Raw genomic sequence first — 144,179 nt, 5'->3', positions numbered from 1 at the left:
TAATTTGCTGTCTTCTTATAGATATGCGGACCTTTCAAATTGTTGTCGGCAAAATCCTCGTCGACGGAGAGATGGATTTCATTGACGGAGGGTTGGTCCTTGACAGTGGATTGATCGTCGACTGAGTCGTCGACAAGCTCGTCGTCATAATCATCATATTAAAGTTGAAGAAATGGAAACGAATCCAATCTGAAGAGAAATCTGAGCAGAGCTCAGTGGAGACTTCCTAGCACAATGTGCGGTAGAAAAATCTGAGGCTCTGAGGCTCTCTCAGGAGGGTTCTAAGGGGTGAGGCTATTCTGATTGGTTGTTGCGGAATTTTTGGTCTCTTTTACAAAAAGAGGTGGACAAGCTACAAAATGAGATGAGGCCTAGGCCTAGTTTTCTCTTTTGTACTTACTGCTATGGTATTTTTTATTTACCGAGGCTCCCATTCCGACGACTGGGGAATGATACAAAGTATGGGAATCTATGAAAGTTCCAATACTGGGGCAAACCTGTGGAAGCGATGTCTATCGCACAATCTATTATTTCTGAGGCGGAACGTTAGCCCTCCAGCAGTTTTTTTCTTAGCCTCATTTTTGACGTACGATGGAAGATTATTGATATCAGGGGCAATATCTGACCATATTTGCTTTTTGTAACGGCCTAACAACGCCAAGGAATTAGAAGCTCTGACCGTTAATGCAGACATAGTTGAGAAATGCTTGCCTATGTTATCAAGTCTTGTCTGCGTGTGCTGACGGGGTTCATCATCTACGTTGCACCGCTTGTGATATCATTAAATCTGGTCTTGGATGACCCGTAAGGCAGGCGCGTCGTCTGGGGCCTTATTTATTTATAAAGATTTATATAGCTTTTATTGAACTTGACCTAAAGAGGGTATCAGAGCGCTTTACATTTAGGATTGTTGCGTTACAAGTTACATCAGATACAAGAGCATAGTAAGGTACAGTACACATAATGTTTCAATAATTCGTAGGGGGGAGGAGAGGAGGAGTAATAGGGGGAGACGAGGAGGAACAATGCCCAATGTCTGGCTGGTTAGGTTACGGTCAAGGGAAAAAACAGGGCCATCGGCCATGTTGCGCAGGTCTCAGGTCTACTTCTTCTCAAGCTTTGGTAAGACTGGTGGTACTGTTGCCGGATTTCGCATTGTTTTCAAACCTTGGTTGCAGATATAGTCAATAATGGGTATGGATCTGACTGATTTCCTGAAAGGCTCTTTAAAATCATAAAGGAAATAGTCCTGGTGATGCACAGGCATCGGAAGTTCAAAATGCGGAGATGGAGACGGTGGAGGAATTATATAATCGTTCCCCTGTTGTTACTGCTGGATTTCCCCTTCCTCCTGCTCTTTCTCTTCCTCAAAGGACGATGATCGTTGTAGAGGTACTTGCGATTGAGGAGCAGTTTTAGAAGAGGATCTAGAGGAAACATCACTCTCATCATCAGAAACTGGATCATCTGTCTTTAAGCCTCTGCAGACATAATAAAAGCCTCCCCTCTCGATCTTTCAAAATTTAGGAAGGGAATGTGCAGCATACCTTACAGTCCTTGTGTTTGTGGTCTGGGTAGAGACAATAAAGGCAGTCCTTATGGGGATCATCGATGTGCAGGTTCTTCCTGCAGGTGCCACAGGGCCTAAAGAGGCATTTTAAAAAAAAGGTTTTTTTTAGGTCTGTCTGACATGGAAGTGGCTGTTTATTTCACCTAAAAACAGATACTGAGATCTGTATTATTTTATATGCATATGTATATATATCAATGCTCGAAGGTGTCCACCTTTGAGTAGCACGCGAACAGCAGCTTGGTTTATGTATAGGTGAGGACGGGGATCCACTCGTTGACGCCGCTCCGTACGGGATTTGCCCGACGCGTTTCGAAGCTCCATCTGCTTCTCTTCAGGGTCTTTAACGGAAGCGGTGTGCGCAACCGCCGACCCATTTCCCCATTTAATATATAACACACCCACCGATGGGAGGCTCAAATGAGACTGTGCATTCTGGGAAGTGTGGTCCGGGAAGCACACAATCAAGTCCTGTATGGACTCCACAAGTGGGCCCGTCCTCGATTCCAAGTACGACTGCTGCTTCACATTAGTGACCCCCAGGGTACCGGGGTGGTGCATACTCCGCGGCTGGACGGCCGCGTATAAATCAAAGCTCGAAGGTGTCCACCTTTGAGTAGCACGCAAACAGCAGCTTGGTTTATGTATAGGTGAGGACGGGGATCCACTCGTAGACGCCTCTCCCTACGGGATCTGCCCGACGCGTTTCGAAGCTCCATCTGCTTCTCTTCAGGGGCTTTAACGGAAGCGGTGTGCGCAACCGCCGACCCACTTCCCCATTTAATGTATAACACATATATATATGTGTGTGTGTATGTATATATATGTATATATATTTTAAAGTAGAAATCCCTGAAGAAAAGGTAAATCCAAAGAGTTGTGAGGAAAATAACTGAGCGGAGCTCAGTGGAGACTCCTTAGCATGACGTGTGGTAGAAAATCTGAGGGACTAGAGCTCCTTTTGGGAAGGGTCTACAGGGTGGTGTCATCTGATTGGTTGTTTTCTAAGTTTAGTCCTTTTATAAAAAAAAAGGACTCTGATATGTTACTAAATAGGCCTTTTAAGTCCTATGTTTGTGACATTACTTTTTTTTAATATACCGGACCTCCCATCTCTACAATGAAGGATTCAAGCATGTGAATCTATGAAAGTTCCAATACTGGAGTAACCACTGCACCTTGAGGGTTCACCAAATGTCTAGCAGTGGTTGCAGTGTATCTGGAAATACAAGCTGTCCACATTTCCTTACCTGGATGACTGGCTTATTAGAGCCAGCACTCTTCACCAGTGCTAACATGACACCCAGATGACAACAGATCTACACAATTTCAGGTTTACTCTCTACCTACCCAAATCTCATTTACAGCCATTACAGATTCAACCATACTCAGGAGCAATCCTGAACAATCAGGATTAGCTTATCCCAATTGTGTAAGAATGCAAAACCTTCAGACAATACTGCCCCATTTTCAGACCAACCAGCAACTCCGTGAGGGTGGTCATGCGTCTGTTAAGGATGATGGCTTCTTGCATTTCTTTACTTCCCCACACGGGATTACATGTGCGTCCATTACAATAATGTCTAGCTTGTCAGTGGTCACAGGGTCAGCCAGCATAACTACTGATAGACGCCACACTCACCATTCTCTGCCATTGTGGAACACCACCAATCTCGACCCTGCTTCCCATCTCACTCACAAGAGACTCCTCAAAGACTGGATTGGGTGCTCACTTCCAACACCTCACAGTATAGGGCTTATGGGATAGCAAGCACCAATCTCACCACGTCAACTACCTAGAGCTTCAAACTGTTCACCTAGCATTGAAAGGTTTCCTACCTCACCTAGTTCATAAGGTTGTACTAGTTCGGACGGACAATATGCTGGTGATGTTATTATCTTCAAAAACAAGGGATGGGGGGCACGATCTATACATCTCTCAAAACTGTCTCAGACCATCTGGAACTGGGCTCTACATCACCACATTTACCGGTTAGCAGAATACTTCCTGGGAACAGACAACTACTTTGCAGATTAGCTCAGCAGGATGCAGCAACAAGTCCACGAATGGCAACAAGTTGTCCTACCCGACTTCCAAAAGTGAGACTTCTTTCAAATGGATAAGTTACTTACCTGTAATCCTAGTTCTCTTCCAGGGGTATCTTCAAAGTCATTAGAACTGAATATTCCCGCCCATGTGCAGGGACCCCGGAAATAATAAAAAATGATATATGAAAACATATATATTCACAGCTCTCTCTCTCTCTCTCTCTCTCTCTATATATATATATATATATATATATATATATATATATATATATATATATATATATATATATATATATATATATATACATACAAATTTACACTTGCATCATCCAAATGCAGCCCCTATATAGGAGGCTAAACAAAGCCATAATGAACAAACAAATAATATCATTTGCAATCACATATATATCTATATATCCTACTGGCGGTCGCCAGTAAGTAGTTATAGTTAGGATTTTTTTCAATGCAAAATCTCAAAATTCTATTGTGAATAACTTTGGCGCCGGTTGACGAATCTGACTGAAAATTTCCTCAAATTTGCCTCGCGGAGCTCTGGTCCTTCCCTTAAAGTTTCGGGGGGATTCGTCAAGCGGGCAGAGATAAAAGGGGGGTCCCAAAACATGTTTTCCCCATGTTAATTTCCATAAGGCGGTCAACCTCACTTTTAGCCCGAACGGCTGAATGGATTTCCACCAAACTTGGCAAAATTGGAGGGACTGGTAGCCCGATGTGCCTTTGCTATGTCTCAAGATATGTGCTCCAGTGGTTTTTACGAAAATTAACTTTGAAAAAATATATATTGGGCTACATTGGCCTATATATATATATATATATATATATATATATATATATATATGTTAGAGCCCAAATGTAGCCCAAAGATGGCCACCAGAGACAAAAAAACACAAATGTAGCCCAAATATCAGCCAGATGTAGCCCAACTATAGCACAATGACAGAATGTCCCAGGGTGTTCTAAAGAACAACTAGAGCGCTAACAGTCTTACTTATGACAAAAGTATGGCACACCTGAAGTCATCTTGATTGGAATAAAGTGTTAACACTTAAAACATTTGATTTGCAAAGGAACAAAATGAGGGGGTTCATTTTGCCATAGAAATTATGATTAGTGCTGAAGAAAGAAAAAATAGGGCACATTTTGAGTGACTTCTCAAATCCTCTTATATTTCATTAAATAAATTCTGATATGCAGTCTCCCAAGATGGCCACCAGAGACAAAAGAGTCCAAATGTAGCCGAAATATCAGCCAGATGTAGCCCAATGACAGAATGTCCCAGAGTGTTCTAAAGAACAACTAGAATGTTAAGTCTTACTTATGACAAAAGTATGGCACCCCTGAAGTCACCTTGATTGGAATAAAGTGGTAACACTTAATACATTTAATTTGAAAAGGAACAAAATGAGTGGTTTCATTTTACAATAGAAATGTTATATATATATATATATATATATATATATATATATATTTTCACTGAAAAAAACATAGGTTTCACACCAGTTATAGTTAGGAATTAGCATTTAAAAAACCTATTAAATTCACTGAAAAAACCATAGGTTTCACACCAGTTATAGTTAGGTGGAAATTTTACTCGCATAAAACCATTGAAATTCCCACGTTATAGTTAGTTGGACTCACTATAACTTGAGCGTGCAATGCACTGCTGATGACGTCACATATTACATCACTCATGACATGGTCAGTGACATCACTCATGACATCCCTGATGACATCTCAAATGACATCACTGATGACATCATCCAGTGAATGTGTATCTTTCTGAAAAATAAATATTTTTTATATATGTATATCTAAAGGTTGATGGAAGAATAAATGGGTAAATAAATGTCTAAATTGATGTTTTTTTGTGTAAAATTGATTGGTTAACTGACTTATTAAATGTATCTTAGTGAATACATATATTAGCGAGTAATGTTTAAATATTTAAATATCTATCTGTGTCTCACTTTGTGCATAAGTGGCTGCATGGGTTGGTGAGTAGCTACATGAGTGTTTATATGGGTTATTAGTTTTTTTTTTGAGTATCAGTGTCTGTATGGTTCGGTGGGGGATATTACTTAGAGCACAGATGCATGAATGAGTGACTCACTATTTGTATGTATTTTGAAGACAGCATGTGTGCAAGACTGTATGGGTGGATGATTGTGTGTCTGGGTGGGTTAGTGAGTATGTGTTTTTATAATTGATTGTTTAAGAGAGTAAATAGGTTTCTGTAGAAGTATGTGTAGTGGTGTGTATATAGCAGTATAATCAAGTAAATGTTTTTTTGATAGTTTATTTGCATGTGTGAATTTGTGTGCGAGTAACTATATGGATGAGTATTAGTGTGTAACAGGATGTATAGGTGTATGAGTACATATGATGAGTAAGTACATGCATGAGTGACTATATAGAACTGTTGGTGAATGAGTGGATGTGTATGTAGATGTTGGAATTACTTAATAAGTTGTTGTAATTGGTATTGGTTTCTCCTTTTTTAAGAAAATGTTAGTTTCTATTTTTGGATGTGTGTCTCAAAGGTTATTTTATGCTGATAGGAGGTCTGCCACTTTGTCACAAGGATGTTGTCATCAGTGATGTCATGAGTGATGTCACTGACCATGTCATGAGTGATGTAATATGTGACGTCATCAGCAGTGCATTGCACGCGCAAGTTATAGTGAGTCCAACTAACTATAACGTGGGAATTTCAATGGTTTTATGCGAGTAAAATTTCCACCTAACTATAACTGCTGTGAAACCTATGGTTTTTTCAGTGAATATATATATATATATATATATATATATATATATCTATCTATATATATACATATATACACACACACATACCACAGGAAGGCAAGTTCACTTGAACTCCTTTTAAAGAGCAGTCATGAAAGAAAAAACGGCAAAAGAGCAAGCATTGTTAGCCTACAGGCTGCATTATAAACCAGTAGCATAGAAAATGAAAACAGTTGCTCATAAAAACTTGCACCGTGCCATTAAGCCAGCCATGACCCCTAGCTTCCCATCATGCCTCAGGGGAGACAGGCCAGTTGTTCTTTGCGGAGACTCGAAGGTCTGGCCACAAAGATATAGCTTAACAATACAACAGTCTAATTTGCCTGGGGAGGCGGGAGTGTTGCTTATGACTTTGATGAGGATACACCTGGAAGAGAACTAGAATTACAGGTAAGTAACTTACCCTTTTCTTCCAGGGAATCCTCATCAATAGTCATAAGCACTGAATAGAATAGCAAGCCCCTCCTCCGCCTGCAGGCGAATGAGACGGAATGACCCAACAAACAAACCAGCATTAATCAGTGTAGGAACAGATTCTTCAAGGAGCCCTGGCCCACTTGGGTGTCTGCCCTGGTTTCCAACATCAAGACAATGTCTTGTAAATGTATGAATAGATCTCCAAGTGGCTGCTTTACATATCTTGGAAATCAGTAAAGCAGCAGAAGCAGCTTTTCCTCTAGTAGAATGAGCCTTGGGTCTAGACCAGAGTGGCTTTTGTGCTAACTGATCAGCCAATTTGATGCATGAGACTATCCCCCTGGAGATGGAGAATTTGGAAGCTGGAAAACCTGTTCTAATTGAACTGTAATTAATGAATAATTTGACCTGTCCAAGTAGAACTTTAAAACCCTTTTAAGGTCTAAGGAGTGGAGTGCCCTTTCAGCTGGAGTAGAGGAATAGGAAAGAAAGGTCAGAAGTGAAATAGTTTGGTTTACATGGAAGTCTGACACCACCTTCGGAAGGAAGGATGGGTGGGTTCTCAGTGGGTTCTTATTGTGATGGAACACTGTGTAAGGTTCTTTTGAGCAGAGAGCTGGTATCTCGCTCACCCTGTGAGCCGGAGTAATTGTCACTAGCAAAGCTACCTTCCACGTAAGGTGGTGTAAGGTTGCTTTATGGATAGGCTCAAATGGGGGACCCATCAATTTAGACAGCACTAAGCTTTGCTCGCTGGGAGGGGAAGGAGGCTGAACAGGAGGATAGACCTTTATGCCTTGCAAGAAGTCCTTTACTACCTGTAGTTGCAAAAAGGAAGGCGAAGCAGGAGAACGTCCATATGCCGTAATGGCAGCAAGGTGTACCTTAATGAAAGACAATTTTAAGCCTGCCTTAGCTAAATGAAGCAGGTAGGGTAACACCACCTCCTCCTGTCCCTGGGTAGGATCACAATTGTTTTGCACACATCATGAACGAAAAACTTTTCCAATTGCAAGCATATGAGTGCCTTGTAGAGGGTCTTCTAGCTTCTTTTACGATGGTCATGCAGTACTGTGTTAGACCTAAGTGACCATACTGGAGCCATGCTGCCAAGTTCAGAGATGGAAGGTTGGGGTGATGAATGCTCAAAAATGTAGTTGGTCTGAATCGAAGGGAGGAACGCCTAAGGAGCTAGATAAACCATTCTCAGCTCCAGCATGATGATGTGGTACAACTGATCTTTTGATGACCATCGACCTTGAGTCTGGAGAGACCCCATGTGAGCTCCCCAATCCTGGAGGGAGGCATCCGTGATCGATGATTGAGAGGGTAGAGTCTGATGGAATGGAACTCCTACCAGCAGATTTTCCTGTCGCATCCACCATGGAATGGATGCTCTGGCTGCTTCTGACAGTTGTATACTGTTGCCCCACCGATCTGTTTGTTGTGATTTGTTTGCTCAGAGATCTGTGTCTTCTCCTCTTACCTCGAGACCTGTATCTCCTTCTTGAGGAGGGTGCGGGAGTACATGAGCTATCTCAATCCCTAGGTGGAGAAGTAGGAGAAAGATCCACAGTTTGCGCCAGTTGGGTTGTAGGACATCTGTACAGAGGACTGTAAGTCCTGATTATCTTGTGCTTGAACATTGTCCGAACTTTTTCCAGTGATGTAAAGGCAACATCCATCTAGGAGGAAGATGTATAGATGGAGATTTCTGTCTCTCTTCCCTTGCAGGAGCTTCAGGTGCACGGGCGTTCAGGTGAAGAAGTCGAGCTATTCGATGTCGAGATAACCACCTCAAGTGATCTTGAGAATGACGACATAGAACGTCTTGAAACAGTGCGATGGGTCAACGCCGACTGGTGAGTGTGTCTCGACGTTGATCATAGAGTCACTGAATGACCCAGAGCTGTAGATCCTGCCCTCTACGTCGGTGATGGGGACGCAGAAATGCTCACGGGAAATTGAGCCAGATCTAGACCTATGTCTTGACGTCGACATCTCTCTGCAGGGAGATCTGTGCCCCTACGTCAATTGTCGCAAGACGACGATGGTGAAGTTCATCTTGACGACGAGCGTCCCTGTGATGACACCGACAGAGCCCTTTGTCTTGACGTTGTTAGCCTCTGCAGTGGGGTCTTGAGCCTCAACGTCAACCTCCTCTGAGACGACACTGACGGAGCCTTTTTCATCTACGTCAGGGATTGTGACTTTTGTGACGTTGAAGTACACGAAGTCGCCAACAAAATCTTCTGCCGAGACAACGCTGACAGATACTTGTGCCTCAAAGCTGATCATCTGCGAGGAGGCGCCGACGGAATGTCGTGTCTCAACGACGAGCGCTCACCCACTGCTAACAGAGGCCTGCTCCTCAACATTGATTGTCGCCGGGTTGACGTCAACGGAGGGTCTGTTGCCTAGTGTCTCGACGTTGGAACAGTTGTCTTTGATCTTGAACTCGAATGATGCGCATGCACCGTCGAAGGTTTTGGCGACTTCTTCGCCGCTGGTAAGTTCGACGCCGATGCATAATAGATTGGCATCCTGCTTCTCAATGTCGATATTGTTCTCTTTTTCTTCTGTCTCACTGGAGAACTACCTCTTTCAGTGAGACCATATACTCTTTTGTCTGCTCTGTCTTTGAGGGTTCTCCTGGACAGCTTCTTGCAATGATGACCGGTCTCTGGTGAATGAGAGTCAGGGAGACAGAGGATACACACAGGATGTGTATCAGACTTGGCCTCCTTCTTGCCACAGGAGGGGCAAGTGTCAAAAAGAGATGGCATTATAACAGAATTTCAATCCCTTTCTGTCAAAAAAGTTGTTGTACCTCACTCTAGAGTCTAAAAGATATTTAGTGAAAGGTAGAAAATCACAATTAAAGAAGAATTTTCTGACAAAAAAGTAAAAAAAAGACAGAGCTGTGAATTCCAGGGTCTTGACTGAAGGAGCTGGAAAGAACAACTGACCTAACTGTCACCTCTGAGGCATGATGGGAAGCTAGGGGTCATGGCTGCCTTAAAGGCACGGTGCCAGTTTTTATGAGCAATTGCTTTCATTTTCTATGCTATTGATTTCCAATGTAGCCTGTGGGCTAACCATGCTTGCTCTTTTGCAGTTTTTTCTTTCATGACTGCTATTAAAAGGATTTCAAGTGACACTTGCCTTCCTGTGGTGTATGTGTGTGTGTGTGTGTGTGTATATATATATATATATATATATATATATATATATATATATATATATATATATTCACTGAAAAAACCATAGGTTAGAGACCATATATAGTTAGCTGGACATTTTATTGACATAAAACCAATGAAATTCCATATATAGTTAGTTGCACTAACTATATATCGGTCACCCGCAATCCACTGCTGATGATGTCACATATTACATCATTCATGACATGGTCAGTGACATCACTGATGACATCACTGATGACATCTCAAATGACATCACTGATGACATCACTGATGACATCTCAAATGACATCACTGATGACATCATCTAGTGTCTGTGTGTTTTTGTAAAGTTTAAATATGTTTTACATATTGAAGAATGAGTGGATGTATGGAAGACTGAGTGTGTGTGTGTGTGGCTGGCTGGGAGGTGTGTGACTCTGTGCATATCAATGTGTACTTGTATCAGTGATTGTATAAGAGAGTAAGTATGTGTTAGTATATGTGTGAAAAGTATGGTGTTCTGTGTTTAACTGTATAGATGAGGAAATCGAAGTGTGATTGAATCTTCACAGGACTGACTAGGTGTATGAGTGCATATGATAGTCTTGTAATAGTGAGTGACTGTATGTATGAGTGATTGTATGGGTGAATGAGTGAATGTGTGTGTAGACGTAGGAATCAGTGAGTGCGTATGTAGTAACTGGTATTGGTGTGTCATGATGTCATCAGTGATGTCATTTGAGATGTCATCAGTGATGTCATTTGAGATGTCATCAGTGATGTCATCAGTGATGTCACTGAAGTATGGTGTTCTGTGTTTAACTGTATAGATGAGGAAATGGAAGTGTGATTGATTCTTTACAGGACTGACTAGATGTGTGAGTAACTCCATGGATGAGTGGCAGTGTGTGAGTGTCTGCATAGGTGTATGAGTGCATATGATAGTGTTGTAATAATGAGTGACTGTATGTATGAGTGATTGTATGGGTGAATGAGTGAATGTGTGTGTAGACGTAGGAATCAGTGAGTGCGTATGTAGTAACTGGTATTGGTGTGTCATGATGTCATCAGTGATGTCATTTGAGATGTCATCAGTGATGTCATTTGAGATGTCATCAGTGATGTCATCAGTGATGTCACTGACCATGTCATGAATGATGTAATATGTGACATCATCAGCAGTGGATTGCGGGTGACCGATATATAGTTAGTGCAACTAACTATATATGGAATTTCATTGGTTTTATGTCAATAAAATGTCCAGCTAACTATATATGGTCTCTAACCTATGGTTTTTTCAGTGAATTTTCAAGGTTTTGTAAATGCAAATTCCTAACTATATATGGTCTATAACCTATGGTTTTTTCAGTGAATTTCATTGGTTTTTTAAAAGCTAATATCTATAGCTGTAAAATATATTCTTTATTACGTGACGTATCACGTAGCCACGTGAGACGCCTCATGACGCGTCGCATAACCGTGACGTATCGGCTCTGCAGCGCAAACAAAACCCGTAACGTAAGCGTGCCGGAGCACGCTTACAGATATATATATTTTTTTTAACCTTAATTAGACAAAATCCACACGTGCACATATCTTGAGGCCTTGCAAAGGCACATCAAACAAACAGTCCCTACAATTTTGTCAAGTTTGCTGGAAATCTATTCCCTTATTTTTTTTTTTACTGTTTCTCTTGGTTTTCCCCTTGTTACGCTTACCGGGACGCTACCCGGTACGCGAACCGGACGCTCCAAAAACACAAGATGGCGGACTCCCGTTACGCTGCCGGTTAGCTGCCCGGTTCGCGTACCGGGAAGCGCCTCTACCGCGAAAAATCGCGGGGGACTTTAATATCCCCCTCATCAATCCTAGGGGGTCAGGAGGGGTTTACCTTGCCCCCTTTCCTTCATTTCCCCCTTCTTTTTTCACCACATCTTGTCTCTCGAACCTACCGAGAGACAAGATGGCGGCCGCTCCGGACTGTTTACAATGTTGACAGCTACGCTGCCGGTTAGCTGCCCGGTTAGCTGCCCGGTGAGCTGCCCGGTTCGCGTACCGGGACGCGCCTCTACGGCGTAAAATCGCAAAAAAATTATTATTTTTTTTTTTGCCCCGCGGGGCACTTTAATATCCCCCTCATCAATCCTAGGGGGTCAGGAGTGGTCTACCTTGCCCCCTTTCCTTCATTTCCCCCTTCGTTTTTCACCACATCTTGTCTCTCGATCGTACCGAGAGACAAGATGGCGGCTGCTCCGGACTGTTTAGAATGTTGACAGACACCGGAGAGCCAATCAGCTTCGCTTCGCGAAGTTCCGTTACGCGTCAGGTACGCAAACCGGGGCGCTAACCGGAGCGCTGTCACAGATATATATATTTTTTTAAACGTTAATTTCTCAAAATCCACTGGAGCACATATATTGAGACATAGCAAAGGCACGTCGGGCAAACCATATCTACAATTTTGCCAAGTTTCAAGTAAATCTATTCAGCCGTTCGAGCTAAAAGTGAGTCCAACCGCCCTATGGAAAAATGAATGGGAAAAACGTGTTTTGGGACCCCCCTTGTTTCTCGCCCCCCCCCTTGACGAAACCCCCCCCAGATTTTCAGGGGCTGCTCAGAAACGAAATGTGCCATTTTCCTGAAAATTTCAGCCAATTCCGTCCACAAACGCCAAAGTTATTAGACATAGAATTTTCAGAAATCCCATAGAGAAAAAATCCTAACTATATATACCCACTGGCTATCGCCAGTAGGTAATATACATATATAAACATATATAATCTGCATATCTATATAAATATAAATGCATGCATACATATGCATGTTATTTACATGAAAGTTTTAAAAACACTAATAAAAGCAAAGCTAAAAAGCCACCTCATTACAAACAGAATGGCTTTAACTTAAACGAGGGCGAGATCTATTGCATTTTCAATGCTTGTTTACTTTGGTTCTATCAAGAAGGCATTTAGATGTTTCACACATTTGCCATAAATTCTGAATGTTCGCACTCTAGTTGCTCATTAGATCACTGTAGTAAAGCTAGTGCTCACCAGGGAAGTCTGCTGCTAATCATGGTTTGCAGCCATTTTCCCGCATTTTTTATCCCGCAGACTTTCAGTCCGCATACCATTATCCCGCAAGGTCATTGACCTCGCATACCATTATCCCGCATTTTTTCAAAACGCATGTGCATTTATCGCGCATGCCTTTACAAAGAATTACGTTTTAAAGGCATGTATGGTAAATGCATTTGCGTTGTGAAAACCACGATGACGAGAGAGGTAAGTGGGTTTCTGTTAATTTTTTCGTGGGTTAGTGATTGTGTAGTGTAGTGTAGTGTTGTGTAGTGTAGTGTTGTGTTAGTGTAGTGTAGAGTTGTGGTGGTTGTTTAGTGTAGGGTCATGCTGGGGGTAGTGTTTTAGGGTTTAGGGTTGTGTTGTAGTGTTTGCGTAGTGTAGGGTCATGCTGAGGGTAGTGTTTTAGGGTTTAGGGTAGTGCTGTAGTGTTTGCGTAGTGTAGGGTCATGCTGGGGCTAGTGTTTTAGGGTTTAGGGTAGTGTTGTAGTGTTTGCGTAGTGTAGGGTCATGCTGGGCGTAGTGTTTTAGGGTTTAGGATAGTGTTGTAGTGTTTGCGTAGTGTAGGGTCATGCTGGGGGTAGTGTTTTAGGGTTTTGGGTAGTGTTGTAGTGTTTGCGTAGTGTAGGGTCATGCTGGGGTGTAGTATTTTAGGGTTTAGGGTAGTGTTGTAGTGTTTGTGTAGTGTAGGGTCATGCTGGGGGTAGTGTTTTAGGGTTTTGGGTAGTGTTGTAGTGTTTGCGTAGTGTAGGGTCATGCTGGGGGTAGTGTTTTAGGGTTTTGGGTAGTGTTGTAGTGTTTGCGTAGTGTAGGGTCATGCTGGGGTGTAGTGTTTTAGGGTTTTGGGTAGTGTTGTAGTGTTTGCGTAGTGTAGGGTCATGCTGGGGTGGGTAGTGTTGTAGTGTTTGCGTAGTGTAGGGTCATGCTGGGGTGTAGTATTTTAGGGTTTTGGGTAGTGTTGTAGTGTTTGCGTAGTGAAGGGTCATGCTGGGGGTAGTGTTTTAGGGTTTTGGGTAGTGTTGTAGTGTTTGCGTAGTGTAGGGTCATGCTGGGGGTAGTGTTTTAGGGTTTTGGGTAGTGTTGTAGTGTTTGCGTAGTGTAGGGTCATGCTGGGGGGTAGTGTTTTAGGGTTTTGGGTAGTGTTGTAGTGTTTGCCTAGTGTAGGGTCATGCTGGGGGTAGTGTTTTAAGGTTTTGGGTAGTGTTGTAGTGTTTGCGTAGTGTAGGGTCATGCTGGGGGTAGTGTTTTAGGGTTTAGGGTAGTGTTGTAGTGTTTGCGTAGTGTAGGGTCATGCTGGGGGTAGTGTTTTAGGGTTTAGGGTAGTGTTGTAGTGTTTGCGTAGTGTAGGGTCATGCTGGGGGTAGTGTTTTAGGGTTTAGGGTAGTGTTGTAGTGTTTGCGTAGTGTAGGGTCATGCTGGGGGTAGTGTTTTAGGGTTTAGGGTAGTGTTGCAGTGTTTGCGTAGTGTAGGGTCATGCTGGGGTGTAGTGTTTTAGGGTTTTGGGTAGTGTTGTAGTGTTTGCGTAGTGTAGGGTCATGCTGGGGGTAGTGTTTTAGGGTTTAGGGTAGTGCTGTAGTGTTTGCGTAGTGTAGGGTCATGCTGGGGTGTAGTGTTTTAGGGTTTTGGGTAGTGTTGTAGTGTTTGCGTAGTGTAGGGTCATGCTGAGGGTAGTGTTTTAGGGTTTAGGGTAGTGTTGTAGTGTTTGCGTAGTGTAGGGTCATGCTGGGGGTAGTGTTTTAGGGTTTAGGGTTGTGTTGTAGTGTTTGCGTAGTGTAGGGTCATGCTGGGGGTAGTGTTTTAGGGTTTAGGGTTGTGTTGTAGTGTTTGTGTAGTGTAGGGTCATGCTGGGGGTAGTGTTTTAGGGTTTAGGGTAGTGTTGTAGTGTTTGCGTAGTGTAGGGTCATGCTGGGGTGTAGTGTTTTAGGGTTTTGGGTAGTGTTGTAGTGTTTGCGTAGTGTAGGGTCATGCTGGGGGTAGTGTTTTAGGGTTTAGGGTAGTGTTGTACTGTTTGTGTAGTGTAGGGTCATGCTGGGGGTAGTGTTTTAGGGTTTAGGGTAGTTTAGTTGTTTAGTGTATGCTAAAGGCATATTCGTTCTAAAAGTTTTCGTTATTTTAATTTGCGGCCTAATAGTACATGCAGGATTTTTTTTGCGGACTGATGGTATGCGGGATTTCGTAATATATTCGCTAATCATACTTTCTATGGCAAAATGAACCCCCTCATTTTGTTCCTTTTTAAATTAAATCTTTTAAGAGTTACCACTTTATTCCAATCAAGATGGCTTCAGGTGTGCCATACCTTTGTAATAAGTAGGACTGTTAGCACTCTAGTTGTTCTTTAGAACACTCTGGGACATTCTGTCATTGGGCTATAGTTGGGCTACATCTGGCTGATATTTGGGCTACATTTGTTTTTTTTGTCTCTGGTGGCCATCTTTGGGCTACATTGGGCTACATTGGGCTACATTTGGGCTCCAACATATATATAGCCCAATGTAGCCCAATATATATTTTTCAAAGTTAATTTTCGTAAAAACCACTGGAGCCTATATCTTGAGACATAGCAAAGGCACATCGGGCTACCAGTCCCTACAATTTTGCCAAGTTTGGTGTAAATCCATTCAGCCGTTTAGGCTAAAAGTGAGGCCAACCGCCCTATGGAAAATTGCATGGGAAAAACACGTTTTGGGACCCCCCTTTTTTCTCGGCCCCCCCTTGACGAAACCCCCCCAAATTTTCAGGGGCTGCTCAGGAACAAAATGTTCCATTTTCCTGAAAATGTCAGCCAATTCTGTCCTCAAACGCCAAAGTTATTCGACATAGAATTTTCAAAAATCCCATAGGAAAAAAATCCTAACTATATATACCTACTGGCTATCGCCAGTAGGTAATATATATATATATACATACATACATGTTTCTCCCCCAGCTACGCGGGGCTCCACGTAGGCTGGTGGGAGGAACATGTCCTTAGGGTCCATTTGCTACAATCTGCTCAAAACACATCCTAAACTATTGGAGGTACATTGACGATGTATTTATCATATGACAGGGATCGACACAGGAAGCAGTGAATTTTGTCAATAATATCAATGACAACCAGCTTAATCTTAAGTTCACAGCCAGCATGAGTAGGACAGAGGCAGATTTTCTTGGTGTGCATGTGGCAATTGAAAAGAATAAGATAACAACCAGTATTTTTAAAAAAGAGCACATCTGGGAACACGATCCTCCATGCTGGGAGCTTCCACCCCAAACACACCATTGCCAGCATACCTTACGGTGAGTTTTTGCGAATTCATCGAACTTGCAGCTCACCTATGCTCAGAGACCAACAGCAAAAGGAGGCCAAGATCAGACTCACAGCCAGGGGTTATTCACCACCCATGTTAGATACTGCCATGAGAAAAGCTAACACTCTGAACCGTCTAGACCTCCTTGATCCCAACAGGAAAAACTCAGGTATCGAACCAGATGATATGGTCACTAATCAAATCAGACTTATTACTGGTTTCAGCAGGCAGGCCAAACAAATAAGCCAAATAGTCAGACGCGAATGGCCCATCATTATGACTGATTTAGTCTTGAAGGAGATCATGCCTAAAGCCCCCACCATCACTTCCAGACGCGCATTTTCTATGCGCAATGAATTGGTCACAAGCAGCCCTGAAACTACTAAAGGAAAGAACTGGCTGTCCCCTATAAATGTTTTTTTCAAATGTAGTTCCTGCCGGGCCTGAACATTCGGGGTTAATACTGCCTACACCACCCCATTTGAGAAAACTCCGGTTCCCCTCAGGACCCATTTCACGTGTCATACAGAGAACGCAGTTTATGTGCTGCAGTGCACTTGCAATCTAATGTACGTGGACAGCGCGAAACACCCAGCCCACGTTCGCATTCTGCAGCACATAAGAGCTATTGTTAACACATCCTGTAGCCAGACTCTTTGCTACTACTCATAACAAAGATTTAACAAACTTGCAATACTTTGTTACTGATGCAGTAGAACAGTCGAAAAGGGGAGGTGACATAGACAAGATACTACGCCAGTTAGAGTCTAGATACATTATTAAACTTAATAGTAAGACTCCTGGGGGCCTCAACATGGGGAAGGATCTCAACAACTTTCTCTAATCAGTAATTTGGGCAATTGGACTCCAGGCTTGGAGTTCATACTAAGGAAGGTATCTGACTACACATTTTACATACATATACCATTAGTCACTAGTCCCCATCCTCTGAGGGCAGGTTGAAAAAATCTCATGAATTAAGATGTATTGTTACATATTTGATGTTTTTAATTACAATATTATCGTTTACATATCACACTATGCACTTTTCACTTCTTATCATGTTATCTGATAAGGAGTGTCCTCTTCTTTGCAAGCTTCTTAACAATTGCGTTCTCCACCTTGATCACATACACATATGGATACAACATGTCAACTATGCTAACACTCGCGTCATATGTTCAGGCTACACTGGTACTAAAACGCATTTGTGCACTAGGATAACTTTATGTTAAATGTAATTAGCCCTATACCAGATGATCATGTGAGAGTCAACATGTAAGCATGGTCTTCAATATTATTGCATTTTTTGCACCGTTCTGGAAAGTCCTATATTTACATATATTCTGTTTACATTTTGCACTATGCACTTTTCCTATATTGCATGGTCAAGTTTGCACAGGTCTTATGTTTACAATTAAATTGACATATTCAGCACATTAGCACTTTACTGTTGTAATGTTGCACTTGTTAAAACCAAATATCATTATTGTGGACATCGCAATCCACATGCATAGCGTGATGTCAACACATCGTATTTGCACAGTGTTAATGGTTTTATATATTTTTAATGGGACTAATTTTCAAAACATAGGCATTCCTATATATGCCATTGAACGGATTATGAAACCTTGCTTCCAATGTTTATTATGGTTTTATTCCCACCATCTGGTAGATTTTTTACATTTCTTTACATGACATCAACATCCTAACCAATGTTATGTATATAATGCAATTTTAAAAGTTTTTAAGATCTATTATCGTTTTACGTTTGCTTAGGTATATCTATGTTGATGTGTCATGTTCACCTTGGGCTAGTTTAAATGCACCGTTCCAATATGGCGGAACCATTCCATGTATTCAGTGAAGCATTCAATGGTACAAGTCTTTTGCCTATGTTTATTGCTAAACTACGAGGTTGGCGCGCGTTTTTTGCACTGTTGTATTTATACTGGTGGAGTAACCATGGCGAATTGTCAGTGAGCAAGGGCACAGCCGGTGCCCGAAACGCGTTTGATAAGGCTCTGCACCCTGTATGCACGAATAAAAATTTATCACAAGTGAAAGTTCTTCAAGTCTGGCTGTGGCGTCATTTGGTGTCCCGTTCTTGTCCGCACGGAAAGTGCATCGAGGCTGGAGCTTATATATATATATATATATATATATCCATATCTCCAAAACCGTCCTGACCTCGGGATCCTCAGATACCAGCAACAGGTGCAGACCACAAACTAGCTTCAAACGATCATTTAGTGCATAATCTTTATTTCAGAATGGCGTTCGTCAGCATGCACAGTATTTAAAGAGCCTGCCTCCATGGGCGTGGTCACATAAAACAGCCTCCTGGATCTTGTAGTGCATGAGCCAATAACCTTGAGTGAGTTCATCATTGAGGCAGAGAAATAAAACAAAATTGTTAAAACCCCAGGAGGCCGTTCAATGTGACCACGCCCACGGAGGCAGGCTCTTTAAATACAGTGCATGCTTAATCATCATTGTCGGTACAAAAGGGGGTTGGTGATGGACGGAGCATCTGAACCAATCAAATCCTCACACCCAGTCAACAGATCTGGGTTTAATCCATCACCGTTCTTTAGCCCACTCTGCCACCCCAGTTCAGACATGGCCATATGCAAATCAGTCTGACCCTGTGCCTCATGGGAACAGTCCAGCCCGAACTGCCAAGCCATGCCTTCCCTGGACCGGAAACAAGCTTCCGAGGACCGGTTACTGGCATTTCAGCCGTCTTCAGCCCGGCTTGCTTGAATCCAGTGGCTTTGTTCGCCATAAGTTGGCAGGGTATGCTCAGACGTGAGTCCCTTGCTCACTTTGCCACTGGATTCAAGCAAGCTGGGGTCGTTGGTCCTGTGCCACGAGGCTTTGGAAGTGGCTGAATTATCGGAGCATCACCATGAAAGTCAACACCTGGCTGTATCTTTCAATACCTGGGCGGATTAATCCATCCCGCGTTGCCTAAAGGATCTCAAATGGCAGCTGCACTTGGAGGTGGCTCCAGGCATCTTTCCTCAATGGGGAGAACTCTGACTCCATCTTTTCACCAGAGCAGAGAATTTGTAGTCTCCAAATGATTGCACATTGGAGTTCCTAAGACAGCTCTTGTGAGAAGATGCTTTCCAATTGAGTTGGAGCTTGGGCCTCCTGTATACCATCCCGCCTCTACCTTTCCTATCCAGAGTTATGCGATGGTCAGGAAAGACGGGGCAAAAGTCTTCCCAGTGACTGTGTACTGATAAGGAGAGTGTGGTACCTGGAATGTCGGGTCATGAGCATCAGTCCTTCGATCCAACAGCCCCTCTGGAAAAGCTGCTTGCAGCAGCAGGGCAGGGTCCTGCAACCACATGGAAGTTGATTGGAGACAGTTGATGGTGTCTGATCTTCCTCCTGTAGTAGTAGGTAGTAGTAGGTGTCCTGGCCATCAGGCATCCCTGCTCTAAAACGTGGATGCAAAACGCTGGGAGATGGGAGAAGTTTTTCTGGTGTTTCTCCTGAAATTTGAATTGTTTGCTAATTCGTACAAATAATCAATGCAGAGGCGTGTCGATGGTTCTCATCTATTACGCTAGTATGTTCCACAAATTTAGCACTGTGTATAAGTTGATGTGTTTCTTGTTGTGAAGCCAGTACTGACCACCTTCTTCAAGACCAAAGAATATCTCTCACATGACAATGTTTATCGTTAATACCGAGTGGGCACCTAACTTGGTCCCGGTTCAATTTTTTCAATTTTGGAACACTCTTTAATAATTAAACGGTCCTGGACATTTGACACAATGTGCGTATACTCTCGACCAATGTCTGTCTTGAATGAAGTATCCCTTTTCGATGAATTTCAGGGATCTCCTGGCCAGTTGATGCACAAGATCGGGCTGCTGGTTGCCTAATTAGGCTTCCCACTGCCTTAGTGGTGTGCCGAGTGTTTTCGTCTGCACGTCTTCCTTATTGGGTTTGGTAAAGACATTTGATGCAAAGTGGGGACGAGAGTGCCTGCATTGTGTCAAATGTTCCTGACTGTTTGATTAATAAATGCAGTAGTTCTGGACCAATATCGAATAAGTTGAATGAGAACAAAGTTAGGTGCCCATCGGTATTAACGTTAAACAATGACATGTGGAGATATTCTGTTGGCTTGAAGAAGGTGGTCAGTATTTGTTTGGAACCACCAAAACGTCTTGACACATACGCAGTGCTAAATTTGTGGAACATACTGGCATACTAGATGAGAACCTTGCCCTAATCATGTGCCTGCATTGATTATTTGTACGAATTAGCAAACAATTCAGACAGAGTGTATTGTCTTGTGTGTTCTCTCCTTTCTTTTATACACATGTTGATTGTATGTTATTTTTGACATAATGAATTTTTAAATAGTATAGATACATTTTTTTAATAAAAAATCTTTTTAAATTGAATGTTTTAATGAATGTTTTATTATGCACATCAAGGATTAGATTATACTACACTTATATTGTTATATTAAAAAACTCTTCCTTTTTTTATTAAACATTTGATTGAGTCAGTAAATGTTGTACCACTTTACTTAGGCTGGGGGTCATGTACATGAGTTTTGGATAAATTAGAAATTCATGTGTGATGAAATTATACTGAATTAGTACTTGGGTGATTTATGCCTCCAAAGGGAAAATGTTGAGACTTTACAGTCTGATACGAAGCCCTGTCCCTTTGGATATAGGTAATTGAAGAAACCAAAGTCATAGGCAGTGTTAATACATGAATTCAAGGGGCCATGCGCAATAGCAACATGCTCAAATGACAGAGTTTTACTGGGTCTTTATGCCCATAAACCACAAACGGTGGGATAAACATACACATCCAATCAGAATACAGTAACACAGTAATTTCTTCATTCTGAAGAACAAATACATTCCTGCTCAGACAGGACAGAATTACACCATCTTCAATGATACAGCCAATCAAAAAAGAAAGATGATACATGCCACTGGTGTGATACAATATGGCGGAGTGTGTGATGTCCACATGCCCAGTGATCGGGACAGTAGGGGCTTTTCAGAACTAGACAACAACATAGCTTGCTCAATACTTTGTCTAATCAGGGACAGACACTCAGTCGTATCTATATATGGAATGCTAAGGATGGCTGTTGCTTGGCTAGTGAGCTAATGAATTTTGCAAGTAGTGTCCTTGAGCAAGCCTTGTGTTACAAGCGGTTTAGTTACAGGGGTGTGGAATTTAATAAGATATATATTGGTAAATACGGCAGGTTGCTTCATAAATCTACTAGTCCTGTAACGGACTCCACTTGCCCCTTTGGCGTCATGAAGTGCAGCGACAATTATGGAAGCAATCTCATTATATAAGCTTTCTGATATAGATTCTCTGATTATGTCGGGGCTCATACCATAGTAGCGGTTGAACACTTTCAATCCCCTTATGTTGCCACGTTTCCACAGACCTACATACGGGGCTGAGGGTAGTGTTAAGCAATAGTACCTGGGTTAGAATGACCTTTTGAGTCTGTGCAAACGTACTAACTTGCATGTTTAAGGGTTTTCATAAACTCTTCTCTAGTCTTGTCCACACTGAGAAATGTTGGAAATGTACTCCTGACTGTGGCAAACGTAAACCTTCTTCCAGAGTTGGGAAAATTTGGTTGGAGGGTAAGTGAACTTGCAAACCCTCACATGAGCAAATCTACACATGCATATTTACTCATGCTAAAATGCATTTCACAGATATTTTCTAGGAGTACTATTTCTTGTCCTACTTCTGTAAATTCTTGGAAACTCACGAAAACCATATAGCTGCACTTAATGCAAGGACATATATCATGGGCGCACTTTTGAGACTTTCTTTATTAAATGGGCCCCTAATTTGGTCTGGCATTGACCATGACCCTTTTGTTTATTGAAATTGTGTCTCTCTCTCTTTATTGGCTGGCTTCACTGTGAGTGACCACATTCGGCTCTTTCACAAGGAGCATTATCTGCACACAAAGTAATTGTGTTCTGTGCCAGTGACTACTGTGGCAGTCTTCACTTTTTGAGACCAAAAACTGTTTTTGCTTTTGCCAATGTTTGATATAATGGTGAGGGCCCATCAGCTCCCACGCCAATAAGATTTTACAAAAACTGTGCCAAAACAATTCACACATTGACAAAACTAAAAAGCTGACCACCAATTTCAGACCTACTGGCTTTGCAAATGCTTGTTTATTTGTTTTACCATAATCTCATTGAAACTGGCTTCACTGATTTTCCATTATGAATATTTTTGGAAATACTAGAATGCATCAACATATGTTAGTAAATGATGCTGCAAAGAAATGGTATCCGAAATTTTACAGTACTTAAGTACAAAAATGTTTCCTGCTTTTATTTTTTTATGAACTTTTTATTTTGAAAGCAAAGAATCATCAATGTTGCTTTCAAGCTTCTGTGAATATTTGCATCAATTCAGAGAGCATTCTGGGAGCATTATACATAGCCTCATATTGGTAAACTTTGAAAACGTGGTACACATTTTCGTACTCTGAATTTGCAAAATGTACTTAGAGCGCTTACCCTGATAATAGTAGCTTTCAAATAATGAACCATAAATACAAGTTTGGACAGCATTAACATGTGGGCAAAAATATTACCTTAACTGCAGACAGTGCCCTTCCCTGATCCATAATGTGTACTGCAAACTGGCACCCAAAGGGTTTGTGCTTTAAGGGGTTGGACCTATTTTTCCCAAGGACAAAATACACATGAAAACCTGTTGCCCTTGACCCGAAACAATATGTCCTGGGTGTTGGGCTATAGGAATTCCACATAACTGTAGAAGCTGACACTCAACAAGACATGAGCCCAGATTAGCTTGCTGGAACATTACATACAGAAAGAAGCTTGGAATAAAAGATGGAAATATGGAATCTTGATTGTTTGATTAAGAGTGGTGTCCAAGCAGCAGCATTAATGTGTTTTAACCTGTTGTATTAAGTATGTAGCCTTCAAAGAATTAAAAAGCTTTTTGTAGTATGGTTATTTGTACAGTTTCCTCAAACTTTAATTTTAGAGAAGTCAGTACTCCGTGATGGGGAATACAGCCAATATCGTTTTTTTTTTTATCAATTTCCAAGAGCTGGCTTTCTTATTCTTTAAATTGTTACTGCAGTTTCAGCATTTGTAAATCATTGTCCTCTATCATACTTTTAATGTGAGTTCTTTTGACAAAACTTGACATCACATTACAAAGGCCCGCTTTTACTCCACAAGAACGTTTAAGCGATTGTGACAGCTGCCATTAAATGAGCCTTCGACATCTGTCAACAGGAGCTCAGGGAAGCAGTCAAAGGAAACAGGCTAAATTTGTCAGATTTTTTGTGGGTTTGTGATATGTTATCACAGTTATTAGTAGATAAACACTTTTTTGACTTTCTCCTTTTGGCTATGCTCCCCACTTTATGAATCTTCTCAAATTTGATTGTACCATGAGAGAGCTGAACATCCTATATTTCTAACAAATTGTGTCATACGGCACTGAAATTATAAGCAAATCGAAAACCGCTTATTCAACGATGACAATATCTCTAATTTTTTTATCTTTTCAGGCATACCTAACATTTTTTGCAAAGCTAGCTCGCTAAAACTATAGAATCTATTTACACCTAAACAATCAAAGACGCACTAGAGTTAACTTTTAGTTTCCTGACAAATATGGTGTAATTATGCTCTGTGTTTTGTCTGTAAAAAATGAGCAAGTAGTCCTATGAGAGTTAAAATAGGGTAAAGCCACATTTGTTAAACCTTGCCCCATTATTCCTTCCTTTTTCATGGATCTTCATTAACCATGGCATGCCAAATCTAATCTGGTCCATTTTGGAAACAAGTGTGCAAACAAATTATGTTAAAATCAGGATTACGCTCCTTACCTAATCGTGTGCAATTTTCTGTAATTTCACATAATTGCGCTACAGAACTTTACTTGAGTTACGCCAACACCTCAATAGCTGAACCAGTTAGAAGCGACAGCAGAAATTCAATATCTGTTAAACATCCCTTTTGGGAATGGTGCTAGGCAGTTTGGTCTAGATAGCAGTACTCTTAAGAAAGCTGGAAAAGTTAGCCTCCGTACTATGTTCTGCAATTTAACCTGCTAAAGGGAATATTCTAAATTCTGCGCATTTTTTTTCCTGCAGTGCCTCAAGGCAACAAATGAGAATGGAAAATTCACAGGTTTCTCTGATTTGGGTGTAAACCAGTGAGTTTGTTGGCATAGTAGGATGACCATTGCATTGCCATGCTAGTGTTTAGTAGCTACCGGGGAGACACCACAGAAAATAAACTGTTACAGTCCTAAACCATGTGTGATGCCATGTCATTCTAAAATACCATATGATGTAGTAATAGCTTTGAATTTTCATTTTGTGATGGAGCGAGCTGTTGTACAGCTTAACACCAGGTACACACTAATACACACTAAGCGTTAAGACCTTGTCAGAGGTTTGGAAAATGCTAAACCAAAACAACTTGAGAACCATTGAAATACATTTCCTTTGTTTGACAAATTTGACAGATTGCAAGTAAAACTGAGATCAAACTGTGCCAAGCTTCATACATATATTATAAACACATCACTGTGAAATATTTAAAAGTCTATACCCGTCAGTCTGTGTACACAAAAAGATGTTTCTTTCATACTTTTTGCTTTACCTTATTGAACTTTAGATATTTTGACTGCACTTGTGTCAAAAGATTTAGATTGGTACATGAAGTGTGTGTTTTTATAGTTTAAAAAAAAACTTTTAACAGTGCCTAATTCATCCAGCCCTTTCAGACTTGTTTTGTTTGTCAAGATCCACTAGAACCCCAAAAACGTATACCATGTGAAAGGAAAACATTCTAAAATGACAATTTGAGTGTAGTCACTTTTCACATTGAAGGATTGAAGACAGATTCAGAGGATACTGTTAGGGAAGAGCGTCCATAGGTCATGAAGACTGAGACAGAGGATTTTTCCTAACTAAAATTGTAATGCTTTTTAGGTTTAATTAAGTTGGCTATTCTTTCCAAAAACTCAAGCCAACATTTTTCCGCTACTTTACAAGTAACAATGTCACAGCCCAGCAACTCTGGGCAATAGCTTGCTTAATCTCCACTACGGCCCCACCGCGATGGGATGCCTGGCTTTCACCTTGGGGATGCCCAGTAGGGGTTTTCTCTCAGGGAAAAGCCAGGACGGGTTCCCAAAGCAAGCGCCTTGAGACCTTACGGTGAAAGGCACTATATAAGAACGTATGATTTACGATTTACTTCATCACAGCTTATATAAAACAGATTTGATATTTACAAGACTTGAAACTGAATAATTCCCTGCAATATGGTAGCCATTCTTTGTGCGCTGTAAGATTAGTAGAACCAACAGCGAGTTCAATGAGGTTGACCGTAGTGGTGAATTGTTTTAAGGTATTGTTGTAGCGCAAGGGAAGTGGCCAAGTGGTGTCCCTCTTGCTGCTCTTGGCCAGAAAGAATACCCATTTAATTTGCTTATAAATGAGAAATACGCAATAAACTTACAGTCTGCAAAATTCTATCCTAAAATGTATGATTCATGGATGCTCTTTCCAAACAGAATCCTCTAAAACTGCCCTTAATACTTTCATTCAGTAAAGTTTGGAAGGGACGTTATACTCAGAGGTGCAGTATGGAGTCTGCTTTTTGGAGTCCCTTCCATGTTCAGACTTACTTTTCATGTTACATTATGTAATCCATCAGTTTAATGCAGCCTTTTAGTGTAGCTGTGAGAATGTCCTACTGTTTGTGGCTATTGCAGTAACTAACTATTTTATCAATGTGTATTTTGGCATAGCATGGAATACAAGGCATAGACTGTGCAATGTATTTTTTGGCATAGCCACGAACACAAGCCCTGATTCATGAAGTTTACGTTCTCCTCTAATTTGGATTTACTCAAGATTTACGAGTACCTTATGCCTACATTTGTGGAAAAAGTCATAATTATAGAAAACAGCTTTGTGTATCAAACACAATCATAGGCACTTACTCAAGCGAGGATCCATGGAATGTCTGTTCTGCTTAAGCCAGGTATAAAGTTGGTGAAAACAGTAAATGAATGCTGGAGTAAATCATGTGCCAGACCCGAGAGAAGGCCCTAAATCTCACGAGGCCCTAACCCGTTTCAATCTAACAAAGCTCAGTTCAAAGGACATTGGAGTACATCATTCTACCGCTGCGCTTTTGTTTTCCAGTCTTTACTTATAGTCTTTTATACATTGTCATTGCATGTTATAAAGGCGGTTAATCCTGCTTTTATTGGGTGATAATGAATATCTACAAAGTGGCAGGATTCTTCTCCTTACCCATGAATATGAGAATATCTTAGCCCCATCTAATGTTTTGGAATAAAGGACACACACCTGAAATAGCCTGGGTGCAAAAAGCCATTACTCAGCTTTATGTACAGACTTGGGTCCTTGCCTGGTGTGGCAGTGGAAGAGGAAGGGAGTGATAGGCGCAGGGGCCCTACAAGGCCCAGCCATCATCACCTCTTTCTGTCTCCTCCCCCGCCAGCCTCCCTTAAGTCTCTCGCAGCCAGGGGCTCTTGGCCAGGGCCGCCACGTCGGGCCGGTCCTGCGGCGTGAACTGCAGCAGGTCGCCGATGAGGGCCCGGCACTTGGGCTCCACGGGCGGCGGGCCGCCCTCCTCCGGGGACGGGTAGATGACGCCGCGCTGCTGGATCTTGGGCAGCCGGCCGATGTTGGAGTCGTCGAAAGGCATGCAGCCGGTGACCATGACATAGAGGATGACCCCCAGGCTCCAGATGTCGTACTTCTTGGGGTCGTAGGGGATGCCCAGCAGCACCTCGGGCGGCGCGTACGCGGCTGAGCCGCAGTAGGTGGTGCACAGGTCGGGGTAACCCTGGGACTTGCGTCCGAAGCCAAAGTCGGTGAGCTTGACCTGGTGGTCCTCGGTGAGCAGCACGTTCTCGCACTTGAGGTCGCGGTGCACCACGTGGTGCTCGTGCAGGTAGCGCACGGCGCTGACGATCTGCGCGAAGATTGCGCGGGCGCGCGCGTCGGCCAGGAAGCCGCTGCGCTGCACCAGCTGCAGCAGGTCGGTGCTGGCCAGCTCCATGATGATGTAGTGCTTGCCGTTGTTCACCTCGATGAACTCGAAGACGTGCACCACGTGCGGGTGGCGGATCCCGCGCAGGATGGCCAGCTCGCGCGGCAGGAACTTGTTGACGAAGTCGGAGGGCGCGCGCCGGCGGTCCAGCACCTTGATGGCCACGCTGCCCTTGTACTTCTTGGACGTGGCCACCTTCACCTTGGAGTAGGTTCCCTCGCCGATCGTGCGGCCCACCTTGTAGCCCAGGTCGGATAGGAGCGTGTCGGTGGCGGACATGTTCGCTGTCTAACCCATGGCGCGGGCAGAGGCATAGTGTGCGGAACAAGGGGTACAGAAGCGATCCCTCCCCCCGGCGCGGACACCCCCTCTGAGCCGCGCGGCCCGAGGCCGCGCCGACCCGCCGCCCTGTAACAATTTGTGCCCTTGTGAAGTGGAGGGCACGTCACGGGGAGCAGTGACGGCGGGCGCGCAGTGGCCGCGGCGCCGGCTCGCTTCCAGCTGGGTCTGGGGGCCCTCGTTCCAGCGGGGCTGGGGGCGCTGAGCGCACAGTGGAGCTTGGAGGCCGCGCAAGGTGCGGGTTGCCGGATAGAGCCGGCGCTCCGAGCTCGGGGCACGTGCTGGGCACGCGGCAGCCTGAAGGCGCGGACCTGGGCATGGAACGAACGGAAGCCGAGCTCGGATCTGGCCTGGAGCATCGCGCAGGTACCCGATCAACCGCAAGTGCTAAGACTGGAAAGTGCAGTGTGCACGGATCGGCTACAACACCGGGACACAATGCTGTGCAGACCTGAGCACAGCAGGACACGCAACACGTGATGCGAAGCTCGAACGCGGACCCCCCCAAAACACAGAAAACACGCAAGCTGCGCTGCTAACCCGAAGTTCCTCGCATTAAATGTGGGTGGCCTACAAAGCTTGGATTACAACAGAGGCAAGAAGACTGCCTGCACAGCTCAGGTAAGAACACATGCAATCTGCACGTCTCAGATAAGAACACAAGCAGCCTGCACGGCTCAGATAAGAACACAAGCAGCCTGCACGGCTCAGATAAGAACACACAAGCCTGCACAGCTCAGGTAAGAACACACAAGCCTGCACAGCTCAGGTAAGAACACATGTAAGCTGCACGTCTCAGATAAGAACACAAGCAGCCTGCACGGCTCAGATAAGAACACAAGCAGCCTGCACGGCTCAGATAAGAACACAAGCAGCCTGCACGGCTCAGATAAGAACACACAAGCCTGCACAGCTCAGGTAAGAACACATGCAATCTGCACGTCTAAGATAAGAATACACAGGTCTGTACGGCTCAGATAAGAACATACAAGCCTGCACAGCTCAGATAAAGACACAAGCAGGCTGCAAGGCTTAGATAAGAACACACAAGCCTGCACAGCTCAGATAAGACCACATGCAAGCTGCACGTCTAAGATAAGAATACACAGGCCTGTACGGCTCAGATAAGAACATACAAGCCTGCACAGCTCAGATAAAGACACAAGCAGGCTGCAAGGCTTAGATAAGAACACACAAGCCTGCACAGCTCAGATAAGACCACATGCAAGCTGCACGTCTAAGATAAGAATACACAGGCCTGTACGGCTCAGATAAGAACATACAAGCCTGCACAGCTCAGATAAAGACACAAGCAGGCTGCAAGGCTTAGATAAGAACACACAAGCCTGCACAGCTCAGGTAAGAACCCATGCAATCTGCACGTCTAAGATAAGAATACACAGGCCTGTACGGCTCAGATAAGAACATACAAGCCTGCACAGCTCAGATAAAGACACAAGCAGGCTGCAAGGCTTAGATAAGAACACACAAGCCTGCATAGCTCAGATAAGACCACATGCAAGCTGCACGTCTAAGATAAGAATACACAGGCCTGTACGGCTCAGATAAGAACATACAAGCCTGCACAGCTCAGATAAAGACACAAGCAGGCTGCAAGGCTCAGATAAGAACACACAAGCCTGCATAGCTCAGATAAGACCACATGCAAGCTGCACGTCTAAGATGAGAACTCATGCAATCTGCACGTCTAAAATAAGAAAACATGCAATCTGCACGTCTAAGATGAGAACACATGCAATCTGCACGTCTAAGATGAGAACACATGCAATCTGCACGGCTCAGATAAGAACACAAGCAGCCTGCACAGCTCAGATAAGAACATATAAAAGCACAGGAACCTGCACGGCTCAGATAAAAGCACAGGAACATGCACGGCTCAGATAAAAGCACAGGAACCTGCACGGCTCAGATAAAAGCACAGGAACATGCACGGCTCAAGTAAGAACACAGGTAGCCTGCACAGCTCAGATAAAAACACTGGAGCCTGCATAGCTTTGTTAAGAACATACACATCCTGTCATCTCCAATGTGAGAAGTTAGCCTGGCATATGATGTCCACTAGTTCTAGTGGGCACCGTGCACCAGTCTAATCGACCCTTATTGATGGTGGTTGTAAAGTCAACCTTATAGACCAGCTATCCTAGTGGTAGCATGGACCAGCAGTCTTAGGCTAAGACTTCAGAGAGCATGTAAAGCAAGCTGTTTTACCAATTATAATCCTTTGAATACCAAATGAAAGGACACCCACAAGGTATATATCAAACATATATGTATTTATTCTAAACACAACCCCTCTGCACTCTTTATGAGGTCAGAGGTAAAAGTACATCACAAGTTACTCAATTAACATACGATAAGTTGCACAAATACAGTTAGGCCCTAGGGACCTCACAAACCATATACTAAAGAAGTGGTATAAGAACCACGTGAGAGTTAGTCAGCAGGCCTAGGGCCTGTAGAATCGCTGGGACTACACTAAACAACCAAAGGTTAGAAAGTAGGAGGCCCACGGGAGAAGCATGCAGTGTCTAAACACAGTCTCGAGTTACCATTGACTTATAATGGGAAACAAAGAAGTTACAAAGTTACTGTTTTAGGACCCTTCCGGATGGACTACGATAAAACCCCTTTAGACTAGGACACTTCGAGAGTCAAGACCCATGGGAGCACCAGAGTACTCGTGTTACCTCACCCAGGGAAGCTGGGTGCATGGGTGCCTTTTGGTGTCTGGTTTCGTCGTTTTCTTTGGGGATCTGCAAAGAAGTGCTGCAGGCGACCAGAGGAAAAGTGTCCGGGTGGATCCAAGGGTGGATTGACGATGTGAAGAACCTGAAAGCAGAGGGGACAGAGTCTGGGTCATTAGCCAGTGACCACGAAGGGACCAGGCATGTCGCGTGCTTGAAGGTGAAGAAGGTGAGCTTGTTTCTTTAGCCACGAGGTCCAGGAGGCATCGACGATGACCAGGTGCTGGATTCGAGCTGTCCCACGAAGGATCTAATTGACTGGGGTGTCGGTATCCGGATTGGACCCAACAAGCCTTCGCAACCGCAACCCACGCAGGATGTCGATGTCGAGATTGGCTCTGTTGCAGACCAGCAAGGTGTGTGGCGCTTCTCCTTTGAAGGGAAGCTGGAGCAAGGCTGAAGCAACCAGGAAAGCAGTTTAGTTCAAAAGGAAAGTCTTCAGGGGGCTTATCAGCCAACGGGCAAGGAACCGGGAAGACACGTCGAGCTGAAATGCAAGAGCGGGCCCCACGCGGCACTCGTGGAGTGTGGAGGGCTGAGCTTCGGTGCAAATGGCGCTCAGGTCTGGGGCTTCTCGTACCCCAATGCACAACTGCGAGGGTACCTCGGTAGTCGAGCTGTTAGCAAAATGCAGGATGTCCAGGGTGTCTGGTCCCACGTTTCTAGTGTCCGCCACGGGTATCAGCTTTGCTGTGGATGTGGGTCGGAGTTAGAGAAGTCTGAGAGTCCAGTTCCTGTGTCGCTGAGTCTTCGGGTTCCGGCGGGAGCGTCGACAAAGCAGACCGGCAAGTTACTGGTGGTGCCTGTTTGCACAGGGTGGTCACTCCTTGACCACAAGGGAGATGTCTTCTAGTCAGAATAGAATGTCGAAGGTCTCAGAGTTCTGTATCGAAGTTTCTTTCCAGGATAATCTGAAGTCCTGGGGACACAGCTTCTATACTTATGGGGGTGGTTACACCCCTTTCCCTTTGTCCAGTTTCGCGCCAGAGCTGGGGATGGAGTGCCCTAGCAACTAGTTTGAACCGGGCTATGCATGGAGCACCTTGTGTGCCCCAGGCAGTGTCTCATCTGCTGATGTAGCCCTCCCTGTCCCAATACACATCTGCCTGTCTGGGGAGGTGCTGGCACCTCCCTGGACAGGAAACCTATTGTCCAGGGCCCCCCTGCCGAAGTTTCGTCCAGTAGCAGGAGGCAGCATCTATTTTGTGATGCTGGGGCTCTGTTTAACTTTAACCGGGTAAAGCAGTAACATACAGGTCTTTTCCCTCTAGAAGGGTGGAATGCTACCCCTGCCACCAGAATTGGCGGGGGGGGGGTAGTATTCCAAAGTGTTTGACACCTTACACGACATGTTTTGATAAAGCCAAACGAAAGTTAGCATTAACAGCAAGGATTATAATGCACTTAAGAGTATATAGTATGCTATATCATAGAACAGCTATAAGGAGATGGTTCCGAATGCTGCAGAGGGGCTCAGCTCATGCTAGGGCACCCTCTCACATAAAACCAAGCACTCTGCCTCCGGGATTGTCGAGGCCTACTATAGAAGTGACTTATAGGTGTGTGTATATATATATATATATATATATATATATATATATATATATATATATATATATATATATATATGTGTAGATATAGGTATACTATATCTAAGTAAGGGGGGATTACACCACCTTACCCAAGCTGATTGATCAGCCTGTGATGTCAGTTTGGAGGGCCAGCCAGGGGTGGCATAATACATGCTGCAGCCCCTGGTAGGCCTGGGATGCACCTATCCCCTGGGTACCTATGGTATACTATACAGGGGCGCACAAGGGTGACCCGGTAACCAATCTGGTATGTACCTAAAGTACATGGAGTCCATTTTATAGAGAAAGCAGATAGATTGGGGTCGAAAGTCGAAAACCAGCACAACACCAGGAAAAAAGTTGGGGTAACCATGTAGTCAGATTCCACCTTCCTACATGCAAGAACTCAAGGAGCCTGAACGGCTCAGATAAGAACTCCTGCAGCCTGCACTGGTTTACTAAGAACACACAAGCAGCCTGTAGGGAAGAACCCTGTTTATTCTATCAGCTTTCACTCATGCACACACCAATATCTTCTCCCCTGTTAGAAGCCATGTGACTGGGCTAATAAAAAAGCACCATGGGCACTGATGCCCCCTCCAGTTCCACGTACAATGCATCTGTGTTATACGTGGCTATGCCCTGGTCTGGGGTCTAACAACATCTCGGTGGAGATGAGGGATTTCTGCCTGATGGTGCAGATTACCGGCTCCAAGGGTCATGCCACTGTGATGTCTCCAATATGGTGTGCAGGCTATCGGCGTACCGTGTGATTGTTCATCCATCTCCTTGTCCAATGTTTACCTGTTGAGTGGTGTCAAGAGAAGTTTCACATAAGGGAACACTAGGGGAGGGTGGAGAACTCCGCTTCATCTGCAAAGTTTGTAGTTTGACACAAACTCTGCAACGGACGGCGGAGCGAAGTTTAGCAAGTGCTGCTGCTCAATACTCAAAACTCGCCCCTATTTTTTAAATACAGTACAATGTCTGTTGAAATGCAGCCCCTTTGGAGTGGCTCTGTCAGGGATGCCCACCTATCTGAACAGCTCCCGCAGGTCCCCTCCCCCTGTCCAGCCAGTGAGAGTGAGATCCCGAGAATGAGAGAGGGAAGTGGCAGAGAGGCGCATTACAGGCTCTGGCCTGTTGCAGCCTTATTGCCAGCAGGGACCTCAGTTGCGGTTTGTCCAAGACGTGAATGGAGGCTGTGGGAAATCAAGCCATGAGTACGATGAGGAGCTGACGGGGAAAATCATAATGTTCCTGCTTCAGTGACACCAGTACTTCTATACCCAGCCTAGCCTCCCCTCACAATTCCCTTTCTCTCATACTCATGAAAAGGAACAAAAAGTTTATATCGATTCACCTTTTCCTGGCAATCTAAGCTTTCCATATATTTAAGTGCATGCATTATGTGCCTTTTAAAAAAACTCACAAATAGGTGCAAATGGAATTAGATTTGGTCCACATGTTCGGCTTTGCATCAAATAATGTCAGCGACTACGCCCTTTACCTACTGTGGTTATTTTTTCGGGGTGAGGGGCGTTGTTTGGGGGAGGAGGCTCCATCTGTCACACCTTGTCCATCGGCAATTATGACACGTATTAACAACGTTTACAAATAATTTTGAACCTGGCGTTAAGTGACCGACGTGGGAAGGATGTGGTTTAGATGCCCTTGTAAAGGAAAGAGTAAACTTGTCAAACTGGTAAAAGGGCAGAATGCCTGGCAACCCTGGCTGCTACTATTACCCAGGTAATGGTAGTCACTTTGGAAGCATTATATTCTAAGCTGACCTGCCAGGATTCCAATTGATGTCCTGTACTTCACGGCATATGCCAGCAGCGAGCAATTGACTCACTGCACCATATTTTCCACATGTATATTTTTATTTTACTTTGATTTTTGCACACTATGTTAGCCTCGGCCCTAGTCTTCCCAAGTCCCAACATTGACCTCACATTTGTTCACAATACGAAGAACTCACAAGACGGAGGGTGGCATAAGAAATCCACATAAACCAGTGACCTTTGGAGATTTCCAAATGAGACTCAAGAGTCCTTAGACCGTGGTGCGTCCACAAAACTGTAAACATCCATGCAATAGATTTATACAACATTTAAAAGGCGTTCATTTTCTATTTATTATGTTTCGCCACTGAGGAGAACTGGCTTCACAAGAATGTGTGTAAATCAATGGAAATTTTTTTTGTGGATCGCGGGCCGGATGAACAAGAACAACCGTGTAGCTGGATACCCCTTAATTCTATGTGAGCTGAGCACTCCCAGCAGTCTACCAATGTTGTCAAGGTCTGTTTCACTGTTGACTCTCAGAACACTGACCCCCTTCTTCTCCCCCACCCACGGTTACAAGACCGGGCCTGCATCAATGAGGACACAAGGTCAGATACAAAAAAAGTTGCTAGAAAGAAATTCGTATCCATTGTCGATGGCTCAATGTGCGAACTAGAGCACATCTGGAAACATGTCCGTTCTCAGCTTCACTAATAGGCACAGTGCAGTCTCAATGTGATTATATAAAGTGCGCCTTCTGGGAGTGAACAGTTACTTAGATCTTGCCTTCACCTGCTGCTCCCGATGCCAAGAGTTGGACCTGGAACAAAGTACTATAGCACAACAGGTTCTGCACAGGTTAAGGAGGAAATGGTCCCAACCAGGGTGGGGCAGGTAGAGGAGACGCCAGATGAGACGCTGTGTGTTTTACTTGGCAGGGCTGCTTCTCTTTTGAGTAATGTAAGAAGGACAAGTCCAAATGTTCTTTCTAGGACATGCAAGATCCTCATGCGCCCTAGGCCCTTGCTCTCTCATGTGTCACATTCATCCGCACCTGATGCACTTCCTCATCTTTGGGACTAGATACCTTAAGACACTGAAATCTGATGTTCAGTGATGGGGCAGGTGGAGCGCAGGCGGGGTGTGTGCTGCGGCGGGGGATTTAAACATTAAAATAAAAAAGACTTACCTGGTGCTGCTGGCCCCCTCGCGCTCCTCTGCATCCAGTTCCTGCTCCCAGCAGCCCCTAGGAATGTATCACAGACTCCCCATCCAATTCCCGCGCTGCTTTCAAGCATGAGAGCAGCGTGGGGATTGGCCTGAGCAGGCTGGAATAAAGCTCGATCATGCACAGGGACTCTGTTGTTTCTTCACAGACTGTGGAATACAGCTGGGATAGGGAAACCTAACTGCGCATGTCTGTTTGGCAGGCCTAAGACAGTCAGCCAAACGGACACTGACCATTCAATTTATATGGTACAGTATAATAAATGAAAAATATGAATAAAACCTATGTATTTATGAAATGTGAACAAAATACTGAGTCACACAACAGTGGGTAATTTGTACACATCTGAATTTGAGGTTACTGATACTATCATACACCATTTTTTCCCCACAAAAATTAAAAAAAAAATCCCTGGTGTCTTTTTAGGTCTCGGCCTTCGTAGGCTGAGCTAGCGAGAAATTATGTTTTTCAGTGTGGGGGCTTAAACCCGCCCCTCTTCTCCAATGTCTGGCTTCCTAAACAGAGACCAGCCATTGGAGGAGTGGGGCGTCACTCCGTTTAAGCCCCGTCTTGTTCAGATTGTGGGGCGTATTTTTGCGCTTCTTTTTCTCTCCTCTTCCCATTGGCTGGAATTTTACATTCCAGCCAATGGGAAGAGGAGAGAACGAAAACTACCTAACCTGAAAATGTCATGGCTTTTCAGAAGCCATTTCTGCTGGACCGCCGCCGGAAGAAGTAGAGAAGCTGCAGAGACCTCCGGTGAGTGCTCGCTTTTATTGCCTCTGTTCCCTGATTGTGCCTGTTTTCTTGCCTCTGTCCCCTCGTTGTGCGTCTGTCCCCTCATTGTGCGTCTGCCCCCTCGTGCGTGCTTTCCGGGCCCCTAATTGTGCGTGCTCTCCGGCCCCCTCGTTGTGCTTGCTTTCCGCCGTTGTGCTTGCTTTCCGCCGTTGTGCTTGCATTCCGGCCCCCTCGTTGCGAGCAGGACCCTGCCTGCCACCCAGGCCCAGTTTGCACAACATTGACCAGAGTGTTCCGGCCCGCACCTTTTGACCTCCCTGGGGTCCAGACATTGCCCCGGCGCTGTTGACCTCTGTTAGATGCGGGGGAGTCCCGGGATTGCTGACACCGGAACTTGACAGCACAGCAGCGATCGCAGCCGCGATCTGCCTGGCGAGACTCGGCGGGCGGAGCCTGACCCCCGAGCGCCGGTGGCGGGGAGTGTGTGGAGAAGACTGTGTCTGGCGACGACGAATGGGAGAGAGCGACCTACGTAGCAGCAGGAAGCAGCACAGTGTCTTACCCGACTGAGCGGCAACAGTATCATATATACAGTATCTACAACATACACACTTACAAAATTGCAACAGTGAATTAAGCAGATTTGATTGAACACTGAACCCAATTCAGGCCGGCGGGCGAAGTTAGCTCGTTGTTTAAATGAATTTTTCAGCCTTCAGTCAATCGGTAGGGTTCAAATCAATCGCTCTCTCCAAAAGACATGCAGTCTGCTAGGGTGCCGCTAGGATATAAATTACATCACAATTTTGGACCCTAGTGTTGCAACCCCATAGAAACATCACACCACAGGCTCTTGTAGACAGGCAGGCTTGGTTTTTCGATCTCAAACCCGCTTGTCTCTTGGTTTTTTAGTTCCTAGGACTGGTGCTTGTTCTTTGTTTATGTATTTTTTTCACTGTATATAATTGCAATTCAATTGGACCATTATATATTCTAATGTTTTTGTTGGTGTGTTCAATCAAATCTGCTTAATTCACTGTTGCAATTTTGTAAGTGTGTATGTTTGTAGATACTGTATATATGAACCTTTTGATCTGACAGTGGTTCTGTTTGTGCCTGTTTTTCGTAAATAGTGTGTGGAAATTATGTGAAAAAGAAAATAATTTTTTTTTTTTTGTAATACAAATCCAGTGGTCACACGGTACATATTGGCTGTGTGATTGGGGAATGGTTTTGTGAATAATCCTGTCCAGCCACCTTGTTCTGTTTTTTCCTCTTGTTGAGATCCGGGCTGGTCAGATGTAGGATCCGATACCTTCACTGTTTCACAGTGACAATGGGGGCAGGAGTGAGACCCTCGTGGAGTGAGGCCTGGTGGTCTGGGTTGCATCTATCGGTACAAAAGGGGGTGGTGATGGACGGAGCATCTGAATCAATCAAACACTCACACCCAGTCAAAAGATCTGGGTTTAATCCATCACCGTTCTTTAGCCCACTCTGCCATCCCAGTTCAGACATGGCTATATGCAAACCAGTCTGACCCTGTGCCTCATGGGAACAGTCCAGCCCGAACTGCCAAGCCATGTCTTCTCTGGACTGGAAACAAGCTTCTGAGGACCGGTTTCTGGCATCCCTCCTTGCATCTACTGCTGAAGCAACTATAGCGTGAGGATTGACTCTGACTCATTGAATTCAGAGCAGACTGCTTGACCGAGAAACACTGGCACGAAGGCGCTGCTATACCTTCTAATTTTAAAGGGAACCTTTCAAAACTAACAAGGACCCTTTTTTAAACCCGTGACCTTTAAAAGCGACAGGCTTCCCCACGGGAACTTCTATCCCCAGCGGTGCAAATCAACCTACCTGTCCGGGACACCTCTTGGCTTCCAAAAGGGTACTTCACCGAAAAACGCTAACCATTTAAGCAGCTGTGGCGCGAGGCAACCAAGTCTCTGGTCCGGGCGTTTATATGAATGAGGGTACTCAAGATATAAAATCCATGTCCTGAGGATGGTCTCCTACACGAAAGAATAGAGACCGAAACGTCAATTGTGGCTTTATCTACCATTGAATGCTTAATTAATTTTGTAATAGGTAGAAAAGCTTGAGCAATTGATTTAGTAAGGGCTGTGTAGATTAATGTATTTACCCTTCTGCGTTATTGCTGTCTATCATGTACCCACCAATATTTTAACTTGATTTGAAAAAAGATTAAATATATACTTTTTTTCTATATACACCCGTCTTCCAATCCCTTTTTGCTCTCTCCTTTCACTGATCACTAATAAGTGACAGCCTTTGAATGCGTATCATTTCTGTTGTTGCATAACTAGCATTAGTGGGTTCAAATCGGGAAGCCCATATGATTTCATTCTCTAAGTGACTTTAAAATTCTTTTGTTTACTAAAATCCCCTGAAGGTAACTTCACCTTATCATATATGCAAATCAGTCTGACCCTGTGCCTCATGGGAACAGTCCAGCCCGAACTGCCAAGCCATGTCTTCCCTGGACCGGAAACAAGCTTCCGAGGACCGGTTTCTGGCATTCCAGCCGTCTTCAGCCCGGCTTACTTGAATCCAGTGGCAAAGTGAGCAAGGGACTCACGTCTGAGCATACCCTGCCACACTTATGGCGGCCAAAAGCGGTACAAAAGGGGGTAGCATCTAGCCCAGATTAAGTGGGGCCAGGCTGGTAGGTCTCCCTCCCGCTCCTCAGGCCGGCCGCCATGTTACGCACCAGAGAGGGAGTGAAAGGAGGGGGGCAGTGAGCGCAGCACGCGTTCCTCTGGAGCTGGCGCGGAGTCTCTCCTGGTCGCGTCCCGCAGCTTGGATAACGCAGGTAAGGGGTATGTGCTTGCTCATTGTGCTTGCTTTTCTGCCCCCTCGCTGTGCTTGCTCCCCTGCCCCCTCGCTGTGCTTGCTCCCTGCCCCCTCGCTGTGCTTGCTCCACTTGACCCCTTGCTGTGCTTGCTCCCCTGCCCCTTCGCTGTGCTTGCTCCCCTGCCCCCTCGCTGTGCTTGCTCCCCTGCCCCCTCGCTGTGCTTGCTCCCCTGCCCCCTCGCTGTGCTTGCTCTCCTGCCCCCTCGCTGTGCTTGCTCCCCTGCCCCCTCGCTGTGCTTGCTCCCCTGCCCCCTAGCTGTGCTTGCTCCCCTGCCCCCTTGCTGTGCTTGCTCCCCTTGACCCCTCGCTGTGCTTGCTCCCCTTGACCCCTCGCTGTGCTTGCTCCCCTTGACCCCTCGCTGTGCTTGCTCCCCTGCCCCCTCGCTGTGCTTGCTCCCCTACCCCCTAGCTGTGCTTGTTCCCCTGCCCCCTAGCTGTGCTTGTTCCCCTGCCCCCTCGCTGTGCTTGTTCCCCTGCCCCCTCGCTGTGCTTGTTCCCCTGCCCCCTCGGTGTGCTTGCTCCCCTGCCCACTCGCTGAGCTTGCTCCCCTGCCCACTCGCTGAGCTTGCTCCCCTTGACCCCTCGCGGTGCTGGCTCCCCTTAACCCCTCGCTGTGCTTGCTCCCCTGCCCCCTCGCTGTGCTTGCTCCCCTGCCCCTTCATTGGTTGTGCTTGCTCCCCTGCTCCTTCGTTGGTTGTGCTTGCTCTCCTGCCCTCTCGTTGGTTGTGCTTGCTCTCCTGCCCCCTCGTTGGTTGTGCTTGCTCTCCTGCCCCTGCGCCCTCGTTGGTTGTTCTTGCGCTCCTGCCCCTACCCCCTCGTTGGTTGTGCTTGCTCTCCTGCCCCTGCCTCCTCGTTGGTTGTGCTTGCTCTTGCTTTCCTGCCCCCGTTGTGCTTGTTTTTCTGCCCTCCTCCCTCATTGTGCTGGATCTCCTGCCCCCTCGTTGTGCTGGCTCTCCTTCCCCCTCGTTGGTTGTGCTGGCTCGCCTGCCCCTTCGTTGGTTGTGCTTGCTCTCCTGCCCCCTCGTTGGTTGTGCTTGCTCCCCTGCCCCCTCGTTGGTTGTGCTTGCTCCCCTGAGCCCTCGTTGGTTGTGCTTGCTCCCCTGCCCCCTCGTCGGTTGTGCTTGCTCTCCTGCCCCCTCGTTGATTTGCTTGCTCTCCTGCCCCTGCCCCCTCGTTGGTTGTGCTTGCTCTCCTGCCCCCTCGTTGGTTGTGCTTGCTCCCCTGCCCCTGTCCCCTCGTTGATTGTGCTTTCTCTCCTGCCCCCTCGTTAGTTGTGCTTGCTCTCCTGCCCCCTCGTTGGTTGTGCTTGCTCTCCTGCCCTGCTATTGGCATTGTAAATGACAATGCCATTTATTTATGTTTTAAAAAAAATAATAATGTCATGAGCAATGCCAATAGCTCTAACTTTAAGAATGCTGAGACCATTGCATTGTAAATGCTTGTTTACCATTGAGGCCAGAATTGTGGTAAACTGTCCCAATCTACCCCCAGGGGTGACAGAATGACCTTTGAGCACGTTCTGGGGTGGCGGCACAGCTGATACCTGGATGGGATGTTAAAGACACATGGATTGGTACTCTGCGGCTCATGTACCGCTGCCAATGCTCCACAGAGGGAGAATTTGATTTTGCCTCATTCCATTGTTCCATCTCCATTTGTCTGGTAGTTCACTTTTACTTAAATTGTCTTTAAGAGTTGGGCAAACCTTTCACTGAAGAAGCAACCTCGACGTAGCCTATACACCGGAGATACCTTAGCAATTACGATCAGTTTACTGCCTGTCGGCTTCTATATCTTTACTACTACTATGGATTTCTATTTCAGGATAATTCTTTCAACTTTCCTGTTACTCTTTGATAATGTTTATAAATAGTGCTTGTTGGCTTTTTTTTTTGCAGTAAAGAATGATGATATGTTCTTCAGGAAAGGATGTTGTGACGGATTTGGGCATCAACCACAGTGGTGAAAGTAGAAATCTCTTTAGAGCTCTCTTTTTGGGGTTTCATTCTCTCCCAGCTGAGCTACTGCAAGGGAACTCAGCATTGTAGTGTCCTAGTTTATCTTTTCTTCTTGGGTGAAAGATACAATTACTCCCACGATTCCTGAGCGTCAACTGCTGGTCTATTAAATAGAGGCCTCGAATCCACTCTTGACAATGAAGTATTGTGCTCTACTACTTTTTGGTTATAATTTCTTTAATAGCAGGGCTCAACAAATCCGAAAAATAGTACTAGTCCTGCTGGTCTAGTACCATGGAAAATCCCCTCGACCTGACTGCAACCCACTTGACCTCCGTCTCTGAAAACGGAGCGGAAGTGACAAGATAACAAGATTTAAAGGCATCTTTATTGCTCATTCCCTTTATGAGCAATAAAAATGCATTTACATCATGCTATCTTGTCACTTTTGCTCTGTTTTCAAAGACAGAGGACAAAAGTTAGTTTGACTTCCTACTCCCCAGAAAGGGCGAGTAGGACCTAAAAATAGCTCGTCCTCATCCATTCTCCCTCACAAATGCGAGCGGGCGAGTGGATTTGTGGAGCCCTGAATAGGTTGCGTGCGCTCTACCGCGTTTGCTGTCGGAAACACAAAAGAAATGCTTTGTGGAACCTGGAGATTCCTGTTAGATGTAATTCATAAAGATAGCACATTATTTTTTTATACATATTTTTCATTTGAGATTGTAACATAACTAAAGGTCATACAATACGTTACTTAAACAAAACTGCTGATGCAGATTTCACAAGGCAGGTAATGTGGTGTTGTTTTTAAATTACACCAAGTAATCTGCTCACCTAATAAAACAAGCATTTGCAATGCAATAGGTCTCGCATTAGGAAAGTTTGAGCTATTGGTCTTGTAAATGACAACTTTTTTTTATTAATGTGTTGGTTTTGAAAATAGCTAAATTAATAGCTTTGTCATTTACAATGCCAATAGTTATAACATTCGCAAATATGACACCTATAGCATTTGTAATGCAACATGTTTGTAGTGAAGCATGAAGGAGAGCACGAGCCTTCAATTTTAAAAGTAAACATGGCGCAAGGATTAAAGCGCGAGGGACATTTCATACTGGCAACAGATTGAAATAGTGGCAGCTTTTACCAGAAAGGATAAATAGATGTACAGCGAGCTGTAAGGTGAAAACAAAGCTCGTAGCTGGCATTTAAATGCGCACTTTCATGCCGGTTGTCAGAGCTTTAGTACAACGCTAAAACAATAAGCTAAGAAAAGTTCGCATGAATAAATAAAACATTTTTTTAAAAATGGTACAGGACTTCTGGTTGTGTTCATTCGACATCACCTCTACCAGAATTATGTATTGCAGCCCTTTTGTGATTACCCCCGGGTTTGGTGGACGTGCCCCAGCATCCCGCTGCCCCTATGACTAAACTGGTGAGGTGAGTCCTCATAATTTGCGTGTCTCTCGGAAATACCCTCACCCTTCACACCTCTAGGCGCAGCTTCCCACATCTCTCAAGGTGCACCTCGTGATCATCACGCACGACACGAAAACACTTCCAAAAGAGACTCCGGTATAAGGAAGCTTGACATCAGCGCGAACAAGCGCTTTAGTGCCCCACATACAGGGAGGAAGCGCTATACAAATGCTACTGTACAACACAGCCCTCCTCCGTCTGCATTATTCGTGTTGGAAGTTTTGCTCACGTCTGTGGGTGGTGTCCTACATTTTAGTAATTCTTTGCGATTCCGAACAGCATCTGTTGTGTGTCTGACTGATAATGTGATATTCCTAGCAATATTCGCAATAACATGCAAATATTACTGGTAAAGAAAGGAATTAGGTTATTGCATACAACTAAAAGGAAGGGATTTGAGTTCATCAAAAAAGTTGTGCTGCGGAGATCGGTTGCATCAGGTCTGGAGCGCGTCTCCTGGCCCGGGGCTTGTCACCGAAATACATCCCACATAACCTGTGCTAATAAACACTCGCCCATTTATACACAACAAGCTGAGGAGGCGGAGCTGCACGCTCCAGCACCAAACAGAAAGCGCACAGAGATTATGTCAACGGGCAGGAAGGCGCTACACAAATTCTATAATACAGTAGGCAGACTAATGTCGGGTTTAAGTGGAAGATGCCAGGACCGGGACGATAAAGTTACACAAATTACTATTTATACGCACCTCAGAGCACCAGTAGCACATGGGAAAGAATGGACGCCAACGAGAGTCGTGTTCAGTCCAAATGTAAACAGAAAAGTTGGTTGAACTTTAAAATAACAGCGTCCGGGCTGTGAAAATGGTTTCATGTACCGCAATAATTCAAGCAGAAATAAGTTCCAATTAGTTCCCAAGGACATCGAACTCCCTCATAATGCATAAAGTGTTATGCAAAAACTCTCCCTCATAATGCATAAAGTGTTATGCAAAAACCTCGGGTGGGCAGTCTATAACAGCAATGGCTGTAAAATATAGCCTTAAAACTATAAAAGCGTGACGAGTTGATATTTCAGCTCTAAGCTTCCCCCTCAAAAAATGTCCTCTAGATTCCAACTTTTGGAAAGTTTCCTTCCAAAACAAACTGGAATTTTGCAGACACACTGCCAGGAAAACTATCCTCAAAAATCCAAGATAAAGCAAAATGATTAACACGAGGAAAGTGCGTGATGGAAATATCAATGTATTTGGTCGCGATAGTTCTGTCTCGCTCGTTCATGAGACACTACAGCGCGCTTTGCGGGGGCGGGGTGGGTGGGTACTAGAGTACACGCAGCTCCACAGCTCCTTTAACTTACCGTGGCATCATTACCCACGGCACCCGCGTAAACGTTTGCATATAAGCAGCCGACATAGGGAAATGGGTTGCGATGTTTTGGACGTCATTTCGCTGCTCAGCTCCGAAGCTGCTGTAGGTGAGAGGTGCCTTCGAGATACACAAACCAACACGATCTGCGACTAGCCCAACTGGACGGCTCCGCCCGCAGTCTACGAATTAACCACTTCGTCGCCGCATGTCTCTGCCGCAAATTAAAACAAGACCTGCGCGCGCACTGACAAAACCGAAACCTATCGTGGGGCGGGACTTCCGTTTTGTGAAGCCCGCGTCCACGGAGTGCCTGGCCAGAGGAAGAGCCCCGCGGAGGCTGCAGATGTCCGGAGTGCCGGCAAGTGGGCCTTAGTTGTAGGGGGGTGGGAGGGGGGGGGGTGGTGTCTTGGTGCGCTTGTGTGTGTGTGCGCGTGTGTGTGTGTGCGCGCGGGGGCGCGTGTGTGGGTGTAACTGTGTGCACGTGTGTAGCTGTGCGTGTGTATGTATATGTGTGGCTGTGTGTCTGTTAGCTGTGCGTGTGTATATGTGTGCCTGTGTGTCCCGATGCATTGTGCCTGCGTGGGTGTATGTGTGTGTGCGCGCGTGAGTGTGGCTGTGTGTGATTGAGAGAGGCTGTGAATGGGAGGCAGGGGATGTGCACGGCGCCGTGCGCGCCCTCGAGGGCGAATCTGAGACAGCAGAGGCGCGTAACCGAACGCTGTCTCAGATTCCCCCGAAAGTGAAAACAATAGGTCTTTCGCTGACGCTCGACCTAAAACCACCATTATTTATTTTTACCACATTAGACATGTAACCTGATCTGTAAGACCTCTAAACTATGATTACAGAACGTAACTCTTCATCTGCCAGTGCTCTTTTTTTAAACCCACACCCACTTAATGTTTCCAAAATTATCTCAGTGTATTGCCTTTGTGCCTTGCTGATCTATGTGCACCTGTCAGAGACTCTGGGACTAATTATCCATCCTCTGTACACCGAGAAAGTAACGCAAATTTTAAATGTGCCTGCAAAAGTCTTTTTTCTCAACTTCATGGTAAGCCAACATCGTCCGCTTTCAAAACCTCTACTATACCATCTCCTGCATGACACCCCCCTATTTAGACTCCACAGACTTAATCACGCTCTCCTCTATACATTCGAATCTCCCTGTGTAACCACACCATATATACTTCAAATCAACACACTCACACCATGCTCCAAACACAGGAACAAACCAAATTTTCAAACGTACCTGCAAGAACTTCATCCCACGCTCATCAGGAAAACAGACTTAGCTGCTTTCCAAACCACCACGTGAAAGTGTTCAACTGACATCTCCCAAGTGACAACCCCATTTCCAACCACGGATCTGACCACTCCCTCCTATGTTCATACTAATTATTGACGTGACTCTAACTACCCAACCAGAAACTGCCTGTGTTGCACAGACTACAAATCCCATAACCCACTGCTTTCCTCCAGTTGTGCTGCTGCATGTGATTAACTATTTACACATTCTTGTTTACAAAATGTCATTTCATGAAATCAGTAATTTACATCTCATTAATCACATGCTAGTAGAAGATATTTACAGTAAAAAACGAATGATCTTAACCCCTTAAGTGCTGCCTCAGTGCATTGGCCGACGGCAGCACTACCTCCCCAGTGCTGCGCACGACCATTGGACGTCCATTCAGCACTAGTTCCAATGGACAGCGCAGCACTGGGGAGGAATGTTTAATAGCATCTATGAGGTTTTAAAAATACTCTGGTTGTCATTGAACAACATCAACTCTCTCTTGTGAACGTGATGTTCCACCTTACATGTGACATTACATTTTATTGTCAATTTAATCCTTAATTTACCTGGGTGCAAACATTCGAAGGGGGTAATTATACATTTAATATCCAAAATAAATGATAGATTGCACTCCTTCTTTTTAACTTTCTTTTCACAGTTAGTCTCATCAAGAATGTCTTGCTCTTGCGTGCATACTCTGTGCATGCCTTGCCCCAATGGCACGCTTATGTAAATCCAGAAGATATGGAGCGCCCTTTACATTTTCATACCTTAAATGATCTTTAATCGAACCACAACACGTTCCCCTATCAACCACCGGCCTACTTTGTCCAAAGAGCAAGGACAGTATAATAAACCCCCTACATACACTATAAACATGAGACCAGATCACCAGCATCTAGTTTAGCATAACACAGCCAGTTTGAGTCATGGCCCTCACCCAACTCCATAATCCCAAACATCTCCAGCTAGACATAAGTCTGCTAGAAATCACTCTTATCCGTTTCAGTCTGGTGATGCCACTCTAGTAGCAGTTGCAGTTTACACAGGTGCAAGGTAACCTAACATGTTGCTGTGTTCTCCCTCAATAGTATTGTTCACTGCTAATCTATGTCCGGCCTCTGGGTTACATTGATGCACCAGGGCTGTTTTTTTCTCTTCAAGCCTTCAGCAAAAACCATAAGCAAATGAGTGATACTGCTGAGCCATAATCTTCCTGTTCCTTCCTTTTAAAGAACATCAACCTTACTATACTTTGTTTTATTATACATTTATGGTCCATAATTGTATAGCTTCTCTTAACAAGACCTATGTCTATTCCAAACTTTGTCTAACCACTATGCATCACGGTTACATCAATATCTCTGCTTCCTCCCGCAGGACCTCCACAAATGTGAAACTGTACATTGCTGCAGGATTTTGTGTGGTTACTAGGCCATGCCCGGCTAAAAGTTGAGACTTTGATGCCACATCTTTCCATTTCTGGCTGTAGCAGTATATGTCCGAGTCCATGTTTCAGAACATGATCCCTCGCTATAATTTCACCAGTTATCAGATGCCCCTATTGCTTCTATTTAAATTGTCATCTTCCGTTTGGTACCTGTAGCAGTTTGTTACTAATCCTATAGCTGTCAAAGATTCATCAGCTTTCCTGTGTGAGACTGAGTTTAGCTCTCATATGTGTGCAGTCATCGGGCCTGAAGCTTGCCTACAGCACTTTTAATTCTGATCGGTCCATTCGTATTGGCAAACCAACAATATTGTAGGTGTCTTCACATTCTTGCTGCTTCATTCTAGCACAAACAGTAATAATGGGTCCAGTTATTATAAGCTTGATCTTAACATTTACCAGCAGTGTTAGTTCCAGGATATGTTCATTTCTGCAGATTTTCACCTCCTCTCTTAGAATCACAGTATATAAAATACCACTACCTATTTAGTTTTGCATTTCCTGTCTTTAAAACATTACTTCCTATTTATGGTTTAATTTCTGTAAGGTTTAACAAAGTTTCTTGCCATCTATCTTAATTGTCATGTTTTTCTTGAGTTCTCTTACAATTTGAGCTGCCTTCAGTCATGGAAACCAGATCTGTAGGCAGAGGACATGAAGTACAGTCTGGAGAGCCAGTACAGCTGCGAGCTGCAGATGCAAAGCAAATATTTTGTTTTACGTTGCACCAACAAGAAAATATTATTTCGTACATATGCTGAATAAATGGATATACAGACAGTGCCTTTTGTGCTCTTTGGATCTCTTTTCTGTCTCATAGGTAGAAATTCACAAAATAGAGGCAGCCAAATTACAAATAAATGGTAAAAAGTGTAGAAAGATATATTTAAGACTTTAATAATGTCAACCAAAGTTAAAACATTACAAATCAATTTGTTGTTGAAAAATGGTCTTTATTAATACCCTCCTCAATTTATTAATCCTGCTGAGAACATGGTGAAGTGGCTCTTTCCTACACAACCTAAAGGAGGGAAGCAACGTCAGCACAATCACACTGCCTTAACATAGCTAACTTGATACCACAGCGTGTCTTCCATTGCACTCTCAGTAGCATTGTTTTTTGCACACCTAAGTCATGGGTTGAAATTCTAGCATGCTGCACAGGCCCTGTAATTCTTCATGTCGCGAGTTGTGACAAAAATAGAAAAATGTGTATGTTTTCAGTAAAGCACTGTATATGATAAGTTTATTCTGTTAACGCTGCACATTGATACTGCAAACTATCAAGTCTTGTCAGCTTGTGAACCAATGCATACAGTTAAGATGACCGGCTCTGTGTTATGTATGATTTGAATGTGATAGGCCTATAAAGCACTGCATACTGTTAGGATTGGTTCTGTAGAATTTATGACACCCTTGTAAGTTGGTGCATACTAATAGAAATGCAGGCTATGTGAGGCAGCGCATATTGTTTGTATCCCAAGTCCTATGTGGAATGTGACTGCTCGTTAAAGCATATGGCCAGGGCTGCAGAGTTGCTCTGGGAATGGGTGCGCTGAGCATGCCACAGCCCAGGGATCATGCATGTTTGGGGGCGTTGCATGCGGTCCCCTGGTATTGTTGCAGTCTCAGACCCATGCCTATTGTCTCACTTTACTGCAGGCCCTTGTATGTTACTGTGGTATACCAGGGGAAATGCTCGCATTGCATGCGCATCGGAGGGGCTGTCCCGCTATCTGGAACAGGGGCCCGGCTGCGAGAAGCGGTGTCTATGGAGACCAAAATCCCACCGGATCAGGTAAGGGTAATCCCAAACCCAAGTGCGAGTTTTCAGCCCAAGCTTTGAGGATGTTACACATTTAGGTGGGCATGTCTTACATAATATATTAAGTGCAACACACACGGGGCGGTCTAGAATACAATGAGGACAAACCACCGGGGGTTCCCCTGTGACACATAGCCGCAAGTCTGAACAACACAGACTTTAAGGCAGGGAGCCTGATTCTTTCAAAAATGGAAATAAGCACAGGTTGCTTGCCTTTCAGAATGTAATTTTGTGGAATGGCCACATCTTTGACCTCCTGTGATTAAACTCACGCTACCGACACATTCATGCCCTGATTGTAGGTGTGTGGCATTTGACAACGGCAACAGGCGGGTGACGTTGTTTCCTGACGGGGTCTCTGGTGCGGCCCTGTGGGGGGACTCCTGAGGCTGCTCCCCGGGCATCTCCAGCCTCCTCTGCCCGTCCCGCTCCTCGTAGATCCAAATCTGCGCGCCCGGGCTGCAGAATGTGCCGCATGTGGGCGGGCTCAGAACACAAGCGCCCCTGAGGCTGATTGGATAGAGTGTGTCAGAGCCACATCCAGAAGGAGGGGACAAAGGGCCTGGAAGTCTCGTGGTGTGGCTATCATGTAGTGGGCGGAGCCGAAGGGAAATACACGGAGAGCCCCTTAGGGACCGTTAGTGTGCGACCTAAAGGGGTGGAGGGTAAAAGGGCCATCCTCACTACCTTGTCATCCCATAACAACGTAATGCGCAGCTCCTTCCCTCAAGGCTATCGCCTTCAACTTCTGCTGCGGCTCACAGTGGTGTTTATGAGTTCATTATTATTTTCAGTGGTGCGGGCGGCGGCCGGCCGGCAAAAAGACCTGGACACGCTGGCCACGGTGGTGCGACCCTGGTAAGGGGGGGGGGGTGTTTGCCTGTATGTCTGTGTGCCTGCGTGTGTGTGTGAGTGTGCCTGCCTGCGCGCGCGTGTGTGTGCGTGCCTGTTCACTAACGCGAAAGCGTGCGCGTTCACGCACCCAAATCCAGCAAAATCGCCAACAGAAGCGCGTGGCACCCTCCTGTCCCTATTTCCCCCGAGACGTCTGACTAAAGTTGTCAAACTGGAGCATCCTATCGGATGCAACTCCAGCTCGACCTAAAAAGGCAATAACACCACAACCATGGAATCCAATAACGAACACCCTCAGTAGTGGGAGGAGAATAGCAACAAGGAATCTGTGTGAAACTACATCAATGAGAAAGATTCAAAAGCAATGGACCGCACTCCGCTAGCCTCTCCTCCGGGTCGCCCCTGGGATTCTGGTACTTGGAGTTGAAGAGTGGTTCACCCAAGTGGGTGCAAGTAAGTACTTGTTGGACTGATGATCTCTAGACCCGATCCATGTCCCGGGTTTTTGGATGTCGCCCGAGACATGGCTCGGGTTTCGGGATAACTTCCCTCATCAGTAGAGAAATGGTTTAGGGGTGGAAGAGAAGGCCGCCAAACAACCGTCAAAGGCCTGGATGCCCGAACCGGCACGCAGGTGCGTCGTCCAGGAGCTCGTCAGCTCGAAGCTCAAGGGAGCCAATTTGTAGATTCAAAAGCAATGGACCGTACTCCGCTAGCCTCTCCTCCGGGTCGCCCCTTGGGATTCTGGTACTTGGAGTTGAAGAGTGGTTCACCCAAGTGGGTGCAAGTAAGTACTTGTTGGATTGATGATCTCTAGACCCGATCCATGTCCCGGGTTTTTGGATGTCGCCCGAGACATGGCTCGGGTTTCGGCATAACTTCCCTCATCAGTAGAGAAATGGTTTAGGGGTGAAAGAGAAGGCCGCCAAACAACCGTCAAAGGCCTGGATGCCCGAACCGGCACGCAGGTGCGTCGTCCAGGAGCTTGTCAGCTTGAAGCTCAAGGGAGCCAATTTGTAGATTCAAAAGCAATGGACCGCACTCCGCTAGCCTTCCCTCCGGGTCGCCCCTTGGCATTCTGGTACTTGGAGTTGAAGAGTGGTTCACCCAAGTGGGTGCAAGTAAGTACTTGTTGGACTGATGATCTCTAGACCCGATCCATGTCCCGGGTTTTTGGATGTCGCCCGAGACATGGCTCGGGTTTCGGTATAACTTCCCTCATCAGTAGAGAAATGGTTTAGGACTGTGACGGTTACTTGGCGGCCTTCTCATCCACCCCAAACACTGCTCTGCTGACGAGGGAAACTGTCCCGAAACCCGGGCCATGTCTCTGGTCCAGAGAACTTGGGGATAATGAGTAACTACTCGCACCAACTGTGGTGAACTACATTTTACTCGTCCATCTACATGCACTTCATGTACCAGAGTGCCAAGGGGCGACCCGGAGGAGAGGCTAGTGGTGTGCGATCCATCTTGGTTGTACTTAAACGGCTCCCGTGAGCCCTGAGCTGACAAGCTCTTGGAGACGCACCTGCGCGCCGGAGAGGCATCAGGGCCTGTGACTGTTACTTGGCGGCATTCTCCTCCACCCCAAACACTGCTATGCTGACGAGGGAAACTGTCCCGAAACCCGGGCCATGTCTCGGGTCCAGAGAACTTGGGGATAATGAGTAACTACTCGCACCAACTGTGCTGAACTACTTTTTACTCGTCCATCTTCATGCACTTCATGTACCAGAGTGCCAAGGGGCGACCCGGAGGAGAGGCTAGTGGTGTGCGATCCATCTTGGTTGTACATCAATGAGAAAGAAGGAAAGCATAAGGCCTTCACTCGTTTTTTGTAAGTTTACAAATTTCATGTTACAAAATGTAATGGCTGCAAAATTTAGCATAATCTTTTACTGCAGGAGACTTGTTCGAATAGATAGTGTCCTGCAGGAGAAATATTCTCTTTATACCAGATCTTTCTCTGGCGTCTACTGTGACGTTTAAACTGAGGGTAAGTGATTGGTTTCCGTTTTTTACAGAGGTACTTTAAAATAAATGTCACAAAATGTCACAAACTTTCTCAATGCAGAATTCTGAGGCTTGGAAATTTTGCACAACTAATATGTAAATTATTCTCAATCCTGTCTCGCGGATTTTTTCACATAAGCTATTTCAGAGCAGCATCACAGAGTAGGTGGTATGTCCCCTTCTTGTGTGAGTGTGTCGGTTTCTACTCCTCTAAAATCCTATCACTGGAAGCAGAGGTGTGCCAGAGGAAGATGTTCCAATGGCCCGAGAGTAAGCCGGCCATGGCACACAGACATAAACCACTGACCAAACCCAATGAAGGGGCTCAGAAACAGAATGACTGCATGGATCATTAGAGACAGAGAGACACTAGAGGGCAAGCACTAGAGACAAACAGGTGGACAAAGGTTGAGCAGTAGGGGGCACTCTGGACAGATGTGCACTTTCCTCTCCATTTCTTTCCAAAGAAATGTCCATCATTCAGTATGAGCTAATACAAAATAAATTAAAAGAAGGAATATTCTTTGCAATATCCATAGAAAATATACATTTTTCAAAGAACATAAAAAAAATACATTGCTCATTGGCAGAATATGTGCCCAGTCTATTAAATTAGATCTTTCGGGTTTTGAGTATGCTTAATGAACAAAACACTTACCTTCACTGCAGTACTTTGTGATATAAAATAGGAAAGCCTGGTTTCTGATCTTTGCCCCGCAAAGTGGAATTTCTCTTGATTCATGCTGACTTAAAACAGCATCTAGCACCTTGCTGCACTAGTGTCTTTAGTACCCTAGATTCCAAATATAAGCCAAAGAGAACTACGACATTTCACTAATTTAAAGGTACAATTTAGAGATGCATGGGGGGTGGTTTACTTGACTGGTGGATGCTAGTCAACTAGACCTTTAAAAGGATTTATGTATATTGCAGTTCCAATATAACTTAACATATACTCTCTTGGGCTGCATCATAATATATCCATTACTGGTTTATAAGAACTAAAGTTCGTAATATGGTGCTTTTTTACAGTAAGTGTTTCATTAGGTTCTGAACCCAAACTAAGGTGGGGGTAGACCTGCAACCTAGTATAATATAGTTATAATTTTAAAATAGTAATTGCTTAACTTGTTCGCTCCAGTTTTGCTTGAGTCCCTACATTGTCAGTGTAGAGAGCCATGTTAGGAATACTATGGTCCAATCAAGGAAACGGTTTATACTTGTTTACTTCAAATAACAATATTGGTAGAACAAGATTTTGTGCACCTTAGACTGACATATACCAATAAAAAGGAGGGGGCAAATTGTAATAATTTTTTCAGTTTATCCTTCAACCTTACTGTCCCTCTTGCTCTCCACAGTATCGCACCTCTTGCTGGGTATCACAGCTCTAACTGGATATCAAATAGGGTTGCCTCCTTTCTTACAAAAAAATACTGACCATTTAGTGTTTTGCAATTCTGGAATAACTAAGATCTGGTAGATGAAAATAATGTATGTAAATTGTCAAGATGTATTTGCAATATGACAATTATCGCTCCGTTTTCTATAATGATTCTGAAACGATTTAGACATTTCTCTGATACTTTTTCACTAATTTATTCATCTATTTGCACTTTTAAGTTTATCTTTCAAAGGAGAAAAAAATAAAGATTTCACTGCTTTCCCAAACAATGTTACTGGACTTAAAAATACAGCCAGACCAGTGTTGAAGTATGAATGCCTCCATGTATTTTTATCTCTAGCAGATAAAAAGAACCATCCACTTACTAAAGTACCTTTAACAATAGGGCTAACTCCTGGAGTTTATTAGTCTATAATCTACTAATCAGAGGCACATTTAAACATAGTTTGAGACTATGTTTGAAGCAACTCTGTGAAACCATGATGCCATTCACCATAAGAATAGTCCCTATTTGTGCTAAATAGAAATGTAGTTTTGCATGATTTTAGTATTTTGTCCTGAATTTAACTGTACAAATTTGCCTCTCTAATCACTTTAGGAGGTCACCTGTGATCTGGGAACATTGCGCGTACCTCAAAATTCATAAAAACAATAGTCAACTATGAGAATCAATTATTTTCACTTCCTCATCTCCTATAGCTTGCAGTTTACAAACTAGTGCTCAGTTGCCTGCTTTGCAAGTATTTGTACTCTGTTGGAATTCCCATGAAGCATGTCTTCACTTTGCTAGAAACGTGTAAGACACACTTAAAACCAGAGCTTAACATTACTACACGCAATAATACTTTATCAATCAGGCTTGGCTTTTGAGTAGTAATTTTCATATAACACCGGGGTTAAGACACAACTATTCACAGAATCAGCTTCCTGAATCAGATTCATAATGCTTAGGCCAAAATCATCATTTTAGAACATTCTAGAAAGTTGCGGATTCTGTAACATAAAAATAAGAACTCAATGTGAGCACTGGTCAATAGGTGTGAGGATCGGTCAATAGGCAAGGTTCAAGTTTATATTTCATGGCTTTATAACGTGTTTAAGAAATATTTAGAGGAACGTACAGATACCTATACCAGTGCCCAAATTTCTATTTAATCCCAAATTATTTACCATCTATTGCTATTAGATAGTGCTCAGAGCTTCTGTTCCATGGTTTCCAACTAATTATCCGAATACCTGGAATAAGTAACAAGCATTTGCAATGCAATAGGTCTCGTATTAGGAAAGTTTGAGCAATTGGTATTGTAAATGACAATTTTTGCATTTATGTGTTGGTTTTGAAAATAGCGAAATCAGTAGCTTTGTCATTTACAATGCCAATAGCAAATGTGACACCTATAGCATTTGTAATGCAATATGTGTTGTATTTACGTGACTTAGATGTATTGATTACAAATAACAGAGGCTTTTAATTTTTTTAATAATGAATACTTAAATAAAAGTTATTGTAATTTATAACTGCAATAGCTTAAACTTTTGTAAATAACTTTTGTGAAGATTATGTTCATTGTATTTTATTGTGACGAAAATCCAAGAACATAAGTGAAATATTAACATCTTTTTGTGACATTTGTGATAAAGCTTGAAACAGTGAGAGAACATATTTGAACCAGTTGTTGTTGAATGGTTGCACAGATTGATGAGGTGGTGGCGTTGAGTGATGTTGTGGTGCCCCTGAGTGATGCTGTGGTGGTCCTGAGTGATGCTGTGGTGATGCGATAGATAGATAGAGTGAGTGCGATGGATAGAGTGAGTGCGATAGAGTGAGTGTGATAGATAGATAGAGGGACGGTGATAGATAGAGGGAGGGCGATAGATAGAGGGAGGGTGATAGGTAGATAGAGGGAGGGCGATAGAGGGAGATAGATAGAGTAAGGGCGACAGATAGAGTGTGGGCGATCGATAGATAGAGTGATGGCGATAGATAGAGTGAGTGCGATAGATAGACAGAGTGAGGGCGATAGAATGAGATGAAGGGATAAAGAAGAAAATGCAATGACACAGTGAACGAAGGAGAGAGGGGAGCATGTAAACGGGTTTGAAGGGACGTTAGTAAGAGAGACAGAGAACAACAGAAGTGAGTGGAAGGCAGAATGTTGTTAGGAGGAGAGAAAATAGAGAAATATGAGGTGTTAGTGGGAGAAGAAGGGAGGGGACAGCAAGGCAGAAAGAAGGAAAGAGGAATAAACATGGAGCACGAGGAGGCTGGCGAGAAATTGTAAAAGAGAATGAAAAGATATAAAAATAACAAGCTGCAAGTTTCCAAACATTAGAAAGAACACAAAGCAACCCGTCACATTTTGTTTAACAGTGGTAGTTGCGCCGGACAATTTTTTAACCGCGTGTACTTGAAGGTTTGCGCTTATAAATTGGCCTGACCTAAAAAGAGGAGGCAGATGTAAAAACGCGGAGAGAGAGGAAGAAGTGGAGGTAAATGAGGAATAGGTGGAGAAGGGTAAGCAAACAGACATGATGAAGTGATACGTAGAAAGATGGAGAAATACAAGTGATAGTGGAGAAAGAAGGGCAGCTAGATGAAGGGGAGAATGGAGATTAGTGCAGAGATTATTGTTAAACTGTGATATGGAGGCAAAAGCAGTTAATAACCAGCCTGCAGCGTGGCTTACAAATCCTCCGTTTTCCATACCCCTCAGCCCTGTTAGTCATACAAAGGGCACAATGGCTTGACAAGTGACTTACAGTGTCTGACCCCTTTATGTAAGCCTCCTGTAGACGATAACATTACCTCCCAGTTTAAAACTAATTTCAACAGTTTTGCGTAGTGATCAATGTTTGCGCAAAAGATATGCCTACATACAGGGGAGCAGAGCAAAAGGGTGCAGCAGCACTATGTAAACATTGAACTCCAGGACCTCAGAGTGCCACAGAGACTGACTTTTGTTTTGTCTCTGACAGACTTCTGTGCCAGGGATCCTGCAAAGGGGGGCCTCAGGTGACTCAAGCCTCGGAAATCCTATGGGGCGAAAATTGGTGGTCAGGTACCAAGAGGAGTTGGAGATAAATCCAACTCTAAACATGGGACCCTTCCCATGGACCCCGCCGTTCCAGGGCTCGTGGACTCTCTCCTCTCCAATTGGGAGGGGGCAGCTGGGGAGTTCCTCGCGCGCCTTTCATCTGCTGCTCAGAGGCCATCCATCACAACAGCGTGGTTCCCTTTAAAACATTGCATGCTTTGCGATCTTAATTGGCATCCGTCAGAGCATGTTTGTATGTAGCACCTGGCGCGCAGCGCCTCGGCGATGCAGATAGATTGAAGGGTTACGCTGACCTGTTCGCGCAGTCAGGAGCCTATTTTTAATTGTAAAAACGAACTAAATAAGCAAGATAAGATGACCCACACAAAGGCGCACACGCAATCCGTTAACAGATGAGATCCGCAATGTGCTTGGAATCAAATGCGCTTGAAATAAAAAAGCCAGGGAGAGCAGCTGTGCGACCACAGAGCAGTAATAAAAAACAAAGAAGCATTCGCTATATAAACAAGTATGGGCGCTGTCCCTGGATCTGCGGCTCGTGCCCACATCCGGGCAGGGGAGGAGACGGGGCGCGAGGGCTGCTCGTGCATGCGTTGTTACTGGATCTGCCGCCGTAGTTAAGGGAATGCTGCGAGACTTATGCGGCTTAGGGAGGGGGCTACTAACTCGTGCAGCCGTCACCACCGCGGGACGAGAGGAGTCCGACAGACCAGGTGAGGGGGAGGGGGGAGGGGGGGCGTGTGTGTCTGGTTGTGCATGCTGGACACGGAGGGAGAGAAGATTGCATGCGATGTGTAGATAGCTGCACATCTGGCTGAGTGTGTCTCAGACTGCGGGGAGATGAAGGATAGGGAATGAATTTAGGGGGGGTTTGGCACGTATCAGCAAAAGAAAGTCACTGTGTGGTGGGAGGCAACCTGTAGACGAACAGTGCTCTTTAAAGGGATTGGGATGGATCAGCGCGAGAGGCAGGCATACAATTTGGTCTGTGCTTGGAAACGGTACAATGAGCGTAAAAAATAAGCTTTATTATCTTAAGAAAAGTGTTATAATTTGTATAGTGAAAGCACGTTGTGTAACAGACGGAACAAACTATTTTTAAGAAACGAAAATGGCAGGCAGAAGCAATCGTTGCATGTAAAACTGTTAGCATATCTTGTGTACATACGGGCGCGCTCACAACAGAACGCCAGCGCCCAGCAGTACACGTGATGCGAAGGACAAAAGCAAAAGTGCGCACACACGCTGAAATCTCAGACAGCACAGCGCGTGCCCATCCCCTGTCTCACATTCCCAAGAAGTGAGTAACAAAAGATGCTTCGCTGGACGCAGTGCTTCCCACTGCTTACACCAGCTCAACCTAAAAACGATGTAAGTGCACAAATTCCTTTCATATTGTACTGGTTGTAAAGCATGGTTAGCTGGCATAAAATATACTGAATTATTAGCTCAAAATGTTGGCAACACAAACATATTGAAGCTCAGAATTCAAGTATTCTGAGCCACAATAATAATTATTGCAGGAAAAAAGGTATACGATTGTATTGAAATTACAGCTTTACCTACTTTCATTTAAATGTGGCAGTAAAAAAATGTGCTTCTAGGTGAAGAGTACATACACAATTACAACCTTAGCACGTGCCACATACTCGGAGGGTAGCCTGCGTCCGAACATACCTGAGTGTGAAGTCACCATATCGTGCTTGTTGCACACTCGGAGGGTAGTCCGCACCTAAACCTGTCTGGCTGTGATTTCATCAAATCAAGGAAAGCTACACACATGCATTGTGTGCACATCAAAAATAAAATCGTTGCTAACTATGCCTAGTGTAGGCTTCGTGCCTGCGTCAATATTCAGAGCAAATGCTTCCAATAAAGAAATATGGTTCCATGACAACACAGTTCTCATAAGAGCATGCAACACTATTATGTTCCAAATACTGAGAAACCGCCTGCGTGAAGTTGTAGAACAGTCCCTTCGTGAAGAGAAAATGAGTTTGTTGATCGTTGCGAATGTGAAGAGTGGATCCAACAGCTCAGTAGAGGTGGCCGAGACAAGCAATTAACAGGGAGAGCTGAGCCAAGGGCTGGTTCTAGCTCGAAGTCCCTGTGTACATGCCGAACCCTGAAAATATTTGCATGTAAATCATGTGATGTGACAAACATAAGGTGTCTTCAAAATTGCAAAAAGTGTATTTCTTGAACATGCAGAGGGTTTTCACCTTAGTTAGCCAGATTAATTCTGTATTGAGAAGCGTTTAATAAAAGACTTTTTAAATATGCTCTGAGAAGCAGACTTGCCCCCATCTGGTTGACAATACTATTAGCGAATTAATAGGCAAGGTAGTTGTCATGTGTACCCTATATGTGGCCTTGCTTCTCATTAAAGATGGAGCCATATTGTATACTATTAAATCAAACATAAGGCAGGTTCTTATATGGCGCGCATCCTGAACTTGTGTATTTGAAAATGCTCTAATATGTGAAAATGAAAAAAGGGTCAATGTGAAATAAAGAATTTGCCTAGGATTGTAGAATTTGGTCAAACAGGAAAGCCAGGAGTGGTGCCAGATTTTCTAATTTCACTGTGCAGTTTAGATATTAGATGGGTATCTTTTTCCAACATCACAGGTTAATGCTTTGTCCAAAATTCTTGGTGCATGAGATCAGAGCGTTAGGCATAACTGACATTACATTTTTGGCAGTTTTGACTTAGATATAACAGCACTTCACAATAGAAACACTCAGGCTATGTTACACTTTTGTTTTGCCTGGGATTCACAAGATGCTGAGCTGAGGTTGGATTTAAACCCGGTTCCCCACGATGCATGGTTTGCAGCTGTGCCCATGACACCACATCACCTCCCGTGAAAGCTGTGCACATTTTAAGTTTGTAGTTCCAAGAGGGGACGAGCTGAGCGAAAGCCTAGAGGTTGCTGTACGGTTTATTTCTTCTTCCAACTAGAAAACGCCAGCTAACATCACTACAATACATCTCTCTCCAACCATCACCCAACCGTACATTCAATTTGTGTGTGCTATTGCCATACATGCCAAAACTTAAGAACATGAAAGTTGGAAATTTTGTCCAAAAATTGAAGAAACTTATTTCCCTACTGAAGCAGAGACAATTTTAGGAAGAATACAGCTAGTGCTAAGCTATTTTGTGCTTCAAAACCCGCCTGAATCAGGTCTATCGGTATGTATGTAACATGTCTGTCACATTTTATGATCATAGAATGTGACTAGGTCTGCCACATGGCCAGTTTTCTACCAGCACCACCGGCATTAATGCACCTGCCGGTACAAAAGTAAGCAAAATCACCTAAAGCTGTATTTTTTTTTGCCCCTTTCTGTTCATATGTCAAATGCCAAGCACTTTTAAATATGCTCTAAAGCTGTGTTAATGATCCCTGGCTATTTAAGTACACAACGGCAGAAAAGTCATGTTATAAATGAATACATTGGATTTTGTTTAAAGCCTTATTCAGTATCATGGACCTCTTAAAACAACAACAAACGGCTGGTATTTTCCTCTTGGAAGGGTGGCAACTCTAAATGCGACAGAAGAAAATATAGAACTATTAGGTAGACGACCAACATTGTGGTTCCAATTAAGAGATCGGGAAAAAAATTGTATTTTACCTCAAGGCAGTGTGGTCCTGTGAATGTGACTTTGCAATTGCGTGTGGTGTGGGCGCTGAGAAGGCGTCATTTCTAGATACCGGTATTTGTTGAATAAATAACTTTGTTTCCAGAGAGGCGTGTTTGTAAATGAAAGCCTGGCCTGGCCGCACGTGTCGAGCGGCTGTTGAGGCGCGCCGGGCGCGGACATGCGCAGCGCGGGGTCACCTCAGGAGCCGCCTCAGGGGCCGCGCCGCGCCTCAGCCTGGAGGCGCCACAGCGGCGCAGACAGAGCGTTGGGCCGCACCACCGGTGCCAAAGGGGCTGGTGCGTAACGAGGGATTTTCTTTGTCACGCTTTCCGTGTTTTCTACTCCATGCTAAGAGGGACAAGGTGCTGTAGTCTCAAATTAGCACAATAACTTGAAAGAATGTTTAAATGCGGAAGATAAACCCTTCAGTCACTCCCCCACGCCCAGGAGAGAGTGGTTTGCTCGACTGTGGTGTGAAGTGCGCAAGTTTGCTGGATTTTTTTTGTGTATACTGGCATTACTGGGACAACGCAGAACATCTGGATCTGAAAATTCAGGCAGTAATACTTTTGTTCTTCGAAGAAAAAATCGGTGCGTTTATGCTGCAAAGTCTAGACTAATGTGAAAATATGTAATCTATCACAGACTAACTCGTTTATTCACGTTCATTTGAAACAAATACACTTTCTTTGCGTATTCTTAACAGATCGGAGATCTGCATCAGTCTCCACTATTCCTAGTTGAGGTTAAGTTGGAGGCGCACTAGTCCAACATGGCCGCTACCGGTGTCTCGGCATCTAGCTCACATTGGACGCACCAGCCCTCTTTGCTAGTCTTCTTCTAGGTCCATTCCATATACCAGCCGGCTGGAAGTGGGTGGCGCGTGACGTCACGCGCCGGCTGTCCGTCGGAGCCAAGATGGCGGCGATGGCTGCGAAGGTGAAGCAGGATATGCCGCCCCCCGGGGGGTACGGCTCCATCGACTACAAGAGGCACCTGCCTCGGAGGGGGCTCTCCGGTATGTGAGGGAGACATCCAGGATTGGTATACAGGGGAAGTGCAGGCTAAGGTGACCACCTCTCCTCAGAATGGTCGCTATATCCATCCAGTCTTGGACTTATGTGTGGGAACCCAGTTTACCCTATCACACCTTTTACAATTTTCTGAAAGTGCAAAACTTTGTATGCAATGATAGAAAGAATAGTTCACACTGGGTCCCTGCGTGGACACCTACTACAGGCCACTTTTTGCCATTCTGACATTTGTAGTCCTGCTGTGTTTCTGTGATAAATTGGAAAAGAGTACGTGCAATATAAAAAAAATGCAAGTTTCAGAATGCAATGGATAAATAAATGTGGACATAAGCAGTCATTCATTGACAGGGTAAACTTGGCAGGGCTGTAGGAAAGTTACTTTGGTGTTATGATTGTGACCTCCACTCCCCAGCTAGAACTCGAAATCCAGGGATGTGGAGTGCAATAAAAAAATCTATTTTCCCATGACCGGTTTCTTCATGAATCTACTCACCTTGTAAAAAAAAAAAAATACTTGTCCCTTCGGTGCCACGTGGTGCAGCAGCATATTATATATATTAGCAATTTCACTATGTAAAAGCTCTGATATTAGCCTTTCTGATTATGCTAGGGCTCGTACTATAGTATTTGTATTCTAGCAATTTCCTTATTTTGCCACCTTCTGCAGATCTACGTACAGGGCTGGAGGTAGCGTTAAGGAGGGTTGGAAACCCCTTCTGAGTCTTTGCAAACCTGCTAAGCTGCATATTTGAGAGGTTTTAGCTACATCTTTTTCATACTGAGAAAGGTTGGAAATGTATTTCTGACAGTGGCAGAAGTAAAACTTCTTCCAGGGGTGGGAAAAAGTGGTTGGAGGGGAAAGTTAACTTGTAAATGCTCAATAGATTTTCACATGATCAAATCTTCACCTGCATATTTGATCGTGCTAAATAGCAGTTTCAAAATATATTCTTAGAGTACGATATCCATCTATTGGCTTGGGCTGTTTCACATAGAACTTATCGGAACACAAAGTATTTTTGTTCAGTGCCACGGACGTCTATGGCATTGTTTGCTTATTGAGACAAAAATATTAATGCTTTTTTCCAACGTTTGTTAAAATGTTGAGGGCCTGGCTGCTCCCTCACAGTTTTACAAAATCCATATCAAAACAAGGCACGTTGACAAAAAGGCTGACCAACAATACCATACCTGTTGGCTTTGCCAGTGCTTGTTTATTTTCATGTTTCCCATTATCTTGTTGAAACTGGTCGCTCTGATCTTCTATTATGAATATTTTTTAGAAATACTTGCATGCATCAACACATTTTACTAAATGATGCTTTAAAGAAATGTTACTTACAATTTCACAGAAATTTAGCAACACATTTTTTATTTTCCTGATTGCAATTTTTGGGTGAGCCTTTTATTTGGAAAGCAAATGATCATCAATCTTACTTTCAAGCACCAACAGTTATCTGCATTTCAGGTTCATTACTTTATTTGGGTAATACATCATTATTAATCATAAAAGTTCATATAAACATCACAAATAGACATACTGAGAAGAGTATTAAAAAAACACTTTAAAAACTGATAAAAGGCAAAGCAACCAGTTAGGATCCATTAGAGAGCCTACGGGGACCATTGTATGTAGCCTCATATTGTTTAACTTTGCAAACAAGTGTAGACATTTTTACACCGGAACCACTGTCAGAAGTGCAGTCCAAGCTTGTAACGTTTCCTTGGAGTTCCCTAATAAGAAAAGCTTTGTATTAATGACCCATGAATACAAGTTCGAACAGCATTAACATATGTACACAAATATTACCTTAACCTGCGACCATGCCCTTCCCTGAGCCATTATGTGATACTGTTAATTGGCAGCCAAAAAGGTTTGTGCTGCAAGTGGTTTGGCCTTCTTGTGCCAAGGACAAAATAAACTTGAAAACTTGTTGTCCTTGACCCCAAATAATGTCTTGGGAGTCGGGCTATAGGAATTCTGCACCTCTGTAAGCCACTGTTGTGCATGTCCCGTCATAGGTTGAGAGAATATTATTTTACAACCTAATGCATTATTTTATTTTTATAAAGTTTTTTATAGCGCAAACATGACCCAATCGGGTATTAGATCGCTTTACATGCCGGTTGCGGAAGTCATAGATCGAAAGGAAAAGTTGAGGTATCTTCAATTTACTTAACTGAAAAATCAGCAGAATGTTCCTTCTAGAGTGTTCGCTAGGAAGACCATATTTTTAGAGTTTAACGAACATGGCATGTGCAGAAGTAGGACTTTTGGCATACTTCATGGATGTAGAGGGACTATGATAACAGCACCTGTTGTCATAGAAGTATATGAACAGATATAAGAAATAAAAGAATGAACCGTTTTATTTTTTTTGACCGTGTACCGTTTGTTCCATTTTAAAAAGTTTTGACTAGCACAAGGAGGCGACATTGAGCATCACAATATGTTGTATGTATCATTAATAGTTCTATTTTTTTTTTTTGTAATCATTTGCTGGGACTTCTAATTCATTTATAGTGATAAAAATAAATGTAAAAGACTGTAAATGATAAGGCCAGGACAGCCTAAACTTTTATGTGTTTCTATTGGGGAAAAGGAGTGCAGTGATCGTTGTAAATACTCAATGGAAATATTTGAATTCCCTGCGTATGGAACTTAAAAGCTTTCAAGAGTCCCAGTATTAAAATTGTGCAAGGAACTGTTATACGCTATTAGATCAAATCAGTAGGTTTTCTAATTAACTATCATCACTTCATCACCTGTGCTCTGATGCAACACCGAGAATGGCTGGTGAAGTTCAGTATTGACTGAGAGTCTTAGTCCACACTGATTCACCACTCTTTGAGATGGGGCAGTTCATCAGTTGGATTAACTTTGAGAAGGACCGGGACTGTACTTGGAAAAAGTGTGTTGCCCATCAAATCTGTGACATCTGGTTACCCTAACGTTGGCATGAATAGACTGTAGCGTTTGCCTCAGTATCTCATCCACTATATTTGTTTCCATTGTGGTGCTAGTGGCGGTGTTCATTTTTATTTTTGCAAATTGTCTACAAATATTTAAATTACATTTGTTTAGCACTCCATTACAGAGTACGATGCCCCAGCATGCAAATAGGTAATTTCTAGAAAGCCTTAAAATGCCTACTATGCCATGCATTAGATTAGTTGTTGTATAGTGGAAGGAATGCAGCAACTTCCACTTTGAGCTGACTGCCTTGCAGGTTAAATGTTGACTGATGCCTCAGGAATAGTGCAGATTGTTATACAGGAACGGGGGAGAGGCTGAGAAAGGTTGATATTTTGGGCACTGCCAAAGTGGTATTTTGTAGGAGGAGGAATATCGGAATAACTGGAGCAGTCTAGTCCAGAAGATGTTCTTCAGATCGAGAACAAGTGAGACTTCAGGGATGAGTATAGGCTTCAATGTATGTCCAAGTGGTGTTTTACAATGTTGGGAATCCTGAGACATTAAAGAAAGCGCAGGGGTTTTACATAGGAAGAATGGGAAGTCAACATGTTATATAAGGAAACAACTTGGGTTTTTATTCAGAAGGAAGGGGGCTGAGACCTCAAGAACAAATGTAGGCGTTGTACTAGAGTTGCTGGTGTGGCTAGTTGAAACCTCATCATACTGTTAGTCCAAGGGTACTTATGAGGATGGTGCAGAATGCCGGCTTGATGGAAGCTGATACTTCAGAGATAGTGTAATTCTATGGCAGGACAGGAGGCTTCAGATTATGCTTTCTCGATTTCTTTACTACCAACAGCAGCCAATAGGAACATAGTAAAGAAAACAATAAACTACAACTCCCATGATCCCTTAGGCAACCATAGAGAGTACAGGCTATATAAGTCACCATAGAGGACAACACTTCCTCTTTCTTTGCTGCTTCGCAGTCAGTTAAGTGCTTTTCTACATTTATTGTATTACTTGCATGTAAATTGCTTGTTACCTTGTTGTCTTGTTACAATTGCTGTACGCCGCTTTCGCTTTAGGCATTCAGTGCAGCCGCTTTGCGTGTGCGCTTAAGGCTGCCGCTGGCGTTTTGCAGTATTTTCAAGACGTTGTGTTGTGCTACTTCGAGAGTGCGTGTTCGCCTCTCTGGACTTGCGGGCGCCTTGTGCCAGTGTCTGTGTTTTTGTGGAGTGGGACCGGAGCTCGGGGACTCACGCGCGCGTGTCGCGCCTCTTCCGGGTTATAGACACGCCACTGCGCATGCGACTATTGACGCTCCGTGTGACAGGAGCCCGGACACGCTTTGAGGCGGCGTTTGAGGCGGCGTTTTCTTCAATTGCCTCTGCCCACTTGTCTGCCGGAGAGCTCCTTTTGACGCCCTCTACCTCACGGAAGGTTTTGGGCTGTATAATCTTTAGAGGCGGTGCCTAGGGTGTCTTTTATACGCAAGCTGGTCCCTCCACCTTCTATTCTAGTTATTTTGGTCGAGTTCGTGCTCTGCCTCTCTAGCTTGCGTGGGGCTGTCACCCCCCCCTGACAGGGTCGCTGGATTGTGGCCTGACCTTTGCCTTTTGGTCTTCTGTGGGCATATAGATATTTATCTATATCATTCTGTATTTGTTCATCAGTGTTGTGCATTGTTTTTTGCGTCACCATGGAAGAGTATGTCGACGCTGATGAGTATTATTATGAGGAGGAGCAGGAGGACTCGTTTGAGTACAATTTGGTTGATGCCCTTTACCAGGGCGTTCAGCATTCAGTAAATACTGCGCTGGTCCGAGCGATTGGGCCGCTGAAGCGTCATTTGACCGACTATGCCCAACAACAGGGTTGGATTCCTTCCTCTGCCTCCAACCTTTCCTCTAAGTCGCCCAGTAATCCTCACAGGTCGGATTTTGCAAGACTGGCCAAGTCTTTGTCTGCCCCTGCTAAAGTTTGTCACTCTCAGCCTCCTGATACTCAGGATACCTCTTCCTCCTCTTCTTCAGGTCCCTCTGGTCCCCCTCCCGCTTAGAAGTCCCGAAAAGAACATTTTGTTGACGCCTCTTCCCATCCACCGGTCTTGACCTTTGAGCCTACAGATATCATACACCCCAATTCCAAAGTTTGGTGTCCTGCTCCAGAGGTCGCGGATTATATCCAGGACCATATCCGTGACTCTTTCGACCAGGAGGTGCGTTCTCGGTTACGCTCCGAGTGCCCTCGTCCGGAGTTGGCGGATAAATTGTCTGAAACTCCGGAGGTCGACCCCACAATTTTGACTTACCTTAAAAAATTTAATAAGGATCCGAAAAAAGGGATTGACCGTTCCTGGCGCCTGTGCCAGGACAAGTTGCTGGATCTTCTTGGGCCCCTGACGAAAATCCTGGATCTGGGGTATCAAGCCCAGGGAGAGGCGTCTGGCATCTACCCCGATGTCCTTATTGGTTGGGCCCAACGGGCTATTTGTCTTCTGGGGAACGCAAACTGTGCCCTTTCAACGGAACGTAGGCGTTCCATTTTGCTGAAAATGGATCCACGCTTGTCTGAGCTTGCTACGTCTGAGTCCGGTGCTTTGGCTCAGGGTCTCCTATTTGGTCAGCCGTTTTTGAAAGAGCTGACAAAATTTGGGGCGACATTTAGTGGCCTCGACAAGGCACAATCTTCCTTGCGCAGGGCGTTCCGCCCGGTTTTTGCCAAGGCCGGACGATCTGGGGGACGTTCGTTCGGCCGAGGTTCAGGTCAACAACATGGCCAACAGTCCCACCAAGGTGGAGGCGGACAGCGTCAGCAGCAGCAACAGTCCTACTCCGGGTCTAAGACGACCTTCTACCCCTCCCGTAAAGGTCGAGGACAAGGCAACAAGGGAGGCTATGGTGGAAGCCAAGGAGGACGACAAGATTACTCCGCTTCAGGTGAGCCTGATTCCTTACGACAGTGTTGTTTTGGGGGGCAGGGTTCAGTATTTTCTAAAGAATTGGCACTTGATCTCCAACGATGCTTGGATATTGCAAACAGTTCAGGGGTACCACATCGAGTTCTACCACCCGCCCCTTCAGGGTCCCGTCCCTTTTCCCCTTGTTTTTTCCCAACGAGATTGAGAGGTGATATCCAAGGAGATCGATTCTCTTCTTCTCAAGGCGGCCATTGTGCGAACGACCTTACATCCACAGGGGTTCGTCAGCAATGTGTTTCTGGTGGAGAAAAAAGGGGGAGGGTCTCGCCTTGTACTCAACCTCAAGGAATTCAACAACGGGGTGGTCTATCGCCACTTCAAGATGGAGGGCATCCATCTTCTCAGGGATCTTCTTCGCAAGGGCGACTGGATGGTTCGCCTGGATTTGAAGGACGCTTACTTGTCCATTCCCATCTTTCCGCCTCATCGCCGTTTTCTGCAGTTCCAATGGCTGGGGGACTGGTTCGAGTACACGGTTCTCCCGTTCGGTCTCTCGTCCGCCCCATGGTGCTTCACGAAGCTCCTGCGGCCAGTCATGGAGTCGCTGCGTGCGCGGGGGGTGCGACTGATAGTGTATCTGGACAACATTCTTTTGATGGCTCAGTGCCCGCTGCAACTACGTTCCCATTTATCTTGGACAATCGATCTACTTCAGTCTCTCGGATTTCTAGTGAATCCGCAGAAGTCTCATTTACAACTCACTCAATCGATAGAGTTTCTGGGTTTCCTTGTGGACTCAGTCTCTTGCCAGCTTCTTTTACCTGCCCAGAAAGTCAGGTCTATCAAGAGGGAGTTGAAGTCACTGTTGTCTGCACCGAACGTATCGTTGCGGTCGATCGCTCGGGTTGTCGGGCTCTTGGCCTCTTCCATTCAGGCGATTTTTCCGGGTCCCCTGCATTATCGGGCCCTACAACGTCTTAAAATCCGACACTTGCAGAAGGGTCTTCGGTATTCCGACCTTGTTCCTCTGTCCCAGGATGCGAAATCGGAAATGATGTGGTGGCTCCGTCACATGGAAGCCTGGAACGGGAAAGCCCTGTTCGGCTCAACTCCAGACTTGGTTTTGGAATCGGATGCGAGTCTATGGGGCTGGGGAGCCCGTTGCGGGGACTTGACGACGGGCGGCCGTTGGTCTCAGGACGAATTAGCCCTTCATATCAACTGCCTGGAACTTCTGGCGGGATCGTTTGCGATCCGCAGCCTTGCTCCACAGGCCACCAGCTGTTGCATTTTGCTCCACATGGACAACATCTCAGCGGTGCGCTATGTGAACAAACTGGGGGGGACTCGATCGAGGTTGTTAGCGGAGATTGCGAAGGATTTCTGGCATTTCTGCCTTCAGAGGAAGATCACTCTTATTGCAGAGTATCTCCCAGGTCGCCAGAATCAAGTGGCCGACTGGAATTCTCGCCATCTGCTGGACTTCAGCGACTGGCGTCTTCACCCTCGGGTCTTTCGGTCCCTGTCTCGCCTTTGGGGTCGCCCTTGGATCGATCTCTTCGCCTCTCGCCTCAATGCTCAACTGCCCAGGTTTTACAGCTGGCGTCCGGATCCGGAGGCCCTGGCAACGGATGCCTTTCTCCAGTCTTGGCCTCCCCAGCTTTGCTATGCTTTTCCCCCGTTCGCGATGATTCCGCGAGTCTTGGCCAGGACGAAACAGTTTATGTCAGAGATCATTCTGATCACTCCTCTTTGGAGAGCTCAAGCGTGGTTTCCGGACCTTCTGGAAATGAGTTGCTCGACTCCATTCCTGCTTCCAACGAAGTGGAACTTGCTGTTGGATCCTCTGCTCCATCCACATCCTCTAATTCTGTCGGGCCAGCTCCGTCTGGTGGCGTGGCGTCTTTTGGGGAACGCTGGAAAGTCCCTGGCTTATCTGGAGACGCGGAGAGATTTATCAATGAAGCTTGGGCCCCCAACACGCGCAAACGTTATGCGTCAGCTTGGCATCGGTGGTGTGATTGGTGTTCTGAACGGAATCTGGATCCCGCTTCAGCAGATGTCTCTCTAGTGGTTAATTTTCTTGCTTCCATCGCTTCTGCTGGTTCTGCTTACAGGACTGTCAATTCTTTTCGCTCCGCTCTCTCTGCGGGCCATGATTTGGTCGATGGGAAGCCTGTTGGGGAGCATCCTCTCATCTCTACATTGCTGCATGGTGTTCGGATGGCTAAACCGCCATGTCCGAAATATGTCGCTCTATGGGATGTCTCCGTTGTGTTACGTTTTCTGGAAGCTTGGCCTCCCAACGCTTCTCTGTCTCGTAAGCAGTTGTCTGCGAAGTTGACAATGCTTTTATGCTTAGTATCTTGTAAACGTGTTTCGGATGTCCGCGCGTTGGATCTCGCGGGTCGTTCTTTTTCCCCAGAAGGAGTTACTTTTACGGTTTCCAGACGTACCAAAACTAATTTGTCTATTGTCACTTACCCAGCGTTTCCTCACAATCCGCAATTGTGTGTGGTTCGCTGCATAAAGGATTATGAGGTGAGTACTGCTCCTTTTAGTCAGGATATGTCTGGACAGTTATTGATTGCTTTGCAAAAGCCTTTTAAACCTGTGGCGCCAGCTCCTCTGGCTCGTTGGGTGCGCTGGCTTATGTCTGAGGCAGGAATTGATGTCTCCATCTTTGGCGCTCATTCCGCGAGGGGTGCCATGGCCTCTAAGGCTTTTCATGTTGGTGTGAGTTTGCATGACATTGTGAAGACAGCGGATTGGTCTTCTGATACTGTGTTTAAGACTTTGTATTTCAAACCCATTGTGGGTATTGCCTCTGTTGTGGTGGACCAGCTTTGAACAAGCATAATCTGAAGCCTCCTGTCCTGCCATAGAATTAAAAATTTGCAAACATTCGTGACAAGAATTTTCAATTCTATTAAGGACACGGAGGCGAGGATTATCCCACCCATTTGTATTCTACTGCATTGTTTATATTGCGTATTTGCTTTCATATGATCTGCATTGTTTTGCATTGTTTTTTCCCCACCCTATGTGATGCTACCTTCCAAGGTTTTGGGGATATATGTTACGGCTCTGTTTTTCTTTCAGGTTCGGACCAGAAATGATCCTTCATCTTGTTCTCTCCGGCACTGTTTTCCACGCCTTGAAGCATGGATTTGCTGTGTTTCTTGATGCACCTTCGGCGCTTTTGGATGGTTGCCTGTTTTCCTGTTGGACTTCTTTGCGGTTTCTGCCTTCGGACTTCCGTCAGGATGGTCGGCGGTACTTTCTTCAATGGCTTTGACTGTTTATAGTTCCTGGACAAAGAAAGAGGAAGTGTTGTCCTCTATGGTGACTTATATAGCCTGTACTCTCTATGGTTGCCTAAGGGATCATGGGAGTTGTAGTTTATTGTTTTCTTTACTATGTTCCTATTGGCTGCTGTTGGTAGTAAAGAAATCGAGCATAATCCTCGCCTCCGTGTCCTTAATAGAATTGAAAATTCTTGTCACGAATGTTTGCAAATTTTTAATTGTGTTACATGGGGGATGGGTTGAGTAGTAGGGGAGTCTCAGGGAAAGGCTTTTAGGAGGGTTCTAAACGGATTGAGAACTGTAGGACAGTCTAATCTTGTATACAAGGAGGTTGAGTATAATGTGGTAGGTGGTGTCATTATTTAAGAATTGCACTGTACTATAAGAGCGCAAAATTAGTTATATTGCTGCAGTCTTGGATCCTGTTCATAGCTCATTGGCCAGGCCTCTAAAGGTCTTTATCCAGATGTCTGGTCTATTGAAGTATCTTTATAGAGAGAGAAGCAGAGAGAGATCAAATTTAGAGTCTGCTCTGGGATGTAGTTAACATGTGTTCTCGTGATAACGAGGTAGTTCTGGTAAGGCACACACTTAAAACTCAGTATTTGTACACATAGGCACACCAGTGAAATAAAGCAGCGCTCAGATGTGAAGGCGATATGGTTGTGGATGGGTGGGAGTGGGCAAGAGGTGTCTGAGTATGGAGTGAGTGTAAACACGAGCATTCGTGTGGAGTACTGAAACCTAGAACAAGCACTGGCGTTGCCAATAGGTCTCACAGTAGGAAAGTTGGAGCTATTGGTTTTATAAATGACATTTTATATTTGTTTTGTGATTTACAGTGCCAATACTTTTAACTTTAGCAAATGTGACACTTTTAGCATTTGTAATGCCACATGTTTTGTATTGACGTGACTTAGATGTATTGATATTACAAATAACCATGGCTTTTAATTTTTTTAAATAATTAATACTTAAAAGTGATTGAAATTTATAATGGCAATGGTCCGAAGTAGATAAAATAGTGGCAAAATAGAACAAGTAATGTTACAAAAGGTGAAAAACAAAGGAAGCTTTTTTAACATATACATTTTGTTTTAAAGAGCAGCGAATTGGTAGGATGATGTTGTTTGTGTGGCTTACATCTGTTTAGGCTTATGCTGGGACACAATGCAATAGGTCTCGCATTATGAAAGTTTGAGCTATTGGTCTTGTAAATTACACATTTTTTATTTGTGTTGGTTTTGAAAATAGCTAAATTAATAGCTTTGTCATTTTCAATGCCAATAGTTATAACGATCGCAAATGGGACACCTATAGCATTTGTAATGCAACATGCTTTGTATTTACGTGACTTGGATGTATTGATATTACAAATTACAATGGCTTTTAATTTTTTTAAATAATTAATACTTAAATATAAGTGATTGTAATTTATAACGGCAATAGCTTAAACTTTTGTAAATAACTTTTGTGAAGATTATGTTCAGTGTATTTTATTGTGATGAAAATCCAAGAACAGAAATGAAATATTAACATCTTTTTGTGATATTTGAAATAAAGCTTGAAACATTGAGAGAACATATTTGAACCAGTTGTTGTTAAATGGTTGCAGAGATTGATGCAGGGGTTGCGCTGAGTGATGCAGGGGTTGCACTGAGTGATGCAGGGGTTGCGCTGAGTGATGCAGGGGTTGCGCTGAGTGATGCAGGGGTTGCGCTGAGTGATGCGGGGCTGAGTGATGCTGCGCTTGCCCTGAGTGATGCAGGGGTTGCCCTATGCTATGTTTTGCTATCGTGGTGTTTTTGCGTGTATGGGGGTTTTTGCGTGTGTGGGGGTTTTTGCGTGTGTGGGGGTTTTTGCGTGTGTGGGGTTTTTTGCGTGTGTGGGGTTTTTTGCGTGTGTGGGGGTTTTTGCATGTGTCGGGGTTTTTGCATGTGTGGGGGTTTTTGCGTGTGTGTGGGTTTTTGCGTGTGTGGGGTTTTTTGCGTGTGTGGGGGGGGTTTGCGTGTGGGGGGGGTTGCGTGTGTGGGGGGGGGGGGTTTGCGTGTGGGTTTTTTTTTGCATGTGTGTGGGGTTTTTTTTGCATGTGTGGGGGGGTTTTGAGTGTTTGTGGTTGTTTTGTGTGTGTGTGGGGGGCAACACTTAGAAGGGCCGCCCACAACACTTGGGCAGGCAGAAGGGCCGCCCACAACACTTGGGCAGGCAGAAGGGCCGCCCACAACACTTGGGCAGGCAGAAGGGCCGCCCACAACACTTGGGCAGGCAGAAGGGCCGCCCACAACACTTGGGCAGGCAGAAGGGCCGCCCACAACACTTGGGCAGGCAGAAGGGCCGCCCACAACACTTGGGCAGGCAGAAGGGCCGCCCACAACACTTGGGCAGGCAGAAGGGCCGCCCACAACACTTGGGCAGGCAGAAGGGCCGCCCACAACACTTGGGCAGGCAGAAGGGCCGCCCACAACACTTGGGCAGGCAGAAGGGCCGCCCACAACACTTGGGCAGGCAGAAGGGCCGCCCACAACACTTGGGCAGGCAGAAGGGCCGCCCACAACACTTGGGCAGGCAGAAGGGCCGCCCACAACACTTGGCAGCATGGTGTAGTAGCCTAGAAGCTGCAGGAGAGGAGCTAGATACTGGCTGGGAAAGGGCTTTAGCTCAGGGTGCTGTCACAAGGTGCTGTTATCAAGTAAGGACGACTGGTTTTGAGCTACAGACAATGTGGGGGTAATTAAGACGTTATGCATGTTTTTAAAATAATATTCTGTATGTTTTGCATATCAATATGTGAATAAAGAGGAGCTGTGACCGTTTTGCACAATCCAAGGCTTGTTTCCATCTGTGCCAGGAAAAGGCAAGATGGGATGCAGGTATGGGCCGGGAAGCCCGAGGGCACTCGCCCTCCTGTGAGGGGTTAGACATGGGAATTAAAGGGGGTTTTGCAGAGAACTTTACAGTTACCTTTGCAGACCCTACTGTAACGCATGCCATACAGTCGTCCAGCTGGCGCGCTCGTGTTACATGTTTATGGAGCTTAAAGCAATACATGGCAAAGAAATGTGTGTGCGAGAGTTTATCTCCCTGCGCATGAGGTATGTGCAGACCCGGAGCGAAATCCTGCGTGTCCTGTCGGTTTTCACCTTTCTGCACCCCCTCCCCCCTCATCCTGCCACGGCTTACCCTGATCTCCCATGAACATGGGGCAGCTGTGCGCTGGGACATACTTTGCTGTGGATGTTTTTTGTAAGCCAGGAAATACATAGCAGCTGAAGAGACATCTGTCTGGAGGCAAGAGAGTGGGAGAGAAAAGACATGGCGCTATGAAGCCAGCTCAGGGGGCAAGACCCCAGCCTTACTGACTGGATTCTGGCCCCCGGACTGACAGGGCACATTGGGTCAGCCAGGCTGCACCCTGAATGCAGCTCTGTACTTCAGAAAGGACCCTGTCTCTAGGCGCTATGTTTCATTTTACTGTTCTGAACCAGGCTTGGGCCACCAGACTGTTTGGGCCAGCAGACTGTGCCGTGTCATGAGCTGCTTGTGGTCTTAGAGTTAACCCCCGGAGTGGCCAAGGTTAGAGGCCCAGGCTCCTCCCTGACTGACTCTCGCAGACCTTGCGCGGCGCACCTATTGGTAGTAGCATCACAACAGACCAGGGCTGGTATATCGTGAAATGAGCCGTGCTTACTTCACCCCGCTCCAGCTTTGCCATGGGTCTACTGCTTACGTCACTTCGACTTAATCAGAATCTAGGTCGCGGCCAGTACATTCCCTTGACCACTGCTGACAATACCTGAGAAACCGGATACATTTTATTTAATTTCAAACACTGATAAACGCAAGATGGAAATGTTGCCAGGATATAAAACTTTATAAATAAATAAATATGGACGCATACGCTTTGAGATGCTATGAGCAGCGCTGTATGTTTGAACTCGCACGCAGGAAGCGTGACCAGCAAAGTTCGGTAGCTGCCCGGGTTGTCTATCAGCATGTGCGCGCAGTTTCAAGCTCCCATCAGCAGCCTATATTTCCTGCATGCAGCGTCACAGGCTTCCAGCAACTAACGGTGCATTCATCACGCAGCCACGCTCCCTGATGTCGCTCCAACAGCGCCCATTTCCTGCTTGAATGGATGCACCAAGGTCACAGGGCTCCCAGCAGCTTCCTGTGTTACACCCGGGACATGCACGCAATTGCCAGCTTGTTTTTTCCTGCGAGCATACAACTTGACCAGCCATAGCTGGTTCTACTCGGGCATGCACTGTGACACCATGATTCCCAGCCAGGAAAGCAGGCGAGATAAGCCTGTTAATGAGGGGAAAGAGAAGGTCTGATGCTCCGATGCGAGGCACAGCAAATGGTGGTGTGTGACATGGCTGGTAAGCTATTAGGGGGGAGAAGTGAGGCCAGCGCTGGGTGCAGCAGGGGGCGGAGCGGATCGCTTTGAAGCAGCTCACGGCCTGGCGACCGTGAAAAAAAAAGCAATTAGGGGGAGGAGAAGGGAGCTGGGGGAAGCTGTGGGAGGGAGGCTGATGGCTTTGAGGTGGGGAAATGCTCGTGTTTGTGGTCACGTGATTTCACGTGAACTGTTAAAAAACCGCATTGCAATCCGGATGGTTTAACTTTGTGGGTTCACCACTATAGGTCTCTCTCTACGAGACCTAAAAAATAGCTCAGAAAAAGGGAGCAGTGGATGGTCCATGCTTTGGGGGATGGGTAAAAACAAGAAGAGGCATTTTGCATGCATTTCATAGAGAGATGGCGACAAAAGATGTTAAGAGCGGTGATAGAGTAAGCAAATAGTAATTCTATGGGGGGAGTGGGGCTAAAGTCCACAGATTGAACACAGCATGTCTCTTCAAGACCGGGCATTGGCTGTCTAGCTAAGACCTAAAAAGGGTTGAAGCCAAGACCAGACAAGTGTGCTGATGATTGAAAGCACGTTTTCGACTGGTGCACTAAACAAGGCATGTGTTCTAGGGCTTTAAGATAATTCTGTTAATGAATTGCACAGTGTACCATAGCTGATTTGTAGGGCCATGCATTGCCAGTGTTATTATTATCGATCTCTTTGGTACTCCTTTATCAATCTTTTGCAAGGTACAAGAACAACGTGGACCCACTTTTTAGTTCGAGCCTGGGCAGGCCTGCTCTGCGAGGCATGTTGTATTCAGTCTATGAGCTTCTCAACACGCCAGTGCTTCTGGTTGGTCGGTTTGCCTTTCAAAATTCCTTTACTGTGGTTGGTTAATAGTGTCCATCTATCCTGCATTTGGGTAGTTGGTTCCCTCTCAGTGGCCTTCACCGATTGTTTCTTTTGGTTGGCCAGTTCTAGCCATCTGTTGCTTCTTCACCTGCACCCCATCCCTCCAGTCATTGCTGCAGTCGTTCTTGCGTCGCTGTTTGTAATTTCAGTCAGTCTTTTTTTAGGGCCATCTCTGGCCATCTGTTGTCTCCTGGTTCGCACCCCCTCCTGTCATTGTTTCCGTCCTTCAACAAATAGGGCGTTCCATCTCATACCTGCATACCATAGAACAGTGATAACCAAAGTACGGCCCGGGATCCGCATGCCGCTACCGTGACCTTTGCATGCGGCCCTGTAAGCAGCAGCAGCACTTACTTCACTCAGCACTACCATTAAAAAAGTGTTAAATATAAAGCAAGCACTTATTTAACTGTTAATTGCAGTTAAACAGTAGGAAGTAACTAGGCCCTTCATTTTCAAAACACCTTCATTTTTAGGTCTCGCCCTTCAATGCGCATTGAGCAGAGCGAGACTATAGGGCTTTAAACAGACTTTACCCAACTGGCGATTTGGTGCTGTGCCCGTGCGCTTTTAGGTCAATGCGCAAGCGCATTGACCTAAAATGCGCATGCACATCATCAAATCGCCGTCTGTTCCCTCAGCCGCACTCCTCCCACACCTTTGAAGTGAAGCTTAGCTTCACTTCAAAGGCCCCTGCTGCTTCACACCCTCATCGCCTCTCTCCCCGCTCCGCCCCCTCCCCTGCCTGCCGTGTCGCATTTCTTCTCCCCCTCCCCACAGCAATGCCCTCCGTCTTGGCTCGCTGTTCTTATAAAAACTACTCGCTGCCTCCTCCCGCTCTCCTTAATCCACCCTCCCTCTTTCCTTTGTTTCTAAATCCCCCTAACTCCTTCCTTCCTGTTTCTAACCCACCCCGTTTCTCTCACCTCATCACGCTCTCTATTGTGTTTTCCACCCTACCCACTCGTGTCAAAACCCCTGCACTGTTTTTGTACAGCTTGTTTTGCTTGCATGCATGGGCACTGGCGTGAAGCAAAATTGTGCCTACTCTCCACATGACACGGGTACATACGTTGACAACCTCACAAACTTTTGAGGGCCAGGTCCCTGAGCAGAGCAGGGGTTCAGAAGCGCAGATGGGTGTAAGACATGGGCCCATCCATCCACCAGAGCCAACAATATTTTAATAATGTTGTTGATAAGTTAATATTTTGCCGCTATGTCTACTTCCTAATACTCGTCAAGCGAGTCCGACAGAATGGGGCTTGCATTCATACGTCTGTCGGGGCTGCTTTAGCTCCCAGTGAGTCCTGTTCACTTTCTGTCTCACTGAAGACAAGGAGCCGCCCTAAGCACACCTCTCCTTACAACCTAATGAGGCTTGTCCTATCGATGCCGCCCTTTGTAACATATCTACAGAAAGATGCATGAAGCATTGTCTGAGATAAATGGACGAGCGTTGCTGCTGACCCCTCTAAACCTGCCAATTAGCAGCCCAGCTTGTGTTCGATTAGCTCCCGCTCAGTAGGCATGTCTTCGCGGACCCCCAAGACCTCCCGGGCTCCCGTAGGCTGCCTGGAATCTGAGCGGCGCTCGTTAACATCGCATCCCTAATTACTGCTCAGGAAGCCGAGAGCCTCTTTGATGTGCCGCACTCTGCTATTGGTCAATGCGACCTGCGTGTTGTCAAGCAAACTAGGAGCAGCGTTAGCTAACGTATGCTCAGAGTCAGAATAGCTCCACTTTACGACTCCATTTTTGTTGTTATTTTAAGGTTAAGGAATACAAGAAAAATAGCCGCTGCTACAAATCACTGAACCCCTACTACACCAGTTACTCAAAGCTACCAGCTTACTCGGGGCTTTAAGTGGGATGTAAAAACTGGGGGGCGGGTGTCTCTCAAAGGGGCGTGGGCAATGTAATTATGTAAGCTACAAATCTGTGCTTAGCATAGTGTGCCGCCCGACTTGTATTTTGCAGTTTCTGTCATTACATCCAGATATATGATGCAACAAGTAACATCAAGTCAGGACTATTGGCTTTGTCAATGGTTGTTAGTCACCATCACTCTCCCCTCCCTTCTCTATTTCCCCTCTCTCCTCACTCTCCCATCACTTTCCCCTCCCCCTCTATCCCCACTCTACCCTCTCTCTCACCACTCTCCACCGTCTCACCACTCTCCCCTCTCACAACTCTCCTCTCTCCTGTCTCCTCTCTCTCTCCCCCCTCTCTTCACTCTCCTCTCCCCTCCACCATCTCCAATCTCTCTCCACACTCTTCCTTCTCTCTCCTCTACCCTCCACACTCCCCTCCCTTTCTCCCATCTTTCCTCACTCTCCCCTCCCCTTTCCCATCTCTCCTCAAGGTACACACGATTATCAATGAGCACTAACACAGCATCATTTATACCATTTTGGCATTAGTCAACACCACTAGTTTTTCCCTGTTGTTCTCATCTTCATCTCCCCCATGGTTACTCCTTTCCCAGGTCTATCTCCATTGCTCTGCCTTCCACCTCTCATGCCTCTCTCCCAAACTCATCTTCTCCCTTTCTATACTCAACTCTCTCCCTTTCAATAATCTCAGACTCCCTCTCCTGCTTCTCTCTCTTGCTTCGCTCTTGCGCTCCCTGTCCGTACTTCTTGCCCCTGATACACTCTGTCTCCCTCTCCATGCTTCTGTCCCCTGCTGCACTCTCAGGCTCCCTGTCCGTGCATCTCACCCTTGCTTCACTCTTGGGCTCCCTCTCCGTGCTTCTCTTCCTTGCTGCACTCTCTGCTCCCTCTCTGTGCTTCTCTCCCCTGCTGCACTCGCGTGCTCTCTAGAGATGTGGCCTAACGACCAGAGCTGCCATCTAAGTCACGTAAATACAAAACAAGTTGCATTCTAAATGCTATAGGTGTCACATTCGCGAAAGTTATAACTATTTGCATTGTAAATGACAAAGCTATCCATTTAGCTATTTTAAAAACCAACACATAAATAAAATATTTGTCATTTACAAGACCAATAGCTCCAACTTTTCTAATGCGAGACCTATTGCATTTCCAATGCTTGTTAAAGACTGCAAACATGTAAAAATACGATAGCCTTTTCAAAATTCAAAAAGTGCATTTCATTGACCTGTAGAATCATTTCACCGTAGTAAATCAAATAAATACTGCTGAATGCACTGCTATGATTTTAAGTGATAGCATGAAAGTTTCTTAACCCCTTCCATGCGGCCGCGATTCCCCTGGTGTGCTGTAAACAGCACGAACAGGGGCGGGCCGTGACGAAACCCAGCCGTCATCAGCACACGAGCACCGTAGTGCATGACGGCTGGGGTTCGTCATCAGCATGGAAGGGGTTAATTCATGTTTGAAAACTATTGCCCCCCCTCCCCGACTTGACATTGGCATTCGTGATTACATCCAAGCACAGGAAATGGTTTGTACAGCACGCGTCCCGAAGTCATGTATTTCGAGGTCCTTTTTATGTGATAATGAAGAAAAAGAAGGTAAATTGAAATAAAACAATTGCCCAGGGTCGCTCAATTTGATTAAGTGGTGTAGAGGCTGGGATTTATCCCAGGTTTTCTGGTTTCACGTTACGTTAGCGAGTACCCATGCCATAGAATAACATCTTGTTTAATTCTCAAATTCTTTTTGTGCTTTGCTAATTCAGCATGCTGAATATGTTTTGGAAACACAAGGAAATTTGTATTATGCATTTTTCATTGTTGTATTCTGCTTAGTTTTCTACACTTTATTTGGGTCTATTTTTTTGATTGTGCATGTACAGTGTGTCTTGACGCCACTGATTACTTGCAGACGTCTCCGGAATTCCATTTGTTCTCTCAATTGTACACACAAGGGTGAACATTGGCATTTCAGTGATCAGGTCTTTGGAAGCACCTTGTCTTTTCTTTTGCGCACACACAAGGCTTCAAACTGGCGATACGATCAGCTTTCTTGTTTGTTTGGGCAAGTTTTGATCTTTCCTTGCGGGGGTTGCTATGCGTTAGCATGGAGTCTACATAACATACATTGTATTTTCTTTCCCGGCAGCTGACCGGTTAATTGTTGCTTATAGGCTCAGGTATTTTGTTCTGTTTTTGATAGCAGTTCTCACAAAAGTTCCTGTTAGTTTCATTTTGACACTATATTTTGCACATGTGTTTTTACAGTTCCACATTACCAAAGTACCCTGTTTAGTTTTGTTTATGGGCTTTTCGTTAAATGCAAAGCTAGTTGATGTGAGTCCATGGTCTCATTGATTATTGTTATGTCCTTAACTTTTTAGGCAAAAACAGTAATTTCGAAATAAGTGTAAAAGCGGTAAGTTACCTGCTTTACTTAATCTTGCATTCCCTATCAGAGTTTGTTTATTCCAGGACTAGCTTACCCGTTGCTGCGATCTCAGAAGAAAGGAAATTCAAGGAAACTCGTTATGATAAAATTAAATTTACATTGTGTCATTGTTATTGAAACTTATTCATTTTATTTTTGAAAACATTTCTAAGTGTGGTTTGAGCAGTGCGTCCTCGATTGGCTTCCAATCTTGATTCTGCTTGCTCTCCTGTTTCATTCTAGCGGGCTTGAGCAGTGCGTACTCGATCGGCTTCCAATCTTGATTCTCGTTGCTCGTTTGTTTGATAATTACGGGCTTGAGCAGTTTGTATTCGAACAGCTTCTAATCTTGCTTCCTGTTGCTAGTCTGTTTCTGAAGCTCGTAATGCCTTTTTATTTCATGTTTCTGATGTAGATTGACCAATCGATTTCCGTTTGGGGGTCATAACTGTCGACGATGCTCACAAATTCGTTGTTTATTTCAGTATTCGAAAGATTATGAGGGCCGGTTTAAAACAAAAATAAATACATTTGGACAGAAACCTTCGCGGGAGTGTACTTCCCAAAGTCTCATGGCTGTGAATGAATGGTGTAGTAATGCATAAAGGACAGACAGACATACTTTTGTTTATATAATCAGCCCGTCCCGACGTTGTCCGTGTATTAATTGCTGCTGGCCAGTAGTATATTGTTTTTGTAGGATTTCGTTTAGATAGCATTTCTTATCTGTGACAGGCCTGTGAAACGCTCCGATTCACAGTGCACTGCTGATGCACTTAAGAGTGCGCGTTCAGTAGTGTGTGAACTCCAGTATCCCTACTTTATTTTTCCTTGCAATATTATATAGCGCGAACTCGACAACATGGCATGAGCACAATTTACATTACAGAAGAACACATTCATTTGGGTAGGCACGGGGAGACAAAGCGATTTGCCTGGAATCACAGGATGTTGAGCTGATGCCGAGATTCGAACGTAGCTCCTCCGCTCTAAAGTTCGCAATTCTAGAACTTGTGGCGGGAGGAGTGTCTAAAAGTGTATGTCAGTGCTGGCCATCAATGAGAGAGACCTGTGCATTTTTCAAATGGGTGGTGAAAAAATATTAGTATGTTGCTGGAGATGTAGGCCGCCGTGCCACCAATGTACCTACCGGGGGAGGGTAAACACCCATTATTCCGCAACTTTCTTTCCGCATACCATCACTCCGCATACTTTCATTACGAAAGTGCCATGACTCCGCAATGCCATTATAACGCATGGCATTACATTTTATATGCTTTTACCACGCATACATTTACAACGAAATTCGTTGTAAATGCATGAATGGTAAAAGCATGGTTTTTTAAATGTTTGGATCAGGTAAGTATGGGTTTAGGGGTATATGTTTTGGGGTACAGAGGTATATGTTTTGGGGTGTTTGGGTATTTTAAGGGTTCTGATATAGTTTTGGGTTATGGGGTACAGGGGTATTTTTAGGGCCAGGGGTAGGTTTGGGTTTTGGGGTACAGGGGTATTTTTAGGGTTCAGGGGTAGGTTTGGGTTTTGGGGTACAGGGGTATTTTTAGGCTTCAGGGCTAGGTTTTGGGGTTCAGGGCTAGATTTAGGGTTCAGGGCTAGATTTGGGTTTTGGGGTACAGGGGTATTTTAGGGTTCAGGGGTAGGTTTGGGGGTACAGGGTTATTTTTAGGGTTCAGGGGTAGGTTTGGGGGTACAGGGTTATTTTTAGGGTTCAGGGGTAGGTTTGGGGGTACAGGGTTATTTTTAGGGTTCAGGGCTAGGTTTGGGGGTACAGGGGTATTTTTAGGGTTCAGGGCTAGGTTTGGGTTTTGGGGTACAGGGGTATTTTAAGGGTTCAGGGCTAGATTTGGGTTTTGGGGGACAGTGGTATTTTTGAGGGTTCAGGGCTAGGTTTGGGGGTACAGGGGTATTTTTAGGGTTATGGGGTAGGATTGGGTTTTGAGGTACAGGGGTATTTATAGGGTATAGGGATAGATTTGGGTTTTGGGGTACGGGGTATATTTATAGGGTTAAGATGGGATAGTGTTTAAGGGTGTTGGGGTATTTTAAGGAGTAAGGGTGGGTTATGATTATGGGGTGCAGGGATATTTAAAGGGAGCAGGGTGGGATTAGCACACAATGAGACATTGCATGAAGGGCGGAACGTACCACACGCCCCCAGCGTTTGTCGCGCCCCCAGCACAACGCAGACACGCCCACAAGGGACTACTTTGCTGGCATGGTTCTTTTAGCTTTTAAATGTAAATGGTGGGAGTCTGCATAGCCTATGTCCTTCTGCTGCAACTGCCCTTTCCAACGCTGTATTTGGTGTTGTGATTGGTGCAGTGGTTCCGGAGATTACCCGCCTCAAAGGTTTGGTCTCTCTCTTTTATATTAGTACTAGCAGCCCGTCCGACCTTGTCCGGGAGCAATCAGGCCTCCCGGACCCCCGCCCGCCCCGACATTGTGCAGCAGCTAGGGCCCCCACCCCGCCCCCCACCTGACCCGTCCCCCGCCTGCCCCGACATTGTCAAGCAGCCTGGGCCCCCGCCCGCCCCGTCCCGTTCCCCGCCCGCCCCGACCCCCGCCTGCCTGGAGCCTTACCTCAGCCGCCGCTCCTCCCCGCGCTCCTCATTTCACCGCTCCTCGCCGCTTATCGCTCCTCCCGCCTGTCCGCCGGTCCTCACCGCCATTCCGCCGTTTGTCACCGCTCCTCCCCCGCGCCATGTCCCCCGCTCCTCCTAGCGTTCCTGGATGCCGCTCCTCCCCGCGCTCCTGACGTCAGCACGCAGGTTGCGGCCGGCGCTACTTTGAGGGGAGTACTTTTTTTTGTAATGTTAATTTTTTTAATAACGCATATTATTATACTTTATATAGCCTATGTCCATCTGCACACCCTGAAAATTACAATGATGTAGTGGGTGTGTGGATTGGCACTGTGGTTCCCTAGTTTACCCGCCTCGAAGGTGCAAAGTTCTTTCTTTATAATAGTAGTATAGATGGATAGATGTGTTGCTTTTGATATCCAATCCCCCTAACCCCCCCCCCCCCGCCCCCCTTCCCCCCAGCAAATTACTCTTGTCTCCCTCCCTTTTAGCCTATTTACCATTTTCTGGTTCACCAGCACCACAAGGTCATACAAATGGCAATAGCGCAATGCAAATATGATCACTCCACTGCAAATAAAATAAAAAGGTAAATAACATTTCCATTTTCAACGACAAGAGCTCTAATGCGAGATCGATTGCATTGCAAATGTTAAATCTGTAATCTGCTGTCTACACTAATTTTTAACAGCAAGTGGTCAGTTCACTGAGTAACATTAAGTTAGGTGAAAATGGTACTCCAAAAGCTTCCAGGAGCTATTATTTTTGGGGACGAGGATTGCCTGCTAGCAGCAGATCTATTGTATGCTGTGGATAAACTGCGATCCTTTTGGCTGGTTAATGTGAAAGGAGCGCATACCACAGATATCAGAACACTTGTTTGTAAATGAAAATTGAAGAATAGGGCTAGAGCCCAAAGAATGGTGTGTTGGGACAGACTTGAAGTCTATAAAGGTGTGTGCGTGTAGAGGTGGATTGAAGGGATCGTCCAGTTTCTCCCAGGAATCGAGCAGAAGCAGTTAATCAGAGGAATGGCATAAGTTGCTTGCAGTGTGGGAGTGTTATCGTTACTAACATTGCATCAGGCCGTGTGTACTAGCATCAGGCAGAGTGGCTTAACATATATCATTATTCGCACTTTAAATTCTTTACCTAGCGTATAGGAGCAATTGATGATATTGCCCCTACCATCACATACTCTGTTCGCGGTTTTCCTCCTCTGCCCCTTACAGTCTGATTTTACTGGCACATGTCCTCACCACAGACACTAACCCCTTTTACGCATCTTCACAGATTTCGTTGTCCCGCCTTCTCAGTTCACTGGTATGTTCTTTCCTTCAAGTTCAGATGAGTGTCCTCGCTCAGAAAGTTAATATTAGCACATTGTTCGCCATCTGTTTGGCAATGGTTCTTCAACAGCCCCCCATATATTACAACCTCTGTTGGAACTTCAATGAGACTCTTCTCACTTGGAGTACTATTCCCATGCAGTCAACCTAGTTGCCACAAAACTGACCCGTACGTAGAACTTCATGTATGGTTATAACACAATAGAAATTAGTTCATAATTATCTACAAACCTCTCCTGTTAAAATTCTAACTTCCCTAAGAAATACAAACATCAGGGATTTGAAAAATGCAATTTTTTTTGTATCACTGCAGAGTAAATTAATGTTGGTCTTCTTCTGCCCAAACATTAGGACACTCTTAATTAGCAAGTGTTGTGTATCTATAATGACAAACCATTTACTACCTTGTAATAGTGAATCACTTCATGACTAATGTAGATAGATGAATAGAATTTCTAGGTCGCCTCTTTAACATCTATGTTTTTTTAAGGTGACATCTCTTGAACTTCTGCTTGTTGTTTGGACTCCCTCTTAGCGATCTTTACAGAGCTTGTCTTTTCCCTTGTGCAGGTTACTCCATGTTTGCTATTGGGATTGGCATGAGCATATTCGGATATTGGACTGTATTCAGGTGGAACAGGGAGAGAAGGTAACGTCCGGTTTGATTTCTCAAGCTGCAGGACAACTTGTGTGATGAGATAGTGTGGTAAATTGTCTTCTAGCAGGCTGCCCCGTATCACAATGTTCCAGGCCTCCAAATGCATGCACTAATTTGTCCTGTTCATACCTTCCTGTGTTAGAAGTAGAGCAGCAGAATGAAAATTGCAAAAATATATATTTTTTCATTTTTAGATAAAAAAATATAGCACTGCTGTGTAAAAATGTTTTATTCATCAAATGCAAAAGTATGAGGAACTTTCCTCCTTTTTCACACCCCAGTATGGCGTCCTGTCTGTGAAAACTTTTTCAATGTTAAAATGGGATTTGTGATCGTTTTTGCCCGACGTAAGACTGATTCCCATCACCCATTTTTCCAACCCCATGTCAATTTTGATTGAAACTTTACCAGGACACGTGTTCCATGTCTCGGTATTTTCCACTTTTTGAAAGTAAACACAAAGAATGCTTTCCTGGTTCTGATTATATACTGAATTTAAAGACGGTTATTGTAGCAGAGATGGTTCCAGACATTGGAGTGCCACTGTTGAAGCGGCTCATTGGTATTACTCTGACCGTAAAGTCTTAGTGTAGATAAAAATGTAAATACACTTTGGCTGTACTCTAAAGCTGGTTAGCAATCTTTTCAAGGAATGTTTAGAAAATAGACAGCTGGACAACTTTTATGTATGGTGCATGTAGTATTTGTCTGAAGGTACAATCCCCCAGCCACCAACACCGTCCTCCACCCCTCTACCCCACCAACTCTCATGCATTGCTCATGCATGGGGCTCAAAAGACTAATATCTGAAGGTAGACACGATCTTCTGCACCCAGGTTTTTGCTATTTTTTTAATTGTTTAGGAATGGAGGACTTAATAAGCAGAGAGCAGCAGCCATCCTCTCTTGTGGCCATCTCCGATGCCTTCAGGCTCATCAATGCAAAGCTGAACATAGCCATCTAGGACTCGGCAATATTTTAGTTTCCCATGAAGTCGAGTGCTGATCACAAACATGTTGCAGGTTTAGAGCACAATCTCTTAATTTCCATTCCTGTCAAATCTGGAATTTGAATAATGGGCACAATCCTGTCCAAAAACCCCAAAGACAGTAGTAGCTTCCTCTTAGGGAAGTTTACCAGCAAAATCAGTTCTTTTCGCTGTAGAGGATGAAGCACACATTCAGTTTTCCTAAACCTACATAGATTTTGTCTAAATAAGGATATGCACAAATTGTGTAGGGCTTGTGCCCCTCCCTCCGAGTTTGAATTGCCATGTCTTTTGAAAAGGATCAAATGACCTGTTACTTGCATCCTGTGGGTAATTGTAACCCAACAGTGGGTTGCCCAGATATTCCTAAGTGGTGCAGAGAAGAAAGTGAGAGGCCTTATAAAAGGGATATGAAGGTTTGGCTAGAAGCAGGGTTGAGGAATTGGTTACACCCAAGGCTTTTGGGTCCCAAATTTCCAAGACCAGCCTTGATGCTGAGATAACCTCTATATCCCAGTTACTTCCTGGCACAAGTGCCAGATCTACTACTGGGCTAAGGAGAAAACACGTTTCTGGGAACTGGGTTCAGATGATGACCACATATAGTTAAACAAGAGTGAGTACTTCAGTGAAGTGCCTTGAGAAGCCACCATTGAGAGAGCTTGTGGTGAAAGGAGACGGGCGTCTTATCCGTGTGCAAGTTCAGTGGGCAATGAGCAGGAAATTATGCATCAATACCTCTTGAAGCCCGGTTCTTACGTTACTGAACTCTCTCCATATATCATAAAGATATATAACAAATTGTTGCCCTGGCCAAATATGTTCTTTTTTTAGTATACTCAAGTTGAAAAAACAGCCTAGTAATTTCTGTAGAGCTTCATTTCTATAAAGGCGTGCTATTTAAGCCCATATGACATCACGAGATGTAGGCGATCCTCCTGACAGTAAAAATACTTCATGGAAATGTTTTACTTATGTTGATTGACAGGGAATAAAGAGATTTGCATTTCTCCAGGTCTCATGCTCCCCTTGCATTAAATGAGCTACTGCCACTGAACCCCGTACGCACCCCTTTTTAGGGCTCGGGCCTTCCGTACTCTGCGCATGCAGTGTCGCGCAGCGCGACTCCTTTCCCGAGGGTATTTGAAAATGGACCTGGAAATTCCACGCAGTTTGTGCATGTTATTTCCAAGGTCTATTTTCATTGGCCTTCGCGTGCGTGCTGTTTTTTAACAGAACACGCAAAAGGCCATGGGCGGTCACGCAGCTCCGCCCATTGCCTAATGGTGTCTGTTACGCGCACCAGAGGCCATATATCTTGAATTATCGCGGCCGTCCGGCTCGATCATTGAAGACATATGCTCGCAGTGGCACGCATGCACCACTTGAGAGCTTTTTTTTTTTTTTTTTTTGCATCCTTTTCAGGGCGCAGGGAGTAAACGCTGACGTCTTGTTTTCTTTGTCACAAATATGGTGGGGTAAAGGGTGTTTTCAGTCTCGCTCAATTGACATATAGTATCGTACTGATGTTGAAGTATTTGCTTAATTTCTCACCAATAACAATAATACTTGTGAAAATTACTTATTTCTGTGAGTGTATTTTTGTAATTTCATTTTTCTGCCAAGTAAAGACGTATGAATTAATGTCTTTCAGTCTGGAAAATCGGGCACACGTCAGCGATTAAAAACTGAGGACTGGTGGATTGGGGCGCCACTCATTGTGTTAGTAACCTCTATTTAAAACAGTTTTGCTCAGATTGACCATATGAGATGACGTCGGGGGAGCTTTAAATTGCCTAGCACTGCCCCACCTTGGATAGAATGGCTTGCATGGCTCGGCATGTGAATCATGCTAGAGAAGCCTAGCCTGTCAGTGTTGCCTTGTGTGCCAAAAGCTCTGCCACGATGTAACAATCCCCGACAAGACAGCCCATGATAGAAAGCATTACTGCTAAGCACTGCGAGTGGATTGGGGTGAGCACGAGACGTCAGTGAATGTTGCAGACCCTTGCACAGCTTGAGCAGATAAATGTGTTCACCTCGATTTGCTGGAATTATTTGGTGAGCACATTGATAAATACTATGATAAATACTTGCAGGTCGTCTGGAACAAGTGAAGCTTAAGCAGGTGGATTGTCTCAGAATGCTATTTGCGTTCCACGTCGCAGCACCTGCCACCACAGACCCTCAAGCAGGGATTTGGAATTAAGTCAGGAAGCGTGCGCCTCTGACGCCGGCAACACATTACCCCTCATGTGAGGAAGCCCAGTGGATGGGGAGGGTGTTCACAGAAGACTAAAAGCATAGGCCATTTCACCCTGCAGGCTTGCGGAGAGAATGTAGCCTAACTAGCGCATATCAAAATCCGCCTGTCAAACCTTAGCCTGATTTAAAAAAAAAAAAAAGTCTGTAGCACTGATGAGGAAAATGTGAGGCCTTAAACACAGCTTGAATGGACTCTGCGAAGAACGGAAGATACAGACAGCACAGCCTGCTGCACGCTACACACGGCTGCACGCCACACACGGCTGCACGCCACACACGGCTGCACGCCACACACTGCTGCACGCCACACACGGCTGCACGCCACACACGGCTGCACGCCACACACGGCTGCACGCCACACACGGCTGCACGCCTCACACTGCTGCACTACTCGTACTGCTGCATGCTGCCGCCCGCCTCACACTGCCGCCCGCCTCACACTGCCGCCCGCCTCACACTGCCGCCCGCCTCACACTGCCGCCCTCCTCACACTGCCGCCCGCCCTCCTCACACTGCCGCCTGCCTCACACTGCCGCCCGCTGCCGCCCGCCTCACACTGCTGCATGCTGCCGCCCGCCGCACACTGCCGCCCGCCTTACACTGCTGCATTACTCATACTGCTGCATGCTGCCGCCCGCCTCACACTGCCGCCCGCCTCACACTGCCGCCCGCCTCACACTGCCGCACGCCACACAACACCACCACATCACTCTGGGACACTACCACATCACTCTGGGACACTACCACATCACTCTGGGACACTACCACATCACTCTGGGACACTACCACATCACTCTGGGACACTACCACATCACTCTGGGACACCACCACATCACTTTGGGACACCACCACATCACTTTGGGACACCACCACATCCCTCTGGGACACCACCACATCCCTCTGGGACACCACCACATCCCTCTGGGACACCACCACATCCCTCTGGGACACCACCACATCCCTCTGGGACACCACCACATCCCTCTGGGACACCACCACATCCCTCTGGGACACCACCACATCACTCTGGGACACCACCACCACATCACTCTGGGACACCACCACCACATCACTCTGGGACACCACCACCACATCACTCACGGGACACCACCACCACATCACTCACGGGACACCACCACCACATCACTCACGGGACACCACCACCACATCACTCACGGGACACCACCACCACATCACTCACGGGACACCACCACCACATCACTCACGGGACACCACCACCACATCACTCACGGGACACCACCACCACATCACTCACGGGACACCACCACCACATCACTCACGGGACACCACCACCACATCACTCACGGGACACCACCACCACATCACTCACGGGACACCACCACCACATCACTCACGGGACACCACCACCACATCACTCACGGGACACCACCACCACATCACTCACGGGACACCACCACCACATCACTCACGGGACACCACCACCACATCACTCACGGGACACCACCACCACATCACTCACGGGACACCACCACATCATCACGGAACACCAACACATCACTCTGGGGCATCACTCAGCTGATGTTCGTCGTGCATGTGTAGCATAAAACCCACCCACTGGCAGGCAACTTAGACTGGTGTGACCTGAAAGTTTTACCACTTGCTCCTGTTGACCCCTGTCCAAGTGCACAATCTACGTGTATTGTTATGAACTGACATGGTAATTGAGCACTGTTGGACTTGGCCCTCTCTGCAGGATCATCCCTGAACTTTTTGCCTTCCTCCTATCTTCTCTCTGACCTGTTTTTGTTGGTATAATGACTCTGGGCACTTTACCACTGCTGATCAGTGCTAAACGTGCATATGCTCTCCCTACTGTAAAATGTATATGTGATTGGTTTCCATGATTGGCTTATTTGGTTTACTGTCATACTCCAGTAAAGTGCACCAGGAGTGCCAGGGCTTGTAGCTCCAAAAGCTGCTAGTGGGCCTGCAGCACTGGTTGTGCCACCCACAGAAGCAGTCTTGTAAAATGTGTCTATGGTCTGCCATTGCAGAACCTGCGTGTAGTCTGGTGCCGTCATGCTGGCTGCGCAAGTGCACCTACTTGCCAGTCCTTAAACCTTCCCTTAACTTCATATTAGTCACCCCTATGGTAGGCCCATGGGAAGGGTGCATTGTAAGCATAAGGTAGGACAAGCCCTGATGTGTGTGGCATGTCCTAATAGTGAATTACAGCCATTTTCGTTTTTCACTATTGTAAGGCTACCTGTTCTCGTAGGCCAGAATGGGCTGCTGGAATTATTACACTCTATAATCCCAGCAGGCTCAGGGAACATGGTAGAAATTCAAGTTTAGTATGCCTGAACACAAAATAATAAAATACTTATTTTAGTAAAGTTTATTTTAATATCCTGTGTTTGCAAATACTACTTTTAGAAAGTTAGTATTTGCTTGCCTAACCATTTCAGCCCGCCTCTGCTCTTAAGTGTATCTGCTGTCTGGTTTATGTGAGTGACAGGGCTGGGGATGACAGGTGGTGAATAGAGGGTTTACACCAGGATGGGTGGGGGGAGTGCCCCTTGACTCTGAATAGGGCTGTGCTCTGCCACCTCAATGCTGGCTCCGCCCCCTGGGGAGCGACTGACTGCCCTGCACCTTGTGAAGAGAGAGGGGAAGTCTGTCAACAGAGTGCTCCTGGCCTGTACTGGTCACCACAATGCTGGCTCCACCTCTTGCGGAGCGTCTGATGTTCCTGCCCTGCTCCCTGAAAGGAGAAGCCAGAGTCTGCAAAACAAAGTGCTCAGGGCCTGGACTGGTTTAGGCAAAGGCCGCCCAGGCCTGAAAGAACAAAAGAAACTGTGTATAAAAAGAGGAGCCCCGCTCCTAGGAAATCAGATCCTGTTTTGACCACGAAGAACATCTGCCCGACTAGAAGGACCTGGAGAAGCTGGAGGAGGAGTACTGTCTCTGACCTAGGAGACTGGCCTGAAGTAGGTGCCTTGCTGAGGAAAGGAGAGGAAAAGACCAGAAAGGACTTTGCAGAATTTGTGCCTGAAACAATCTCCAAGGGCTTGGGAACGAGCTTGCCCCCTGAACAGAGTCCCAGGATCATTGGACTCTACATTGCCTTCCTTGACGAGTTGCTGAGACCTGCCTGATCTTTGTGCCTCTGGGGCCCCACCTGAAGTGTGCCTCGCTCCGACTTTTGCAGCCCGTGCCTGGCAGCCCCCTCCTCGAGTCCACCGCTCTCCCCTGAGCCGAGCCCCGCTCTGCTGGGCCGCCCGCACCCAGCCCCTGAGTCCCCCTGAGTCGCACTGCTCTTGGCCGACCCTGCCTCTGGAATAGTCCGGAGCCCCTTTGTGAGGCGAAGCAACGCTCGTACGCTTTAAGCGTGCTGGCAGCCTCCCGCCCTGCTCTGGCCTTGTAAGAGATCACCCGCACTGCTCGTAAGCAACCCTGACGGAAAGTACGGTTCGTACCTAAGAGGCGTCCGCACCGCATCACGAGAGCCGCCGGTACAGTCCGTACCCGCCACTAGGTGCCACCGCAGTACACCTCCACTTCGCCCCGAACCAAAGTATTGCCTCATCTATCCGGGTACGACACGTACCTGCGAGAGCGCATTGGCTCGCCCGCACCTGTATTGAAGGTACGGCCCCATCTCCAAAGCGTACTGAAGCCTCGCCCCTCCCGAACGCCTACGCTCCATCGTCTGCCACCTCTCTCCGCAGTCCCACTCAGCCGCTTCGCACCTCGAGGCTTCCTACGAGCCGGACTGCCTGGGAGAATCGCCGACCTCGTCCCGGGCCCGCCTTCACTTGGGGCCGCATCTGTACGCACGGACTCCCGCATTGAAAGGTACTGTGTGACTCGGACCGCAGGGTCTGCAACGTTGGAATCACTTTGTTAAGGGTACGAACTAATAAAGAAGGGGTCGCCCAACTTGTGTGAAGCGCACAGGACCCCAAACAATCGTCTTGTAAAGATCTTCCAAGAACTCTTTTTACTCCAAAGTACTGTGGCCTCATTTCTAAATCGTTCTTGTGGTCTTGTCAAATAAACCTGCATAAAAACGTATTTTTTACATAAAGCATACGTATTTTTATAGCCATAGACTGGTGTCCATTTGTGGTGGGTCATTTTTAGGTCTCCTGGCGTTGAACCGCGCGAAAGCACGGTCTCGCCAGAGACCTATTGTGAGCGACTCTGATTTCCAGGAGAGGGGACAGGAGCTGGCCGTGTGCTCGGAATTGAGCTGCGAATGTGCTCGCTGTGGCCAGCTCCTGTCTCCTCTCCTGGAAAGCTCAAAGACCCACGCATGCGCGCATACAGAGAGACAGTCCCCACTGTCTACTCTCCCCATCACGCGAAACAACTAAAAACAACATAATCCATTTTAAATATGCAGAGATGAGAGCTATGCGATTTACATGATTGTGGCCGTTCTGTTCCAGTTACCTGTTTAGCATGGTTGCACAATGTCGCTTGTATTGGTCCTTCTCAGTGGACCTCGCACACGCCCCCCGCGAGCTCGGCATCTACAGGATACACTGGATGCCCCCCCAGCCTGTCCACCACCAGCCCGGATCCCCCTGCAGCCCCTGCTTCCCGACGCTGCAGAGCGAAGCCCCGGAAAGACGAACAAATAAACATAGGCTTTCGCTGGCGGGCAGAATAATAAAGGTTTAAACTTGGTGCCTGAAGGGCTGGATTCATATGGGTAATGCAGGACGGCCCAACCAGCCACCGTTTTGCTTACAGGATGTGGTACCGGAGGGGTAGTCCTTCCTTTTGGGCCGCAGCACTTTTGCATGTTTCCTGTATTTACCCCAAACGCCACCCTCTCTCGCAGTAGAAATAAAAATAACGGGATTGGAAAATGCACATTCCCGTGTCATCTGTCCCGCTTTGTTGAGCAGTGCACCCCGCACCCATTACTCTCAGTACAGATCAGACAGGCAGTACCTGCGGCGGGGGCAGCAGTTGCAGACTGTGGGTGCTCCGCTCTGGATGCCTCTTAACACCTTTATCGCGCGACTGAGTTTGGCGCTGAAGCCCTCCCCCCCACGCTCAGACAGGACCCCCAGGGTTGTTTATCATGAGTGCCGCATGGAGGGGGCTGAGCAAGGGGACGGAGGGGGTTCGGGGCGCTCCCTTGAATGCCTCCCTGGCAGCCTTGCTCCACGGACTGTACTTGGTGCTGAAGGCCTACCGCTTAGATCGGACGTTCGTGGTTCCAGCGCCTGGTGAATGCGCCTCGGTAGGGGCGTTGAGGTGTGGCAGCGCCCAGAGCTGAGGGCCCGTTCTGGCGGAAGGGGAGTACACTGGGGGGGGGGGGGTTCTCTGACAAGATGGAGTTCGGCCCTGAAGCTTTCCCTCTCACCCCCACACCATGTTCCTTCATTCTCCAGCACCTTGTGAAGAGCCTTCGCGAAGGCGCTAGTTTTGGCCCCGCTGGCAGCTCAAACAGCCAGGGCCGCTGTCATTACTAATTTAAGGAGCACTAGTGTTCGTCACAGCCTGGGCCGACCTAGGAAACTACACGCGCTGCACCCTCGTTTAGAGATGAAAACATCTCAGATGAGAGAGAACACAGCGGCCAGCCCGACCATACCCAGAATTTAAATCTGAGGATCATTCTGGTGTTTATAGAACACAAGAATCGCACATGACCTGCTATTACAGAGATTGCAAATATAGCCACTTGGACAGATTCTTTGACGGGCAGACTGCCGGGTGGATGCACAGATTGGCGGAAAGACAAATGAAAAGAGTAGGTAGATTTGTAGTCTGACTCTCAGATGTTTAATATATATTCATAGATTCTTAAATCAGCTGGTAATACGACAGTGACAGCTGTAAATAGTGGGTTGTATGGACAGAAATACACAGATTGGAGTGCATAGATACACGTAAAGGGGCTTAACTACCAAATAATTCATGCATAGATAAATGGAGTTGAAAGTATAGATAGAGGTATTGTATTGCAACATTTATATAGTGCTTTCTATCTCTATTTGGGGTGCAGCGCCTGCTACATTATACTTACCTTGACAGGCATACATAGATAGTGTACAGATAAATGTAGGTAATCCTAAGTAGCCAGGTGTAAATAGATGGATACATAGTTGAATAAATAGGTTGATAGTCGTGGGTAGATAGGTACAAGTGACAGGCGAATAGAATGGAGTGCATTGATGCTTTTAGATAGTCATAAGGAGATGGGCATCCACAGATGTCTAAATAGAGTTGAGTGCACAGAATCATGTACAGACAAACGTAAAAGGGCATAAATATATAGATACATCGAGGGAAGTGCATAGATAAATGTAGACACACGTAGATAGGTATACATGGATGGATAAATAGACTGGAGTGCACAGATATATGTAGAAATATATAAATATATGGACGAACAGATACACCTAGAAAGAGCTAAACATATGGATAAATACAGTGGAGTGTGCAGATTATACACGTAGAAAGATATGAAATATGTGGAGGGATAGAGCGGAGTGCATAGATGAAGACAGACATGTGGATAAGCATAAATGGATAAATAGAGGGGAGTGCACAGATGCATTTAGATAGACAAATGTAAATAGGCATAAATAGATAAATGGAGGGAAGTGCATAGATATATGTATACATATGTGGCTAGGTATGGATGGATACATTGAGTGAAATGCATAGATATATGTAGAAATATATAAATGTATGATTACTAGAAGGAGTACATAGATGTAGATGGAAGTTTATGGATATGCATAAATAGATGAATAAATAGAGTGGAGTGCATACATAGCCGTAGACATATATATATGGGTGAATAGAGCAGAGTGCATAGATGTACATACACGTTTATGGATAGGCACAAATAGATGATAGACAGACAGAGTAGAGTGAATACATAGATGTAGACAGCTATACATATATGGATGAATAGAGCGGAGTGCATAGGTGTAGATGGAAGTTTGTGGGTAGGCATAAATAGATGGATAAACAGAGTGGTGTGCACTGATAGATGAAGCTAGACACATTAGATAGTCATACATAGGATAAATAAAGTGAAGTGCTGAGACGTCTGTAGGTAGACATAACTGTAGGAATTGATTGGAGGACATAGATAGATGTACATAGGCATACACCTATGGATAGCATGGAGTGCATAGTTGTATAGATTTGAAGAAACATAGGCACATAAATAGAGGGAGATTGCTGGAGTGACAGACATAGATAGACAGATAGGTAAATGCACTGGGGTGTGTGAATGGATTAATTGACCTGGTAGATACACAGACATAAGAGAGTAACATATAAGTAAACTAATAAGTGAACAGACTGGAGTGTGTTAATGATGAATCGACTGGCAGATGAGCAGGCATAAGAGTAACTTGATGGATAAGTGGATACCTTGGGGTGTATGAATGGTTTAATAGGCTGGTAGATATGCAGACACAAGAGAGTAATCTACATAAACAGGTTTATAGATAAGTGGATAGACCTGGGTGTGTGAATGATGAATAGACTGATAGCTATGCAGACATAAGAGAGAATTTGACATAGATGGAGAGATAAGTGGATAGATTTGTAAGCGTGACTGAATGAATACACTGGTGGGTATGCAGACCACAGATACATGGATGGGTCAGTGGGTAGACTGGGGAGTGTGAATGGATGAATAGGCTGGTTTGTAAGCATATGCATTGAGTGTCAGACAGTTAACCGAAACGTAGATATGAAATGGACAGAGCAGGTAGTGGACTGATGAAAATGTCAGCTCTTATCCACTACTGTCAAATGTTTCATTCCTTGAAGCTCCCTGTAAAGCTGTTCTGTTCCGGTGACCCAGCTCTCTGCTCCCTAGCACAGGCATGTTCTCCTGTTCATCCTCATGTGACTGCCCCTTTCTGTCTGGAACTCTGCGCCTTCCGCTCGGTCTACACCTCAATCCTTTCACCTTCATATGATTATATCAGTTTGTTAAGCTTCTGTAGCTCGTGCTCAAGTGCTCTCCTCTTAACCATAGGCACGGGCAGAGCCAGGATGCAGTTCTTCGCTGCAGTTTGAATTCTGGGACCGACTATTTCCTTCCATCTATTTCCTACAGTGAGGGAAGATCTGAGGGCAAGATTTACGAACACTTTGTGTTGGATTTGCATTTGTTTTTTAACACCGATCCAATGCAGAGTGTTGAGTTGGTATTTACATTCCAAAGCAAATCACGATTGGCATTGGATTGTAACCCAAAGTAGCTTAATGCAGTGCAATATGCTGCCTTGCGTTAATTTGCATCAAGGAGGCTTTCCATGGCTGGTGCTTGGGCATTCCCGTACATCCACCCATGGATTCTGGTGCAAGTCCACATTACAATGACTTGTAGACATGGATTTTCACCAAAAGCCTGCCCCGCCCTGAGGCTGGCGTCACGGGAAGAAATATTTTTATTTCTCCTTGTTTTTTCTTCTTTGCATGTGTGCTGCTTTTTGCAGCACACACAAAGATGAAATTGCCTTTCAGCATAATTTTCATGCAGGAAGGGATTCCTTCCTGCTAAAAACGATGCTGACCATAACGTAGACACCCTTGCACTATGGTGCAAGGGTGTCTGTGTTGGCGCACAGCTGCTGATAGTGCATCAACGCAGGGAGCAAGCAGACAGCGCCCCTTCTTTTCTAGATACAGCACAGTTCTGCTCTCTCACTTGTTCATTCAACGCAGTGCAGTAACTTCCTTTTGTTGCGCTGTGTGGCATGATTTATTTGTAAATCTGGGCATGGGCCATAGGGTCTGTGTTAAAAAAGTAACACAAAAGAGATGCAGGGTTTGTAAATCTGGCCCTGAAATCGCTCGCCAACACATGAGGCTCTGTAGGCACTGGCCTTAAACCTAGGTTGGTCCCCATAGTAAAGCCATGTCTTCATCTTGTACCCAGTACTGAATGGGCAGGTGCAGCGTCATAGTGTGAGGAGTAAGAAACTTCAAATCTTAATGATTTATGAGGTTAACCGCCAGCAGTCTTTATATAGAAGGCCAGATGGGAACCTTGGCAGGGCTCTTTTTAGGTCTTGTGGCGTTGAACCGCGCGAAGCGCGGTCTCGCCAGAGACCTATTGTTAGGGATTCTTCTTTCCAGGAGAGGGGACAGGAGCTGGCCGCGCGCTCTGAATTGAGCGGGCCACGCGCTCGCTGTGGCCAGCTCTTGTCTCCTCTCCTGGAAAGCTCCAACACGACACACGCATGCGCAGACACACACACACGAGCGCCCATGCACACATACATACAGAGAACCCCTCCCACCCCCGCCGTCGCACACATACACACAGGGGCACACACAGACACGCTCGCACACATCCCCCCCTTTGTTAGATGTTCTTCTGGACAAACTTTATATAAAGTGTCTGTTAAATGATGCCCTTCAAGTGTGAAATATGGCATATCTCTTTGAAACTGGGAGCCCCCTCTTGGAAATTGAAATAAGCTATTTTTAATTCTGCTACTTAAAGTCTTTAAGATCCAGACCGGCTTTCAAATTATGGACCATGTCATAGCTCTCCTACATGGGGAAACTGCTGGAGAGAACTGTTCGATCAAGTCTCGGGTCATATGGAGATCGTCCTCTGCAGATGGATTTACCTAATGGGAGCAGCGCCAAGAACGTGGAGACTGTTCAATGTCGCTCCGAGTTGTGTCTCCTCTTTAAGCTTCATCTGATGCCGCTGACCCACCTTATTCAGACTTTTTCCTGTATGCAGATCCTCAAATTATAGATTTGTAGCCCAATGAGCCAAAGGAGCTAATTGAGTGATTTTAAAATAGTTGAACATTGATGGTGTCACAACACGCTCAAATTAAAGGTAGCGAAGACTGAGATTTCGCTATCTTTTAAACCTTCTCCGTACTGCGTCCTGGTGATAAACCACGACTCCAAACCTGTTCCTAAGTGTTTTTAGTAATTCTAATAAATAAAGCATGTGGGTGTAGGTGAAGGCACCGGGGTGCAGAGTGTGCTTGCCAATGGCTCCTGAGCTTAAAAAAACAACCTCGAAGAGCCCCTGTCACATTTCCACCCGAAGCATGTGCGCCTAGCATCCTTATCTGAGGTACGGAGTGCAGTTTTCCCACAGAGAGTCCTGCACTGTGCTACTGAATGCTACAAAGTATCTAGAACTTGAATCAACACGTATTTAATATTTTCTGACGACCGGGTACATTCAGTGCGAAGGTGGACTTGGTGTATGTGAATCTATACAAGAACAATAGTTTCAGATAAGTAAGCCTTTTTCTAGGATTTGAAGACCACGATGAGTGTGTTGTGGCAGAACCAGAAATGCGTGACTTTGAAATAATCTGCTGCCCCTACTCTCTTTCGCCTCCAGGCGCCTGCTGATTGAAGATCTAGAGACTCGCTTGGCACTGATGCCGCTCCTGCTAGCAGAATCTGACCGGAGGTGGGTTTCTCATTACTGTGGCTGGAATCCCAGTTGTTGGTACGGTTCTTGGTTACACTAAAACGGGTGTATGTTCATCAGGCACATATAGGAACAATCTATCACTTTTTAAAGACTTTTAAACCCACTGTAACTACATCACTATTAAAGGTACGACTAGCCCACCAATGAATACCAGTTCTACCGGGTGCAGGATTGACCTGGTCTGGTATTACCGCGTAGGATGATTTAGTAATACGACATGCCATCCCCAACCCAGGGTGCCTGTACTCTGCAGTTTTTCTATCAAATGATTTGACAGATTTTCATTTAATCTCTGTGGATCTTGGTGTGCTGCTCGAGACACACTTCTGTTTACAGCACACATGGGAACAAACTTGAAAGAGAACGATGCAGTTAGTGAGATGCCAGCAGCTTTTAGTTGTAGTTTCACAGGAGACTCCTTCACGTGAGGTACTGAATATGCAATTTGTTGCCCGTAGTCCTCTGTAAAGCATTTTTTTTTACAGATGCTGTGTGGAGGTGATTTTTTGGTCACGGTGTTCCGCTAATGATGACTTTTTCCTTGTGACATATTTTTGTTTTCTAGGCAGAGTACAAAGTGGGGCTGAGAATTTTAGCAAGACTGTTCAGCCCCCTGTAGGCACAAATAAGGCATTGAGTGTTATGACGTGAGTCTGCGTCCATTCTGTTGAGCTACTTTCTGTTCATATCCCTGCAAGGCAGGCCTTCCGGAGTTGTTGTTTTGCCTTTAAATACTGTCTTGATAATCTAACTGAAGAACATGGGAGGGTGCACGTATCTCAAGGCCCGGGATTTGGAAAACATACCAAGAAATAAGATTTATCTTCTTCTGGACCTGGTGGAATTTCCTTCTCATGTGTAATGATGAATATAAGCACGGACTGCAATTTAGTATTGAGATACTGTTTGATTAGTAGCTGCTGAAGTATTTTTGATTTTGATTCCCACTTCACTTTGTGTTTTCTTGGGTAAATCCCTACGCTAGTCTGAGATGTAAATGTAAAGGGCTGCATGAGTTTCTATGGGATTGCTGTCACGAATTTCCCTTTCCCTGAATAGAACTACACTGCGAATGCCCAAATCAAAGCGGATGCAACAATTGTGTTTACTGTTTTCAAGCAATCCAGGATAATCATTTAATGGAATAGCTTAGTGATGCGCCAAGATGCTCTCGGGTATTAGTTAAGCTCTGCAAGCTTTATTTACAATACATTACACGAGACAGTAAGGCCAAAACCAGCTTGGGCTTGCTTCTGTACCTGTTTGGAGGAGACGTGACCAGGTGCTTAGTGTTATACGGTTCGTTGTGGATCAGAACCGTGATTCCTTGCTTATGGTGCATCCTTTTTTGGAGTGGCGCACTGTTTAAAAAAATAAACAAGCATTGGCATAGCCAATAGGTCTTGCCTTTGGGACCTTATAAGTGTTTAGTTATCCAGCACAATATCCTTGGTGCAACAACATCAACTGTTGCATGGTTAAACACTTATAAGGTCTCAAAGGCGAGACCTATTGGCTATGCCAATGCTTGTGTTGAAATGGTACGTTCAGGCCTTGGGTATTTATAGTAGTTGCCTTCATACTGGCATTGTTTTGTCCAATTAGCATGATTATTCAGTAGCTGTTGCCCATGTAAAATCGGCTCTTCTTTTAATTGTACAGCATTCCTGCACCCTGAGGGTAGTAACATATTCTGAATAAGGAAGAGAATTACCATAACTTAAAAACTGGGGGAAAAGAGAAAATCAAGACCGGGGAAAATCACCTTGGTATGCTAAGGTGTAGAGCTCAGGCTCCAACATGATATGGCAAGGGCAGCTTTCCCTTAAGAGGTCCTAGCCTAAACAGCATATAGTTTAAGTAATGTAGCAATTTCTACATTAGTCGAAGGTTTGAAACATATGTTTTACATGAACCAAAGAATCTGTTGCAATAAAGCGAGAGGTTGCTGAGAGTATTTTCAGTATACCATCAAAGTCTAGATACATTTAGCCAAAAGGCATGGTATAATACGGCTAAGGGCGAACCTAGCTGTTCCAAGTATCAGTCTTTTACAGAAGGCACTTTTTTTGCTCTTCATCTTGTATACGGCAGATGGGGGTCCAAGGGATAGCATCCAGAGCACGTCCACGCCGGGGTTCTTCAAAAACGGGTGGTACAGTCCAGGCCCTGGGGGTGCTCCCATCAGTTTACGCTCTGGGTGGGGCTTAGCAGCCGTTGGTGGTTCCTTTCCCCCCTCACGGCAGTCAGTGGATGTGGTCCTGGTAGGTAGCCCTTAGATTCTCTCTGGATAGATCATCAATTTATCCATCATATAAAATAAGCATATTTATAGAATATGGCTGATAAACCGGCACAATTCAGGGAGGCATTAAAGGCTTTACTTCACGCAGGCATGTAAGACTTAATATAACCGGGGGTTTTGTTGCAGGCATGATTAGGCCTGATGGCCGCCAAAGGTCAGCAACATGTGGTGTTGCGACAGCGGTTTTAGCATGTTCGCCACCGCAACCAAAAATAAAGATAAAAAGTTTTGCCCCAGAGAAAGTTGAGGTGGTAGCAACAGCGCCAGACATTCAACGTGATTAGGAGGGAAGAGCCCATACTAAATTAAACAAGAGAGGTTCCTTGTTATCAGAAAGTGGTTGCATGTGAACCTGTGTAGAAGTAGCCGGCAAGTGAGTTGCAGCAGAGAGCGAAGGCCCAGTTGGAGAGGAGGAAAACGTGCATACCATAGTGAGTGCTCATAGCCACCAGGGGGCAGCAGAGTGCTTACATATGAGAGGCAGCATAAGTGCTCAGGAAGTAACAATAGCAGTGGTGCGTGCACGCACAGTCTGCTCTTTTGGAAGCACATACTCGTGCTTGTGGCGCGCCCCTGCTCGCTCCCGCAAGGTGGATGCCACCACAAGCACGAGTATGTGCTTACAAAAAGAGCAGAGCGACAGCTAAAGGTCCTCCTATGCTCTGCAGCTGCTAATTCGCCAGTTTTCTGTTCTGAACAGTACTAGTAAAACAAGCCTTTATAATGCAATGGTCTCAGCATTATTAAAGGGAGAGCTATTGGCATTGCTCATGACATTTTTTTTTTTAAATCATAAATAAATTGCATTGTCATTTACAATGCCAATAGCATAATCGCTCGCAAATGCATGACCTATTGCATTTACACCCACACAGAGCAACACACACAAAGCCACCCACACACCAGAACTGCAATGGGTGGCTCTGTGGTTCTCCGAGCGCTACCTATTGGACACGACTGCATACTCACCACCCTCATCTCATCAAGCTCTTCTCACATTATTCCACTCATGTACCAGGCAGAGCTCCAGCGCAATTACTGCTTAATGTAGCATACAGATGCTATAGCAGAAGCGCGTTGATTACACGAGATACAAAACCATATGCCCCTGCACTACCATTGCTGGGTATATCCAGAGGACCCAGGACTATCACGAACCATGAACTGAGACACTTGAAGGAGCCCGGGATTCATGACACAGGTGATTTATACCATGAAGGCAGTCTTATGTTTGCCTCCCTAGCAGAGAGTAATGGACTTCAGCCAGGACATTCCTCACACACCACACTATAATATCAGCATTGTTGAACTAACATTGGGGTGACATGTCAAGAGAGCCCCCCAACACACTTAACTATTCAATACTTGCATGTCATGGGGCAGGGATGGCACAATCCGGGGGGCAGAGGCAAGAAAAATGGCACAATCCTGGGGGGCAGAGGCAAAAAAAATGGCACAATCCTGGGGGGCAGAGGCAAAAAAAAAAGCACAATCTGGGGGGCAGAGGCAAGAAAAATGGCACAATCAGGGGAGCAGAGGCAAGAAAAATGGCACAATCAGGGGAGTAGAGGAAAGAAAAATGGCACAATCCGGGGAGCAGAGGCAAGAAAAACGAGTGCAATCAGGGGGCAGAAGGCAAGAAAAGCGAGTGCAATCAGGGGGCAGAAGGCAAGAAAAGCGAGTGCAATCAGGGGGCAGAAGGCAAGAAAACAAGCACAATCAAGGGAGCAGAGGCAAGAAAATGGCACAATCAGGGGAGCAGAGGCAAGAAAATGGCACAATCCGGGGCAGAGGCAAGAAAAATGGCACAATCAGGGGAGCAGAGGCAGGAAAAATGACATAATCAGTGGAGCAGAGGCAAGAAAAATGGCACAATCAGGGGAGCAGAGGCAGGAAAAACGAGTGCAATCGGGGGGCAGAAGGCGAGAAAACTAGCACAATCGGGGGGCAGAGGCAAGAAAAATGGCACAATCAGGGTAGCAGAGGCAAGAAAAATGACATAATCAGTGGAGCAGAGGCAAGAAAAATGGCACAATCAGGGGAGCAGAGGCAGGAAAAACGAGTGCAATCGGGGGGCAGAAGGCGAGAAAACGAGCACAATCAGGGGGGCAGAGGCAAGAAAAATGGCATAATCAGGGGAGCAGAGGCAAGAAAAATCCCTCTCTCCCGTTCTACTATAGAACAAGTGATTCTAAAACCCCTAACACTTATCCTAAGTACTATGTTTTCTTGCTTGAGGTGCGCCTGAAATCATTCAAAAGGCTGACTCTGCCAAGGAGGTGTGAAACTACCTCATGTACATTGATTACAGTCTCAGTTTACTGAAGGGTAAACTCTTCTGGAGGCGAGGGCGTCCTCCCCAACCCACAGATGAGACTTACTTATGCACTTTTTTCTGAAGCAGGGGCTCATGATCGAAGTCCTTAATGCATACTGGTTTATATTGAAGCAGGCACAGAGCTGTGCCAGCCTAGTTCACTTGTATCAGAATACTTTCCCATGCACATAGTGTAGGTGTTTTCCTACTGATATGATGCTGTGTGCATTAAAGCACCAGTGTTGTTTCTGATACCATGGTGGACCCGGCTTTCTATGATCACTCTTCTACTGTAGGGCACTGTACTAATGCCCTGCCATCTACTAGTATTCCTTCTAAGGAAGGCCGCCCTCAGATACAAGTTGCAGCTGACCTGTGACACAGTGACTCAATCAGCCAGACAAAACCTCCATTAGCATAATTTTGAGTTACTCTTGTTTCACAAAATTCCTGAAATTATACCATTATGCCACACGGCAAAATTATGCTCTGTATTCTGTCAACACACAGGAACTACGCGAACAACGGAACAGAAGCTGCTGTTGTTTGTGGTGGGTTCTGTTTTTTGCACGGTTTGGTAGAGTGAAATGTATCCTCACGTCCAAATGCATTTCGTACTAAAATACATCGCAAGTATGCAAAATCAAGTAACGCGAATTTCTCCTACGCCTAGCTAGCAACTAACTAACTAGCATCTTGATTTCCCTGTGTATCATGGGGACTAGAGAATTGCACGGATATTAATCATGATTCCTGAAGGACTAGTTCGGCTGCTGCATGCAAGACCTGTGAGCTGGCATCTGTGCCTTGATGTCACTTAAGATACAAAACTGAAACATTCCCATGAAATTAGAGTAAACAACAGCATTGATTTTGAAAGGATAAGGAGAGTTATAACAAACACTACACAGTCACAAGGATACACGTTTGGCAGCTACATGCAGGTGAAAACAAATCTAGCCGATGCTGGCTGTACACCCAATGGAACAGGACTGCTCCAGGAACGCTGCCCTTAAAGAGTTCGATGACGTCATCGCGTACGGTATAGACACAGACAAGAGTAAATACGAATAATTGGCAAGGGCATGGTGGCTAACCTCGTGACAATCTGCACTAACAGTACGTGTTTAATTTATCATAGATACAGAGGTGAAAACCTGAAAAATGCTGTGAGGACGTGGAAAGGACGGAGATTGGCGAACACAAGTAAACGTCCACCCTCCTCAGCAATGCTGCCCTCTTCCTGCCTCCACTAAGGTGTCCTCTTCGCACCAGATTGTTGCGGGAGAGTGAATTGCATTGAAAGTGGGTCTTTTGAGATAATTCCCACACGGGACCAATTGCGTAGCCAGTGTCGGCCCTGGTGCAAGGAGGGAAATGGACTCCCTGGCTGCGGTTTCAATGATAATATACATATATTATCACGTTTCAGGGGAGCCTTTGGGGCCCGGTGCTTCAGACTGTCACCCCCATAACACCAATGACAGACTCCCGAGCACAGTGTGAAATAAAACACAAGACGACATAGGAAGGGGGGGGTGGGACGCGAACACAGACAACCATGGGCATGCTAACTCCGGGGTAATACGATCGTCGCCATTTCAGTTATTACAATTACGCAATTACACTTCTCCACAGAACACTTCCGAAGAGAACATCAAACCCACTCGAACTGTAAGGTACTTGTTGCACCCAGTTCACAGACGATGCCACAATCCGAGAGGCGAACAACAACAAAGACGTGGGAATGGAATTCCAGTCAAAGGTTAAAGCACTCAAGTATTACTTCCAGACAAGTCATGACATGCATTCATCATACAGCGGCCACGACAGGGCACCCACCTGCAAGAGTATAGTGACATAGACATTACCTGTTTCATGCGCTTCAGTCATACATGCTGCCAATGCTAGGGACCCAGTTTATGGGCTTAAACACACACCAAGGGGTCCGAACACACGCGCACATCTAAGCCTAGGGGGTGCTGCGCGGCTGCCTGTGGCTGCGGGCGGGCTCGCAGCAGAAGGCCTGCGAGGCCTACGCCTGTCATCAGAAAGGATATCCCAGACTCTGAAATCGACTGCCGTAAATGGAGGCCTCGATAGCATCGCCCCCAGCTGTCCTGTGAGGGGATACTGCCGGACAGTGGATCCGTGCGCCTCTCGCAGGGCCCGCGTTGGCAATCTGCGCAACACATCAGCACCCCGGGCCCTGGCCAGGCTGATAAACTACCTGCGAAATGCCCGTGGCTGGAGATGGCCACGATCAGGGACGTGCAATATCTCCAGGCGCACATGTCACAGATGCTGAAAGAGAAGCCCTCACCGGAGACGAGGGTAAAACGCTTAGAGAGCCACTATGAGAGCGGATTGAGGTGTGGCGAGCAGCACTGAAGTGGCTTTGTGCATGCGGCACCTCCGCTGCCTCCACGCGCACCCTCAGTGCCTAATGACGTCAGGATGGACCCGAGGAAGGACCAGTTTAGTCTGCCATCCTCTCCCGGCTGATAAGAGTAGCTCTGGGAAGCAGTGCGTGCTCCATAATGCTCATTGTTAACCTTACATGCCATTATATTGTGAAGTGGTTTCGTAGTACATTATGATGTCTTTAATCTGTGATATCGCCGGACTTTAGGAAAGGAGTCGGCTACGTTTTTTAGGTCGATCCACGCTTGATAAAGCGCTCTTGCCACCAGTTATTCCTGCAGAAAGAGGAGCACTCTGCAAGAGAGCAGATAGAGATGGCATCCGCAAACATCTGCAAATTTCGAATTCGCGGGGCGTGTTTTGGCGTTCTGAGTGACGGGTGCTGTTAGTGTCGAAAGAACGCAAAAAACACGCCCCCAAATCCAAAAGAGACGAGGCTTTATTGGAGTGACGCCTGTCTCCTCCAGTCGCTGGCCTCCGTTTCGGAAGCCAGCCAATGGAGGAGAGGCGGGTTCAAGCCCCCATACTCCAAATCATTAACACCATCAATGCTGATGGTATTCCCCTCCTGTGCTCCTGTGCTGGCCCTGATTTATTCCCATTGTTCATGACGAGCTCAGCTCGTCATGAGTGTACGAGAGGTGTACCTCATGACGAGCTGAGCTAGTCATGAGCATCGAAGGTGTTAAATCTCCTCCCGGAGACAGCGCAAGCGCAGCCTTCGGTCCTCGACCTAAAAAGTGAGCCCCTCTTTTAGCAGGAAGTTATAATTAGTATGTTTACTTACTGATTTCACTTTGGAAAAAGTTCAGTTGATCCAGATTTCCAAGCAAGGTGGTTTCTGTTTTGCTTCATTGCTGTTTTTGAAACCGGCTCGTAATTGCAAATGAACTCCTCATTGGCCTGAAAATTCTGAAGAGTTTTGTATTAGAGGTGCTGTGTTGATGATTTGTTGCTTGGTCAAAACCGTTTTTGTTCATGTGATGGCATAACTGGCGAGTCTTCACTCAACAGATGTTTTGCTTGTGATTTACAATTCTTTTGAATTTTTTCCAGTATTTTGCGACAGATGCGGGAGAATCTTGAAGAGGAAGCCAAAATTATGAAAGATGTTCCTGGCTGGAAGGTTTGTGATTTTTGTCCCTTTATACTTCTTTAGAGCAGTCACCCAGCTCAGAGCGGCCTTTCGTGTATTCTGGTTGCGGTGATGGTGCGTTCAAATATGGAGTTTAAATGTCAGCTTAAGTCTTCTTAAAATCTGCTGCTGCTTATTTTATCCCGTAGCTTGGTGTTTACTTTTCCATCAAAGTTAGAGGATTTTGAACATTAAACTGTGAAAATCTTGTGGTACGGGTCTGAAATGGAAGGCTGTGGGATGTCAGATTGTTTTTCTAACACAGAATTTAAATATTTGTAAATGAACTGTATAAACATTTCAAAATATATTTCAGTAGTTAGGAAAGCACACTTTTTGTAAGTGTGTGAGGGGAACCAAGATTTTATTAGGATCAAAACAAATATAACACTTTACTTAGTGATGTGCAAATAATGCTTATTTTTTCGCTAAAACCCACTTGCCGCACATTGTTTTTGATATACAGTATCAGCAGTTAAACTGTTTTAGTTGGATAGTTTGTGTACGTTACAATGGAAAATGTTCTCTGTAAAATAACAGTATGCTACCACTTCGTGCTTTAGTATTATACCTATTAACCCCTCCCCTGCTGATGACGGAACCGCTCAGTCATCAGCCGTGGTGGCGCTGTGCTGATGGAGCGGTTCCGTCATGGCCCGCCCGATGTTCCTGCGCGAATTCCGCGCTTGCGCTGAGCATTCTTTTGAGCGTGCGGGGCCTATTCCTCGAAGAAACTGGAACAAAATCACCTCCTCACATCACTCAACCAAAACCCTCCCACCCTCTCATTGGACCCAAACCAAGCGGCCACCAACCTCAAGCAATGGATCACCCACAGCGCTGACGAATTAGCACCCCTGAAAAAGCACCAGATCAATTCAGGCAGCAAAAAGGCCCCCTGGTTCAATGATGACCTTAAAAAATCCAAGAAGCTATGCCGCACCCTAGAGAAAACATGGAGAAAAAACCCAACCACCCACAACATGGCCACCCTCAAGGCGGCCACCCGCAAACACCACCAAGAAATCAGCTTTCAAGGATCGTCTCGACAACAACGCCCACAACAGCAAGGAACTTTTCAACATCGTCAAAGAATTCACCAACCCCGCCGCAGCATCTAACGACATCACTCCCTCCCAAGACCTCTGCGATGTGTTATCCTCCTTCTTCTACAACAAAATTGCCGACATTCACAACAGCTTCGAGAATACTCCCGGCGAACAACCCTCCCCACCCCCCTCAGATCCTACACCGCCAACTAACAACCTCAGCACCTGGAACCCAATCACCACCGAAGACACCATCCGCCTAATGAACTCAATCCACTCTGGCTCGCCAACTGACCCCTGCCCCCACCACATCTTCAACAAAGCTGACTCCATCATCGCACCCCATCTCCGTGATGTCATCAACTGCTCATTCAACTCTGCCACCTTCCCAGAAAGCTGGAAACACGCCGAACTCAGCGCCCTCTTGAAGAAACCCACAGCAGACCCCTCTGAACTTAAAAACTACCGACCCAAATCCCTCCTCCCCTTCCCCGCCAAAGTCATCGAGAAAGCAGTCAACAGCCAACTCGCTGCCTTCCTTGAATCCAACAACTCCTTCGACCCCTCACAGTCCGGCTTCCGAGCCAAACACAGCACCGAAATCGCCCTCATCGCAGCTACAGACGACATCCGAACGCTACTGGACAACGGAGAAACAGCGGCCCTCATCCTACTCGACCTCTCCGCTGCCTTCGACACGGTCTGCCACAGCACCCTTATACAACGCCTCAGCAACATCGGCATACAAGGAAAAGCCTTGGACTGGATCATCTCATTCCTCGCCGGGAGAACTCAGTCTGACTTCCCCCATTCAACTCAAAGGCCACTGAAGTCAGCTGTGGAGTACCACAAGGATCATCACTCAGTCCCACCCTCTTCAGCGTTTACATGAGTCCACTCGCCTCCATCGTGCGTCTACACAACCTTAACATCATCTCCTACGCCGACGACACCAGTTAATCCTTTCCCTCACCAAAGACCCTAACACCGCCAAAACCAATCTTCACGAAGGCATGAAAGAAGTAGCCGAATGGATGAAACACAGCCGCCTAAAACTCAACTCAGACAAAAGGGAGGTGCTCATCCTAGGATCCTCCCCCTCTGCCTGGGACGACTCTTGGTGGCCTTCCGCTCTGGGCACAGCACCCACACCCACTAACCACGCACGCAACCTGGGCTTCATCCTAGACTCCTCTCACTCGATGTCCAGACAAGTCAACGCAGTCTCATCCTCCTGCTTCAACGTACTTCGTATTCTCAAAAAGTTCTTCCGCTGGATCCCCCTCGAAACAAGAAAGACTGTCACCCACGCACTGGTCACGAGTCGACTGGATTATGGTAACACACTATATGCCGGAATCACAGCAAAACTACAGAAAAAACTCCAACGCATCCAAAACGCATCAGCGAGACTCCTATTGGACATCCCTCGCCAAGATCACATCACCGAACACCTAAAGGACCTCCACTGGCTTCCCGTCAACAAGAGAATTACATTCCGTCTTCTCACCCACGCACACAAGGCCCTCTACAAACTAGGACCCGAATGCCTCAACACTAGACTGTCCTTCTACACACCCACCCGCCAACTTAGATCGTCCAATCAAGCCCTCGCCGCAGTCCCGCGCATCCGAAAATCCACCATGGGTGGCAGATCCTTCTCCTTCCTGGCGGCCAAGACCTGGAACGCACTCCCCACTCACCTCTGCCTTGCTCAAAACCACATCTCCTTCAGAAAAGAACTTAAAACCTGGCTATTCGACAAAAATTGAACACCCTTCCCCAAGCGCCTTGAGACCCTCTGGGTGAGTAGTGCGCTGTATAAATCCTTGAACTTGAACATGACGGAACCACTCAGTCATAAGCACAGCGCAACCGACGCGGTTCCGTCACCAGCATGCACCTGCCGCATTTCGCCCCGCCCCCTTAGCACTGCGGCAGAATAGCCGCCGCAGTGAAGGGGTTAAAATAGTTTTTATACATGAACTGAGAAACATTGCTCTGATGACAAAGCAATTAATGACCTAGGAGGCAAGTCAGGAGTCATGTGTACCCTATATGTGGGCTGAATTTTTGTTCTACATGGAGTAAAAGCCTAGTGTATTAAATACATTTTTTTGTTCAGCAGAAATGCTGATCTCATATTTGACAGTTGCTCTGATGTGTGATAATGAAGAACAAAAACACTCTGTAAAATATCTGCCTAGGATCACAGTTTGAGACCAGTGTTCGTGGCAAGCGGACTACGGTTGAGTAGATTATTCAAGTCGCTAGACCTTCTGGTCTGGTTAAATTGTATAATCTTATTTTGAGGCCTGTGGTGGTGGTTGTTGAAGGCTACCTCTTAAAGGTCCTGGAGGATAAGAGGACCAGCACCATTCTTGTCGGTTCCACAAGAGCCAGTTGAGGAGTTTGATGCTTCTGAATGCTTGCCGTAAGCTCCTGCTTGGCTCAGTAGCTGCCTGCACTTCTAAAATGTGTTGTAGTTGGTTGCCTCCCCTGGGCCATGTCTGTCCCCTAGTCATGACTATCGTGTATCCACAAAAGAAAGATGCACTGATGCTGCTTTTGAGGTGGCCTGAAACTTGTGCAGTTCCACCCTCCGTTATAGTACTCGCAAATGCCAGGGCCCTCCTCAGGCCACTGCACCACACACTGCCCCTACCAGTGCCACCAACAATAGTACCAACTAACTATCTCTCCTATAAGTGTGACAATTCGGACTATTCCAGGACCCCAACGGCTATAGGAGTGGCTTTGTTGACTGGTAAGTCCCTTTTAATGTATATTGTATTAATAAACAAGTGTTTTGGCCCTTGTCGAGTGCCAGTGTGGACAATTATGTGCCGGTGCTGAGCACCGGAAAACTCCTACATAAGTTAATCGTTGGCAAACTCAGTTTTTTCACCGTCCTACGAAGGTGCCTTTATGTTTCTGCAAACATGGCAAGAAGGGCTGCACCAGCAATACTGAATGCTAAAGACTTTCACCTGATGTGTTGTCATGCACTGCATTTACCGCAATGCATCTTGGCGAATTGTGTGCAGGTATGCCAATGTGTTGTCTTGTGTCGATTTTAGATTCCGTATGAATTTCCAGATTCATGCCCTTATATTGGTACAATTCACATTGCCCTTATTTAGGCATAGAAATCCAGCCCTTATTTAGGCATTGTCCATGCTAACCAAATACAGGCATGGCTACTTGTTTTCTTTCATCCACGTCACAACGAGTTCCTGGAAAACAAGACTCGTATGCCTTTAAGACTTCCCCTTGCTTGGATATTGATTTCTCCTAGAACTCCTTTATTATGCATGAACATCTATTCCTTAGGGGTTCATTCATAACCTTCTTATGCCAGACTTTTACGTCAATACTGGCATTCCTAAACACCTTCAAGTTATAAATATACCTTCACTTGCTATGGCAAGTTGCGGTTAAGCTTCCTACTTGTATGACACGACTCGCCACTGCAAATCCCAAAGGAAGTCAAGTCCCCAACTGACGCACTGACAAGACGCGGTCATCCTCCTCGCTGAGAATCCAGCTCCAGTGTTTCTGAAACCCCAAGATTGTGCCTCGGGAAAGAGATACCAACCTCTCTCATTTTAAGGTGTGGAGCTGATAAGAACCTAGAGAAACTTTTGGCAACTCTTGGCATAACTAAACAAGACTGAAACCGCACCTACTTCTTCCCTCGTACTAGACTTAGGTTAGGTACACTGGGGTAGGATTATTTTAGATAGAAGCACCAGATGAGCATTTTAGCCTGTGTTAATTATGTATGTATTTTAATGAATATATGTCATAGCTACAAAACATGCTATTACAGTTTTATTTCATCTTACTACAAACGCTGTACGTATTATACTTCACATTCTGTCTTACGTTTGTAGCAGTTCATATCTCTTGCATGAGGAGGAAAAACTAGAATTTGGAAGAATGTTGGCATCCCCGCTTTTATTGGATCCTTAATCTCCTCCCTTCCTTCACTTGATCAGGGCATCGAAGAAATGGAAGAAGCCTTCTCTGGGTGGCTACTCCAAGCAGCTGATGCTCATGCTCCCTGTACCAACTTTCCCCGCTCTCGCCCCAACGACGCTCACAGGTGGTTTACACCTCTTTTGAAAACCCTTAAACTCTAAGTCCGTCAAATGGAGCGAACAAGACAGGGCTAACTACTGTAAGGCTCGTAAGGACTACCAAAAGCTTCTTCTGAAACATAAAACTGACTACTTTTCGGAAAAAATTCTCAAGGCTCATAATAAATCAAGAGAATTGTTCAATATTGTGGAAAATCTTAGCACCAGTGACAGAACCTCTCTTCCGATGGTCCCCACCCAGGAGCTCTGCAACTCACTAAACTCCTTCTTCGATAAAATCTGTACCATTAAACAAAGTATCCCTACCACTCCTCTTCTTTTCGCAGACATCTTTCATAATTCTGCTACCCTGGACTCCTATCCCCCTATTGAGAGTGCCAACTTATCCAAACTCCTTGCAAAGGTCAAATCCGGCTCCCCTGATGACATCTGCCCCCCTCACATTCTGAAAGAAGTGGGTACCAGCATCCCCGGGGGCTTACTTTCCATGCTGAACGGATCGCTTACACAGGGTAAAGTCCCAAACAACTTTAAAAAAGCCCTCCTCATCCCCCTTATAAAAAAGGCAGGAGCCAACCCGCTAGATCCGCTCAATTACAGACCCATATCTCTGCTGCCATACTGTGCCAAACTTCTGGAGTCTCACGTCTGTGACAGCATTTTCACATTTCTGGAAAAATCAGAGTATCTTGCACCTAATCAGGCTGGCTTCCGTCCTTGCCATTCTACTGAAGCGGTCATTCTTTCGGTGCAGAATACTTTGAGGCGGAACGCGGACGAAGGGATCCATCAGGCTCTGGTGCTACTGGACCTCTCTGCTGCGGTCGACTACACCATCTTAGTCGACCGTGTCGAGCAGGCAGGCCTTAGGGGCCCTGCGCTGAGCTGGATCCGCTCATTTATCACTGGCCGAACTCAATCGGTCAGACTGGGCTCCTTCATGGCTCCTACTATATCCACCATCTGCGGAGTACCTCAAGGCTCCTCGTTATCTCCTCTGCTTTTTAATTTGTACCTACGCCCCCTTTTATACTCCCTCAGGAAAGCAAAGGTAACCATCTTCAACTATGCTGATGATTTGCAGCTCCTCTTTCCTTTGAACACCAAGGACTCTGTGGTAGAATTTCAAAACACCATGTCCCACATTTTGAGTTGGATGAGCTGCAATCATTTGAAACTTAACCCAGGCAAGACCGAACTGGTCTTGCCTGGACAGAGTATACTTAGTTGGAATCCCAGCTTCTGGCCCTCCAGTATGGGCGCCCCCCCATCTAAGTCACCCTCGGTTAAGAGCCTAGGTATCTTTATCAGCGAGGATCTCTCCCTAAAAAAACAGGTTGGAGCAGTTGTGTCTTCCAGCTTTTTCCAGTTGAAGAAAATTTAAAAAATTGCCTGTTTCTTCTCCTCAGCTGCCCTTACACAGATCGTCATCTCCCTGGTCCTGTCCAGATTGGACTTTTCCAACAGTCTCTACTTTGGGCTCCAAACTGGAGAGCTTAAACGCCTCCAGCTGGTTCAGAACCAAGCAGCCAGACTTCTTTTGAACATCCCTAGGAGGCAATCAGTCAGACTTGGCCTGAAACAGCTACACTGGTTGCCGGTTGAGCAACGCGTGGCCTTCAAAGCCGGGTGCATCCTATTTAAGTCTTTACATGACATTGGCCCCCTATTCATTAGAGACTCATTTAAAAGATACAGCCCTTCCCGCAACCTCCGGTCCACCCATAAATCCCTCCTGACTGTTCCTCCGTACAAGAGGAAGCGTCTCGGAGGCAGCTGCTTTGACCACCTTGCAGCTGCCTTCTGGAACTCTCTTCCCCTTCACCTAAAACTGAGCGACAATATCCTCAGTTTTAGACATTCCCTGAAGACCTGGCTCTTCTCTCAGGCACATCACTGAGCTGCTTCATCTCTACTAATTGACTGTCGCGCCTTGTTCCTTCCTATAGCGCCATGAAGCCTCCGGGCGTACGAGCGCTCAATAAATGCTTATTAACATTAACAAAGAAGACTGCTCAATTAACCCTTTTTATTGAAACGCCCGTCACCCTATTTCTGTGAAACTCTGTAGCAACGAAGCATGCACGATTGACTGAGTGAAACGGTTACCTATTGTTTCCATGACTCTGACTCTAAGGGAAACAAAGTTGTCATGTTTATGCGGTTGTCAGAAACTAATTTATTTATTTTAGTGTGTTTTGTATAGCGCACGGCTACCCCAACGGGGTGTCCCGGTGCTCTTGAGAGTAAATGAGTCTTGTACCTGAGGGAATCGGCAGAAGAGAAAAGTTTTTAGTGCCTTACGAAAGGGGAGCTCGTCTGGGATCATCCGGATGGAAAGAGGCAGTTTGTTCCAGTGGGAGGCGGCGCAAACCTGGAAGGTTTTCCCTCCAGAACGAGTCTTTTTGAATCTAGGGGTGGTAAGAAGATTTTTGGAATTGGAGCAAAGAGATCTCACATTTTGGTAAGGGAGTAGACAGGAGGACAGGTAAGCAGGGCCTTGTCCTTTCATTGCCCTGTGGGTCAATGTAAGTTCTTTAAATGTAGCTCTTTTGGATTGGCAACCAATGGAGCGAGCGCCGATGGGGGGAAATGCGCTCTCTGAGGGAGATGCCACATACTAGTCGGACCGCTGCGTTTTGCACTGTCTGTAGACGTTGGCAGAGCCCTGCAGCCAAATCAATGTACAGACCATTGGCGTTGTCCTAGTGAGAGGTGATCAATGCTTGGACTACAGCTCTCCTGGTGTTAGGGAGGAAGTTGATAATTTTTTTTACCACCCTCATTTTGGAGAAGCAAGCCGCTGATACTGTCTGTACTTGGTTGTGATAGGAGAGGTTGGATTCCCATCTGAATCAAAGGATTTACGGAATCCTTGGGTAAAGGAGGGCTCAGATCGAGTGGCCACCAAAGATTGGGGTCCAATGGGGAGGGCTGATGGAAAAAAGGACCTCGGTTTTTCCGGCATTCAATCGGAGGCAGTTATTGTCCATCCAGGATACAATTTTACGTAGACAGTTTTTTAAAGGGTCAAAGGTGGATTGGGAGAGATTGTCATAGGAAAACAAGAGTTGGATATCGTCCGCGTATGAGGTTGCTTTAATACCGGACTGAGCGATCATCTCTGCGAGCGGGGAAAAATAAACATTAAAAAGAAGGGGGCTTAAAGAGGAGCCCTGAGGGACTCCCCACTTTAGTGGCCGGCTGTTGGAAGTGTACGGAGGGGTAAAGACCACCTGAGTCCTATTAGACAGAAAGGAGGACAGCCACTTTAAGGCCTAGCCTTGAATGCCCTTGGAGTTGTGATGATCAAGGAGAACAGGGTGGGAGACGGTGTCGAATGCTGCTGACAAGTCCAGCAGCACCAACACCGCCTTTGAGCCTCCATCAAGTTTCCAACGCACAGCGTCGGCCATCTCTAGCAAGGCTGATTCCGTACTATAGCCATGTCTAAGTCCGTGTTGTGAATCATGGAAGAACCCGTTGGTTTCCAGGAAGTTTGCAAGTTGTTTTTGCACTAGTTTTTCCAAGACCTTAGCTGGAGCCGGTAACAAAGAGATGGGTCGATAGTTAGCCGGCTCATTGGGATCAGCGTTAGTTTTTTTAAGGATTGGGACTAAGCGAGCATGCTTCCATGCGTCTGGAAAGGTCCCAGTATGGAGAGTCATTCCAGATGCTGTTTAAAATAGGGTTAAGGAGAGGGGCCAAGGCTTTGTATTGTTTAGCCGGCCATGGGTTGGTTGGCGACCCCGATTTGCATTTGGACAATTCTGCTAAAGATCGATCAAGTGGGATTTCTTCAAAGTTGGATAAGATCTGGGGAGGTGCTAAGTCAGGGGTTGTGTTCGATGTCCAATTGTAAGTGAGGTTGGGGCAATTTTTTCTGGAGAAGGAATCCTAAATTGTAGCAATTTTATCCTCTTGTTCGAGAAGGTTTCTAGTGACCTCTGAGTTAGCTAACGCACAAGTAATTAAGTTTAATGTACTTGATAGAGACATATTGATCTCAATCCTGTGTCAAAACTATAGTGTATATTATTCCAGCCTATCAGGGATATAGAAACTACACTACAGTGTGTGCTTGCTCCGTTCTTTTATGGCATTGGAGGCGTAACAGGATGGGCCCTGAAAGAATAGCAGTTGTTGCGACGTGGCTAGGGGGTTTATTTAGAGGTTCCCGGATGTCCCGACAGCCCTATTTAGAGTGCACATTGCAATGCTTTCTGTTGGGTGTGGGGCTCTCTTGACGTCCACGAGGCAGAGTAAAGATAAGTGCATTGGGTGAGCGCGACTCGACTGTTAAATATGTTGTTACAGCTGCAATAATCCTACCTGAGCTGCTCGCTCTTTGTCCCACCTGCAGGTTGGGGAGTCTGTCTTCCACACTGACCGCTGGGTCCCTCCCATCATCACAGAGATGTACAACCTGCGCCCCCGGGAAGAGCTGGTGCATAAGCGGTTTGGCTTCCAGCGCTACGTGTAGAGCTGAAGACTGGGGACGGCGTGGCATTCGCCAGATGTTGTATATGTGTAATATTATTAAAAATAAACTGGCTGTTCCTGCTCTTAATGTTTCACAACTTTTTTTTAATAATGGACACACACCTCTTTTTCTATTGACTTCCTCATACTTGGAAAAAATGTTTTAAAAAATCATATCTAGAAGAAATATTTGCCATCCTAAGGTTTTACTTCTCCTAATCTTGGCGCGTTCCCTTACTCCAAGAAGCCGTATATGTCCTGTCTGGAGATATCTGCTAGCCAGACAATAACAACAGTCAATATACTTTTTACAACCCCCAGAAATCAATGTCTCTCCAGTGTTAACAAACCTGGGATTAGGTGCCAATAACTGCAGCATTGAAAAAACCTTTTTCGAAATTGTTTTGCAACCCGTCTTCTAGTGTCTTTTGTGCCCTTAGTAAGGAAGACATTCGATCACGGAATACCGTAATCGGGGCCCTCTTTGACAACCAGTCACGTTTTAGTAGAAGGCCCTGGGATGGTGTCGCCTTTGAAGAATTAAATAAAGAGCACACTCAAAAGATTCCCAAGTTAAGTTTTAGGTGGCCCTTGGTTGCAAGAAATGCAAAAATAAACTTAGGCAATGTCAATGAAAATTACAGTTGGCCAAATTGTGGGTGTATATATATATATATATATATATATATATATATATATATATATATATATATATATATATATATATGTGTGTGTGTGTGTGTGTGTCCCAACACTTCCTTCCACTCGCAAAAGAATTGGGGCGCACTCCTTCAGAGTTTCCACAGCTGGATGTTTATTGCGATCTTTTTAACATGAAAGCGCTTTCATGTTAAGAAGATCGCAATAAACATCCTGCTGTGGAAATTCTGAAGGAGTGCGCCCCAATTCTTTTGCGAGTCGAAGGAAGTGTTGGGATATGTAACGGCGTGGTTCTGCCGTAGGGAGAAGCACCCATAACGAGCGCTGATTTGGCCGAGAAATTTGAACCGCTGTGTTGACATATATATGTGTGTGTATAGATATATATATTTCTTTTTTAACAGGAAGGCACGCCTCCCCACCCTTGTGCGGAAGAGCCAAGCTGGGGCATCTTTTCTTCCAATGCTGTTTCTGCTCATTTTATCGATACCCCCTTTGGCCAGCAGAGGGCTCTCCAATTTCATAAACTCGACGCTTTTTGTGGCACAAATGACTTCATCTTGATGAACGAAGATGACCAGGGAAGATGCTGGATCGGGTACAAACACCTGAAGGAAGGGTCAGACCAGAGTCCGATACACATTTTGCCTCCTGGCAGCACAAGGGAAGAATTGGGGGCGTTTCCTACACTTGTTTAAGATACAAAATATTTTTGTCTGAGCTCCTGAGACCCTTTTAAAGTTCTTACGTCTTTTTTAAAATTCTGTTTGTGTTTTGAAACTTAAGTTTTAAATACGCCAAAGACATTACCCCAACTCCCACCTGCAACACAGCGCTTACAGTGGTTAGAGATCTGTATATAATCCGTAAAAAAAAACAATTGAATCGTGTTCTACGTCTCCTGTGCAACATAAAATAAATACTTATACCCCTTGCTAGCTTTGGGGAGGGTTTATCGCCCTCTGTGCCTGGCAGTCCACATCCACTGTCGGGGCCGTCTATTATTCAGGGCGTCCAGGAATTTGATCAATCAATCCGTATATTTGTAGAGCGCTTCTCGTCACCAAGAAGAGCGCTTCTGGTCAACATCTCTGTTCATTCCGCCAGGTATTCGGTAAATTTTTTGTACCTTTTCGTCACATTGATGTGCTGCTCGTCCACCAATGCCCCTGCCTGGAAGTCTTTTTTTCTCCTCATGCGCTGGAGGCCTCTGAGCCTCACAGTTTTTTGCAAACACTGTCCCCAAAGCCTTCATTTGTACCCTCGTTTATAAACTTTATAAAGGAAATATACCCAGTAGGCATTTCTTTACGGATGCATCTAGTACAACCGCAATTAGTGAATAAACTGCAAACGTGGTGGCGCGATTGCTGTTAGGGATCCTGAAATTTCATTCCCTTCTCAAGCCATTAGAAAACTTCATTGGTTACCAACCAGGCAAATAATCCTCTTTAATGCCCTATGCATTTCCTACAAAGCAGTACATGAAACAGGGTCAGACTATTTGAGAAGTAACTTTAAATGATACTGTCAAATTAGGACGTTCAGGTCCGCTGGGGCCAAAATGGCATGGTTCACAAATTCAAACGCTCCACCTTGGGCGGAAGAATCTTTGTCCTTGCATGTTATATCCTTGACTAGTTTGCTCTCATTCAGAAAATCATTCAAGGCATGGCTGTTTGGCAGTCTGTGAGCTCACCTTCTATCTGTTCTAGCAGCGATCGCGCCAAGACACTGCTGTTTATTCGTCTGCTTTAGTAATATTTATAACCACTGTGGTCACATGTTTCAGGCACTGCCTCTAAGCGTTCTCCAGCCGTGGGCTGCTCCAGGCCACATATAGAAAGCCTGCTAACTCTCCAAACCTCCCTCACTTTGCATGTTTTTCATGATAAATCCATGCCAGTCTGAGGGGGTCAGGTATATTTTATGTAGAAGTGGATTCGTTTAAAGTGGGCATTGGAGGAAATGCCCTTGACCTGTTCACAAGCCCTGCTCCAATCTGCAGCAGGTAGGGTATTTGTAGGTGTCACCACACGTCTGTTGTATGTCCCCTCCGTGTTTCCCCTCTCTGTCTACTAATAGCGCGTATAGTAATGTAATCAGCCTCTTACGGCTCCTTGTTTCCAGGATTTTTAGCAGAATAACATGCTCTGGCGGGGCCACTGGGAACGTGTCCATATTCCAGAAACTGTATGTGCCATCTTGGCTTATAGAAATTACCCAGGGCCTTTTCCAAACAATTCCTGACTGAGCAGAGGAAGGTTCTGCCATCTTTACCTGGATGTTGAGCAAGAGTTGAACTTCTTCAAGAGAGGAATGGTATTCACACACCCGTTATGGCTTTACATGTAACAGTCAACACTGAGGCCCGGAGTCTCCAGGCAACCCTTGGGTAGGAAACTGACTGACTGAAGGTTGAAGGAATCTTGGCAGTGTTCACTGGCTGAAAAGGACCTTTAGGGATGCAAGTCCGCGCACAGTAGGTAAGAACATCTTAATTTAACGCAACACAGAGAGGTTTTATGTAGCCGAAGATGTGGTCAGTAGGGGGAGATTAAAACAACAATCTTCTGATAAGGCACGCTTTACGGTGGCTGGGTCACTGACCCAGCTGCTAAAGTCACCCATTGGTACCCTCTAACCGTGGGGATTTCTGTGATTTGTGAACTGATCATTTGTCCCCTAAAAGCTCAGATTCAGATGTAAAGTAGCAAGACAGAATAAACAGGTAGAGTCCCAAGGGTTTCATTTTTAATTTCAAGGTACCGGAAATACAAATGCACCAATCTCTAATACATTTAAGAATTAAAAAATTCACTAAGACAAGTCTTGGACCCTCAAAAGGTATATACATTAGGATACAGATTATTAATATGACCAATGGAAATAAGATCCCAATAAATATAATGTGGTGGCTGAAATAATACGCTTTGGTAAAGCCAATAGGTCTTGGCAATTCCAAGAACTAATGGCGTCGTCAATGTATGTAAATGTATGTATAAACCATTTTATAACGCGCTCTGTTACTTGGGAGTATCCTGGCGCGATGGAGAAAGACCGAACACAACAGGGGAACCAGCTTATGCCACACCGATAAACGGATGAGTTTTCAGACTCTTCTTAAACTGACCCACGCACTGAATGGAGCGCAGGTGAAGAGGAAGGGCATTCCATGCCCTGGCAGCCACCACAGCTATCGACTGACCCCCTAATCTAGTCCGCTTAAAGCGAGGAAGAGACATCTTATACAGGGAAGACGATCTAAGGCAACGTGAGGGAGCATAGAGGATGAACCGTTTCCTCAAGTAGGCTGGCCCTTGATTGTGAGTTGCTCTAAAAGAGAGCACTAGAGATTTGAATAGGATACGCTGCGCCACTGGCAGCCAATGAAGGCTACGCATGTGGGAGCGGATGCGCTTCCATCTTGGAACATTAAACAAGAGACGGACAGCGGCATTCTGGATGACCTGTAAAAGTTTGACCAGATATGCAGGGATACCGCTGAACAGAGCGTTCGCGTAGTCCAATCTCGATAAAATGAGAGCTCGGGCCGATAGTCTCCTTTGCTTCTCTAGGGAGGAGTGGGAAGAATCTTCGCAGCGCTCTGAGTGGCGAAGCATGTCCCTGACAATTTTCTTATGATCTTCAAATCTTAGATCTTCCCCAAACCATATGCCAAGATTTTTTGCAGGGCCACCCATCACCTTAGGGCTGGCAATGTTCGAGGGCCACAGCGTATCTTTAAAGCTGGAGGGAAATGTGCCGTAAAAAAGGACCTCGGATTTGTCCTCGTTACATTTCAGCTGGGCCAGAGTCAGCCAGCGAAAGATTGAGGACAAACAGAGCTGGACTGCCACAGTATCCAGATGATCGTCCGGCCAGGTAAACAGCAATTGCGTGTCATCGGCATAACAAATTATCTTAGCCCCGTACTGTTCCGCCAGGTAAACCAAGGGGGTGATGTAAACATTGAACAGTAAGGGACTAAGAGTGGAGCCCTGAGGGACCCCAGTGAGAAGTGGCTTGGGCTTTGAGGCATGGGGCGACATCCAGACCTGTTGGTCCTATCCGATAGGAATGAAGACAACCAGGCCAAGGCACAACCCCCAATACCGACCGCAGACAGCCTGGCGAGAAGGAGCTCATGAGGAACGATGTCTAACGCGGCAGAGAGGTCCAGAAGAATCAAGACCGCTCTGCCGCCACCGTCCAAACACTCCCGGATTGCCTCAGTCATCTCAACCAGGGCTGTCTCAGTACTGTAGGCCGCCCTAAATCCCGATTGAACTGGGTGCAGGGCATTAGAAGCCTCCACCAAGCTCTCGAGTTGGTGGAAAGCCACTTTCTCACAAATTTTTGCCAATGCCGGCAGGAGGGATATAGGACGGTAATTCCCTGGAACAGCAGCATCCAACCCTGATTTTTTTAGGAGCGGCAGAAGCTTTGCCTGCTTCCAGCATACAGGAACAGTTGCTGAGTATAGAGAAAGATTCACAATCTGGGTGACCTGACTGCATACAGTAGTGGCTACTTCTGAAAGTACCTGAGCAGGGCAAGGGTCTGAAGGTGAACCAGATTTTAAGGTTTGAAGGAGTGCCAAAATATCGCACTCAGCAGCCACTGAAAAGTCCGTGAACTGTTGGGTGACACAGTGACATAACAGAGGGGGAGGACCCACCGCTGCGCTGGCTTCTGGCAGAGCAGAGAGCAAATCCTTCTGAATCTTTGCTATTTTTTCAATGAAAAAAGAGGACAGTTCCTCACACCATTGGATGGAGGAAGGGATCGTGGGTGCGTCAGCAACAGGGGATATAAAACTCTTGACGATCGAGAAGATCTCTCTACTGTTATTGTTCGCCCTAGCAATTCTCCCTGCATAATAACTGCCTTTTGCTGTCCTAATAGCAGAATAGTAGTCCTTTTGGGCTATACGCAGGGCGGCCTTTGTCTCAGGGCTATACTCGTGCCTCCACACTCGCTCCAACTTTTTGCAACCCAATTTCAACTCCCTCAATTCGGGCGAGAACCAGGGTTGAGAGGGGGTGCGGCGGAGCCTTGACATGGTGTTATGTTTTGTGGACGCATCAGCCGCCTGTTCCACCCACCCATTAAAGCCACTAACCGCCTCGCCTACCTCATGTCATTTAGCCATGGTGAAAAGCAGCACAGCTGCTGTTCAGCGTAGCTGAAAGTCATGTAAAAAAGCATTATGACCCAGCATATGTTGGATTTCGAAGTAGAATATTTGAAAGCACTTTTATGCACGATAATGAAGAAAAATGTTTTGGTAAAATAAAATATTTGGTCAAGAGCATTGATTTTAACTGGGAAAGGCATGATTTATCCCGTTTTTTTGTTGTCACTTTGTACAACTCAGCTAGTGGAGAAGTGTGGCTCACCGGTTAGAGGAGGCAGACCCGGACGCAGAGGTCAGACCCGGGACCAGGGTTCAATTCCCAACGCGGCAGGGTCTTGAGCTCAAAATGTCCACGGACTCGATAATTCTCGCCTCAGTGCCTACTCGAATCGTGGGTTCACACTCTGCAATTCTGGGCAATAGCTTGCTTAATCTCCACTACGGCCCCACCGCGATGGGATGCCTGGCTTTCACCTTGGGGATGCCCAGTAGGGGTTATCTCGCAGGGAAAAAGCCAGGACGGGTTCCCAAAGCAAGCGCCTTGAGACCTTACGGTGAAAGGCGTTTTAAGAACGTATGATTTACGATTTAGTAAACAAGTATTTGTCTTTCCTGCTCCTTCATTTTGCTGCTGTAGAAGAAGGCAGGAAGAAACGAACCCCCCCCCCCCCCCCCCCCCCCCCGGTTTTGTTGCAGATTTAAAAAATGTGCATGTACGGTATAAAGAACATTTTCAAAACAGACTTCCAGTCGCCTCAGGTGCAGGGTCTGGTCTACTCTCCCAGCTCAGAAACCACAGATACCGGGCAATTACAATGGCAAACTCTGCTCTACCCTGCCAGTGCTCAACAACAAAACATGCACTGCTATATCAAAGCAGAACTACAAAGAGTTGCAGCAACTACCGAAAAACCTGCATGCAATCAGAGACACTTATGCCGAGCCACGAGCAGCAACAGCGAGGGTGAACAATGCTGCCTGGACAACTTTTGTTTGTAAAATGGGCAGTATAGCAGGAGGCTTTGATCTTGTAATATCTCATTTTACATCAAAGGATGACTAGAAAAATGTCACTTAACGTGCATGTAAAGATAAATCACTATCCGCTAGTAATAGAAATATTATTTTTATAGTAAAAGTTTGTGGCCACGTCTGCATAAAATATGTGCTTATGAAAACAAATAGCATCCAAATAAATGTATTTTCCAGAAAAGAATCGGTAAAGCATAAACCTGTATGAGCATGTTTTCAGGACTGACCGCCCAAACCTGGCCCATTTCGTACCTTATGTTTAAAGCTCTTCACCTCTGTGAGTTCATCTTATTACTCCGTTGGAGAGTGTTATTTTATCGCATAGTTTCCTGGTATGTTACAGATTGTGACCCACATTGAGCCCAAGGAACAGAGGCATGCAAGAACGGGGGGTGGGGGGGATGAGGGGGTGTTCACTAGAGCTGCACAGGTAAGTCTCACTCAGGTTGGGGTTGAGATGGGACGGGTGGGAGACCTACAGAGTCAACAGAAAACAGGAATACCTGTGTGGAGTGCTAAAAAAAGTAGCTTCTAAAACTGGAGTAGTGGATGGACACGAGTACTTGGTCCATGCTCTGGGGGAGGGCTTAACACAAGAAGAAGCAAAAGAGACACACTTGATGGATGAAATGCAGAACAAATTAAAACATTTACAGTCAGTCAAGAGATCAGGGTTAAATCATTCATTCTTTTGCTCTCCGTGCCATCCCAGTTTAGACCTGGCCGATGCAAATCAGTCTTGACCCTGTGCCTCATGGGAACAGTCCAGCATGAACTGCCAAGCCACGTCCTCTCTGGACCGGAAACGAGCATCCTAGGACTGGTTTCGGGGTTTCACCCCTCATCAGCCAGGATAGCTTAAATCCAGTGGCACAGTGAGCCCGGGACCCAAGTCTGGGCATACCCGGCGCACTAGGGGCGATGAAGCATAAACACAAGAAGAGGTATGATGCATGAATGCCATGGACTCGAAGGAATGAAGAATACGAGAGCGATTATGGAGTTAGCAAATGGTAAGCTTATGGGGGAGCTGAATCCCTCCGATTGAAAACATGTTTCTTCGAGACAGCACATAATAGTTTGTCTAGCCAAGACCGGTCTATCATAAATGCACAGTTAATCACGATGACTTACAGATTCGTAGGCATTTGACTTCAAGGTTAATTTGTATTTCCATTAACGCACTTGGGAATCTAATGAGAAACCCTTGGGTGTTCTGGGTCTGTCATCTGTAGCATGGCATCCATAATGAGCCCGGCTGGAGGACACATGCCTGCATCCTTTAGGCTGCTATTAACCTCCTAATATTCAAACACTATTTCTTCTACATCAGACGTTTGATCCAATAACTTCTCCTCGGGTCTCTTCCTGTGCTAGCTGATGTTGCACGATACCTTCGCCGGGAACTGTTTTTCAGTCCTATTAGCATTGCAGCCTCCTTTCCTTTGGAAGCCAGCTTTGGTTTATTTCCAACAATAATCACCGTCACCGTTTACCACCTGGTTGCATCCTTAAATACAAGGTCAAACAGTTCTCCACACGTTTTTTGATCCTACAAATTTCCACAGTTTAATGCAATCCCCTGCATTCAGTGTGTTCTGCCACCAGATTTGCTGCTTTGGACTAGTCACCCATCTGATCTCTTTTTTTCTTTTGCTATGGGTGCAGAACATATCTCCTTCTCTCCTGTCTGCATTTTGACGATTCTACAGGGTTAGCTCGCATCATCATGCTCCGTGGCGGTAAATTGCGATTCTCATATTAACATAGAGAATCTGGTTTTCATTAAAGACACAGAGGCTGACATTATGAGCTTAGCGGGTATTGATTTAAAGAAATTTCAAGCTCATTTCCTGAGAGGTGCCCTGGCTAGGAAGTCTCTGGTCTGGAGGTAAGTTGGATGACCTCCTAAAGGCGGCTGACTGGTCTAATGCCAGTACTTGCATGTCATTATTGTAAACCTATTGAATATATGTCTGATGTTGTTTTACAAAGCTATCAACATGCATAATGTAGCCTCCGGTCTTGTTATGAAATTGCAATTCTCATATTATCATGACTAGAGAATCTGGATTTCATTAAAGACATGGAGGCTGACATTATCCCTCCCTTCCCAAACTATCCACCTCATTCCATAAATGTCGACTAATCATTGCACCCTTGGAGCTGCCGTGGCAAACTGCTTGTCATACTAGAATTTCATGCCTCTCTTGCTCCAGTAGGCTGTAGGATCAGGTCTGTCCCAGGCCAGAGAGGTAAGGCAACAAGCCGAATCCACCTGCAGTTAGAGACACCAATGGGGGTGGTCCTGTTGCTTCAGGAACTACGCGCAGGGCAGCTCCTCTAATAGTTATTTCCTCCTTCCATCCTTTCCGATGAAGATGACAAAAAGCGGCAATTTTTGTTTCATCTCTCCAATGAAGAGAAGATTTTACTACTGAAATACTTACTTCTAGTTTGCAGATTCGGAGACCAGTTTACCACTACTATATGTTCTTTTAACCAATAATGTCTGTCGGGGAGCGATCCCTTTCAGAGTTGGTTGTCCATGGGCAGGCAACCCGTACATTTACATCTACACCATCTAATAAAAATGTTTTTTCCGTGAACCCTACTCAGTAGGGCCTTGTGGTTGAGGCCTCTTCAGCAAAACTCAACCTAATACTTCTGTACATTACTGGTGACTCGTTATTGAGAGATGGGGTTCTAGGTGGCACAAGGTGTTTGCAGCTACGATCCTTGCTCTTGACGAAGTACAAGATGATGATATAGATAACGAGACTGCTGACATAATAACTAACTCCATTCCAGAACATATGAAGGGTATGTTGGCACAACCTTTAGAGAGATGGCTAGCATGCCACTGCGAAGAGTAGACGAAGCATCCCTCCTACAGATAATGTGAATAACAATGATCCACGCTGTGCATTTTAAAGCAGAGTACTTCTGATTCCATTGCAGCCATTCGCAACTCCATGCACAGGCATTTGTGTTGCTAAGGCTGTCCAACCTCCAGGTACAGTGTGCCTCAGTGCAAATTACCCTAACTCAAACATTTTCAACTCAGGTGCAGCTAATACGGACTCCAAAGCACAGAAGTCAAGTTTTGACGTCTGACTTACAAGATGTCGCCTCAAACAGTCCCCCTTCCCTGATCTACTCTCCGCCTCAGCTAGTCTGAGAGGCCTCACAAGACAAAACTCCCTACAAATTGAGGTAGCAAGATTCAGAACATGTTGCCTAGAAACACCACATCATCCATCACCTGGAACTCTGCCTCTTGTCATCCAAACAATACCCACCTCTCTCCTATTCAGAAGGCATCTGAAAGGCTCAGCTTTTTTGTATGCATTATGCAAATCACACTTCTGCTGTATGCATTTATGTAGTACGCTTTTATTCATTTTCTCCTTTTTATTGTAGGGTATCCAATTTATCTGTAAATTAAACCCCATCAGCTGCAGGAACACTGTATGCAACACAATTCATGCTTTTTTATGTTTCACCTATGGATTACCGGGCAGTTTTCCGGAATGAAATGCCCTTATGAGTAACCCTTGAGAGATGCATTCAGACAGAGCTGGAACTAGTCTCTGTTTTTTTAATAATTATTATAGTGGACACTAACCAGGATGCCTTCAATAAAAGCTCCTACAATTCACAACAGTGCTGAAGTGCATGAACTGGAGCCTTTTGAGTTTCACTTTCAATAACCCACTGCCCTTGTGCCATAATCTTGATTCCTTCTACTGTGTGTTCGTGAAACAAACTCAAACTCACAGAAGTCTAAAGTGAATTTGATCTCAAACTTTTGGAGTCCCTTTTTTTCCATGCTTCATAGATAGAATGTTAGTACTGATGTCATGCAAATTACCTGTCGTGGTCTAGACATTTTATCGTCAATAGCCAGGGAGGATTGAATCCTGATGGATGGCCATGAAGACAGGAATGCACTTCCCTGCAGCTGTAGCATTCCCAACATTTCCAAGAGTTTGATGGGACTGGCTATTTTTGATATTGGCTGGTCGTTAGACAGGCTCACCCGATTAGCAGTTGTTGTTTTTTTTCTTTCTTCAAGAGAAGAGTCCTGGGCAACTTTGCCTATTAGTGAATTATTTATTATAGTTGTGATAGCTGTTTTTAATGTAGTGAATGGTAAGTTGTTTGACGCGTGCATCTGAGCAAAGCTTTTTAAAGGCCTTCATTTTAAGGGCTTATTTTGAATGGAGTGAATCTGGGTTGCTGAATAGGCAGGGTTGTAGTGGATATGTGGGCAAGGGTGCTGGTACTGGGTTGAAAACTTTTGATGCTTTTATTTTTGTGGGAGTAAAAGCGGGATCTGCTAGTCCTGGCAGCCTGCTCGTCACAATCAGTCCTTCCTTTCAGTTTACAAGTTGGTTTTCAGGCTTTTTCCGGACTTGCCTGGTGTCAAGCGGCAAGGCAGTGCCTACACGGCTACTTGCCAGTGCCTACACGGCTACTTGCCAGCAGTACTGGGCAGCTCAGGTGAGAATTTTCCATCCCACACAAAAGGTGATAATGTGGGCATCCTAAATATAAGTTAGAAATCTGTTAATCGCTCTCTATAGATGGAAATGTATGCTTTCCCTGCAGAAGGGGGGAATCTGTTCATTCCACATATAAGGTAGAAATGTCTGTTTTCCATTCAGAAAGTTGGCATCTATGCATCCAAAATAGTACGTAGGATTATTTTCATTCCCTACAGAAGGTTTGAAGGTATGCTTTGTGCACATCTGAAAGAGACTTAGTTAAAGATTCCTTACTTTAGAATTACCCCCAGGCGTTAGACTGGATCCAGAGAATTTTTTTCTCAGCAGTACCACTGCGTGTCGGTTGACTCCTTGTTTCTTGTCTTGATCGCCGGATGACGTCGCTGTATCTACTTAGAAGCCGCTCCTGCGCGCTGACGTCAGTTTATTCTTTTTCTGCGCCCGTGCAGATCTGGAGAGAGCGGTGCCCTTAGTCATTTTTTTACTAAACTTATTCGACTTTTTTTCAACATCTTTTTTGAAGTCTTACGACTCCTGGTGCACGAGGGATGTCAAGTCATCGACCCAGTTTCAAACCTGGTGACTTCTGTCACAAGCTGATGCCGGTCACCGATCCGCACCATCCATGTGCCTTTGGTGCCTGGAGCACGACCACAACCCAAAGTCGTGCTCCGGCTGCTGGGCCCTGAACCCAAATTCTTTGCAGGAACGGTCCTGAAAGCTTTTGAAGGCCCGGCAGTCTATTCCGCACCATTCGATAGGAAGTTCGCTGGACCGGTCGTAGAGCCACAGCACCATTAGTCATGGAAGTCTTCGTCATCGGGTAAGTCTAAGCACAAGAAGAAGGCAAAGAAGCATCGTCGCTCTTCGCCTTCTCCCCGTCAGTCGGCCGATGCGACTCAGGACACGGATGGTTGTCGTTCTCCAGCTCTGCCCTCGGAGCCCATTTGGACAGCTCGGCTCTCCTTCCCTCCCCCCCCCCTTTCTTTCCAGGAGCTGGAGTGTGCCCCCCCAGCTTTGTGCATTTTACGAAACCCTCCACTCCATCTTTGGGCATCCCGACTCTGCCGGTGCACAATCGGGCCCTGCTTACCTCAGGGCCGCAAGGGCCCCAAAGGTTCCAGGCCTGGATCCAGATCGGCGCCGGTTGACCTCACAGTACTTTCCCCGGCGCAGATTCCTCTGAAGACACAGGTTGCGCCCCCGGCCAGCGTTGCTTCCTACGTCCCTTACGAATTCGGCATGGAGCCAGACCGGTGGCGACCGGTACTTTTGTACCACTGTTCTGTCCTGGCACCCTATTGCCCTCAGTGGTAGCCAGAGGAGGGTGAGGAGGACTGGGGGTGGGGGGGCGGGGGGGTTTGTTGACCCTCTCACAGATCAGCTTGAAGAGCTGGACTAGAGAGAGCTGTGCTGGGATGACAGTGGTCTGGATACCTACCCAGACCTTGGTATGCTTTCTCCCCCTACCGTGGCTACCGAGGAGGGAGATTCCTATGCTGTGGTGTTGCGTAGGGTAGCTGAGGCTTTGGGCCTTGAGCTTCCTACGGTGGCGGTCAGGACTAACCTCCTGACTGAGGTGCTTCAACCAGCAGCAGCCACTTCGGAGCCCTTGCTACTTTTCAATGAGGCCCTCACGGACATCCTTCAGGGCTCCTGGTCCAATCCCAGCACAGGGGCTCCTGTGGATGGGATGATTGCCTGATGCCACCGCCCTAACCCGGGCGACCCACTTTTCCTCTTCCAATACCCTACCCCCGAGAGCTTGGTGGTCCAAGCCTCCTCCTCGAAAGGAAGCGCTTTTCTTACAGCTCCTCAAGCTAGGGAATCCAAGAAGCTGCATCATCTTGGGAAGATGTTTTCTTCTGCCAGCTTAGGAACGCAGTTAGTGAACACCACATGTCTCTTAGGCCGTTACACACATTCGGTGTGGGACACAGTTGCGCAAGTGCTGCCACCGTGCCCGGAGGAGGCCCAGAACATGCTCACCTGTGCTGTTGCTGAGGGTAGAGACGTATCATAGTTCACCATCTGGTGTGGGCTGGATACTGCTGGGTTGGACGATTTCCACATTGGTAACCCTGAGGCGCTAAGCCTAGCTGAGGACCTCTGGTTTCTCGGGGATGTCCAATCTACCCATTTGGACATGCCCTTTGATGGCAGGCGCCTGTTTGGTGACAAGGCAGACAATGCCCTCACTTCAAGGACTCTAGGGCTACAGCCAGGTCCTTGGGCCTTGCAGCAACTTCTCACGCCATGCAGGCTGCCTCTCGCGGCAACGAAAGAGGAGCCCCACCACGTTCCACACAGAGCCGCACAAGCCACCAAGCCCGGGACGTGGAACCTAGCGTCGCGGGTCCGGGGGCCAGAGGGCAGGTCAGTCCACCAATGCCCCCCCCCCCCCCTGCACCTGCCTCCAAACCTTCCTAGTCTGAATTTTCAGGGCCTCCAGTGGGCGGCAAGATCCGCCATCACCTCCCCCACTGGCACAACATCACGTCAGACATGTGGGTTTTGCAGATCATATGAAGTGGCTACTCCCTCCACTTTGAGTCTACTCCTCCATGCCACCAACATTCCATCGCATGTCGGAGGCTCACTTGGCCCTTCTCCGTCAGGAAGTTACAGCTCTCTTGGCCAAGGAAGCTGTTGAGCGAGTCCCTGGGCCAGAAGTAGGTATTGGTTGTTATTCCCACTACCTCCTGGTACCCAAGAAGGACAAAGGCCTGCGTCCTATCTTGGATCTCAGGGACGTCAACCGCTTCCTTCAGAAGCAGATGTTCAAAATGTTCACATTGGCTCATGTCCTGTCTGCCCTCGACCCTGAAGACTGGATGGTAGTATTGGACTTGCAGGACGCTTATTTTCACACTCCCGTCTTGCCTGCCCACCAGAGCTACCTGCGGTTCACTGTAGGCCACAAGCATTTTCAGTTTACTGTGCTCCCCTTTGGCCTTACCAGCGCCCCTCGGATGTTCACGAAAGTGATGGCGGTGGTTGCAGTCTTCCCCTATCTCGACGACTGGGTGTTGAAGGCGGGCTCGCCCCTGGCTGTTGCCCCCCCCACGCCCACCTCCAGACTACGGCGGACCTCCTGCATTCTCTGGGAACTACTTTCATTGGAGAGGTTCTGGATACAGCGCAGTTTCGAGCCTATCCTCCCGAGCAGCGAGTCTAGGATATTCGGGCTAGGATACTGATGTTTCAGCCTCTATCCAGGTCTCGGTGAGAAGGACCGTGAAACTGCTGGACCTCATGGCCTCCTGCATCCTGCTGGTGGATCGTGCCAGGGGCATATGCATGCTCCGCAGTGGGACCTAAAGTTCAGTGGGCGCAGCAACAGGGGAATCTTTCCGATTGGGTCCAGATCTCGGAGGGCCCTGCACACCAATTGCAGTGGTGGTTAATGGACCAGAATTGGGTCAATGGCAGATCCTCTCCCAACCAAAGTTTACAGTGGTGACGGATGTGTCACTCCTGGGATGGGGGGGCCACATCGGAGAGGCAGAGATCAAAGGCCTCTGGTCTCCGCCGGAGTCCGGGCTCCACATTAACCTTCTGAAACTAGGGGAGATTCATCTTGCACTGAAGGGATTCCTTCCTTCTGTCAGAGGAGTGAGTAGTGCAGGTGTTCACGGACAACACCACCGCCATGTGGTACTGCAACAAACAGGGCGGGTGGGGTCCTGGACCCTATGTCAAGAGGCTCTGCGCCTTTGGACATGGCTGGAACATCAGGGCATATCCCTGGTGGTACAACACCTGGCAGGTTCCCTTAACACCAGGGCGGACGAACTCAGCCTGCGGTGCATGATGGATCACAAATGGCGTCTTCTCTCGGAGGTTGTGCATGGCCTCTTTCAGCACAGGGGAGAGCCTTGGTTAGATGTATTCGCCACCGAAGAGAATGAGCAGTGTCAGCAGTTCTGCACGTTGGAATTTCCAAGGCGGCAATCGTTCGGTGACACTTTTTCTTGCAAGTGGAATTGCGGTCTTCTGTATGCCTTTCCACCTATACCATTTCTGCCCAGAGTGCTGAAGATCAAGCGTGACCGGGTCCAAGTCATCCTTGTGGCCCCGGACTGGGCACGAAGAGGCTGGTATCCCGAGCTCTTGAACATGGCGATCGATCCTCCGATCAGACTTTCTCTTCAGAAGGATCTTCTGTCGCAGCAGGGGATGGTCCTCCACCTGAACCTGTCCAGCCTCCACCTCTTTGCGTGGAGATTGAGCGGTGACAGTTGGCAGCTTTCAGCCTTCATCCCGAAGTCTGTAATGTTATCTTGGCAGCCAGGCGTCCCTTTACTAAAACAGTATACGCCTGTCGATGAAAAATGTTTGAGGCATGGTTTGAAGCAAAGGCAGTGGATCCCCTTTCTGAGGTTCTCCTCTACATTCTTTCTTTGGCCCAGCAGAGCTCTGCTCTGGGCACCCTTAAAGGCTATCTTTTGGCTATTTCAGCCTTTCTTTGCCTTCCTGATCAGCATTCTCTTTTCAAGTGCCCTATTGTAAAACGATTTCTTAAGGGCATTACTAATCTCTTTCCTCCTATTCCTTCCGTAATGCCCCAGTGGGACTTGAGTCTTGTCTTTACTTACCTTATATGCGTGCCTTTCGAGCTACTACATAATTGTCCTCTCAGACTCTTGACTTTAAAGACTGCTTTTCTGGTTGCCATCACCTCTGCTCGCTGGGTGAGTGAGCTTCAGGCTCTGTTTTCGAAGCCTCCTTTCATTGCTGTCCATCCAGACAAGGTTGTCCTTCGAACTTTGCCCTCCTTTCTACCCAAAGTGGTTACCTCTTTCCACATAGGACAGACCATCACTTTCCCCACCTTCTTCAAACCCCTGCATCCTTCCTAGGAGGAGGAAAGATTCCACCGTCTGGATCCAAAACGTGCATTAGCAATTTATCTGTATCGCACAACACAATTCCAGGTAGACGATCAACTCTTTGTTGGCTATGTGGGCCCAAGAAAAGTCTGGCTGTGCAAAAACAGACCATCTATCGATGGGTCATCCTTTTCATTAATATTTGTTATTCCTTGCGAAAAAGGAGCCTCTGGTAGGACTGTGAGCCAATTCCACCAAGGCGACAGCAGCCACTACTGCTCTGGGACGTGGAGTCCCCCTCTGTTATATCTGCCAGGCAGCCACGTGGGCTTCACTGCACATGTTCACTAAACATTACTGCCTGGATAGTCCAGTCCAGAGAGACGGCTTTGGCCGTTCAGTTCTCCAAGACTTACTGATGTGAACTTAGTTCACAGACCCACCTTCGGGGTTGGTATTGTTGGAGTATCTATTCTAAAGTAAGGAATTTATAAAATAGAAGTCTCTTTCAGATGAACAAGTTGTTTACCTTTGGTTAAGATATATCTGTAAGAGACCTATATTAGTTATAGATTCTTTACCGCCCCACCCATCCTCCCTGTTCTGGGAACTGACTTCTAGAGTGAGGGACTCCCTTTCAGGGCCCTAGTTTTATGCACCAGTGGTCAGTGTCTTGCATGGCTCTGCACTTCTGGCGTGGAATGTTGTGTAAAAGAACTGGCGTTGGTGCGCAGGGGCGGTGTCTTGGTACATACCGCGATGTCATCCCAGCGATCACGACGCCAACGACTAACACGGAGTCAACCGACACCACCTACCGACACGTAGGGATACTGCTGAGAAAACAATTCTCCGGATCCAGTCTGAGGCCTGGGGGTAATTCTATGGTAAGGAATCTACAACTAATATATGCCCCTTACAGATATATTGTTACTGAAGGTAACTTGTTTTTTTGATCCAGCATTCGTTGGGACATTAGTCTTTTCTTCCAGTGGTTGGTTGCTGGACTGATTTGTTCACTTTCCTAGGCTTTTAAGACATTACCTGCTGCTGTTTCCTTTGGTAATGCTCTACATCTGACACCTGCACGCGCCCCATGTATTTATGGGCCCCTGTTACCCCAACTCATCTCTGCTGGATAGGCTGACCACCTCACACGATACGATTAATGGCGGTCTTGAATATTTATCTTCAAATCATTAATTTCCAGTGTGTTAGTCTAATTAGTGCAGTGGAATCTAAACAAGACTACAACCCCCAGAATGCATTGTTCTATAGCACGGTCTTTCTTTTTTTACCCATAAGATATGTTCACTACTAATAATGAAAGTGGAAGTTACTTTGGTAGGAAATTCTAGAAAGTCAGGAGATGCCTCCTTATGTAAACTAGAAAGTACAAGGGTCTTTGCTATCGAAGAAAAGTAATGTCCTCCCCTGGAGGGGTGGGGACAGCTGTTCAACAAGAAGCAGCCAATTCGCGTTTGTGCTGTCAGTGCAGCAAGCTACCAAGTGCTTCCTCTTTCACCCATGCATTAGCAGGGTGGCACTCTGGTCTGAGCCACAGCCCACTAGGAGTCGCCTCCCTTCCTCCTTCATGTGGTGTTATTTATTCAGCAGCACAATTATCCCTGCTTTTAAAATAAATAAGGATGTAAAAATAAAATAGAATGGTGCATGGCTTCTACTTATATCACCCCCTTCCAGTCTTGTCCTTCAGGTACCCTTTTACTCCTTCGACAGGATCTCCACCAGGTGTATGTCACCTTATGGACTACCGGGCGTTCTCCGTTTACCCCCTTGTTCTCCTACAGGCCCACAGCCTCCTGCGGCCAGCTGGTTAGTCCTTATAATTTGCGCGTCTGCCAAAGATAACCCCTGCTCACCCCCTTGGTAGCTTGGCACGAGCAGTCAGACTTATCCCGGAGGCAGTGTGTAAAGCATTTGCGCACGCACCCACCAGCAACAACATCCCAGGCCCCCCATAAAAAGGAACTCCACACAAGGGTATATCAAAAATAGCCTTTGTATTATCAAAACACATCAGAATCACAGGATGTACATTGTGCCAACTGGCACGGGCAATATTTACAAGGGATTATGTACACCTGACAGGGCCACATGGACCACTGTCCGGATCATCACAAAGTGAACTTGGTAAAGGTGAACTAAAACATACAAATAAAAATAGGTCATAGAACGTACAGTCAGTAAACACTGATAATCACTGTACTTGCAACAGTCTGTGCCATGAAATCCATCATACACAGTATCCCATCCGTCTAACTACATTAGACCCTCACCACCTAAGTAAAACCTTACACTAGGGGAGGACTTCACACAGGGAAGTACAGTCTCGCTAACATAAACCTAAACAGGTAAAACAACCTCCTATGCATACATCATGTCTAGAGGCATCAAATACAGGGTTCGCAAAACATACTACACACAGTACATTTCCTAACACCCAAAGCATTAGCACATAATTCACATCAAGGTCCAGGTGGTGACACTACGCCAAAACCTAAATGTAGCAGCTGCCCACTACTTGCTGGGCAGCTGAGGACAAGAACAGGTCCTAAACCCTGCAGCTGGCACTAAGTGCTGTGCATCTGTGGAAGGCCAAGGTAGGGGTGAAGAAGTACGACTCACTTCTGAGTCCAAAGACATGTCCCTAGAAAGAAAAACCTAAACGGTGCAGCTGCCCACTACTTGCTGGGCAGCTGGGAACTCAAAACTGCGACAGGAGCTCTCACTGGCCCTCTGAACAAACTGCGCCAATCATTGGAGCTACATGGGGCTCTAGAAATATTTATTGCGCTCTTTTGGAGCACTCTAGACTCTGGAAGAAACAGTGCACCGCGTTGGAGCCCTCTGGCTCTGAAACAACTGTGTGCATTAGAGCACTCTGGCTCCTTAAAGAAATAAATGCCCACATAGTTGGAGCGCAATGGCTCTGGCGGAACACGAGCCCCCTGGGATTTCAGGACCCCCACGGGGCCCTTGAACAACAAGAGAGCCATCGGTGGAGTGGCCCACTGCCATCTGGAGCCGCTCGGAAGAAGGGGCTGGTCCCTGGGGTGCACATGTGGCCCCCGCCCCAGCCGTCTTAACTCACAGGCTCTCGGCGGGGAAGGCTTCTCTTGTTTAGTCGCGGCGGGGGCAGGCACCGGTCATTGCCTCGCGCCCTGCCCGCAGGACATCGTCGGCGGTGCTGGCGGGGCTCTCCCTCCTCATGGGAGCCCCGCCGTTTGCATACGTCGGTCTTCACCAGGTCCCCCATCTCGGGACCGGGACTTAGGGTGGAGCCGCAAGGCTCCGGGACAATTCATTTTCCGGGGCTCCCTCCTGGTCATGGGAGCCCCGCAACGCTCGCGCCACTTCCTGCTTCTTCCGGGCCAGCAGTGGGCACAGAGCTTCCCTCTAGGAAGCGGAAGTCCCGCCCCACGTCAGGCGGCTCGGCCTGACTTCCAGTTTTCGGCCTGGTCGCGGCGGTGACTTCGCGGGGGCAATAACGAGGGGTGGGCACCCTCGAAGTACAAAATAAAAGTAGAAACGGGGTGGGCACCCGTTAAAGCGCATATAAAAAGGGGTGGCTCCCTTAATTTCTACAAGCAAACAAAGACGCAGGGAGGGCACCTGCGCACGGGACAATAGTAAATCAGCAGGCATAATGCAGGGTGGGCACCTGCGAGAAATTAGCGAAAGTGGGAGAGTCCCTACGTCGGGATTCCCTCAGAACAAGCTGCAAGGGCAGTACAAAGAGGGTCCTTCCTCAAAATAAAGGGGCTCTAGGAATAGTAAATAAAGCGCTCTCCATCAGCTGGCATTGTTAAAGTGAAGTAAAGCGCTAAGCTAAAAAGGTCATGGGGCAAAGAGATGGAGCAAAACAGCTCCCAGCAAAGGAAAGTCCTCCAGGCAAGGCAGAAGGGCCCCAGAGAGAAGTCCTCCAGCATCCAGGGGCTGGGCAGGGCCCAGGGAGGCAAGCCTTCCCCTGGGCCCCAGCAGCAGCACGCTCCTGGTAGATTCAAGTCAGGAACAAGAACATTTTACATTAGGTCACAGCCTCTTTTTATACACCATTTCCTTTGTTTCCAAAGGTGCATGCAAGGGGCGAACCAGACGCAACTGGTTCTTGAGCACTTTGTTTTGCTCAGCCCCTTTGCCTATTCACAGGGTGGGTCAGGGACATCAGACACACCACAGGGGGTGGAGCCAGCATTGTGGAGTGAAGGCCTAGCCCTAGTCAGGTCCCAGGTGCACTCTTCTCTCCCATCAACATGCAGATCTCTCCATTCACCACCGGGGCAGACCCATCCTGACTCCTGGAGCCAGGCACACCAGCCAGCTCTAGCCAATCACAAGCCAGACAGTCAATTCACATTTACTGCACAGACATGCCAACTTCTAGAAGTGGCACTTCCACTCTAGACACAATAAATCCGCGCACATCATCGTGCAGCATTTAATCGCATGAGTCCCACATACCAAACTCGACCCTGCACTCCCCACGCATCAGGAACTACCATGGACACCCATATCCCCTATGCATTCCTATGGGAGGGCAGGCCAATCTCACACAAGCACTCAGAGAGCGCCCGCACTTTACACTGGGACACAGTGTCAAAGTGCGCAAAGACCAGAAATCACTATAACTATGTAACATTAAAAGGTAAAAAGTTCAGGGGTGAACCTGCCAGAAGGGTCAAGTCCGACAGCCACCCTGATTTATTCTGTCCAGAAGGATCTGATGCAGTCCTGAATCCCTGCCTGCCTGTGCCATTCTGGAGGTATTAAAAAGGGAATTAATTCACCAAATGCTCCTTAAAAATCCCATTATCAGCCACAACTTTCTAAGCCCATCCTGGAAAATTTGATATCCTCATTAAGCGAATCAGGACTGGCGGAATTTTCGTTTGTAAGGTTGTGCTTCCAAATTTAGATATACTGTTGTAATAATAGAATTACTGCATTTCCAAGCTTGGTGCTGGTCTCTGGATGTTTCTGAATGGGGTATCCCAACACCCACAATCTATGACGATTCTGGTTTCCACCTGGAGCAAAATCATTTAAATTTGCACTTTTTAGAGGCAGGAAAGTGTGCCTTGCCAAGGAGAGCCGAGAAGGGATCCTGTGGGGGGGAAATAAGATAAAATAAAGTGCAAATTCCTGCCCTAATGGAAATCTATCTGCATTACATTTTGCGTGTGTGGAATTTATGGTGCATACCTGCAAATCTGCAACAGTTGTCCAGCTGCTAAACACAAGTTGCAAATTTGCCGCAACCCTGGATGGAATTCTCCCGCTCCTGGAGCGTATTTTTGACACTTTACCCCATCCTTTTGTGCCTCGGGCTTTAGATTTTTGTGTGTAGACCCTTGAGGTTCTGTGTGACTGGTGTGCTCAGTTCAAACAGTCTTGTATTTACTCGCGCAGCCCATGAGCAAACTGGTAGTTACCAAGCAACAGGGGCTGGCGTGTAACTCGGATCCTCCCGCGTCAGAGAGCCCGAAGCTGGCGTCAGGAGCCTGGAAGTGTACCCCCGCCCTGCCGAGGAGCGGCAGCCGGTCTCATCTCACAAGACACAGATCGCATCTCTGCGGAAAGCAATATTTTTTTATCTTCTGCTTCAAAGCGAGAAGCATGAAAGTATATTCCTCTTCATAAAGAAACCTATTTAGACGTATCTTTTTTATGATGAAAAACAGAAAATGTATGTTAAAAAAAAAAAGATAATACTTTGTCATCAGCTGAATAGATTTCTGGCAAGTCAACACCTTACCAAATGACTTTCAAGGCCTTAAAGGATAATATTTTTTTTCCTTTGCATTTTTATGACGTAGTGAAACCATTGAAATATGTGAATTGTTTAATCCCAGGAGTTAACAGTATCTATAGCAACACACAGGCCGAAAAGGGTGGTTAATATATGAATTTTAAATTCATGAAACCGGGGAATTGCAGGAAAATAATCTGACTGGTGGTTACTTGGGATAATTGGTTCATAATGGTTGTCTCGTGATAGTAGGGGTCGTTTTTTAAATTGCCCCATGTTCTCCTCCATGGCGACAGTGCCATGCGTAGTAGCGACACCACGCGTGCAGGCGCATGTGCTCTTTCAGTGGAGAGCAGGCATAAGGAATTCATAAACCACAATTAACACTACCTAAGTTGATACCTATTACCATCCTCTTCCTTGAACACATAATTTCCAATAACATCTGTTAGCTGCCGATAGAAAGCTGACTTTTCCCTTTCGGGAAGTCCCATCCGCACAAGCTCGTTGCGCCCTTAATATATGCATAGACCACGCTCATTTAAAAAAAATACAAAATACACTTTATTGCATTTTCCAGAAGGGTGCTAATAGCGTTCCAATAATACATAGTTTCAATTCGCTACATAGCAGAGTTTGGTACAAGCAATAGTTCTTCAGAGGTGAAGCATATAGATACATTTTGCAATGCAATGACTAATTCAACATTGTTAATGTAACTCTGTACCGACCCATCTTAAACGAGACATTGCGACTCAGTTGAACTAACATGTTAACCATCCTAGTCGTATCAATTTTGGAAGCCTGTTTTTCAATTCAGTGTATACACTTAGCTCTAGGTAAGTGAATTAAACAGTATTGATGATGTTCCTGGAACGACTAAGTATCATGGAACATTTAGTCTTATCGACATCTTATGAATACCCAACCCGGCAAAGCGTGAAATGTTAGCCGCCATTTAGGGGCAGAGACTGCTCACCGATCTTCTGTTTGTGAGGTTGTAAAAGATTCCAGCAGGGTGTCCCATTCTAAAGCCATAGGCTTTTTCCGTAATCCTCAATATTCTCCACGGTGTAACACTACTTTCAGCCTCATCCCATTTCCGTCCCTCTTCGTGTCATTGAGCTACCACGGGAGCAGAGCGGGACTTCCAGTGCAGAGTTGGCATCTAGCTAACCGCAACACCAAGTCGGTAAAGCGTGAAGTCACCTTAGTGGTTTTGGGCTCAGAAATAAGCCTATTATACAACCTTCAAATGTGTGCCAGTGTGTCAGGTCTGTAAGATCTGAGAGAATAGAAGAGATTTGTGCCCATAGCTTGTGTAATAAATCGGCGTTGTGTACGCAAGGGGGCATGCCGATGAGACCATTGGGAACATTGCATGTAGTTTTTGTGGGGTAAGGTAAGCATGATGTAAAATAGTAAATTTGGCAAATTTAAATCGGGAGGTATGGGAAATCTTCCTGGGGTATTCCAGCAAAAAATCCCATTCTTTGTCCTTTAGTTTGTGGTCGGTTTCCCACTTTACCCGGAGGAAGGTCAGCGGGTATCGTAGGTGGGGACGAATGCCCCTATAAAGCCAATGGACTAGATGTCGCCCTTGTCCCATTGTATGCATGGCTTTCAGCAGTATGAGGGTAGGGAATGGATCAGTTCCGTCCGGTGCGCAGTGCCGCTGCACATAGCAAGTTATGCTGGCATGTTTGAGAAACAGGGTATATGGTAAGTTATGACGATGTATAAAGAGAGAGGAGTTGGCCTAATGGCTAGGGCGGTCAACCTCGAATCTGGGGAACTGGGTTTGAGTCCCGCAATGACGCTGAACATCCTGTGATTCTGAGCAAAACACTTAATTTCCCCGTACCTAAAAAAAAAATATGGATGTGTCCCCATGTAGTGCAACTGGTGCTATGTAAAGCATTCTGACAGCCGATTGGGGTCAAGTTCGCGCTATATAAAACTCTGGGGGAAAAAAAAAGTCTGCTGACCTAACCTAGTAGGGTTTCCTTTACAAAGACATCACCAACCATCTCTGCCTCTCCCCGTCTCCCTGGCAAGCATCTATGAGCTGTGAGTGTCCCGGCGACCGTTGGGAGCCACATTAGGTATGTTCAGCGAATAAGGTATTTGTGGTGATGTACAGCACCATTCTCCAATAGGAGAGGGCTATGTAGAGTAGCAGTGGTCCATCTGATGGAATGGTGTTGCCAGGACATTACAATCTATGTAGTGTGCCGCGGCTAAGTGTAGCTTCAGTGTATTACATTTTTTGGGAGCTCATGGCCGACCAGAAGGAAAGCCATTGGAGTTGTCCCACAATGCCCACAATGCTGTAAGATTCAAAGACAGGATCACCCATTCCTCCCTGATCTTGGGGTAGCTGGAGTTTGCGGAGAGCAACCCTGCCTTCAATTTATAAAGTTTTACAATATCCGGCTGGGGTAGGCACCGCTAGGTTTACAAAGTATTTAAGTAATTGGGGCAACATTGCAATTTTTGCTAGGGCCAATCACCTCTTATGGATAATGGCGGCGTAGTCCAGAAGCTTCCTTGTGATCTAAGGAACGTGATGATTTTAAGCAAGTTACCCTCTAGGACATTTCCCGATATGTATGCACTCACAAATATCGACACGTTCGAGGGCCACTTGTAGCATAATTTCTCCAAAAGATAGCATTGGGCTGTTGTAAGTATTTTTAAAGAAGGCTTAGGACTTGTTTTCGTTAAATTGCAGGCCAGATAGGGAAGCAAAGAGGTCGAAGTGCTCCGCCAGAGTGCATATTTAGGCGTAGGTCCCTAATATATAATATTGTATCATCTGCGTGTAGCAAGTAATGTGCATAGTGGGTCCTATAGGGATGCCACACGTACCGGCTTCTTGTCGTAAGCACTGAGCTCAGGGTTCTAAAACTAGTACAAACAAACATGGCGAAAGGGGGAAGGCTTATCGTGTGCCCCGCTGTATCCGGTATAGGGCTGACGCGTATTGGCTGGTACAGGCTCAAGCTGTAGGGCATAGACCACGCTCATTAACATAAACAGAAGGCATATATGATGGCCTAGAGTGCAATGTATTTGGCAATGTTGGACTTGGTGGCCTTTCGCAAGGGTGGTTGGGCTCCAGCCCTGTGTATATTCAAGGAGCTTTATAAAGTGGTGATATGTCACTCTGCGGCTATTTCAGACAACTATGGAAAGAAACTGAGTGAACAAAAAAAGAAGTATGGGGAAAAAGGGAATGTAACCCGTGAGATGGGGTCAATATATGGAGCTAAAAAAGGGAACCTTGGAAGGAACTTAGAAGAGCCGTTGTCCAGATTTCATATGGACTAGGGCTAAGAAGAAAAAATATTGTGTGCATCTCTTAAAAGAAAGATGGAAATCATTTACTTGGTTTCTTAAACCCGGGTCCAAGTTGTTCCAACAGTTAGAGGCCTAAGAAATTTAGGGTTCTTTCTCCACGTTTTATTCACCTAGAGCAAGCGTGGAAATGACGGAAAGGAGAAACATTGGTAAAAAGTGAGAAACCGAAGAAGGTAAAATCAAAAGTAGACCACCTTGAATTCAGCAGCCCTGACATTTGGCAGTGCCAGTGGCAGGCCCTGACGAATACTGTGGACGTCTGCACATATGCTTTTTTAGGTCTCCCCTACCCACAACCTTTAGCCTTCTGTTGTCGAAGCAGTATCGTGGACAATACCAAGAACGGGCCCTAGCTTTTTTATTTTTTTGCCAATGCTGACGCGCATCAGCAAAATTCATTAGGAAAGCTGAAGCCTATTGCCTTTGCTAGGGCTTGTTTTCAAAATAAGCACTGGGTGTAAGACGGACTCAACAGCAACAGCATTCATCAGAATCGAGCCAATAAATACATAAATAATAAAGTATTTTTAGTACAAAGCTTCAAGCACCACAGACTATTTATTCAGCAGGAGTCAGATTTAGAAGTCATGAATATTCTGTTTTTTTGGTGCCAGAGCCCATAATTAATGTAATGCATCATTACTGGCAGCAAGGCGTAATTAAAATACAAACATGTAACTTGCTGTCTCTTGACTCTCTGTCTGTCTTCTATTTGTCCTCACAAAAGTATTTCACTGAAACTAAAAAGGGAACTATTCGGTCCCTGCATTTGTTGTTTTAAAGCAGTGCATGTCAAGATGTACCTCTTACATCTGAAGCCTACCCATCTGGAGGATAAAGCTTCGAGCACTTATTTGTGAATGAATAGCCAGCGGCTTTGCAAGATGTTTTGCCGCGCGTCCCTGAGTTTGCCGCCCGCGAAAGCTGCAGGTAAAGGGGGCGGTGTTGGCGATCCCCGTGTGCTTCCGCCCTGGGACGGCCGTAGGTTAAGAGGGTGGACGCCACCCCCAAAACTAGTGCCACCCGGGGCGGGACCAGCCCCACCCCCACTACGCCACAGTGAAAAGCAGGATTTATAGAGAGCACGGCTACTCCGAAGAGTGTCCCGGCACTAAGTGGAAAGCAGGAGGACACGGAAAGTCAAATTAGAGAGTAAAAAGCCAGGTCTTAAGTTGCTTTCTAAAATGTACTGAATACCATAGTGGAGTGCTCCACAAGAAAGATCGGATTGTTTTTTATTTTTAGAGAAAAAAAACAACAGAAAATGATTGGTACGTGTAGAAATGGAAATTGTTATTTTAGTTTGTAAACTCTCACAAAGGACAACCTACAAAGAGCATGTTTTCAGTCTCGCACTCGATGGTTGCCAAGGAAACTGAAAGATCCGTTACTTCCTTTTTCTCATCAGCGCTACGAAGCGCTATATAAATTGTATTGTACTGCAATATTTATATATCGCGTACTACCCTATATAGATACTAGAGCAGCTACTTAACAATCGAGAAAGAGCTTAAGGACTTCCAATACTAGCTCCATACAGTACAAGAACGGTGGCACTAGTTTTGACAGAAATTAAGCAGACAGGAAGTGCTGCTCAAATTTATATACTTTAGAGCAAGTAGTTCCTAAAATTGGCCCTGACATTTTAGCCTTAGGTTACTGAGCATCCCTCATAGTTTAAGTTGTGAAAAATATATATATTTTTTGTAATTCTCATAGGAGATTACCATAGACAATTTCTTAACATGTCTCCAAGAAGTTACAAACGCACAGTGGTAGCCAACATGTTTCGCCACTTTCTATTATTCATACATCGCTTCAACAGGCCTAGCATCAGTTCTTCATTTTCTCTTATTCTGAATTTCCATAATAGTGGTGATAAATTCTTAAGGAGATAACTGTTTTTCAATGCATTTCATTTTGTCTTGACAACTGGCATAGAGGGTCCTGACATTTAAAATGAGACGTGAAAATACAGTTAAGACTGTACCAAGGTGCAGCCAAACCTCGACCTTAAAATGTGAACATCACTCACACATGGATGTTCTTATATGGAATAGAAGGTCATTCAATTGCGAGCGCCCTGAACCCAGAAAGATCTACTCCTGCTGCCAGGTTCACATTACTAGTTTTATAGACTTTGTTGTTTTACACCAGAAGGAAATCCTTGTCTGCTTCAAAGTCTGGAATGGGTCAATTTGTTACAGATGAATGGGGAGCCTTCTTTCCCAGAGCTTTGACGTTTGTTTGAAACCAGTGAGCACCATCCTGGGGAAAACAAGGTCATGGAATGTAAGATCTAACAGAAGGTGGAACCTCTGATGGTTCAGGAAAAGATGCTTGCGTGACCAACATGTGCACCATTAGCAAAAACCAGGTATAATAACACAAGATTAAGTATGTATCTGGATTTTTCTCCCTTCAGTAGATATAGTGTCTTATATACCCTATCAGCCAGAAGAAGCTAAAAATCTGGAGAGTCGACACAGGTTTGCTCACGGAACGATACGAGCGTTCTTTTGAATACAGTATATATACTAAAGTGAGCAGATTTTAAGAAGCACATTGAATCGATGAGCTTGATTGACCACTAAAACTGCACCCATGCCACTGCTGGAATATCAAGAAACCAACATTTGGAAACGTGTGTCCTACATGAACACTGTCCTGCCCTGATGAAGACCTTCCACTAATACATCGTTTTGGTCCCTATTATGAAGGTTGAAACGCGTTGGCTTTTCTCTCCTTGAGGCCAAGAGTAGCTATAAAGAAGAACAATTTACTGAATAACAGAGTTTCTGAGCTTGACTGAACAAGTGCAGCAATAGAGTCCTAGAATAGCACTCTGACCTCTCCAGGACCTCGAGAATAGAAAGTATTGAGGACTCGAACACAATAGGTCCCGATACCACACACAAGTTTGTAGGACATTGAAGTCTTTGTGGAAATGTTTGTGTATTAACACAGAACTAAATGTATAGTAATGTTGGATTTTGTCTCTATGTGTGTACAAAGGTTCTTAACTATTAATTAACTGTATGTGTGTCTTGTGAATATTGTTTTTTCGACACGGTCTTTTGTGAACATTGAAAACGATTTAGAGGCGTACGCTTTAATTTACAATATGGGGTAAAAAACTTTTCTTTAAAAAAAAACAAAAAAAAAACATGAATTCATGTAGCCCAGAGTCAATAAAAAGGAATACTGATGTAAAAGTAATGTTTCTTCAATGGTTACAGAGGTACTTTTTGTATTGTTAATATGTAATGGACTCCAACCTCTCTGCTCCTGAATTGAATCACTCCCCTGTTTTGTGCCTCCTGTGGTCATTATAGGTTCGCTTGCAGCAGTGGGCACGGGGAGAGATTCCGTAAGTGCAATATTTGACCCCCATAAGGGCCACTTATAGGAGTGGGTGTGGCTGAACAACCAGGCAGCTCTCTGTTGGAAGTTTTTATTAAGATTAGATGATTCCAACGGAAATGCATTGGTTCCCCACTCTGGGAGTGCTTCTTGAGAAGGATGGCTTTAGAATTGTTATTGATTGGATGCGTGATGTGTTTTAAAATATATATAGATGGACGGGTCTTTGAAAGGCTCAGCATAATTGAGCAGAGCGAGGGCTTTGCTTTGTCCCTGGTGCCCTGGAAGCAGGGCTCGCCTGAGGCACTCTCAGGCTTGGAAGGGATTGTCAAATGAAAAGCCCGGACTCGGGGGTCCACCTTGCGATGGGAATTCTAAAGATGTGGGAGCGGACTATGAAGGAGC

At 45.8% G+C, this 144,179-nt stretch overlaps 2 protein-coding genes across 2 annotated transcripts; one reads left to right on the top strand and one right to left on the bottom strand.

Annotated features, from left to right (window-relative positions):
- Positions 1–26,988: 26,988 nt before the first annotated feature.
- TSSK6 (testis specific serine kinase 6) lies at positions 26,989–27,816 on the bottom strand. The gene has a single exon (XM_086946836.1). The coding sequence runs from the start codon at positions 27,814–27,816 to the stop codon at positions 26,989–26,991; it is 828 nt and encodes a 275-aa protein (XP_086802962.1).
- A 32,232-nt stretch (positions 27,817–60,048) lies between these two features.
- On the top strand, positions 60,049–115,188 carry NDUFA13 (NADH:ubiquinone oxidoreductase subunit A13). Its single transcript, XM_086946835.1, has 5 exons — positions 60,049–60,202; positions 83,489–83,567; positions 97,190–97,261; positions 105,388–105,457; positions 114,982–115,188. The coding sequence occupies exons 1-5, from the start codon at positions 60,103–60,105 to the stop codon at positions 115,099–115,101; spliced, it is 441 nt and encodes a 146-aa protein (XP_086802961.1). The 5' UTR covers positions 60,049–60,102; the 3' UTR covers positions 115,102–115,188.
- The last annotated feature ends 28,991 nt before the right edge of the window (positions 115,189–144,179 follow it).

The sequence above is a fragment of the Lissotriton vulgaris genome, chromosome 12 (genome assembly GCF_964263255.1).
Source record: "Lissotriton vulgaris chromosome 12, aLisVul1.2, whole genome shotgun sequence".
NCBI lineage: Eukaryota > Metazoa > Chordata > Amphibia > Caudata > Salamandridae > Lissotriton > Lissotriton vulgaris.
The sequence above is the reverse complement of the archived record's forward strand: the minus strand, read 5'-3'. Positions and strand labels throughout refer to the sequence as shown.

Excerpts from the sequence above, each read along its gene's own strand:
- TSSK6 (XM_086946836.1), bottom strand. The coding sequence starts at position 27,816 with ATGTCCGCCACCGACACGCTCCTATCCGACCTGGGCTACAAGGTGGGC.
- NDUFA13 (XM_086946835.1), top strand. The coding sequence starts at position 60,103 with ATGGCGGCGATGGCTGCGAAGGTGAAGCAGGATATGCCGCCCCCCGGG. Across the intron at positions 60,203-83,488 it reads GCCTCGGAGGGGGCTCTCCG|GTTACTCCATGTTTGCTATT; the intron begins GTATGTGAGGGA and ends TCCCTTGTGCAG. Across the intron at positions 97,262-105,387 it reads CTAGCAGAATCTGACCGGAG|TATTTTGCGACAGATGCGGG; the intron begins GTGGGTTTCTCA and ends AATTTTTTCCAG.